Source organism: Macaca nemestrina, chromosome 3 (assembly GCF_043159975.1).
Source record: "Macaca nemestrina isolate mMacNem1 chromosome 3, mMacNem.hap1, whole genome shotgun sequence".
NCBI lineage: Eukaryota > Metazoa > Chordata > Mammalia > Primates > Cercopithecidae > Macaca > Macaca nemestrina.
In genome coordinates, this window is record NC_092127.1 from 132,652,065 (window position 1) to 132,796,243 (window position 144,179).

Genomic DNA, 144,179 nt, shown 5'->3' on the forward strand with positions numbered 1-144,179 from the left:
AGGATTTTATTTTTGGTTTACAAGTGTCAGCAGGTAGTATTTTTATTTTTTACTTCACATTTTTTCCCTACTCCTTATCAATATACATCTGAACTCTGTCTCCAAGCTTATACCAATTGATGGCAATTGCCTTTACCTGGTCACTTTCTCAATATTGAAGGAGTAAATCAGTGGTTGGTAGGCCACTGACACAAGAAACACCTGGAGTAGATAGCAGTAGCAGGATGCACGTGCACCCCAGAAAGGGCTATTCCAGGAGAGACACAAAACACTTCTGGGGCATGGTCTAAGGGTTTCCTATGGAGAAATTAGTATTCACCCATTAACTCTCCTTCAATTTGGAGTAATCTGAGAGTCAGTGGTCATATATAGCTAGCAATTGTAACCTTAGAAAGGACATATATTTTAGCTGTACCAGAAATTGTTTTGCTTATTTTATATTTTATCTGCCTGCCCCCCACCCCCCACCCATGGACATTAAAAGCTCTGATAAAGCAGGTTTTAACTTATTTAATTCTTAATAAATTCCTATATTGGGTAAATTGGGACTTTATTTCTTTATTTTATTTACTTATTTACTTATTTATTTATTTATTTATTGAGATGGAGTCTCACTCTGTTGCCCAGGCTGGAGTGCAGTGACCCGATCTCGGCTCACTGCAAGCTCCGCCTCCTGGGTTCACGCCATTCTCCTGCCTCAACTTCCCGAGTAGCTGGGACTACAGGTGCCCACCACCATGCCTGGCTAATTTTTTGCATTTTTAGTAGAGACGGGGTTTCACTATGTTAGCCAGGATGATCTCGATCTCCTGATCTCATGATACGACCTCCTCGGCCTCCCAAAGTTCTGGGATTACAGGCGTGAGCCACTGTGCCTGGCCTAGGCCTTTATTTCTAAGTAGGGGTGGTTTCCAGTCACTGCCAGTAGTATTTTGAAAAGTGTTTTGTTGCAAACACTGACATGTCAATAAAGTAAATTTGATTCTTATTTTCCTTCCAAAAGGAATTTAAGAAATAATTTGGGTTGATTATCATGAAATGGGAGAGTTCCCTGAACCCCTTGCAAGATGTGTGACAGGTGTGTGGCTTGTCTGTTCAGCCACCACACCTGCTCAAACCTCTTACAGGAGGGGAAGCATGCAGATGGACAGGTACAGCAGCCAGATCAAGCGCTTTGGGACTCCAGCCCCATGGTAGCATCTAGGGGTGGGTGCCCATGACTCCCAAAGCCCAGGTGGGTGTGTATTACAGTGCACTCTTGTAGCTTTGCTGTCTGCAGATAGCTTGTTAACCTCCTCAGTGCCCTCTTGGTACCCCGGTCCTAGTCCGGCGTCCAAGAAGAATCAGGTTGCACACAGACTTGAAGGATGAATAAGCAGGTGTTATTGAGTGGTGGAGGTGGTTCTCAGTGGGATGAGTGAAGAGCTGGAAAAGGGATGGGGAGTGGGAAGGTGATCTTCCCCTAGAGTTTGGCCGTCCAGTGGCTGATCTTCTCTCTGATCATCCCCAGCCGAATTCCTCTTAGCATTCAGACGCCCTTTCTCTGCCATCCCATTCTGCCATTCTTTGGCTTTTCTGCTCCTCTACTCATCTGCTTCTGGAGCTTGGGGTCTGGGGTTTATACAGATACTGGATAGAGGGGCATGGTGGGCCAAAAGGCAACTTTTGGGCATAAAAACAGGAATACCTGTTCCCATTTAGGGCTGTGGGTTTCCAGGTTTGAGGGTGGGGCCTTTGCAGGGGAACCACTCTCTTCTACCTAGTATTTCCCTGTCTCCTGTTTGTATCAATTGTTTTTCATTTAAATAAAATTAATTTGATATTATCTAGTGCTTTGGGGTCTGTGTGTTTTTGTAACATAAGTATTTTTTATTCTTAACAGAAAGTTGACCTGACTAAAGAATAAAAGCATTACCTAAACCAACTTGCAAAATTAAACTGCAAGTTCTATTTATGGGATCAAGTCTGAGGACAAATAATGTATTTAAAAATCTATTATGTGGGTTTTCAAACTTATAGTACACAAAGAATCACCTGGAGATATTGCTAAAATGCAGGTCTGGTGTACCACCAAGATTCTGAGTCAGCAAGTTTGGCAAGGGGAATTCACAATTTGCGTTTTAACAGGCACCAGTTGATGTTGATTCTGATGGTCTCATGTGGCACCCTCAGAGGAACAATGGACTAAGTTTTACAACTTATTTAAATTTTACAAATGATTTTCTGATATTCATTTCTATGTAAGTTGAATTATCTAATCAGCTGCAGATAATTATTTCTAGAAGAAAGTAAAATAACAATATAAATGATGATTTATAGAAAAATCATTTGAAATAATGAGTTTAATTTTATTATGTGTTATTATTCATTAGAGAACTTGTAAATTTTTGATAGAAGAAATATTTCTATATTTCTTCATAACAGTGTGAGAACAGAATACACAGAGAAAAACACATAGGTGTTCTCTATTAGTTTATAGTAGCTTTTGAACTACTATAAACACATTCATATAAAAAATAAATGCAAAGTTTCACTTTTTAGTTTGTAATCCCTTATCTATGATGATAAACTTTCCCTGCCTTTCACATACAAAAGAAATACGAATCAAAGCGAATTGATATTTAAATATAGGACATTAACTATAGAAATACCTACTGTTAGCTCACTTTAAAGATGTTATGAACTAAAAAATAACAGCTTAATGTATCATTTACCTATAATTTTGTCTCCATTCTGCTTAATCATAATTGTGGCTAAGTGTATTTTTATACTCAATCTTGTATTATAAAATTAAGATATAAACTATTCTCTCACTTTCTTTTTCTTCAAGAGAGCCGATACATCTAAGGAGGTAAGACACTTTTATTCACTGGAAAACTGAATAATAAAACATGTATTGAACTATTAATAATTTCTTAATTTTTCAAAGAAATGTCATGGGTAAAGAAGAAAATTCTATGTAAGTATTTTCCTGATGATGTTGTGGAGTCCAAACATGTTTTATTCTCCTGGAAGAATCAATACTTACTTCTGAAATATATGCATATTATGTATGGCTAAAGTTGCATATTGATTGCATTATTTACAGTACACTCACAAAAGTCCCAAATGTCTTGTAGAATTTAGATGGAAACTCATAATACCAATCTGAGGAAGACAATTATTCTCTGAGAACTTAGGTTAACATTGCCTGGTGAATAATTCCATTGGCCTAAAAAATGGTTCAATTTCAATTCTATTAAGCATAATGTATAACCTACAGTGCATAGATGCTGACAATCACACACCTAATATAGTAAGTTCCCACCTTCTCATTTTTTGATGGTGATAAAGTCATTAAACTGGCTATCATATGTAAGATAGAAAATGTTATTTTAACATTTCTTAATGGGTGCATGCTTGATATCTCATATTATTTTGAGCTGTCATATCAATGTGATACGGTTTTTTAAATTATCCTTACTAATACAGTAAATATATTGTTAAATATGGGACTGTTTTAGTCAGGGTTCTTCATAGGCACAGAACTAATAGGATATGTGTACATATGAAAGGGAGTTTATTAAGGAGAAATGACTCACACAGTCACAAGGTGAAGTCCTATGATAGGCCATCTGCAAGCTGAGGAGCAAGGAAGCCAGCAGTGGCTTAGTCTGAGTCTCAAAGTCACGAAGTAGGGAAGCTGACAGTGAAGCCTTCAGTCTGTGGCCAAAGACCCAAGAGCCCCTGGCAAACCACTGGTGTAAGTCCAACAGTCCAAAGGCCGAAGAACCTGGAGTCCAATATTCAAAGACAGGAAATATCCAGCATGGGAGAAAGATGAAAGCCAGAAGACTCAGCCATCCAGATTATTCCACCTTCTTCCCCCCGCTTTTGCTAGCTAAGAGGAAACCAATTAGATGTTGCCCATCCACACTGAGGGTGGGTCTTCCTCTCCCAGTCCACTGACCCAAATGTTAATCTCCTCTGACAACATCCTTACAGACACACCCAGAAACAATACTTTGAATCCTTTAATTCATTCAAGTTGACACTTAATATTAACCATCACAAGCACCCAACACGAAGATGCACAAAGAGAGAGGATAGCTATTCGTGTTAACAGAAGAGAGTATTAAAGAATGTAGGAGTAGTGGCCTGGAGAAACTCCACCTAAGTTGGATGTAGTAAGAGTCTCCTCCCCATAATGCCCAAGGGTGGACAAAGTAGTAGCTAAAGGTATTAGTTTTAAGAAGACTTCAGCCCAGTTTGGACTGATTGCCTGTAATCAGTGTTCCCACATGTATAATAAAACCACAGACTCTAACAAACAGTGAAAATGTAAATGCTTTATCTTTTTTTATAACATTCTTTTAACCATTTGTGTTTTAGAAAAGGGACAATATCACTAATAGTTCAAGTGATTATGTATATTATATATAAGATACTAACAACTTTAACAATCTAAGCTTTCAAGAACAATTGTGAAACCCTTACATGGTCATTGTCTGAATTCCCTGCAATTTTCTATATTCCTTTGTGTGTATCCAGGGGAGGTATCACCAATATAATCCATATTTATAGTATCAGCTGTATCCAGCATATCCAACATATTATCCTTATTCTTATCCATATGATTACAGTGCACCTCAGTAAACACAGGACATAATTACAAAGGTAAGCTAAGTCTAGTGACATGTTTTTACTATCGAGAAATATCAATGCTGACAGTTAAAAAAGGAAAAACAAACACAAACCATAACACCAACAGTTCCAGTCTAAAAACTCTAGCCTTCTGAAACCCCTTGAGATGTATTCGTTTATTTAAGTGCATCTGAGATAAAGCCTCTGTCCCACTATGGTTAAAAGTCTGGGCTTTGTGGAGAAGAATCTCTATCCTGGTCCTGACAACTACTGTTGTTTACTGTTGTTGTTTTTAAACCTCAGTTTTATAAACAAAATATGCATTAATATAATACTTAAGAAATTTAGAGAATTGGTGACGCTTCTGAAAGATATATGACATGAAATCTTGGAAAAATATATGGTTATGACTGCAGGCTTTTCTGCCACTAAATCTGTCCCTGGATATTGTTTAAATTTTGTGCCCCAAAATGTAATCTTTGGAAAAGCTGCATAAGCACCATCTGTAACACGTGAGAAATTTACATGTTATGGCCTAAATAACTCTAATAAGCAATTACCATGGGAACTAACATAATACTAACAAGGGAATATAAAAATATTATCAATTTCCACTTCAAAAAGTGAGTTTTATCTTTCTGTGTACAAAATTAGTTGTTCCGAACTCTATGAGAGATGAAATATTTCACTACAAAATAAAGCAAACTTTTGGAGATAAAAGAGGACTCCTCTACAATTCAACATTAAATGGTTCATAAGATTGCAATTATTTTTCAGAGCATTTGGAAGACTGTATTCCAATAGGATTCCCTGTTTCTATTAATGATATTGGAAGATTGTATTCCAATAGGATTCCCTGTTTCCTAATGATATGGGAAGGGGTTGAACTTGATCCCCTAGGCAGTAGATAATAGCTGATGACGTTGAATCAAGAAAGGATATATGAAAAATATTATTTTGGGAAGTTAAATAGAATGCAATACTTAAGCTGTATGTAAGTTGGAGAATAAAAGAGGATGATGACAGAAAAACAAGAGAAATTTACATTAGAATTGCATATGGTGGATAATAACTTTATTCAGATACTCATTTAATGAGTATTTAATTGTCTCCTGTGTGTCAAATGCTGTTTTGGGTGCTGCATTATATTAACTAAAATTATCTATAAATATCTAGTCTGCATCAGGCCAGGACCTACCTGTATTTACAGAAAGAAACATTTTATAGACAATCTATTATATTCTTTTCCTGTACCTATTTGAGTGGCCAATCCAGTTTCTACATGTGTATTTTCATCCCTCATGCCATATCACACTACCACCAATTTTTGCAAAATTGACAAAAAGGCAATGTGAAGTAAAACAAAGGCCATAATACTTGCCTTCGTAGTTGACGTTTAATTAGATAGTTCTAATATCAGACTGCTAAACTGGTTTTACTGCTGTTCCGAGTAATAAAAAACTATTCTTTTCATAAAAGTAGTGGATATCAGTACATTTTATGTATATGCTCTTTAGTTCTTTTTTTTATATTTACAGACGTAAAACATTTCTTTCATCACTTCCTTTTTCAAGTTTGAGTAGCACTGACTGAAGCACCTTGTATCATAGGTCCTGTGAAGTCACATATTTCTAATTTGGTCTGTCATCTTGTATATCTAACCAACATAGGGACTTCAAGTGCAGCTAGATTATTGCACATACTTATTCTAACATTTGATTTGCTCCTGGATGCGTTTGTCACAGCACATATGCTAAGCCTCCAAAGTCCTCACGTTTCTTATCTCAGTCCCTACAGACCAGAAGATAACCCCCATGTCACTCCATAGCTTTAGGCAGGAATTCAGAACACAGCAATGTTCTCCACGAGTTTGTCAGCAATGACTTTCCTTCATTTATACATTGAGTGACACTAGCTGTCAGGCGCTCTTTAGATACTGCACATGTAGCAAGGTCTAAGAGAGATGAAAGTTGGCCTTCAGGCAGTTTACATTGTAGTTGTGAGGTAGAAACAACAAGTGAAAAAATAACACATAGTGTCTCAAGTAATGATAAGTGTGCTAAAGACGTATAAGGCAGGGCTAAGGCAAAGAGGCTATTTAAAATAGGATGGTCAAGAAAAACCTCTCTGGCACAGTGGCATTTTAGAAAACATATGAAGTACTTATGTTCATAAGTTAGCATGAAAAATAAATTTCCAGCAGAAGAAATAGCAGGGCTGCATTCTACTGTGGTAGAAATACATTTGTTGCATTTGGGAAAACTTTAATGAAAACAGCATGAATAGAGAAGGCAAGACGTGGATCAAAATAAATTGTATTACAGAAAAGAGGTGAATAGATGATTGAAGCTCCATAGGTCAAAGATAGCCTTTGGATTGAGATAAATGCCATTGGATCAGGCCTTGATCTGATTTATATTTTGGAAGAGAGGCAAGGGTTGAAGAACAGATCCCTTATTTTGGCATTACAGAGACCTGTTGGCCCTTAATATTTTTACATCCTTTTGTTCCACCTGTTCATTCTTTTTTTCCATATTCTCCTAACCTAGAACTTTATATTTATGATTTGAATATGATTCATATTATTGTACATACTTGCAATAACTCAACTCCAGTGAAGCCTGGTTTTGAGTAATTATATTTGCTAAAATCTCAATCCTACAAATTGTTAAATCTTCTTACACTGCAGCTCTACCAAGAAAACTCAAATGTACAAAGAGAAGAATTTATTTTATGTTTTATAAATTTGGCATACAGTGTTGCTAAGCAAATATTATTCTTTCATTTAGTTTTATAGCTCTCACCCTTTCCCTTCAATAAAATGTCCAAATGTATCATTAAGTTTTCTGAACTATCCAACTCATCTTATCTTGTAGTCAGTTCCAGAAAAAAATCTACTCTGAATTAAAAACTGAGCCTATTCGATCTAACCCATTTAAGCTCTCTACTTTCACTTGTTTGTAAATTAATCTATACTTGACCAAATTTGTAACTCTCTGCAACATCTTGATCATTGATATGATTCTGTTTTTCCAGAATTATATATTCCTATTGTTCCTTGTTTTGTGTTTCCTCCTTTATACTTGGAGAATTTTAAAAATTCAGATGTTCTTTTTCATGAAGATTATAATGGTGAAAATTATAATAAAGAAACTAATATTTGCATTTCAGTCATTTTAATTGACAATGTGTTTTTTATATATTCTCCTTGAAGTTTCAAGTATTATCGTAACACTTTATAAATAAGAAAATTTTAGTTCAAAGACATGAAGCAAACTAAGCAACCTCTAATGTCACTGCAACATGGTAATTAACATTTCCTTCCCAATGTTTCATCCTCTTGGCTTCCACAACATATAAACAGCCGAGAAATACCTCTTCTACTATTCTTTTCCACCACAGATTTTTTTTCATAGACTTTCTATTTTCTCTTGCACATTACATCAGTACTAAGTAGGATATCTGTCCTCAGCCTATTCTCTTCTGACTCTACACATCTTGATTGTATAAGCTGTAATAATCTCATAGTTTGATTACAATCAATAAGATAGTAAGTACCCAATCTGCAGCTCCAGTGTTGACCTTTTTCTCCCAATTTTAGACTCATGTAATTAGCCCTTTCCTGGGTTTTTCTGTCTTAGCCTTTATCCTTGTCTGATTCACAAATTATACTGTAAACTGCTTAAGAACAACAGTAAAGCTTGTCATGCCATGTCTCTAGAATAAACAACATTCTATCTTATCTAGTAGATTATCATGTTGTTCAGAATTTGTCAATCATATATTTCATTTTAGTAATTTAAGCAGGAGCATAATGTAACATTTTTAGTTAAATAAATAAATATCATGGATATTGGTCATAAATGGTTTCATGTTTCCATCATAGGAGAATTGCAGAATAAGGAAAAGGAGGAGCAGCAACTGGAGCAGCAGGAAGACAAAGAGGAAGAAGAGGAAAAGGAGAAGGAGACGGTAGTAAAGAAGGTGGAGAAGCAGGATTGAGGAGAGCCCAGCATAAACATCACTACAAATATCCGTTCACGAGTTGCATCCTTAAGCAAAAATTGTATTGCCTCACCTGTGATAAAGCAGTAGTTCTTTGTTGATGTTTCCTTTTTAACAAAAGGTCATGACATTTTCAAAGAGAATAGTGTTTGGTATAGAGAATAAGATATCTGTTTTCTTTAATTATAAAATACGAAGTCATGTTCTGATTCATCAGTCTTCTAAATTGGCCTACTCTTCCTGGAGGGTGAGACCATAACTAACACGAGAAGGTCACTCCTGTGTTTCTAGTCCACTATCCTTGTTTGACCTATCATACATAATCCCCACACTTCCTAACTTGGGGAAGCAGAAAATGATGAGTGGAATAATGCCTACATGTTGGTATTCCAACATAAAATGAAGATGAGTTAAGTTTAATTGTAATTTTAAAGTGTGCATATTAAGATGTATCAATATTTCTTAGCATGTAGTTTGCTGTTTATTAGTGCCTTTGGGCTACTTGTTTGCTTTATGTTCACTAGAACATGAATACCTTAGATCTACTAGAACTGTACCTAATATTGTTGGATAAATGAAGTAGTGAAGAAAACCAGAGGGAAGGAAGGAGAAGAGAGGGAGAAGAAAGAAAGAAGAAAAGAAGGAAATCATTTGCCTTTTCCCAAGTAATCAAAGCAGAATTTATTTTTAAAATCAGATATAGTTCAGTAGTTACTGAACCATGGGCCAGGAACAATGGCTCAGGACTGCAATCCCAGTACTACTTGTAGGCTAAGGCAGAAGGATTTTTGAGGTCAAAAGTTCAAGATCAGCATGGGCAACATAGCAAGACCAAGTCTCTACTAAAGAAAAATTTAAATTAAATTAACCAAGAGTGGTAACACATGTCTGTAGTCCTAGCTAAACATGAGGCTGAGGTCGTAGGACCACTTGAGCCTAGGAGTTCCTGGCATCTGTGAACTATGATCTCACCAATGCACTCAAGACTATGCTATGCAGCAAGACCCCATCTCTGCAAAAATAAAATAGTTACTGAACCCTATGTAACTTTTTTCCACTCAAAATGTAAAGAGATTGTATTTGTTTTACATGAGAAGAGACTTTGTAACTGTAATGCTTATAAATCTCATGACAAAAGAACAAGAGTAATATGTATCTAATTTGATTTGAATTATTTATTTGCCTTAAGAAATGACTTTTATTTTCTTGTATATGACCCAGAGAATAATCACAATTTTCAGTAAGACTGTTCTAACACAGCATAAAAAATTTACCTAATAAATACTTCCTTAAAAAATCTGATATGAAATTAAACCACAAGTTTAATTCTTTACTGGATAAAGCCTAAGGATAACTAATGCATTCACAAGACAAATATGTGGTTGCTTAATTTTTTATTTTTTGTTTTTATTTTTTGTAGAGATGCGGTCTCACTATGTTGCCTAGACTGTTCTTCAACTTGTATACTCAAGCAATCCTCCTGCCTTGGACTCCCAAAGCGCTGGGATTACAGACATGAGCCACTGAGACTAGCCTTGTTTCAAACTTCACAGTACCCAAAGAATCACCTGGAGATACTGTTAAAATGCAGGCTCCTTAGGGCAACCCCAAGATTCTGACTCAGCAAGCTTGGGAAGTGGGACTAAGAATTTGCATTTCCACAAGCTCCAGCTGATGCTGTCTGTGATGGTCCCATGTGGCACACTCTGAGGAACAATGCACTAGGCTGTATAACTTACCTCAACTTTATACATAAGTTTTTAATATTCAGTTCTTAGTACATAAGTTTTTAATATTCAGTTCTTAGTACATTGAATTATCTAACCAGCAGTGAGTAGGGTAATTTTTACACAAATTTTCCTAGGAATGTAATTAAAACATTTTTTCCTTCACTCTAGTGTAATCATGTCAACACATAGCTGCTATGGAGAAATATGCAGCCTTAAAAACTCCAGGAAATTAAATTGAATTTCCAAATATGTATATATTCAGTCATATGTGAGATATATATCACTGAGCACTTAGAGTTATTTCACCATAAATATAAGAATTTTTTATCATATTGTAGCCAAAAGATTACTGAATTTGGCAAATGTTTGCATTCACTTTGTAACTTAAAATATTCTAAAGTCAATGGAAGATGGTAAAAGTATGAGATAAATAATGATTCGAAGAAAAACTCTTGAAGTATATGATGACTATAATTTCATTATGCCAGTTATCACCATTTATCAGAGAACATCAAGTAAAATCTTGATGACATGGTAAGTATTCTTTTTGTCATAGAGTTGTTCCACGTTGGACACATACTTGTGCAAACATCTTTATCACTGCAATCATTTCTATGCCTGGTTTCCTCCAGCATGCTTTTCCGTCATCTGACTCACTCATGGCTAGACTAACACTGGGATTAACATGCGATAGGTATAGTTGTTTCCTGATTACTTTGTCTTCACAATTATCTATTGCAAAATCACTTTGTTAGGGTTATTTTTATCATTTGTAGAGACAGATTTTGGGCACTACTTTTGGTTTCCATAATATGATCTCACAATTGCCATTATTTAACAACCAAAAAAAAAAAGGAGGGGGGGAGGGGGGAATTTCAGAGTGTTTAAATACATTGGCCCTCTAGGGAAGCACATCATCTCTTGAAGCTTCACTTCAACTTCACTACTTCTGTAGTCTCATCTTGGGTAAAAGGTAATATGTTCATGTGTAATCGAATATGATATCTTAATCTAGAGTGTTGCTTCCTAAAATCTTTTGAAAACTAATTATAAAAATGCATATTTGTGTAATGATAATTTCTCATAAAGAAACAATTGAGAGATATGGTGACCCTCTTAGGATCTGAAGATAAGTTGAGAATCTCAATTCCTATACGTTGAAATCAGCAATCATCATGCAAAGTAAATAATGTGGAATATGGAGACATATTCCAGCTTCTCTCCTGATGGAACTTTCTAAAAACCTTTTTATTTCCTTGTCTACATACTGGCATCTACTCTTCTACTTACTACTTTTACTCTTAACTTAAATTCAAAGTTCATATTTTAATAAAATAGCATATGTTCTCTTTTTTACAAATGTATATATTGTTTCACAAGTTTCACTTTTAAAAATTTACTTTATTCCCATAAGTAAACATTTCTCACTACCTTTGCATTGACCTTCCCATCATTTTAAACAGTTATGTTATTCTGTATAATAAAAAATATTATATAACAGTTATGCTTTTCTACCTTACTGTTTTATATTACTGAAGTTGTTTTCATTCAGTTGTGATGTGGTAGAAAAGAAAGATTTTACTATTTCATATTTTTATTATTTTGTCATTGGGGAAATAGTTTTTAAACCATTGTGTATATATTTATACATCTATGTCTGTATATCCATCTTTCAATTTATCAAGGTTAGTAAAAGAAAACTACTCTTCTATAAGTATTTTTTGATTCCATACTTTCAATACAGTTTACAGATATAAAAAACACTAAAGTTTTTGTTCTTTTTTTATCATAAAATGACTGATGGGTAGGTTTATCTATCAGGTGATAGAAAAACCCCAAGGTACATATTATTTTTACAGTTGCTCTTAATACCAGAGATTTCCTTTTTTTTTTTTTTTTTTTTTTTTTTTTTTTTTTTTTTTAATTTGAGACAGAGTTTCACTCTTGTTGCCCAGGCTGGAGTGCAATGGTGCAATCTCAGCTTACCTTAACCTCCGCCTCCCGGGCTCAAGCGATTCTCCCGCCTCAGCTTCCTGAGTAGCTGGGATTACAAAGGCGCTCACCACCATGCCCAGCTAAATTATTATTATTATTATTTTTAGTAGAGACGGGGTTTCTCTATGTCGGTCAGACTGGTCTTGAACTCCTGACCGCAGGTGATCTGTCTGCCTTGGCCTTCCAAAGTGCTGGGATTACAGGCATGAGCCACCATGCCCGGCCAGAAATTTCAATTTAAATAACTGAGGCAAATCAGTGAATAAGTAAAAAAGCAAATGCCATAAATAATGAGTTCTGCTTTATATTTTGGAGATTTTGGGTTATTAATAACAGTAATTTTTTATAATTAAGTAAAACATATTCTTGTAATGTTTTATCACAAGTTACTGGTAAAAGAGAATAATGAAGACCATTACCTTTATATGGATTACTCTATAGTTTTCAATAAACAGGTAAAAATGTCATTTATTTGTAAGTCTTGTGGCAATTATGTGTTTCACTGAAAATATCTCTATTTAGATGTTTATAATTTACAAATAATCTGTTTAACTCTTTTTTTGTTTAATAACCAAGGAACTGGGTTAACTGGCTTATACATGTTTATGATAACATATCATAGTCCCAGATTAGGTTAATTTTGTTGAATGAGATTATTTAAAATATTAAGTCTTCTTCACCAATTCCACTTCTCAGAGGAGGTATGAATATTTTCTCTGTGACTTCTTATCAGTTTGATTTTTTTCTACCCAATATCATTAATGTTCTAAACTGAATGTTACACCATTTTTGCAACTCTCAAGACAGAAATCTGGCTCATTTTCAGTGATGTTATTACAAAGCGATTGCCCATTGCTTGTCATTCTAACATCCTAAGATCTCTTTACACTGTACCTTAAATATCATCCCTAATGCCATTATTTAAGGTGCCCCATAATGTTACAAAACCTAAGTAATCAAGTAATCATGTTGTCTCCAGTTTTATCCTCCCTACATTTTGAACTGCTTACACTTTCAATATGGTATCCTCTCTCTTTTTCATTTTCTTATAGTTGCCCAACACCTCTTTACTCATCCCACAGAATCCAACTCAAGCTTTACTTTATTCTTTACTTTCACACCCCTCTTCACTTGGTCTGTGTAAGGTGTTGGTTTGTGTGTTTCTCTAACGCCTTAGCATTTCCATATCGGAGCTCTCACTTTTACTTATCAATGTCTCCAAAAAGTCTCCAAATTTCATTATGTCAGACAATGGGTTTTAATTGTCTTTCTATCTGGCATGTGTCTCCCAGTGCTTTGGAGCATAGCATAATCAATAAAATTTTGATGGGCTAATACAAGAAAAAATGTGATACTGAATTTCCACGTATGTTTTCAGAGAACCCAGCCAACTATGAAGTTCCTTGTGTTCGCCTTCATCTTGGCTGTCATGGTTTCCATGATTGTAAGTATATCAGGACATTTGAAGAATATATTCTCAGTACCTATCCCAAGAGTCTCTCTATTCTTTGTATTCTGCATATGTTGGTGTTTACTTGAATACAGTTTTATATGTTTTAAGGTTTCTATATGAACATTTTTTTGTATTAACCTACATAAGCTCTTTAAGCATTTAGAATGAATATTCATTATTCACCTACAGACACTAAAGTATATTTAGTTTAATGTGAAATAAAGTTTTACTGAACTTCTTAAATATGTGGAACTGAGAGCTTGTAAAAGTCTCTTTAAACATGTAATACTCTAGACCATCTGAAGCTAGAAATCTCAGGAATGAAGTAGGTGCACTTGAGTGGAATTCAAGTATTAAAAGATATCAAAGTAGAAATTTTCAAGTCATTCTTTGCAAAGCCTAACTTAAAATTAGTTCACAATTATTTAGCACACACTTTCCAAAATAAAGCTGCTTATTTTTAACTTTAAAACAAAACTTCAGATCTATTACATGCTATGAGTTCCCAGTCTGTATTGTCATTTACTACTCTGTATCACCAGGTAAAGCACTTGACTTCTCTGGAGCTCTTTCTTCTACTCTACTTCCTTCTCTTTCTCCTGTTCCTTTTCTGTCTATGACATTAGTAGGAAACTGGCCATGAAAGAATAAAAATACTCCAACTTATCTGGTAAATTCTAACAGATATTTCAAAAACTAATTTGATTATAAAATCATAGTATACCACATTATTTGTTATAAAAAGATAGGTGTCTGAAAAATAAAACATAAAAATGTAAGGAAAACAGAGAAAAACATAATGCTTGTCTCTGTCAGTAAATAAAAGTTTTATGTAAGTAGCCTTTGAGCTACTGAGAACATATGAAAAACTACAGTTTCACTTTTCATTCATCAATGATAACCATTTACTCCCTTTCACACACCAAAGAAGTATAAATCAAAATAAATTTATATTTGAATATAGCACACTAATTACAGAAAAGCATACTCTTGACACATTTTAAAGACGTCATAAAGCAAAAATAACTAATTTAGTGTCTATTGATGATTTGCTTACATCCTGTTTACTCACAATTGTAGCTGCTGAGTTCATTTTTGTACTCAATCTGGAATTATAACATTAAGATAATAACTATTGTCTCATTTTCTGTTTTCTAAGGGAGCTGATTCATCTGAAGAGGTGAGTCATTTTCATTCACTGGAAAACTTGTTTTCAGTTTTGTCCTCCCTACATTTATATTGAATTATTAAGCTTTTCTTCATTTTTCACAGAAATTTCTTCGTAGATTGAGAAGATTCGATGTAAGTATTCTCTGATAATGCTGTGTAGTCCAAATAAATTTTATTCTCTGATTACTTATTCTTCTAGAAGTGTCAATATTTATTTCTCAAATATATGTAGTAGTTGCAAAAGTGTACTTGTTTTCATCTATTTATGATACACAGGTAACAGTCACAAATGTATTGTGTCCTAACAACATTTCAATTGAAACTTATAATGCCAACCAGAGAAACCAGTTATTCTCTGAGCCCTCAAGTATCATCTCCTGAGTAATCACATTGACCTAAAAAATAGTTAAAATTCTAATTCTATTAATTATAAAACATGCCTCATAGAGCATAAAGGCTGATAATTACACATAAAATATGGTAAGTTTGCATCTTCTGATTTTTTTTGAGGGCAATAAACTCATTAAATTAAACAGGCCATGATAAATGAGATAGAAAATTTCATTTCTTTAACATTTTTTCTTAATGTATGTATCTTGATGTCCCCGTATGTTGGCATATAATGTCAACCTGATAGGGTTGCAAAAGATCTCCTAACTAATGTAGTAAATACATGGATTAAAGTAACACCAAATAAAAAGGTGCTCTAAAAGGGATGATGGTTATTTGTGTCAACAGAAGGCAGAAGTATTAAAGAATGTAGGAATCATAAGAGACAGTAAGCTCATTAAAAGAGTGACCACATAAGCTATCACCACATAAGCTGAATTTAGTAAATATCTCCTTCCCATAATACTCAAAAGTGGGCAAACTGGTTGCTGGGAGGTAGTATTTTGAGGAAAATTTAAAACCTCTTTGGAGTGATAGCCTATAATCAGTGTTCCTGCATTTAAAATAAAACCACAAAACTGTGAACATACAGTACAAAGGTAAATACTCAATCATTTTTTCCTGCTTTTAAAATGTGTTTATAACCAAAAAGAAAAATCTAATTAAAAGTTTGGAAAAAAATCTTATAAGTAATATGTAAGTTCCTAAAACTTTAACAATCTGAGCTTCTAATAAAAACATTTGCACTGTCAATATCTCAATTTTCTGCAATTTTCTTTCTCCTTGTGTGTATACAGGAAGGGAGGTATGGCCCTTATCAGCCATTTGCACCACAACCACTATACCCACAACCATACCAACCATACCAACCACAATACTAACAATATCCCTGTTAATATCATCAGTGACTGCAGGACGTGATTATTGAGGTAAGATGGGTTTAGTGACATTTTTACTTTCTGTAGCAGTGCTGACAGTTAAAAGAAGAAAAACAAAAACAAACCATTAAACCAACAGCAGTTCCAGTATAAGAAAGCAGCCTGATATAGCTCCTTGAAGTGTATTAGTTTATATAAATGCTTCTGAGATAAAGTCTCTGTCCTGCTATGGTTAGAAGGCTGGGTTATAGGATGGGGAACACCAGGGTTTGTATCCTGGCCCTGACAACTACCAGTTTCATGACTTTGAACTACTCTTAATGCTCCCAAACCTCAGTTTTCTCATCAAAAAATTGTGTATTGTAACACTGAAATATACTTTTTAGAATTGGTGACACTTTTGAAAGACATATCACATAAAATCTCTTGATCAGAAAGGTTTATAGTTATAACTGCAGGGCTTCCCTGCCACTAAATCTGTACCTAGATGTTGCTTAAAGTTTTCACTCCCAAAATGCAGTCTTTGGAGAAGCTTCCATCTGGGAACCGTCTGGGAACTTGTGAGAAATTTGCACTTTATACCCTAAGTAACTCGACTGAGCAATTACTATAGAAATTATTAACATAATGCTAACAAGAAAATACGAAAATGTCATCAATTTCTTTTTAGAAAGTCAGTTTTACCTGTGTCTACACAACATTAAATGTTCTAAATTCTATGAAAGACTAAATATTTCACTACAAAATAGAGCAAACTGTTGGAGATAAGGGAGGATTGTTCTACAATTCAAAGTTAACACAGTCCAAAGGATTTCAATCATTTTTCAGTGCATTTGGGAGATTATATTCCCATTCAATTCTCTATTGCCATTAATGATATGAGGAAGAGCCTGAACTTGATCCCTTAGGGTTTAGGTAATAACTGATGACATTTAATCAAGGAAAGATGTACTAAAATATTATTTAGGGAAAATGTATATAAATGAAATGTGTAGACTATATTTAAGTAGAAAAATAAAATAGTATGATGATTGAAAAACAATTTAAATTTGAATTTAAATTATATATGCTGAATGATCATTTTTATGTGTTCAGATACCAATTTAATAAGTGTTTAATTGTCTACTCTGTGTCAAATATTATTTTGGGGCCTGCATTTTATAAACTAAAATTTTATATAGTATCTACTCTGTACCAGGCCAGAATATAAATGTATTTACAGGGGTAAAAATTTTACAGATAATGTTTCTTTCTCTGTGCAGGTTTGATTGGCAAATACAACTTCTACATGCATATTCTCATCCTTCATACCATATCACACTACCACCACTTTTTGAAGAATCATCAAAAAACAATGCAAATGAAAAACAGACTATAATTTACTGTGTACTCTTTGTTTCAAGATACTTGCTTTTTAATTATCATTTGGTGATGTAATTGCAATTTAAACTGTTAAGCTGTTTTCAGTGCTGTTTCTGAATAATAGAAATCACTTCTTCTCTAAAAGCAATAAATTTCAAGCACATTCTTATGTGTATGCTCCTTATTTTTCTTTTTCCTATTTATGGGAATAACAATTTCTTTCATCATCTTCTTTCCCAGTTTGACTAGCACAGACTGAAGCACATAATGTCAGAGGTCCTTATTTGTAATTGAGTCTGTCATATTTTATATGTTACAAACATGGTACTCAAACTCCCTTATTATTAGAGCTATTTATGCCAAGATTTGATTTGCCCATGGTTTCCTTTGAGACACCACAGTTGCTAAGCCTCCAAAGCACTCACATTTTTTATCTCAGCCCCTGTAGGTCAGAAGATAACCACCATGTCACTCCACAGCAGTATGTAGGCGTTCTGCATGTAAACCATCTAATGCCCTCCATTAGTTTTTCAGCAACGACTTTTATTCAAGAAATATTTATTGAATGACCCCAGCTGTCAGGCCGTCTTCTAGATGCTGCAGACAAAGAGATACAAAAGTCCTGCCTTTAGAGAGTTTACATTGTAACTGGCAGATGCAGATACAAAGTGAATAAATAGTACATATCTTAGGCAATGATAAGTGTGCTAAAGAAGTATAAGCATGTCTAGGGCATAGAAACAAATTTAAACAGGATAGTCAACAAAAGACTCTCTGATATAGTGACATTTTATGAAACTTATGAACTAAGCATGAGAGCCAATATAGAGAAATAAATTTTCTAGCAGAAAAATAGCGAATGCAAATTTATTTTGATAGAAACATGTTTGTTTCATTAGGGACAAATTCAAGGAGACCAATATAGACAGAGAAGGCAAATGGATCAAAATAAATTACTTCACAGTGTAAGGGATACGCAGGTAATTAAAGCTTTGTAGCCCATGTTAAGTCTTTGATTTGAGATGGATAACATCGGAGAAAGATACAATCTTACGTATATTTTGGAAGGGAATCAAGGGTTGAATCATAGATATCCACACTTGGGCCTTACAGAAATCTGTGAGTCCTTCCTATTTTTATGTCCTTTTATTCTATGTGTTCCTTTTACAATTTATTTTATTTTCCTCTAACCCAGTACTTCATATTTTTCATTCCCTATATACTTGCAATAATTCGAACAACTCCAATGACCTCTGGGTTTGGGTCATCCTACTTGCTAATATCTCAATCCTACAAATCCCCAAATTTTATATGTTTCTTTATCAAAACCTAGATATATAGAAAAAAATGTATTTTTTTTCTAAATTTGGAGTACGACATTGCTCACCAAGTTTTACCCTTGTATTTGATGCAATACCTCTCTTATTAACCTAAAATAAATTGCCCCAATATTCATTTTCTGAAGGATCCAACTCATCTCAGTCTGTAGTCAATTTCAAAATAATAATAATAATAATAATAGTCTATGTATTTGAAGGGAGAAATGAATTCATTAGGCATAAGTGTCTTAAACTTCTTACTCTCACTTTTAATAAATTAATCTATATCTGACCAGATTTCTAATTCTCAAAGTCTTAAAGGTGAAGATGACCGTCATGTTTTCCAAAGATATTTTTTCATTATTCTTTGTTTTGCATTTTCTCCTTTATTTTCAGAGAAATTTTTGAAACTAAGATGTTCTTTCAAATGAATACTATGATGCTGAAAATAATAATAAAACTACCTAATGTTTACCTTTAAATAATTTATATTTTTAATTTCTCATATATATGAAATAAACATTTCATATAATATATAAATCACATTTCATATTATATATTAATATATGGAATATATATCTTTATTTAATTCACTTTCAACTATTATTATAACATGGTCTGGGTAACTAAATTGTCGTTTAAAGAAATTACAGAATCCCCTATTTCACTACAACTTTTGTTCATTGTGATTAACATTTTCCCTTTGAAATTTCATCCCTTTTGCTTCCATTATATATATATATTGCTTGAAAATACTATACTATTCTTTTCCTTCTCAGAGATTTTCATGGGCTTTCTATTTTCTCCAACATACTACCTCGGTGTTGTCTAGGGGATCTTTTCTCAACCTTCTTTTTTTTCTGGCTGTACACGTCTTTCTTGTATGATTTCATTTCTTTTCATAGGTCATTTTCATAATTGATTAAAATCAATGAGCTGATAAGTCCAAAGTCTACAGTTCATGTGTGGGAAGAAGAGTTCCTTCTTCTCTCAATTTAGACTTATATAATAAACACTCCTCTAGATTGATGTGCAGTTGCCTTTAACCTTGTATGTTTTATTAATTAAACTGTAACCTCATTAGGAGCAGAAAAGAACATTTACTTTGTATCACCAGTGTCTAGAATGTTTCATCTTATATAGAATACAGTCCAGTGTTGTTTCACATTTGTCATTTGAAGTATTTTTCCTCTTAATATGGAAACTGGAATATAATATATTTTTATGTAAATAAACATCACAGATTTTTTCATAAACTGTTGCATACTTTCATCATAGTAGAAATAGAAAAGAAGAAAGGAGAAGAATAGGAGAAAAGCCCAGCATAAATATGACTGCAAATACCTATTCATGGGTTGCATCCTTAAGACATCAATTTAATGACATGCTTGTGATAAAGCCTTCACTATTTTTTCATGTTTCCCTTATAAATGAAAGACATTGCATTTTCAAAGAGCATAGTGTTTGTTTATAAATAATTAGATAACTGTTTTATTTAATTATAAAATGTGAAGATGAGACATGTTTGATCCATCAGTCTTCCAAAATGGCCTACTGTTCCTGGAGGGAAGGTCACTCCTGTGTATCTAGTCCACTATGTTTGTTCAAACTGTCATACACAATTCTCACACTCCCTAACTTGGGGAAACAGGAAACGATGTGTGAAATAATGCCTATATTTTGGTGTTCCAACACAAAATATAGATGACATAAGTTTACTTGTAGTTGTAAAATGTTATATTAAAATATATCAACATTTTTACCGGGTAGCTTATTGTCTGTCAATACCTTTGGACAATTACTTTGCTTTGTGTTCACTAGAACATGAATATTATAGAAGTAATACAACAGTGCCTTACATTGTTGTTTAAATGGTTAGTGAAGAAATAAATAGTGGAAGAAAAGTAGAGGAGAAAGACAGGAAAGAAAGAAGAAAGGGGAGAAATCATTTCACAGTTCAAACATATCCAAAGCAGTGTTTACTCTTCAAAGTCAGACATACTTCAAGTTACTGAACTATATATCTCTTTTCCATTAAGAAGTGATGAGAGATTGTATTATTTTGAGCACGAGAAGAAACCTTGTATCTCCAGTGCTTAGAATAAATCTATTTTGAATTGAATTATTTATTCGCCTTAAGAAATAATTTATCTTTTTGTATTTACCTAGAGAATAACCATTATTTCCAATAGGACTGTTCAATTATAACATAGAAGTTTTACCTTATAAATATTTTCCTAATGAATCTGACACATTAAGCCATAAGTTCTATTTGTGGGATGAAGTCTAAGGACAAATAATACATTTGTGAGTTGACCATGTGTTTTTCCAAACTTTACAGTACAGAAAGTACCACCTAGAGATACTGTTAAAATGCAAGTTTCTGGTGTACCCCCAAGATTCTGATTCAGCAAGTTTGGAAAGTGAGACTAAGAATTTTCATTATAATAGGCTCCAGCTGATGGTGATTCTCATGGTTCCATGTAGCACACACAGAAACAATGGATTAGGCTTTATAATTTATCTTCAATTTACAGATGAGTTTTTAACGTTGAGTTCTAAGTGTTTGAATTATCCAATCAGTCACCAGTTGGTTAGGTTTTGAACAAATTTATCTAGGAACTTAGTGAATGTTCTTTTTTTTTTCCTCCTTTCTGTCTAGTGCAATCATGGCAACACATGGCTTTCATGTAAAAATATGAGCCTTTAAAAACTCCAGAGAAGTACATTGAATTTCCAAACATAAGTATCCAGTTATTATGTATGATGTATATTATTATACTAAACACCTAGAACTATTTGGCTGTAATTATAAGAATTATTTTATTACATAGTAGTAATCAAGAGATCACAGAATTTTGGCAAATGTTTACATCCACTTTATGAATTAAAATATTTTAAAGTCCATGGAAGAAATTAAAAGCACAGTATTTATCATAATTTTTAGAAAAAATTATAAAAATATATAATGACTCCAATTATATTATGTCAGTTATCACTATTTCCTAGAAAATAGATTAAATTTTGGAAGGATTTTAGTATCATTTTTGTCAGAGTTGTTTCATCTTGGACATATAGTTGTTGAAATAAAATAGAATGTTGTCCACGCAAACATATTATAGATGTAATCATTTCTATGCTTGGTTACTATAGCACGATTTTTTCCCTCATCTTATTCTCACATGTCTAAACTAATTAACATATGATGGATCCATTTGTTTCCTGATTTCTTTGTCATCACAATCTTTATCGTAAAATAATCCAGTCGAGTTCAATCTCAGTATTTTGTAGGAATTTCTTTCGGTCATTTGTTGCTCAGCAATTGCAGGGCATGTCTATAGAGGTAAGACGAGTCTAGTGATTTTTTTTTTTTTTTACTTTTCAAACATATCAGTGCTGACAGTTAGAAAGAATAAACACATAAGCAAGTCATAAAACAGTTCTAGCTTTAGAAATGTAGCCTGGGATAGCTCCTTGAAATGTATTCATTTATATAAATGATTCTGAGGGAAATCTTCTGCCCTGTTATGATTAAAAGGGTGAGCTCTGGGGAGGGGAACGCCTGTGTTTGTATTCTGCTCCTGACAACTACTATTTTCACGATCTTGAAGTATTACTAATCCTTTCCAAACTTCAATTTCCTCATCAACACAGTGGGTATTATGATAATACTTGTACTCTTTGTAGAACTAGTAAGGCTATTGAAGGACATATTACATAAAAGCCCTTGATCAGAAAGGTGCATAATTGTGACGGCAGGCTTCACTGCCGCTGAAGCTATATCTGGATATTGTTTAAAACTTTTCCTCCTAAAATTTAATCTTTGGACAAGCTACGCAAGCACTATCTGGGATCTTGTGAGAAATGTAGATTCTAAACCACATCTAAATCGAACGAATCAGAATCTGCATTTTAATAACATCCCTATGTGATGTATAACACAATAACTTTGAGAATTTTTGTCTTAAGTAATTCTAATAAGTAGTTAGGATAAAAACCACTAATATCATATCAAAAATGAGAGAGGAAAATGTTATTAATTTCCTTTTTAGAAAGTCAATTCAATTTTACCTATTTATATGCAACACAAACTTTCAAATTTCTAGGAAAAAAAATAGTATTTCTAGGAAAAAATAGTTTTTCACTACAAATCAAAGTAAACTTTTAAAAATATGAACACTGTCCTGTGATTTACTGTTGAAATCATCCATAGGATTTCAATTATTTTTCAGTGCAGTTGTAGATTTTATTCCAGTCGAAATCTCTGTTGCCAATAATGATATGGGAAAGAATCTGAACTTGATACTCTAGGCATTAGGTAAGAGTTGATCACATTTGATCAAGAAAGGATATATTTAAAATATTATTTTGGAACAATAAATGTGAATGAAATATGTAGGCTATATTTAAGGAGGGGACTGAAAGAGGTTATAGAAAGACTTAAAAGAAATGTGGAAAAGGAGTCTTTGTAAAGGATATTAACAGGTTTAATGATGGATTGAATGAGAGACCAATTCAGCAAAGGAGAAAAAACAAATGGGTGCAACGTGTCAGGATTGGATTAGCAAATAAAAGCGCAAAGCACTTTTATGCCTTTCAAAAAAGAGATAATGGTTGGCGGTTATTTATGTATTTGTTTCTTTTTTTCCCAAGGAATTTTGCCATGTATATGGTTTCTTTGGTTTAGGTGGAAGACGTTGAAGAAATTAATTTGGCTATGCTAACTTAGAACAATTGAAAAAGCATTTAAACTAAAAATCGAAGCAAGTTAAATGTTGGAACTGAACTACTGAACTCCTCAAGAACTTTTTATCTATTTTTGGAGATAGGTGGATAAAATACAGGCAATCTTCAGACAGTTAGAATATCACGTAATTAAAATGTCAAGTGATTGGATGAGTATTTAGGCATATTATAACAGCAGGAATATGGCAGTTAAGATAAGAGAGCATGCAGAGAGATAATAAGGAAGACCACTGGAAATCTAGCAAAATAATTTAGGATGAGAGATCAGAGCTAGAACTAAGAAAGAAGTGGTAGAGATATCAGCAATTTATTGGAAATTCTGATCATATATTTTAGAACATTTTTGGCAAAGTGTTTTTATATGCATAACTTTAACCAAGACACAAGTTTTAGGCAAGGATTTTTTTATCACCTCAAATACAAACATACATTGAGAGACTTTATTCAGTTGAAAGATCATTAAAATAGGAAGAAAGATCTGATCTCAAAAATGTGCAAGCATGTCAACATCAAACATAACAAGAAGTTTCTCAACTGGTAAGAATTTTGCTTACCACTGAGACAGAGGTGGTAAGCAAAGATTAGCAGAGCCTTTAGGGGGAATTTGGGCAAGCAAGGGAAAACAACCAGGAGAATCTGATAAGAAAAGTATTCCACTGTGGTCTGCTGATTCTCAGGATAAGCTAATTACGGGACACATTCCAATGTTTAGTGCTTGCTCAGGCTTGAAGAGCAGCAGAATTTCGAGGGCTGTAGAATGGAGAGAAGCCAGAATAATATTTGGTCAAGACAAAGCAAAGAGTAAGAAATGGGTAATTGTGAATACTTAATCAGTCACTCAGGAATATGTCTGCAAAACATAAGAGAATTAGGAATGATTAATCAGTAGTTCAAATTTAATAAAAAGAATTTTTATTAAATTTTTTCCTTTACCTACAGGGGTAGAAGTAAGTCTTATTTGCTCTGTACTCATATGATTCTTCCTATTCAAAAAATCCCTTTACCTATGTAACAACACGTTAAGCCACATACAATATTTCCAGTGTCTAAAAAGCATGTTTTATAGAATAATTCGAAAAAGTAGCGAATTATTTGCATTGTCTTTTTTATTATATTTATCTTAAAAGTAACGACAAAAATTGTCAAAAATCAATTCCAATCTTCAATCTACAAAGAGTTGCATGTAGCACAGAGAGTCGTTGTTGGGACCAAAATCATTTTTAAGGGAGAAGAAGGAGAGTGCTAGGGTTCAGATTTTGAAACCAGAGTCAGAGAGTGAGAGGAAGTCACTGAATGCTGTGAGATGGGTGTAGTGCGTGCTTTCTCCTGAATTGCCTTTGACAGTCCACCTTACACACTTAGCATGTGAAAGACTGTGAAAGTTTGACAAATTAAATTAGATGTCTTGTTGTATCCTTGTCTCATTGTCCATTAACTGCACCATCCTCTTGCTCAGATTAAAAGCTTAAGGATATAACTGATTGCTTTTACATCTCTGGCAGAGAGTCGCTCACTTTTTAAAAAACATTTATTTTTATTTCCATAGGTTTTGAGGGAACAGGTGGTATTTGCTTACATTAGTAAAATATTCAGTGGTGATTTGTGACATTTTGGTGCACCCATCACCCAAGCAACATTCACTGAACCCAGTGTATACTCAGTTATCCCTCACACCCCTCCCATCCTTTCCCCGAAGTCCTCAAAGTCAATTATGTCATTCTTAATGCCTTTTCATCCTCATGGCTTAGCTTCCACTTATGAGTGAGAAAATATAATGTTTGGTTTTCTATTTCTGCATTACTTTGCTTAGAATAATATTCTCCAGTTCCATCCAAGTTGCTGCAAATGCCATTGATTCGCTCCTTTTTATGGCTGAGTAGTATTCCATCATATATATCCACTCGTTGATTGATGGGCATTTGGACTGGTTCCATATTTTTGCAATTGCAAATTCTGCTGCTATAAACGTGCATGTGCAAGCATCTTTTTAATCTAATAGTTAGTTTCTTTTCCTCTGGTTAGCAATCTAGTAGTGGGATTGCTAGATCAAATGGTAGTTCCACTTTTAGTTCTTTAAGGAAACTCCACACTGTTTCCCTTAGTGGTTGCACTAGTTTGCATTCCCACCAGCAGTGTAAAAGGGTTCTCTGTTCACCACATCCATGCCAATCAACTATTTTTCGATTTTTTATTATGGCCATTCTTGCAGGAGTAAGGTGGTATTGCATTGTGATTTTGATTAGCATTTCCCTGACAATTAATAATGTTCAGCATTTTTCATATGTTTGGTGGCCATTTGTCTATCTTCTTTTGAGAATTGTCTATTCATGTCCTTAGCCTACTTTTTGATGACACTGTTTGTATTTTTCTTGCTAATTTGTTTGAGTTCATTGTAGATTATGGATATTAGTCCTTTGTTGGATGTATAGATTGTGAAGATATTCTCCCACTCTCTGGATTGTCTGTTTACTCGGCTGACTGTTCCTTTGCTGTGCAGAAACTCTTCAGTTTAATTAAGTCCCACCTATTAACTTGCTTTTGTTGCATTTGCTTTGGAGTTCCTAGTCATGAACTCTTTGCCTAAGTCAATGTCTAGAAGGGTTTTTCTGATGCTATCTTCTAGAATTCAGATCTTAGATTTTAAGTTCTTGATCCATCTTCAGTTGACTTTTGTATAAGGTGAGAGATGAGGATCCAGTTTCATTCTCCTACATATGGCTTGTCAATTATCCCGCACTATTTGTTGAATAAGGTGTCCTTTCCCCACTTTATGTTTTTGTTTGCTCTGTCAAAATTCAGTTAGATATGAAGTGTTTGACGTTATTTCTGGATTCTCTATTCTGTTCCATTAGTCTAACTGCCATACCACGATCATGTTGTTTTGGTAACTACGGCCTTACAGAATAGTTTAAAGTGAGGTAATGTGATGATGTGATGCCTCCAATTTTTTGTTTGTTTGTTTGTTTGTTTTTGTTTTTGCTTAGTATTGCTTTGGTTATGCAGACTGTTTTCTGGTTCCAAACGAATTTTAGAATTGTTTGCTCTAGTTCTGTGAAGTATGATGGTAGTATTTTGAGGGGAATTGCATTGAATTTGTAGATTGCTTTTGGCAGTTTGGTCATTCCCACAACACTGATTCTACCCATCCGTGAGCATGGGATGTGTTTCCATTTGTTTGTGTCATCCATGATTTCTTTCACCAGGGTTTTGTAGTTTTTCACTGTAGAGATCTTTCACCTCCTTGCTTAGGTATATTCCTAAGTATTTTATTTTTCTTGCAGCTATTGTTAAAGCGGTTGAGTTCCTGATGTGATTTTCAGCTTGGTCACTGTTGATGTATAGCAGAGCTACTGATTTGTGTACATTAATTTTTTATCTGGTAACTTTGCTGAATTCATTTATCAGTTCTAGCAGCTTTTTGGAGGAGTCTTGGGGTTTTCTAGGTATACAATTATACTATTTGCAAACAGCGACAGTTTGACTTCCTCTTTAATGATTTGGATGTCATTTCTTTCTTTTGTCTGACTGCCCTGGCTAGGACTTCCAGTACTATGTTGAATAGAAGTGGTGAGAGTAGGCATACTTGTCTTGTTCTACTTCTCAAAGGAAATGCTTTCAACATATCCCTGTTCAGTATTATGTTGACTGTGGGTTTGTCATAGATGGGTTTTATTACATTGAGATATGGCCCTTGTGTGCTGATTTTGCTGAGAGTTTTAATCATAAAATGATGCTTGATTTTGTCAAAGGCTTTTGTTGTGTCTATTGAGATATCATGTGATTTTTGTTTTTAATTCTGTTTATGTAGTGTATCACATTTATTAACTTCCATATTTTAAACCACCCCTGCATCCCTTGTATAAAACCCACTTGATCATAGTGGATCATCTTTCTGATATGCTATTGGATTCAGTTAGCTAGTATTTTGTTAAGGATTTTTGCATCTATGTTCTCCAGGAATATTGGTCTGCAGTTTTTTGTTGTTTTGCTATATCCTTTCCTGGTTTTGGTATTAGGATGATACTGGCTTCATAGAATGATTTAGGGAGGATTCCCTCTTTTCTATCTTATATAATTGTGTCAGTGGAGTTGGTACCAATTCTTCTTTGAATGTCTGATAGCTTCAGCTGTGAATCCATCATGTCCTGAACTCTTTTTGTTGAAATTTTTTATTACCATCTCACTGTTTGTTATTGGTCTGTTTAGGGTTTCTAATTCTTCCTGATTTAAGCTAGTGGGGTTGTGTATTTCCAGGAATTTATCCACCTCCTCTAGGTTTTCTAGTTTATGTGCATGAAGGTGTTCAAAGTAATCTTGAATGTTCTTTTGTATTTCTGTGGTGTCAATTGTAAAATCTCTTTTTAATTTCTAATTGAGCTTATTTGGATTTTCTGTCTTCTTTTCAAGGTTAAATTTGCTAATGGTCTATCAATTTTATTTATCTTTTCAAAGAACCAGATTTTTCTTTCATTTATCTTTTTTTTTTTTCCCTTGTCTCAATTTCATTTAGTTATTCTCCCATCTTGGTTATTTCTTTTCTTCTGCTGGGGTTGGATTTGGTTTGTTTTCTCTTCTCTAGTTCCTTGAGGTGTGACTTTAGATTGTCTATTTGTGCTCTTTCAAAACTTTTTGATCTAGGCATTTAGGGCTATGAACTTTCCTCTTAGCATCACGTTTGCTACATCCCAGAGGTTTTGATAGGTTGTGTCTTTATGATCATTCAGTTCAAAACATTTTATATTTTCATCTTGAATTCATTGTTTACACAGTGATCACTCAGGAGCAAGTTATTTACTTTCAATGTATTTGCGTGGCCTTGAAGTTTCCTTTTGGAGTTGATTTCCAATTTTACTTTGCTTTGGTCAGAGAGAGTACTTGATATTATTTCGATTTTCTTAAATTTATTGAGAGTTGTTTTGTGGCTGATCATATGGTCTATCTTGGAGAATGTTCCATGCACTGATGAATAGAATGTATATTCTGCAGTTGTTGGATAGAATGTTCTGTAAATATCTGTTAAGTCCATTTGTTCTAGGGTATAGTTTAAATCCATTGTTTCTTTGTTGACTTTCTGTCTTGATGACAACCTGTCTAGTGCTGTGAGTGGAGTATTGAAGTCCCCCACTATTATAGTACTGCTGTCTATGCCATTTCTTAGATCTAATAGTAATTGTTTTATAAATTTGGGAGCTCCAGTTTTAGGTGCATATATATTTAGGATTGTGATACTTTCCAGTGACAATGCCTTTTATCATTATAAAATGTACCACTTTGTCTTTTTTAACTGCTGTTGCTTTAAACTTTGTTTTGTCTGATATAAGAATAGCAGCTCTTGGTTGCTTTTGGTGTCCATTTGCATGGAATATCTTTTGCCACCCCTTTAGCTTAAGTTTTTGTGAGTCCTTATGTGTTAGGTGAGTCTCTTGAAGGCAGCAGACACTTGGTTGGCTAAGTCTTATTCATTCAGCAATGCTGGGTTTTTTTGTTTTGTTTCGTTCTGTTTGAGACAGAGCCTTTCTCTGTCACCAGGCTGTAGTGCAGTGGCATGATCTCAGCTCTCCCGGGTTCAAGTGATTCCCCTGCCTCAGCCCCCTGAGTAGCTGAGACTACAGGCACATGCCACCATGCCAGGATAATTTATTGTATTTTAGTAGAGACAGGGTTTCACCATTTTGGCCAGGACAATCTTGATCTCTTGACCTCATGATCCACCCACCTCAGCCTCCCAAAGTTCTGGGATTACAGGCGTGAGCCACCGTGTTTGGCCAATTCTGTATCTTTCAAGTGGAACATTTAGACCATTTACATTCAACATTAGTATTGAGATGTGAGGTACTATTCTATTCATTGTGCTATTTGTTGCCTGAAAATCATGATTCTTTTCTGCTGTTTTTCTATTTTTGTTTTGTTTTATGTCCTGTGAGAGTCAACCTTTAAAGTGTTTCTCTTTTTATGTGTTTCCATTATTTGTTTCAAGATTTATAGCTCCTTTTAGGAGTTCTTGTAGTATTGGCTTGGTAGTGGTGAAATCTCTCAGCCTTTGTTTGTCTGAAAAAGACTGTATTTGTCCTTCATTTTTGAAGCTTAGTTTCACTGAATACAAAATTCTTGACTGATAATTGTTTTGTTTAAGGAAGCTGAAGATAGACCCCCAATCCCTTCTAGTGTGTAGGATTTCTGCTGAGAAATCAGCTGTTCATATGATATGTTTTTCTTTGTAGGTTATCTGGTGCTTTTACTGCACAGCTTTTAATATTCTTTCCTTCATCTTGACTTTAGATAACCTGATGACTGTGTGTCCAGGCGAAGATCCTTTTGTGATGAATTTCCCCAGTGCTCTTTGAGCTTCTCGTATTTGGATGTCTAGATCTCTATCAAGACCAGGGCAGTTTTCCTTGACTATTTCCCCAAAAATGTTCTCTAAACTTTTAGATATCTCTTCTTCCTCATGAATGCCAGTTATTCTTAGGTTTGGTCATTTAACATAATCTCAAGATTCTTGGAGGCTTTATTCATTTTTTTAGGTTCTTTTTCTTTGTCTTTCTTGGATGGGGTTATTTTAAAAACCTTGTCTTCGAGCTCTGAAGTTTTTTCTTCTGCTTGTTTGATTCTATTGCTGAGACTTTGCAATACATTCTGCATTTCTCTAAGCATGTCCTTTATTTCCTAAAGTTGTGATTGTTTTCTATTTATGCTATTTATTTCACTGAAGATTTCTCCCATCATATATTATATCATTATTTTTTATTTCCTTAAGTCAGACTTCACCTTTCTCTGGTGCCTCCTTGATTAGCTTAATAATTTGACCTTCTGAATTATTTTTTCTGGCAATTCAGGGCTTTTTTCTTGGTTCGGAACCATTGCTGATGAGCTAGTGTGATTTGGGGGGGTGGGGAGTGTTAAATAACTTTGTTTTGTCATATTACTAGAATTGTTTATCTGGTTCCTTCTCATTTGGGTAGGTTGTGTCAGAAGGAAGATCTGGGGCTCAAGGCTGCTGTTCCAATTCTTTTATCTCATGGGTGCTCCCTTGATATAGTACTCTTCCCTTTTCCCTAGGGATGTGGCTTCCTGAGAGCCAAACTGTAGTAATTGTTATTTCTCTTCTGGATCTAGCAATCCAGCAGGGTTACTAGGCTCTGGGACAGAACCTGGGGATGTCTCCACAGAGTCCAAAAATGTGACCTGTCCTCCGGCCTCTCAGCTGTGGATACCAGCACAGTATATTAGCTGTTTTCTAGGTCCAGCAGGAGCAATTCACTTCCTTCAAAGCGTATGTGGATTCTCTCAGCTTTACTGATATATTCCTGCAGTAGTTTTTGGAGCAAAAGTTCACAATGTGAGGCGTCTGTCAGAGTGGGAGCTGCAATTTAGTCCTGACTCCTATACACCATTTTTTTTTTTTCATCTCCTTAACAATGTGCTGACAGGTTCTTACTTCACTCTACTTTCCTCAGTTGGCTTATTGAAGTCTTGTAGAAGAGACTGCCTAGCTGCCAAACCAATTTCATCTTTCTCCTGGATATCTGCCATTCACTCTGTATACATAATCAATGTATATCGATCTGATGGGGTTCTACATCATATATGTGTGTGTATGTATACATGCACACACACATACATATATATATAGAGAGAGATGTATGTACACTGTTTAATAAAATCTAAGCTGGCTCTTATGACTAGTTATTATGCATGAAAGTTTCATTCATAAAGGAGTTCAAGTACAGGGTGCTCCAAAATATATACATTTTTAAGATGGCAAGAGGTTGTATAGACATTCTATTAATTAGTCATTGTTAATAAATCAGGCATTGAGAGACAACTTTGCTTTGAGGTTTTCTTTTGCAAGAGGCTAGATTGAAGTATTAGCTTTTAGATGTCAGAGCAATGGCCTGGCCCTCAATATGCATATATATATATATATATATAGAGAGAGAGAGAGAGATATATATGATTTTAATTTTTTAAAAAAGTTTTAATTATGACTCTTTCACTTTCTGGTGACATTATTTTGGCCCTGTCACTTACCCTGCCTGAACCCAAGTTTTATCTTGGGTAAGGTCATCCTAAAGGAGTTGTTGGAAGAATTAATGTCATAACAAATGTAAGACACCTATTCAATGCCTGGCGTAGAACAATTACTTTAAATGGCAGCAATAATGTTTATCACTTACTGTTCTCGAGGGCTAAGTGCTTTACCACAAGGTATTTATTTAATCATTATACAATTCTGTTGAAGCATGCATTGTTATAGCCAAAGAAATCAACATTGGACAGGATTAAGTTAGTTACCCAATGTAATACATTTAGTAAATTAGTAGAGGAAAAAATATCTATATTTGGGTCTATAAGATTTCAAAAGCCAAGCTGAGTATCATACTCCCTATATGTAGGCACACTACTCACTGCGTCCATTAGCTTCCTATTGCTGCTGTAACAAATTACCAGAAACAACAAAATTTTTTATCTCAATTCTAGAGGTCAGATGTTCAAAATGGGTCCTGTTAGAATAAGATCAAAGTGTTAGCAGGACTGCATTCTTTTCTGGAGGCTGCCAAAGAACATCCAGATTTCTCACCTTTTCTAGCTTCTAGAGGCTGCTTGTATTCTTTGGCTTATAGGCCTCTTCCTCCATGTTCAAAGCCAGCAATAGCCACTTGAGTCTTCTCACATTACATCACTCTGAACCCTCTGTCTTTCTCTTCCACGTATTAGGACTCTTGTGATTTCATTGGGTCCACCTGAATAATCTCAACGTCTAGTGATTAGCAAATTTAATTCCATCTGCAATCTTAATTTCCCTTTGCCATGTAACCTAATGTATTCCAGGATTCCTGGAATAAAAATGTGGACATCTTTGAGGGATGGGAAGGTATTGGTTTGCCTACAACACACCCTTAGGATGTAATCAGCTTCCGACTACTAGACGTTAGAAATACCCTGCACTCAAAGGTAATGCCTGAAAAAAACAATAAATTGATAATTCAAGTAGATATAATATGACTGTTTTCAAGAACTGATAAAGAACTAGTATATGCCATGTACAGAAAATTTATCTATGCATTAAAGTCACTTTTGGTTTTAATATTTTATGATTCCTTAACTATAACTTTGAATGAGAACAAAAGACATTGAAAGAAAGTAAATACAAGCTGAAGTCAAAAAACCGTTCAATATTCATGGTACTTTTGCTATACTTCAATTTGGTATCTAATTTTCTGAAATATAATTAAACATGAAATTACAGTCATAAGAAAGATAGTTGTATATAAAAATAAATTATACATTTCCACAATGAATGATCATCAAAGTTGCCTCTTCTCGACTGTGTTATATAATCCTAATCATTATCATTAAAATTGAGTACCTTAACTGAAGACACGTTTGACTGAGCAGTAATTCACTTTATCGGTGATCAATTATTCCGTCTATTATATACAGCATTAGAATATGAAAATGGAAGAAAGAAAATTTCAGTTTCCAAATATTATGGAATCTAAAAATGATTTTGTGAACTTTTAAGTTGGAGTCAAATCCATTACTTTCAGAAATTCTACCTAAGCTGTAAAAAAATCCAATTTCCATATAATAGCTCCTTAAAGGAGAGAGCAAAGCAGTTTAAAAATTCCAATTGAATATCCTGTTGACATTAATGATATGGGAAACAGCCTGAACTTGATCCTCTAAGCATTTGATAATAACTGGTGAAATTTAATCAAGAAAGGATATATTTAAAATATTATTTGGGAAAATAAATATGAATAAAGTGTGTAGACTATATTTACGTGGGAAAAAAATAAAATAATTGAAAATTTTAAGAGAAATTTAAATTTAACTTGCAGATGCTTGCAGATAATTTATATTTATTCTGATACCCATTTAACAAGTATTTAATTATCTATTCTATGTCAAATATTATTTTGAGCCCTGCATTATATTAACTTAAATGATCTATAAATAGCTATTCTGCACCAAGAAGAATATAAATGTTTTTACAGGAGTTGGCTGAATTATCAAAAAGACAAAATAAAATACAAGAAAGAGTATGACTTAGTGTATTTTCTCTGTTTCAAGATACCTACCTTCCTCATGGATGTTTGATTGGATGGTTGCAATTTCAAACTATTAAGCTGTTTGCAGTGCTGTTTCTGAGTAACAGAAATCCACTATTTTGATAAATGCAATATATTTTAAATATACTCTTATGTGAAATTTCTTTATTTCAGTTTTTTATGTCAGAGGTCCTTTAGAGTCAGTTATAACTAATTTAGTCTGTAGTATTTTATATTTTCCAAGCATGTAATCCTTAAGCTCAGCTAGATTATAGGGCCTATTTATCTAACATTTGATTGGCTCCTGGTTTCCTCTGTTACAGCAAATTTTCTCAGCCTTGAAGGTCCTCACATTTTTTATCTCAGTTTCCACAAGACAGAAGGTAACCCCCTCCCCCACACATTATCACTGCACAGTAATGGGAACACAGAGCACAAATAATTAAATGCCCTCCATAAGTTTGTCAGCAATGACTTTCATTGAACAAATACTTATTGAGTGATGCTAGCTGTCAGGCCTCTTCTAGATGCTGGAGACACAGCAAGGTATAAGACAGAGGAAAGCCTGCCTATGGGGAGTTTACATGGTTGTTTGGAAATATAAACCAGTAAAACATTAATAGGTAGTATCTCAGGAGATAAGTATACTGAAGAAATATAAGGTAAGTCAAGGGCATAGATGATATTTTAAATGGAATAGTCAAGAACAGCCTCTTTGGTATAGTGATATTTTAGAAGAGATATGAACTAATTATGTGCATGAACATGAGGAAAGAGATTCTCCAGCAGAAGAAATAGCAAATGCCAATCTATTGTGGTACAAATATGTTTGTTGTATTTGGGAAAACTTCAAGGAGATTAATATGAACAGAGAGAGCAAAAAGTGAATCAAAATAAATTAGGTCACAGAAAAAGGGCATGCAGATGATTCAAGTTCTGTAGATCAAGCATAGTCTTTGAATTGGGATGGATGTCATTGGACGAGTACATGATCTGATTTATATTTCGGAAGTGAGAAAAAGTTTGAAGCGTAGATACCTGTACTCTGACCTTACAGAAAACTGTAGAGCCTTCATATTCATATGTTGATTTATTCTGTTTGTTCATTCTTATTGTATTTCATTCTTCCAACCCAGGACTTGATTTTCATCATCTAATACATAATAATATAACCGAGACAATTCTAATGAATTCTGGGTTTTAGAATCTCCATTCACTAAAATCTAAATCCTAGTAATTGATAAATTGTCCTACACTGCACCTTTACCAAGAAAACTCTAATGTACAAGAAAAAAAATGTTTCTTTTTTGTTTTCTAAATATGGAGTACAAAATTGCTTAGCAACTATTTTTCTTTTATTTAGTTTTATACTCTCATTCTTTCTTTCCAACAAAATGTCCAAATATATTATTAGTATTCTGAAGCATCCAATTCATCTCACCTACTAGTAAATTCCAGAAAAAAAAATCTAGCTATTTTGAAAAGAAAAAATTAAGCCCATTTTGCATTACCTCTTTAAACTTCCCACTTTCACTCCCCTATAAATTACTACACATTTAATCAGATTTCTGACTTTCTCCAACATCTCAATTTTGAGGTGATTCTTAGGTTTTTCAAAAATACTTTCTTACCGTTATCTGTTTTGCATTTCCTCCTCTATTCTTAAAGAAGTTTTAAAATCAAGATATTCTTTCCAGTGAAGATTTTTATGGTAAAACTATAATGATATAACCTCCTGTTTGCATTTAGGGCATTTTTATATAAAATGTATTTTGATATATTCTCATTTAATTAAATTCTAACTATTATTATAATACCTTAAATATAAGAAAAATTTAGTTAGAGAAACTCAGCAACCGCTAAGTTCACAACAACATTTGTTTATGGAAATGCTTTCCTTCTTGTTGTTTCATCCTCTTAGCTTCTGCAATATACAAACTGCTTAGAAATACATCTCTTCTCTGTTCATCTTTTTTATCACAAATATTTTAATGAGCTTTCTATTATCTTCCACATGTTACATCAGTGCGGACCAGGTTATCTCTCCTCAGCCTATTTTCTTCTGATTCTATGCATCCTTCCTGTGTGATCTATTCCAATTTCAATTTTATTATAATCAATTGGCTTGTAAGTCCCCAATCTGCAGCTCCAGTGAGGCTCTTCATTTTCCAATTTTAGTCTCATGTCATTAGTCTTCTCCTGAATTTCTCTATCTCTTTGTCTATTAATATTGTCTGACTCTCAAATTATATGAAAATCTCCTTAAGAGTAGGAGTAAAGCTAGTCACATGGTATCTCCAGAATAAAGGAGGTTCTATCTCATCTAGTAGAGAGTCACATGTTGTTCCATGTAGGTCAATAGCAGTATTTTTCATTTTAGTTGTTCAAACAGGATTATAACATAAGATTTTTTTAGTTAAATAAATAAACATCATGGATTTTGATCACATAGATCTGGTCCATACTTTCATCACACGTAATTTGGAGAATATGGAGGAGCAGGACGGGGAGGAGAAGCAAAAAATGGAGGAAGAGAAGCACAAAGAAGAGGAGAAAGAGGAGGAGGGGGAGAGGAAGAAGAAGGTGAAGAAGGAGGATAAAAATCCAGCATGAATACCACTGTAAATACCCATTCATGGATTGTATCCCTAAGCAACCAGTGTATTGCCACATCTGGGATAAAGCAGTAGCTCTTTGTTGATATTTCCCTTGTAATTGAAAGGCATGGCCTTTTCAAAGAACATGATGTTTGCTTAGAGAAGACAAGATATCTGTTCTACTTAATTATAAAATATGAAGCCATGTTCTGGTCCATCAGTCTTCTAAAATGGCCTACTGTTCCTGGAGGGTGAGACCATAACTAGCATGAGAAGGTCACTACTGTATTTGTAGTCCACCGTGCTTGTTCCACCTGTCATACATAATCCCCGCACTTCCTAACTTGGAGAAGTAGAAAATCATGGGTGAAATAATTGGCTACATTTTGGTGTTCCAACATAAAATGTATATGCCTTAGGTTTAATTGTAATTTTTAAATGAGTATATTAACATCTGCCATGTCTTACCTGTTAGTTTGCTTTTGGACTATTAGTTTGGACTATTATTTTGGTAGTGCTTTTGGACTATTAGTTTGCTTTTTGTGCACAAGAACATGAATATCTTAGATCCACTGGAACTGTGCCTAATATTATTAGAAAAATAAACTAGGGAAGAAAACCACAGGAAAGAAATGAGGAGATGGAAAAGAAAACAAAGAAGGGAAACCATTTGACATTTAGCAATTAATTAAAGCAGGGTATTTTTCTTAAATCAGACATAGTTCAATAGTTACTGAAACATGAGATGGTGTAATGGCTCATGCCTGGAATCCAGCACTCTGGAAGGCTTAGGCATGAGGATCACTTGAGATCAAAAGTTCAAGAACTGTGTTGACAACATTGTGAGACCCCATCTCTACAAAAAATAATAATAATAGTAAAAATTAGGTAGGTGCAGTGGTGCATATCTGTAGCACTAGCTATTTAGGAGTCTGAGGGGCGGTTCGATTGAGCACCGTAGTTCCAGACTGCAGTTAGCTATGATTGCGCCACTGCACTCCAGCCTGGGTGATGAATGCAGACCATGCATCTGTTAAAAAAAAAAAAGAAAAAAAGAAAAAAAAAGTCACTGAATCCTGTGTAACACTTTTTCATTGAAAATGTAAAGAGAATGGGTTTGTTTTGCTCCAGAGAAGAGATCTTGTATCTCTGCTGTTCAGAAATTTCATGCCAAAAGAACAAGAATAATTTAAATCTAATTTACTTGAATTATATATTTGTGAGTTATGGTCTCACCCTCCAGGAACAGTAGGCCATTTTAGAAGACTGATGGACCAGAACATGGCTTCATATTTTATAATTAAGTAAAACAGGTATCTTGTCCTCTATAAGCAAACGTCATGTTCTTTGAAAAGGCCATGCCTTTCAATTACAAGGGAAATATCAATAAAGAGCTACTGCCTTATCACAGTTGTGGCAGTACACTGGTATATGAATGATATATTATATATAAATTACAAGTGCCTAATAATATTAGGCACAATAATATATATTTTTGTATATTACCTTGAGAATAACCACAATTTCCAATGGGACTGTTCAAATAAACATAGAAGATTTACTTAATAAATATTTCCTTTAAAAATCACACAGAAATTTATTTTATTTTATTTTCTTATTTTACAAGTTCTAGGATACATGTGCAGAATGTGCAGATTTTTTGCACAGGTAAATGTGTGCTTTGGCGGTTTGCTGTACCTATTAACCCATCGTCCGGGTTTTAAGCCCCGCATGCATCAGCTATTTGCCCTGAGCCTCTCCCTCCCTCCCCAACCACCAGCCCTGATGTGTGTTGTTCCCTTTCCAGTATCAGACACGAATTAAAAACATAATTTCTATTAGTGGGATCAATCTAAAGACAATGCGTTTACAAATCTGTTATACAGTTTTTCAAACTTTAAAGTACACAAATAATCTCCTGGACATGTTCTTAAAATTCAGGTTCCAGGTGTACACCCCAAGATTTTGACTCAGTAAGTTTGGAAAAGTAGACGAATAATTTGCATTTCAGCAGGTACCAGCTGATGCTGATTGTGACGGTAGTATGGGGGACATCCGGAGGAACAATAGACTGAGCTGTACAACTTATCTGAACTTAGAAATGAGTTTTTAATACTCGGTTCTTAGCACATCGTATTATACAACCAGTAGTAAGTAGGTGATCTTTTATACATGTTTGTCTATTAATTTAATTAAAATTCTGTTTTTCTCTTTCTGTCTAGTGTAGTTATTTCAATAAATGACCTCTGTGAAGATATATGGGCCCCTGAAAACTCCAAGGAGGTAAATTCAAATTTCTAAACATAAGAAATCAGTTTTATGTGAGAGATATGTGACCAAGCACCTAGAAACTTTTGACATTAAATATGACAATCCTTTTATCATATGGCATCCAAAAGTGACTGAATTTTGGCCAATGTTTACATTCACTTTATTACTTAAAATATTCTAAGTCAATGTAAGCAGGTAAAAATACAAGACAAATAATGATTTGTAGAAGAACTTTGGAAGTGTAGAATAACTCCAATTTTATTATGCCAATTATCACTATTTACTAGAGAACGTGTAAATTTTTTCATAACACGGTAAGTATTATTTTTGACATAGCATTGCTCCATCTTGGACATATATTTGTTGAAAAGTAGTAGATGGTATTCTACAGAAACATCTTTATCACTGCGATCTTTGCTATGCCTGGTTTCCTCCAGCATGCTTTTCCATTGTCTGACTCACTCAGGGCTAGACTAACACTGGGATTAGCATGTGATGGGTCCATTTGCTTTCTGTTTGCCTTGTCTTCAGGATGAGCTATTGCAAAATCACCTAGTTAAGTTTATTTTTAGAATTTGTAGAGACAGATTTGGGGCATTACTTCCTATCTCGATCATATGATCTCATAATTGATGTTATTTTGAAAAACAAAAGGGAGGTTTCAACATATTTAAATACATCAGCCATCTAGGAAAGGACATCTATTGAGGCTTCACTTCGACTTCACTGACTTCTTGACTCTCCTCTTGAGTAAAAGGTAATATGTTCAAGTACCATCTAATACAATGTCTTAACATAAGCTTTTGATTACTAAAATCTATTGTAACTCACTTATGAAAATGTATATTATCTATTGATAACTTATTATAAAGCAATAATGACCATTTATTGGGATCTGAAGATGACTTCCAGATCTCAATTCCTATGAATTAACACCAGCAATCATCTTGCAAAGTAACTAATGTGGAATATGGCAATGTATGACATCCTCTCTGATGGTGGGACCTCAATGAACTATTTTTATTTCCTTGACTTTTATATTAAACTTAAAGTAGAATTTCAAATTTTAAAAGAAGATACTGATAAATTCTCTCTTGCAAATTCATTTTTATAAAAATTAATTTTTTTAATTTAATTTCCTCTTAGTAGTAAACTATTTTATCACTTTTTCATTGGCCTTTCCATCATTAAAAACAGTTCTGTTATAATGCAAAGCATATACTGTATAAGAGTTAGTCATCTCAATCTTACTAATTTATTTAACTCATTTTCATTCATTTGTGTTATGGCAGAAAAGAAAGTTTATTATTCCAATTTTTTATTATTGTTTTACTTGGGAAATACGTTTTTCAAAACTATTAATTATATCTTGATTATCTATGCTTATTTATCATTTATCTGTTAGTAAAAGAAGAGCACTTTCTTACAACCTTTCTTTGATATTCTATTTGCAACACAATTCACAGTCACAAACAACAGTGAAATTGTCTTTCTATATCATAAAAAGAGTCAAAATTAGATTTATCTATTAGGTAATAGAAAAACTTCAAGAAATATATAATTTTTATACTTAGTCCTATACAAGAAGTTTCCATTTAAATGAGTAAAGCAAAATGAATGAAGAAATAATAATGCAAATGAGTTCTTCTTTCTGTGATAGAGATGTAGGGCTGTTTAAGAGTAGGACCTTTTTATTATAATTAGATGAAAAATGTTACTGTGATGTTCTATCACAAGTGACAGGTAAGAGAGATTAGAAAAAAATTTTAAAATATTATCTATTAACGAATTACTTTATAGCTTGCAATTAACAAATAAAAATGCCATGTAATTGTAAGTCTTGTGGTAATTATATTTTCCAGGGGAAATGCTTTTATTTACATGTTTGTAATTTAGAAATAAGCAATCTGCTTTACTTTTTTATATCAGCCAAAGAACTGGATTCACTTGCATATGCATAATTATAAAAACATATCAGAGTCCCAGAGGAGGCTAACTTTGTTGAATAATATTATTTGAAATATTAAATAATCTTCACCAATTCAACTTCTCAAAGTAGCTACAAACATTTTCCCTACGACTTCTCTTCATTTAATTTTCTCTAATAAATATCATTAATGTTCTAATCTCAAGGTCACACCATCCGTGCTATTCTTTAATAGAAATCTGGATCATATTCACTAACTTTATTAGAGAGCAAGTCCCCATTGCTTGTCATTCTACTTTCTAAATATGTCTTTACACTGTACTTTAATTAGCATTCTTAATGTCATTATCTAAGTCTCTTGTAATGTCACAACAACCAAAGTGGTCATCTTTTCTCCAGTTTTGTCCTCCCTACATGCTGGACTGTTTTCTTTTTTTAACATGCTTTCTTCCCTATTTTATTTCTTTATAGGCTCCCAACACCTCACTTTACTCATTCCATATTATCCAACTCAAGCTTGCCTTTCTTCATTACCTTCTTACTCCCATCCTCTTGGTTTGTTTAAGATGTCCATTTGTGTGTTTCATTAGCATATTAATATTTCCAAATTAGAGCACTCACATTAACTTATCAATTCAGGAGACCATGCCTGGGGCTCACACCTGTAATCCAAGCATTTTGAAAGGACGAGGCAGGAAGATTCCTAGAGCCCACGAGTTTCAGAACAGCCTGGGCAATATTGTGAGACTAATAACATTCTCTACCTAAAAAAGAAAAATTCACTGGGCAGGTTGGCATATCATTGTAGTTTCAGCTACAAGTGGAACTAGAGAGGCTAACGTGGGAGAGTGGCTTGAGCCCAGGTGGTCCAGGCTTCCGTGGTCTGTGCTCATGCCCCTGCACTCCAGCCTGGAAAACAGAGCATGTCTCCCAGTGCTTTGAAGCATAATGTCATCAATAGAAGTCTGATGAATGAATGCAAGAAAGAATATGATTACTGATTTTTCTTGTATGATTTTATAGGACTCAGCCAACTATGAAGTTTCTTGTCTTTGCTTTAATCTTGGCTCTCATGGTTTCCATGACTGTAAGTATATCCGGAAATTTTAAAGGATACATTCTCGGTACTTATCCCAAGGGTCTTTCTTATTCCTTATGTTCTGCCATATATTCATGTTCACTTCAATATAGCTTTAGTATTTCTATATATTTTCTTTGAATTAACCTATATAATTTCTTTAAGGACTTATTTATTACATACCTGCAAACACTCAAGTACAATAACTTTAATGTAAAAATAAAAGTAAATTAAACAAACTTCATAAATATGTGGGACTGAGAACTTTGAAAGTATCTTTAAATATGAAAAGCTCCAGACCATCTGAAGTTAGAAATCTGAGGAAAGAACAAGGTACACTTAAATGGAGCCCAAGTATTAGATGGTGTCAAAATAGGAATTTTCAATTCATTTATTGCACAACCCAACTGTTAAAGTTCGCATATAATTTATTTTACTCTTTCTAAAATAAAGCTGCCTATTTTAAGCCATAAAACCAATGCCTGTATTCATTAAGTATCATGAGTTCCCAGCTTGTGTTGTCATTTACTACTGTGTATTAGGAAAAGCACATGACCTCTCTGGAGCTCTTTCTCATTCTCTACTTCCTCGTCCTCTTCCCACTCCTCCTCTTCTTTCTATGAAGTTAATAGAAAATTGGTCACAAAAGAATATTAATACTTCAACTTATCCACTAAATTCTAATGAATGTTTCAAAAAACAAATTGGTTATGATATCACAGTTTATCACATGATTTTATTATAAAAGGATAGAAGTAGAAAAATAAATATATTAGAAGAACAGAGAAAAGCGTAATGCCTGTCTCTATCAGCAAATAAACTTTTGAGCTACATAGAACATATTCATATATAAAGCAATCCAATGTTTCATTTTTCAGTTTCTACTCTCTTATTCACAAATGATAGACTTTTCTTGCCTTTCATAAAAAAGATATATAAACCAAAATGAGTTGATACTTGAATATAGCACATTAATTATAGAGAAGTTTACCTTCACTCATTTTAAAGATGTCATAAAGCTAAAATAACTAATTTAGTGTGTCATCAACCAAAGAATGCCTCCATTCTGTTTAATCATAAATGTGGCTAAGTCAATTTTTATACATACTCTTGAATTATAAAATTAAGATATTAATTACTTTCTCATTTTCTTCTTTTTCAAGAGAGCTGATTCACATGAAGAGGTAAGACATTTTCATTTACTGGAAAACTTGATAATTAATCATATATTGAATCTTTCATCTTTTCTTTTCTTTTTATTTCATAGAGACATCATGGGCGTCATGGGCACCATGGGTATGGAAGAAAATTCCATGTAAGTGTTCTTCTGATAATGTGCACTCTGAATAAGTTTTCTTCTCTGACTATCTATTCTCCTAGAATAATTGATACTTATCTCTCAAATATATGTATATCGTTAATTGCTAAAGTGTATATTGATTTCATGTATTTATATTACAGAGGTTAAAGTCACAAATATCTTGTGTTCTAACAGCCTCTCAATGGAAACTCAATTCCACTCTGAATAAGTCAATTTTCAATTATTCCCTGAGAGCTTAAGTATCTTTCTCTTATAAATAATTACATTGACCTAAAGAATAGTTCCTAATTCTATGAATAATTCCTAGTTCTATGAAGTATAACATATGCCTAATGAAGCATAGAGGCTACCCAGGTAATGTGGTAAGTTTCTATCTTCTAAATATTTGAGGATGATAAAGTTTTTAAATTAAACTTACTGTGCTAAATTAAACAGAAAATTTTATTTCTTTAATGTTTTCCTAAATGTGTGTATAAAAATCTCATATTATTTTTACCTCTAATATCAGTATGAATAGGGGTTCAAAAGTTCTCCTTACTAATATAACAAGTATACATATTTAAAAAGCACCAAGTAAAAAGATGCATAGAAAGGGATGAGGACTGCTTGTGTTAACAGCAGTGGGTATGAAGGAATGTAGGAGTTGTAAGAGAAAGTAAGCTCATTAAAAGAATGAGATGAAGAAACACCACCTAAGTTGGAAACGGTAACTTTCTCCTACCCATTATACTCCATGTTGGGCATTATTATTGCCACAAAAACGTCAACACAAAGTAAATACTTTATCATTTTTACTTGCTTTTAAACACTTTTCTGATAAAAAAGAAAAATGTAAAAATTTGAAAACATTTATGTAGATAACACACAAGGTCATAAAAACTTAAACAATCTAAGCTTTCAGTGACAGTTTTTGTGAAACATTTGTACTGTCATTGTCTCTATTCTCTGCAATTTGCTCTCTCCTTTTGTGTGTATGCAGGAAAAGCATCATTCACACCGAGGCTATAGATCAAATTATCTGTATGGCAACTGATATCCTCAGTAATCTTGGGGCATGATTATAAAGGTAAGCTGACTCTAGTTACTTTTCTTTCCAGAAGTATCAACACTGACAGTTAAAACAAGAAAAAACAGGAAAAAAGCCATTAAGCCAACAACCATTCTAGTTTAAGAAATGTAGCATGGGTTAGCTCCTTGAAGTGTGCTGATTTGTATAAATGCTTCTGAAGCTGTAGATGTGTGGTGTTATTTCTGAGGTCTCTGTTCTGTTCCATTGGTCTATATGTCTGCTTTGGTACCAGTACCATGCTGTTTTGGTAACTGTAGCCTTGTAGTATAGTTTGAAGTCAAATAGTGTGATGTCTTCAGCTTTGTTCCTTTTTCTTACAATTATCTTGTGTATATGAGCTCTTCTGTAGATACGTATGAAATTTAAAGTAGTTATTCCTAATTCTGTGAAAAATGTCAATGGTAGTTTGATGAGAATAGCATTGAATCTATAAATTACTTTGGTCAGTATGGACATTTTCATGAAATTGATTCTTCTTATCCATGAGAGTGGAATGTTTTTCCATTTGTTTCTGTCCTCTCTCATTTCCTTGAGCAGTGATTTGTGGTTCTCCTTGAAGAGGTCCTTCACATGCTTTGTTAGCTCTATTTCTAGGTATTTTATTATCTTTGTAGCAATTGTGAATGGGATTTCATTCATGATTCAGGTCTCTGCTTGCTATCTGATCTTCAACAATCCTGACAAAAACAAGCAATGGGAAAAGGATCTCCTAGTCAATAAATGGGTACTAGGAAAAGTGGCTAGCCATATGCAGAAAAGTGAAACTGGACCCCTTCCTTACACCTTATACAAAAATTAACTTAAGATGGATTGAAAATTAAATGAAAAACCCAAAACCAAAAAAAGACCCTAGAAGAAAACCTAGGTGATACCATTCAGGACATAGGCATGGACAAAGACTTCATGAAGGAAATGCCAAAAGCAATGGCAACAAAAGCCAAAATTTATAAATGGGATCTAATTAAACTAAACAGCTTCTGCACAACAAAAGAAACCATCATCAGAGTGAACAGGTAGCCTAGAGAGTGGGAGGAAATTTTTGCAATCTACGCATCTGACAAAGGTCTAGTATCCAGAGTCTACAAGGAACTTACACAAATTTACAAGACAAAAACAATCCCATCTAAAAGTGAGCAAAAGATATGAACAGACACTTTTCAGAAGAAGACATTTATGTGGCCAAAATGTGAAAATAGCTCAACATCACTGATCATTAGAGAAATGCAAATCAAAATCAAAATCACAGTAAGATACCATCTCACACCAGTCAGAATGGTGATTATTAAAATGTCAAGAAACGATAGATGATGGCTAGGCTGTGAAGAGATAGGTGGTGAGAATGTAAATTAGTTTAACCATTGTGGAAAACTGTATGGTGATTCCTCAAGGATCTAGAACCAGAAATACCGTTTGACCTAGCAATCCCATTACTGGGTATATACCCAAAAGAATATAAAGCATTCTACTATAAAGCCATATGTCTACATATGTTTATTGCAGCACTATTTACAATAGCAAAGATATGAAACAACCCAAATGTCCATCAATGATAGACTGAATAAAGAAAATATGGTATGTATACACCATGGAACACTATGTGGTCATAAAAAGGAATGAGATCCTGTCCTTTGCAGGGACATGGATGAAGCTGGAAGCTATCATCCTCAGCAAACTAACACAGGAACAGAAAATCAAACAGCACATGGTCTCACTCATAAGTGGGAGCTGAACAATGAGAACACATAGGCACAGGGAGGGGAACAGCACACACCAGGGATGGAGGGTAGGAGGTGACAGAAGGTAACATACAGAACTGATCAATAGTGCTGCAAACCACCATGGCACATGTATACCTATGAAACAGTCCTACACATTCTGCACATGGATCCCTGAACTTAAAGTAAAATAAAAAATAAAATTAAATAAAAATGCCTCTGAGGGAAAGTTTCTGTTCACTACTGTTAGGAGACAGAGTTCTGAGTAGGGGAACCCCTACGTTGGTATCCTGACTCTGACAACTAGTTTCATGACCTTGAAGTATTCCTAATCTTCTCCAAACCTCAGTTTCATAAGCAACAAACACATATTATAATAATACTTACACTCTTTATAGAATTTGTAAGGCTATTAAGAGACATTTTAGAAAAGCCCTTGATCTGGAAGGCGTATGGTTATGGCCATGGGCTTCTCTGCCACTAAATCTGTTCCTCGTTGTTATTTGAAGTTTTCTGTCCTAAAATGTAATCTTTGGAGAAGATGCACAGCCGCCATCGGGGAACTCATGAGAAATTAACATTTTATGCCTAAGTAACTCTAATGAGCAATGGCTATAGGAATTACTAACAAAATATCAACAAGGAGATGGGAATTTTCAGAGAAATAGGAAATGGTAACAATGTCCTTTTTAGAAAGTCATTTTTATTTATCTATATTTACAGCATAAAATGTTCCAAAGTCTATGAGATATTAATATTATACTTCAAAATAAAGCAATATTCTACAATACTGTTCTACAATTCAAAATTGAAATAGTTCAAAAGATTTCAAATATTTTTCAAATATTTTTAAATGTATTGGGAAAATTTACTCTTATTGAATTCCTGCTCTGTGTGATATTACAAAGGCCTGATCTTGATCCTCCAGATGTTAGATAATTGCTAATGACATTTAATCAGGGGAGAATATAGTTAAAATACTATTTGTGGGAGATAGATGAAATGTGGAGGCTATATTTAAGTGCTAGAATAAAATAAGGTAATGGAAAACATCAAGAAAAATTTAAATTGCAGATGCTGAATGATAAATTTATTTTTTCTGATACCCACTTCAAGAGTATTGTCTATTCTGTCTCAAATATTATTTTGGTCCCTGCATCATAATAAGTAAAACTATCTAAAAATAAATAATTTGTACCAGGAAAAGTAAAAATGTATTTACAGGAGTATCAGTTTGGGAGATAAAGTGTTATTTTCTTTTTCTTCACAGGTTTGACTGGCAAATTCACTTTTTACTGGTTTATTGTCATTCATCATACTGCATCACACTACCGCTGCTTTTTGAAGAATTATCACAAGGCAATGCAGAATTGACCGTGATTCACTGAATTCCATGTTTCATGATACTTACCTTCCTAATTATCATTTGATTAGATACTTGTAATTTAAACTGTTAAGCTGTTTTCACTGCTCTTTCTGAGTAATAGAAATTCATTTTTCTCCAAAAGCAATAAATTTCAAGCACATTATTATGTTTATGCTCTTTATTTCTCTTTTTTATATTTATATATATAAAGATTTACTTCTTCACTTTATTTTCCCAGTTCGAGTAGCACTGACTGTAGTACTTTATACCATAGCTCTTTTGAAATGATATTTTTAATTTAGCATGTTATATTCATTTTATCTTACAAACATATGGTCCTCAATCACATCTAGATTACTAGACCTATTGATGCGAAACCTTGATTTGTCCCTGGTGTCCTTTGCCACAGCACATTTCTTAGCATTGAACATTCTCACATTAACTTATCTCAGGCCCTACACGCCAGCAGATAACCCCTATGTCACTCCACAGCAGTAGGCAGGCACTCAGAACACAAACCATCTAATGCTCTCTATCGGTTTGTCAATATATCCATCAAACACAAGTTCATTGAGTGATACCAACGGTCACTCTTTCAGATGCTGTAGTTAGAGAAAGACAGTCAGAGCCCTGTTGTCAGAGCTGTTACATTGCATTTGGGGGATGCAGACAACAAGTAAACAAATAGCACATGACTCAGGTAATAAATGTGTTACAGAAGTGTAAGGCAGGACTAGGATATAGAGGCAGCCTCAAGTAGGATAGTCAAGGATAGCCTTTCTGGTATGGTGACCTTTTAGAAAAGCTGCCAATTAAGTATGGGAGCAAGCATGAAGAAAGACATTTTCAAGCAGAAGAAATAACAAGTACAAATCCATTGTGAATTTTACGAGTTGTAGAATAGGTTTTTCCACTTCTGTGTAAATTAATGTTGGTAAGTTCATAGGAGTGGCATTGAATCTGTACATTGTTTTGGATAATATAGCCATTTTAATGATATTAATTATTCTGATCCATGAGCATGGAATGTTTTCCATTTCTTTGTGTCTTCTGTGATTTCTTTCAGCAGTGTTTCGTACTTCTCCCTGTAGAAACATTTCACCTCCTTAGTTAGATATATTTATAGGTTTTTATTTTTTGTGGCTATTGTAAATGAGATTGTGTTCTTGATTTGGTGCTCATCTTGCACATTACTCATGAACAGAAATGCTACTGATTTTTGTGCATTGATTTTGTATCCTGAAGCCGTACAGAAGTAGTTTATCAGTTCCAGGAGTCTTTCCAAAACCTTAGGGTTTTGTAGGTATTGAATTGTATTGTCCATGAAGAGAGAGAATTTGACTTCTTTTCCTCTATGGATTTTTTTTATTACTGTAACTTGTAGATTGCTCTTACTGTCTCTTTCAGTATTATGTTGAATAGGAGTAGTGTGATTGGACATCCTTGTCTTGCTCCAATTCTCAAGGTGATTGCTTCCAGTTTTTGCCCATTCAGTATGGTGATGGCTGTGGGTTTGACACAGCTCGTTCTTCTTATTTCGAGATACGATCCTTCGATGTCTAGTTTGTTAAAGATTTTTATCATGAAGAAATGTTGAGTTTTATCAAAAGCTCTTTCTGCATCTGTTAAGATTTTATGGTTTTTGCTTTTAATTCTGTTTATTTGGCAAATCACATTTATTGGTTTATGTATGGCGAACCAATCTTGCATCTCTGGAATGAAGCCTGCTTGACCATGGTGAATGAACTTTTTGAAGTGCTTTGCGATCGCTTTGCTAGTGTTTTGTTGTTTAGGATTTTGCATCTATGTTCACCAAGTACATTGTCCTGTAGTTTTCGTGTGTGTGTGTGTTTCTTTGCCAGGTTTGGTGATTCTGGCTTCATAGAATGAGTTAGAAAGGAGCCCCTCTTCTTCAAATTTTTGTAAAAGCTTCAGTATGATTGGTGCAAACTCTTCTTAACATGTCTGGTAAAATTAAGCTGTGAATCCATGTGGTCTGGGGTTTTATTTGGTTTTTGTTTTTTTTGTTTGTTTGTTTTTTGTTTTTTGTTTTTTGGTTTTTTTTGAGGTTTTTAATTACTGAATCAACAGTGAAACTAAATATTTGTTTTGGGTATAAATTTCTCCCTGGCTCAATCTTGAGAGATTTTCTCTTTCCAGGAACTTATTCATTTCTGCTCGATTTACTAATTGTGCTCTTAGAGGTGTTTATAATTGTCTCTGAGGATCTTTGCAATTTTGTGGGCTTAGTTGTAAAGTCACCTTTGTCATTTCCGTTTGTTCTTAGTTGAATCTTGTCCTTTATTTTTTCTTTATTAATCTAGCTGGCAGTTTACTGATCTCATTTGTACTTCAAAAAACTAACTTTTGATTTCATTGATTTCTTGTATGGTTTTTGCTTCCAAGTTTCATTTACTTCTTCCTGGAGATCTACCTACATGTGGAGTAGACAGGGCCTCACTGTGCCACGACCTATGCACAGGAATGGTGGGGTGGCTTAGGCTGTTGATCCAGGCAAGACTATGTTCTCAATACCTGGAGATCTGCCTGAGTGTGGAGAGGAAATGAACCCACTACACCCCCGTCTATGTCCATAAAGGGTGTGGTGGCTCAGACTAATGTTCCAGGCAAGGAGTGGCTCTAAATGCCTGAATTTCTGCCTGGAGGTAGAGCAGAGAGGGCCCTACACACCACAATCTTGGGGTAGCAGGAGAAGGCACCTAGTAATGACACATGCAGACTGGTTCTAGGTCAGCAGTCTTGCACTTGCAGCATGTCTCATCACAAAAGAGAAATAACAGCTCTAGCAGCTCTCCTCTGCACCACAATTGTGAGGTGGCAAAAGCACAATTCTGGTGCCTAGTTTTCCAGTGCTTTCCATAATTCTGGCTATGAAGGTTCTTAACCCACTCCAGAGCAGGCACTTTAAACTCTGGCCTGAGACTCAAAAGCCTGCACAGCCATGTTCTCAAGTCACCAAAGAATGGCTGACTTTGTATTAAAGTCCTCTATGTAAAGCACCTGTATTAAAAGTGGCATCCTGCCGTCAGTCCTGGGTCTGTGAAAATGTCTGCAGATTTTCCCTTCATAGTGTCTCATAACCTCTCCCAAAGTTAGTTTCAAGGCTTGGAAGAAACAAAATCCTCTCCTTTGGGCTAGGTTGCTCAGATCCTCAGTAGAAAGATGAGTCAGAGAGGGAGGCCCTCTGCATCTCTCACATACTGGGGCTTCACCCACTTTGGTCAGCTAAATGTTATCATGGGGTATGTTTGCACTTGTTCTCCTCTGTAGGACCTGAGGTGTCCTTTGTGATTCCAGTACAATCTCACTTTCCTCCTTGAATTAAAACTCAGAGACACCATCTTTATGAACTATCTTACTATCTTCAAGTGTCAGAAGCATGTCAAAAGTCTCTACTATGCATCCTGAAATAAAAAGAAAAAGAAAAAAACACAACTTGCTTTATTTTCTCTTTTTATTTTGTGTTTGTTTGTTTTGTTTGTTATTATTTAAGTTCTGGGATACATTTGCAGAACATGCAGGTTTGTTACATAAGTACCATGGTGGTTTGCTGCACGCATCAACCCATCATCTACATTAGGCATTTCTCCTAATGCTATTCCTCCCCTTAGCCCCCACCCCACAACAGGCCCCGATGTGTGATGTTCCCCCTGCTGTGTCCGTGTGTTCTCAATGTTCAACTCCCACTTATGAGTGAGAACATGCAGTGCTTGGTTTTCTGTTCCTCTGTTAGTTTGCTGAGAATGATGGTTTCCAGCTTCATCCATGTCCCTGCAATGGACATGAACTCATCCTTTTTCATGGCTGCATAGTATTCCATGGTGTATATCTGTCACATTTTCTTTATCCAGTCTATCATTGATGGGCATATGGGTTGGTTCCAAGTCTTTGCTATTGTGAATGGTGCTGTAGTAAACATACATGTGCACATGTCTATATAGTAGAATGATTGATAATCCTTTGGGTATATGCCCAGTAATGGGATTGCTGGGTCAGATGGGACTGTTGATCCTTGAGGAATTGCCACACTGTTTTCCACAATGGTCAAACTAACTTATTAATTACTAATTTATCTTTGTGGTGTTCTCTGTATTTCCTGAATTTGAATGTTGGCCTGCCTTGCTAGGTTAGGGAAGTTCTCCTGGATAATATCCTGAAGAGTGTTTTCTAACTTGGTTCCATTCTCCCTGTCACTTTCTGGCACACCAATCAAAGGTATATTTGGTCTTTTCACATAGTCTCAAATTTCTTGGAGGCTTTGTTCATTTCTTTTCACTCTTTTTTCTCTAATCTTGTCTTCTCACTTTATTTCATTAATTCAATCTTCAATCACTAATATCCTTTCTTCCACTTGATCAAATTGGCTATTGAAGCTTGTGCAAGTGTCACGAAGTTCTTGTGCCATGGTTTTCAGCTCCATCTGGTAATTTAAGGTCTCCTCTACACTGTTTATTCTAGTTAGCCATTTGTCTAATCTTTTTTTCAAGGTTTTTAGCTTCCTTGCAATGAGTTAGAACATGAACCTTTTGCTTCGAGAAGTTTGTTATTACCAACCTTCTGAAGACTACTTGTCAACTCGTCAAGCTCATTCTCCATCCAGTTTTGTTCCCTTGCTGGCAAGGAGCTACGATTCATTTGGAGGAGAAGAGGTGCTCTGTTTTTTGGAATTTTCAGCTTTTCTGCTCTGGTTTCTCCCCATCTTTGTGGTTTTATCTACCTTTAGTCTTTGATGTTAATGACCTACAGATGGGGTTTTGGTGTGGATGTCCTTTTTGTTGATGTTGATGGTATTCCTTTCTGTTTGTTAGTTTTCCTTCTAACAGACCTCTCAGCTGCAGGTCTGTTGGAGTTTGCTGGAGGTCATTCCAGACACTGTTTCCCTGGGTATCACCAGCGGAGGCTGCAGAACAGCAAATATTGCTGCCTGATCCTTCCTCTAGAAGCATCGTCCAAGAGGGGCACCCACCTGTTTGAGGTGTCTGTCTGCCCCTATTGGGAGGTGTTACCCAGTCAGGCTACACAGGAGTCAGGGACCTGCTTGAGGAGGCAGTCTGTTCATTCTCAGAGCTCGAACACAGTGCTCAAAGAACCGCTGCTCTCTTCAGATCTGTCACACAGGGAAGTTTAAGTCTGCAGAAGCTGTCTGCTACCTTTTGTTCTAATATGCCCTGTCCCCTGAGGTGGAATCTATAGAGGCAGTAGGCCTTGCTGAGCTATGGTGGGCTCCACCCAGTTCATGCTTCTTGGCCTCTTTGTTTATACTGTGAGCTACTTAAGCCTGAGTTACTCAAGCCTCAGCAATGGCAGACACCCCTCCTCCAGCCAGGCTGCAGCCTCGCAGGTAGAACTCAGACTGCTGCACTAGCAGTGAGCAAGGCTCCGTGGGTGTGGGACCCACCGAGCCAGGCACATGAGGGTATCTCCTGGTCTGCTGTTTGCTAAGACTATGGGAAAGCACAGTATTTGTTCAGGAGTGTATCATTTCTCCAGGTACGGTATGTCACGGCTTCCCTTGGCTAGGAAGGGGAAAGCCCCTGACCCCATATGCTTCCTGGGTGAGGCAATGCCACGTGCTGCTTCGGTTCATCCTCCATGGGCTGCACCCACTGTCCAACCAGTCCCAGTGAGATGACCCAGGTACCTCAGTTCAAAATGTAGAAATTACCAGTCTTCTGCATCCATCTCCCTGGGAGCTGCAGACTGGAGCTGTTCTTATTTGGCCATCTTGGAAGCCAGCCCACCACCAAAGTAATCTTCCCAAAGATTACCAAATTCATGTGACATAAAGGCATCTGAGTTAGCCTCTATTAGTCTGATAAGCACTGACTTTTCTTTAAGCCAATAGATTAGAGATCTTTCAAATAACTTGGTAGTGAAATACCACTTCCATGTGACACATACAATTATATAAATATAACAGACATAAAAAGGCAGGTCCAGAAGATTTTTCATTTGGCTGTTTTGAAAAAACTTGCTCCCTTACTTTAGAACCTTAATAAACGTTACAGGAGCCAACAAAAGGTGAAGGAGAGAATTACAATCTCTGGCCTTTTCAAAAGAGGAACACACCAAACTTCAGAGATATCAATCTGAATAATTAGAAAAAGAAACGTTTCTTGAACAAGCAGTCATATTATTTTAGATGAAAAAAATCACAATATAAGATTCTTTCTCATATAAAATTAAATTTCTATTATCCTTTTTGTTTACCAACGGTACCTTTTTATATCTATAACTTCCCTTACATTTTTCTTATTTTCTGTTTCCTTTTACTTCATTTTATATACCTCTAAATAATCTTTGAATTAGATGGAAAACATTTACCTTTTAATTAAAAAAATACTTTTTAACATGTTTCTCTGTATTTTTTAAATTGGAAACTACTCAGACATTTAATTAATATCTATTATTTAATATAACCTCAGATTATAAATTATATGACAAGTTTAGTATAGTGGATTGAAGCATCCTGGTAGTGGGTGCGTCTCCACAGTGTTTCATCCCTGAGTCATTTCCGCCCTCTTACATGCCTTGGTTTCTCCCTTCAGAGGTCTGGCACCTCCAAGAAGGCTCAAAAGATAGAGTAACCAGCTCCCACATGCATTTACTTAATAACTACTTTTGTTGGGGGTTCCCTGTAGGGCTGCTGTACATCGCAGGGGGTCAAGCCCCCAGACATTTTCACCTGGCTTCTGGTTACCCAGCAGCACCGTTTGCCTGGGAGAGGCAAAATGTCCTTTCTCTTCAGAGTGAGAAAACTTAGTCTCTCATTTATCTACGGAAACAACAATTCAGTTCTTCATACAAATGTGCAGACAAGCCAATTGTGCTTAATTTAGGGAGAAAAAGCAATGGAGAAGTCCCTTTAGAATATGCCTCTCAGAACTAGAAACCAAACAGGTTGCCCAAAAAGGGGCCATTCTCCTTGTCTTTAGAAATAGGCAATGGAAAAGATCCGTTTTAATGCACCTCTCAAATAGAATTAGGATCCTAAACAACTTCCTAGGAGGAAAAAAAAAAAAAAGCAGCTCAGCATAAATCAAGAACCCGCAACCAAAGGGAAGTTCAGGGCTCAGGAGGACTTGCCAGTTTCACTAGAGGAGAAGCTCAGAGTCAGGGAGGCTTTCCACGGGCCCCTACTTGTACCCTGGCTCTAAGTTTGGGAAGCTTATTCAGAGTCCTGAGTCTTCTCTGAGGCCCCACATGTTCAGGCAACAAATTATTGTTCACAAAAAGAATCAAACTCTGTAAAATATTTGAAGAGATTTATTCTGAGTCAAAAGTGAGTGACCAATGGCCTTTGGCACAGACCATACGAGACCCTGAGAACATGTCCCCAAAAATGTCTAGGGTACAGCTTAGTTTTATACCTTTTAGGGAGACATGAGGCATCAATCAAATACATGTAAGATATATTATACACTGGATTTATACAGACAGGTAGACACTTCTATTTGTCCACTAAGTTTTTTTGTTTGTTGGTTTGTTTTTTCTTACGAGGATTTCTAGATTTTTATTTTCTGGCTCTCATTTCCCCACCATCCCCCCTTTTTAAACTAAGACTAGAAAATATTAATCAGCCTTCCTGCCCTTCCCCAAGGTTCTCAGCATCCCCCACCAGCTGGCTTAAGGGACATGGATTTTATTTCTGCACAAAGAGGGACGTGGGGGGAAGGAGATATATAGCTAAGACCACAGAAAGCTTGTTAGCCAGGGAATAACTCCCCTCTCCCTTTCAGGGGTCAGGCCTAGATTAATCACTTGGCCTTTAATACTAATCACCTGACGGTTGTTATATGTTCTGCGTCTAGTTTTAAAATAATGAAAACTGAGGCTTGTGCTGAACATATGCACACATTTTGAAGACAGACCTGAAATGTGACTTTGGATAAGTTTATTAACCTCAGTTTTATAAATCTGTACACACACACATTCACATAAAGTGCCTAGCCCATCACAGCAGAGCTCTCCATAGCTCAGCGGTTGTACCAATAAGACATTAGGGATTCTTCAGAAGCCAGCCTTCAGACCTCTCATTGTGTTTTGAGATCATTATTATCAATTTGGATTTAAAAAACAAGGGCCCTGTAAAACCCTTTAAGTCTTCCTCATCTCAGGTTTTAGGGATGCTAACTGATAAAAATTAGGGGTTCACAAGGTCACACTGCCCCTAGAAGCAGGCACTGGAAAGAAACAGGCAGCTCTTCTTTATCCCAAGCAGAACCTCTGTCGACTTGCCCATTGATGGGTTCCATTCACCTGGGCTTGGAATCCCAAAGGGGAAGAACCACCTTTACTGGAGAAACAGTCCAAAGCCTGGGGTTGGAGTTGGTGGAGCAACTCTTCACTGTGCTTGCACCTGGGCTGGGGCAGGATCCTGAACCTCTCGGGGGCATAGCCCGCGGAAAGTGGTCGGCTTGTTGGTGAAGGGGTGCCACTGGCCTTGGATGCTAGGATAGTCGGTGTGGAAGGGCTTGCGGATGCGGATCACGTCCAAACCCGACTGGTTGGCCAGCTTCTGCACCAGCGTCGAGATCTCCTCGACCGACTTGCAGTGGATGCTCTCCTCGCGCATACCCCGTTAAGGTATTCGGTCACTACTCTGGGCACGCAGCACGGATGCGAATTCACATATATTACGACCCCCTGGGTTCCGTCGGGCGAAGTCGATCACCTCCCGCTCCCCGAACTCCCTGGCGCCGCGAGACTAGGCGCCGTCACGGCTGACGCTGAAGCTCAGACGCTGCAGCTGCTGCACGTAGCAACCCAGTCAGTTGTGCAGAACACTGGCCAAGAAGCGGCTAGGAGTCCCGCGCGCAGTCATAGCTACAGCTTGGAGGCCGCGGGGCCTAAGCGGCGAGGAGGGGAGCGGGACTTGTCCACTAAGTTCTAAGGGATGTTTCAAAAAACAACCTACGTATGAGATCAGAATTTATAATATTGTTTTTGTACAAAAGGATAGAAGTGAGAAAACTCTTATATTCAATCTTTAATTATAAAATTAAGATACTCACTATTCTCTCATTTTTCATTTTTCCAAGAGAGCTAATGTATCTGAAGAAATACGTTACCTCCATTCACAGGAAAACTTAATAATCAAACACATATTGAATTCTTAATCTTGTCTTTATTTTCATAGAAATATCATGGGTATAAAAGAAAATTCCTTTCAAGGATTCTCTTGATAATGTTGTTCAGTCCAAATAAGTGTTCTTTTCTGATTATTTAATCTCCTGGTATAATCTGTGATAATTTTTGAAATATATGTATATTATGAACAGCTAAAGTGTATACTAATTTCATTTATTCATGATACACTGGCAGAAATCCCAAATGTCTTAGAGAATTTAGGTGGAAATTCATAATGCCAATTTAAAGAAGTCAATTATTCTCTGAGAACTAAAATAAATTTGGTAAATAATTATGTTGACATAAATAATAGTTAAAAGCCAGTTCTACCAATTATAATGTATGCTTATACTGCCATATTACATGTGCTGGCAATCACACAGGTAATATGGGAAGTTCCCATCTTTTGATTTGTTGATGGTGATAAAGTCTTCAATTAAACTGGCTATTCTAAATAAAACAGAATATAGTATTTCTTTAATATATTTCTTAATGTGTATCTTTGATATGTCATTATTGTTTGATCTCTCATCGTAAAGTGATGGAGTTTAAAAAATTCTTCTTAGTAATATAATAAACACATTGATAAAATGGCACCAAATAAAAACATAAACATCGGGGGAGGATAGTTATTTGGGTTAAGAGAAGGCAGAGTTAAAGAGTGTAGTAGTAACATGGAAAAACTCCACTTAAGTTGGAAGTATTAGATTTTTCTTCCCCGTAATACTCAATGATGGGCAAAGTAGTAGCTTAAAGGTAGTGTTATATATAAAAAAAAAAAAAGGTTCAATCCTCATTTGGAGTGGTTGCCTATAATCAGTGTTCACATGTGTACTACAAAACAAAAACTGTCAACAAAGAGTAAAAATGTAAATGCTTTATGATTTTTACCTATTTTTACATATATGTTTTATAAAAATGGTAAATCTAACTAGTAGTTTAAAAATGATACTGCAGTTGGTATACGAGTTGCAGTTGATATAACAAACTACGCTTTTAAACACATTATTGTGAAACACTTGCACTGTCACTGTCCCAATGGTCCACAGCTTTCTCTAGTTCTTTTGTCTGTATGCAGGAAAGGTCTAACCAATATCAACCATTTCCAGACTATTGGCCATATCCAGCATATCCAGCGTATTACCTATATCCCTATCCATAGCCTTACAGTATTCCTCAGTAACCAAAGGGCATAAGTATAAAAGTAGACTAGGTCTAGTGATATATTTTACTTTCCAAAAATATCCATGTTCATAGTTAAAAGAGGAAATCAAACACAAGACATCAAACAAACAATAGGCCCAGGAAGAGATGTGGGATGATTTACCTTCTTGAAATGTATTTATTTATACAAATAACTCTGAGAGAAAGTTTCTGTCCTGTCGTGGTTAACAGGCTGGACTCTGGAGGGGTGGAAACCTGAGTTTGTATCATGTTCCTGACAATTACTAGTTTCTTTACTGTATTAGTCCATTCTCATGCTGCTGATAAGACATACGCGAAACTGGGTATTTTGTAAAGGAAAGAGGGTTAATGGACTCACAGTTTCACGTGTCTGGGGAGGCCTCACAATCATGACAGGAGACGAAGGAAGGGCAAAGGAACTTCTTACATGGCCACGGACAAAAGGGCATGTGCATGAGGACTCCCATTTATAGAACCATCAGATCTCCTGAGACTTATTCACTACCACAAGAAGAGTATGGAGGAAAATGCTCCCACCACTCAATTATCTCCACCTGGCCCACCTTTGACACATGGGGTTTATTACAATTCAAGGTGAGATTCCAGTGGGGACACAGCCAAATCATATCAACCTTGAAACTAGTAGTTTCTTAATCTTCTCTAAACATCAGTTTTCTTATCAACAAAATACGTATTATAATAATACTTAACCTCATTGTAGAATTGGGAAGACTATTAACAAATATTTTACGTAAAATCCCTTGATTAGAAAGGTGTACAGTTATGACTGCAGATTTCCCTGCCACTAACTCTGTTTCAGAATGTTGTTCAAAACTATACCTCCTAAAATACAATCTTTGGAGAAGATGTACAAGCCTATCGAATGCCTAGAGGATCAAGTTCAGGCTGTTTCCCATATCATTAATGTCAACAGGATATTCAATTAGAATAAAATCTCACAATGCCCTGAGAAATATTTAAAATTCCATGAAATATTTCAACTTTGATGAATGTAGAAGTTATCTTTAATCTCCCAAAATTTGCTTTATTTTGTAGATAAATATTTAATATTACACAGATTTCAGAACATTTAATGTTGTGTATAGTTAGATAAAACTGATATTCTAAAAAAGAAATTGATGACATTTTTATATCTCCTTGTTGGTAGTATACTAGTGATTCTTTCAGTAATTGCTCTTCGATTTACTTAGGCCATATAATATAAATTTCTCACAATTTCCCAGATCAATCATTGATTATCAGGTATTTCAAAAATATTTTCTTACCATTATCTGTTTTACGCTTCCTCTCTATTCTTAAAGAATTTTTAAAATTAATATATTCTTTCCAATGAAGGTTTTTATGGTTAGAAGTATAATGATATAACCTAATGTTTGCATTTGGGGCATTTTTATTTACAATGTATTTTTGTATATTCTCATTTAGTTAAATTTTAACTCTTATTGTAATACCTTAAATATAAGAAAAATTTAGTTAGAGAGATTAAGCAACTGCCAAGTTCACAGCAACATTTGTTTATGGAAATATGGAAATGAATATTTCCTTCATAATGTTTCAACTTCTTGGCTTCTGCACTATACAAACTGCTTAGAAATGCGTCTCTTCTCTGTCTTTTCTATCATGAATATTTTCACGAGCTTTCTATTTTCTTCCACATGTTACATCAGTGCTAACCAGGATATCTCTCTTCAGCCTATTTTCTTCTGATTCTATGCGCCTTTTCTGTATAATCTCTTCTAATTTCACAGTCTTGATTACAGTCAATAGGCTTCTAAGTCCCCAGTCTGCAGCTCCAGTGTGACTTTCTCTTCATCTCCCACTTTTAGTCTCATGTAATTAGTTCTCTCTTGAATTTCTCTGAGTCTTTATTCTTGTCTGACTCTCAAATTACATGAAAAACTCCTTAAGAATAGGAGAAAAGCTAGTCACATGGTATCTCCAGAATAAAGGAGATCCTGTCTTATTTACTAGACAGTCACATGTTGTTCCATATAGGTCAACAGCAGTATTTTTCATTTTAGTAATTCAAACAGGGATACAACATAAGTGTTTTTTTTGTTGTTGTTAAATAAGCACCATAGATTTGGGTAGCAAACTGTTCCATATTTTCATCACGGGAGATTTGGAGAATAAGGAAGAGGAGGAGGAGAAGCAGAAAATGGAGGAAGAGGAGAACAGAGAAGAAGAGGAAAAAGAGGAGGAGGAGGAGAAGCAGAGGAAGGTGTAGAAGGAGGATAAAAACCCAGCATAAATATCACTGTAAATACCCATTCATGGGTAGCATCCATAAGCAACAAGTGTATTGACACAACTGTGACAAGTCAGTAGCTTGTTGTTGATACCTCACTTGTAATTGAAAGGCATGGCCTTTTCAAAGAACATGGTGTTTGCTTATAGAAGACAAGATACCTGTTTTACTTAATTATAAAATATGAAGCCATGTTCTGGTCCATCAGTCTTCTAAAATGGCCTACTGTTCCTGGAGGGTGAGACCATAACTAGCATGAGAAGGTCATTACTGTATTTGTAGTCCACCGTGCTTGTTTCACCTGTCATACATAATCCCCGCACTTCCTAACTTGGAGAAGCAGGAAATCGTGGGTGAAATAATGCCTGCATTTTGGTGTTCCAACATAAAATGCATATGCCTTAGGTTTAATTGTAGTTTTTAAATGAGTATACTGACATCTGCCATTATATCTGACCTGTTAGTTTGCTGTTTGGTAGTGCTTTTGGACTATTAGTTTGCTTTTTGTGCACAAGAACATGAATATCTTAGATCCACTGGAACTGTACCTAATATTGTTAGAAAAACAAACTAGGGAAGAAAACCACAGGGAAGAAATGAGAGGAGGCAGAAGAGAAAAGAAGAAAGGAGGAAATCACTTGACAATTTGCAATTAATTAAGCCAGGGTACATGTTTTAAATCAGACATAGTTCAGTAGTTACTGACCCATGAGATGGTGCAGTGGCTCATGCCTATAATCCCAGCACTCTGGAAGGCCTAGGCATTAGGATCACTTGAGATCAAAAGTTCAAGAACTGTGTTGACAAAATTGTGAAACCCCATCTCTATAAAAAATAAAATTAAAAAATTAGGCAGCGGCAGTCATGCATACCTGTATCTCTAGCTACTTAGGAGTATGAGGGGAGGTTTGCTTGAGCCCTGTAGTTCCAGACTGCAGTTACTATGATTGCGCCACTGCACTCCAGCCTGGGTGATGAATGCAGCCCATGAACCTATTAAAAAAAAAATACTCACTGAATCCTATGTAATTCTTTTTCATTGAGAATGTACAGAGAATGGATTTGTTTTGTGCGTAGAAGAGACCTTGTATCTATGATGCTTAGAAATTCCGCGCCAAAAGAACAATAATAATTTAAATCTAATTTACTTGAATTACACATTTGCCTAAATAAATAATTTACATTTTTGTATATTACCTATCGAACACCATAATTTCCAATAGGACTGTTCAAATTAGCATAGATTTATCTAATAAATATTTGCTTTCAAAACTCACACATAAATTCATTTTATTTTATTTTATTTTATTACTTTACTTTAAGTTCTGGAATACACATGCAGAACATGCAGATTTGTTGCATTGGTAAACATGTGCCACGGTGGTTTGCTGCACCTATTAACCCATCATCTAGGTTTTAAGCCCCACATGCATTAGCTCTTTGCCCTGATGCTGTCCCTCCCTCCCCCACCACCAGGACCTGGTGGGTGTTGTTTCCTTCTCTGAATCAGACAGAAATTAAAAACATAATTTCTATTAGTGGGATCAAGCTAAAGACAATGCATTTATAAATCTGTTATGTAGTTTTTCTCTCTTTAAAGTACACAATGATGGTCACATGTGGCACCCTCTGAGGAACAATGGACTGGGCTGTATAACTTAACTGAACTTTAGAAATAAGTTTTGAATACTCAGTTCTTAGCACATCAAATTATCCAACCAGTAGTGAGTAGGTGAATGTTTGTATATGTTTGCCTATTAATTAAATTAAAATTCTGTTTTTCTCTTTCTATCTAATGTAGTTATTTCAACAAATGGCCTCTATAAAGACATATGAACTCCTGAAAACTCCAGGAAAGTAAATTCAAATTTCTAAACATAAGAAATCAGTTTTATGTGAGAGATATATGACCTAGAATCTATTGACAATAAATATGAGAATCTTTTAATCATATGGTATCCAAAAGATGATTGAATTTTGCCAAATGTCTACAGTCACTTTATTACTTAAAATATTCAAAGTCAATATAAAGGTAGAAATACAAGATAAATAATGATTTGTAGAAAAACTTCTGAAGTATAGAATGACTCCAATTTTATTATGCCAATTATCACTATTTACTAGATAATGTGTAAAATTTTGATAACATGGTAAGTATTATTTTGACATAGTGTTGTTCCATCTTGGACATATATTTGTTGAAAAGTAGTAGATGGTATTCTACGGAAACATCTTTATCACTGCAATCATTTCCATGCCTGGTTTCCTCAGCATGCTTTTCCATTGTCTGACTCACTCATGGCTAGACTAACACTGGGATTAGCATGTGATGGGTCCATTTGCTTTCTGGTTGCTTTGTCTTCACAATGGTCTATTGTAAAAATCCCCTGGTTAAGTTTATTTTTAGAATTTGTAGAGACAGATTTTGGGCATTACTTTCCATCTCGATCGTATGATCTCATAATTCATGTTATTTAGAAAAACAAAAGGGAAATTTCAACGTGTTTGAATACATCAGCCATCTAGGAAAGGACATCTATTGAGGCTTCACTGACTTCTTGACTCTCCTCTTGAGTAAAAGGTAATATGTTCAAGTACAATCCAATAGAATGTCTTAGCATAAGCTTTTGTTTGCTAAAATCAATTGTAACTCACTTATGAAAAATGTATATTATCTATTGATAACTTATTATAAAGAAATAATGACAATTTATTGGGATCTGAAGATGACTTCCAGGTCTCAATTCCTATGAATTAATACCAGCAATCATCATGCAAAATAACTAATATGGAATATGGCAATGTATGACATCTTCTCTGATGGTGGGACCTCAATGGACTCTTTTTATTTCCTTGCCTAGATACCTGGTATCTACTTTCTTAATTATTAATTCTACATTTAACTTAAAGTAGAATTTCAAATTTTACAAGAAGATACTGATAAATTCTCTCTTGGCAAATGTATTATCATAAAAATTTATTTTTAAAAATTTACTTTCTTCTTAATAGGAAACTATGTTATTACTTTTTTATTGACCTTTCCATCATTTAAAACAGTTCTGTTATAATGCAAAGCATATACTGTATAAGAGTTAGTCATCTCAATCTTACTAATTTATTTAACTCATTTTCATTCATTTGTGTTATGGCAGAAAAGAAAGAGTTTACCGTTCCAGATTTTTATTATTGTATTATTGTGTTACTTGGGAAATATATTTTTCAAAACCATTAATTATATATTGATTATCGATGTTCATTCATCTATTAATTTATGTGTTAGTAAAAGAAGACCAATTTCCTAGAACTTTTCTTTTTATTTTGTACTTGCAACAGAATTGACAATCATAAACAATAGTAAAATTCTCATGCCTTTTGTTTCATAAAAAGAGTTGTAGTAGGATTTATATATTAGGTAATAGAAAAACTTCAAGAAATACATAATTTTTATAGTTAGTGCTATAGTAGAAGTTTCCATCTAAATGAGTGAAGCAAAATGAATGAATAAATAATATGGTAAATGCCATAAATCATGGGTTCTGCTTTCCATGATGGAGATGTAGGGCTCTTTAAGAGTAGGACATTTTATTATAATTAGATGAAAAATGTTACTGTAATGTTCTATCACGAGTGACAGGTAAGAGAGATTAGAAAAAAATATTTAAATTACCTATTAATGAATTACTTTATAGCTGCAATTAACAGGTAAAAATGCCATGTAATTCTAAGTCTTGTGGTAATTGTATTTTCCAATGGAAATGCTTTTGTTTACCTATTTATAATTTAGAAATAAGTAATCTGCTATACTTTTTGACATCCGCAAAGTAATTGGATTCACTTCCATATACATAATTATAAAATTACGTATATGGAAAGAATATCAGAGTCCCAGATGAGGCTAACTTTGTTGAATAATATTATTTGAAATGTTAAATAATCTTCACCAGTTCAACTTCTCAAAGTTGCTACAAACATATTCCCTGTCAATTCTCTTCATTTCATTTTTCTCTAATCAATATCATTAATGTTCTAATTTCAGGGTTATACCATCTGTGCTATTCTCTAATAGAAATCTGGCTCATATTCACTGACTTTATTATAAAGCAAGTCCCCACTGCTTGTCATTCTACTTTCCAAATATCTCTTTACACTGTACCTTAATTACCATTCTTAATGTCATTATATTAGTCCCCTGTAATGACACAAGAACCTAAGTGATCATCTTTCCTCCAGTTTTGTCCTCCCTACATGCTGAACTGTTTTCTTTTTTTAACATGCTTTCCTGTCCATTTTATTTCTTTATAGGCTCCCAACACCTCACTTTACTCATTCCATATTATCCAACTAAAGTTTGCCTTTCTTCGTTACCTTCTTACTCCCATCCTCTTGGTTTAAGATGTTCATTTGTGTGTTTCATTAGCATATTAATATTTCCAAATCAGAGCACTCACATTTACTTATCAATTCAGGAGACCATGCCTGGGGCTCACACCTGTAATCCAAGCATTTTGAAAGGACAAGGCAGGAAGATTCCTAGAGCCCAGGAGTTTCAGAACAGCCTGGGCAAGATAGTGAGACTAAAAACATTCTCTACCTAAAAAAGAAAAAATTCACTGGGCATGTTGCCATACATTTGTAGTTCCAGCTACAAGTGGAACTAGGGAGGCTAAGATGGGAGGATGGTTTGAGCCCAAGTGGTCCAGGCTTCAGTGATCTGTGTTCATGCCCCTGCACTCCAGCCTGGAAAACAGAGCATGTCTCCCAGTGCTTTGAAGCATAGTGTCATCAATAGAAGTCTGATGAATGAATGCAAGAAAGAATATGATTACTGATTTTTCTTGTATGATTTTATAGGACTCAGCCAACTATGAAGTTTCTTGTCTTTGCTTTAATCTTGGCTCTCATGGTTTCCATGACTGTAAGTATATCTGGAAATTTTAAAGAATACATTCATTCTCAGTACTAATCCCAAGTGTCTCTTATTCCTTGTGTTCTGCATATATTCATGTTGACCTCAAAACAGCTCTATAGGCTGGGCATGGTGGCTCAAGCCTGTAATCCCAGCACTTTGGGAGGCCGAGACAGGCGGATCACGAGGTCAGGAGATCGAGACCATTCTGGCCTACACAGTGAAACCCCGTTTCTACTAAAAAATACAAAAAACTAGCCGGGTGAGGTGGCGGGTGCCTGTAGTCCCAGCTCCTCGGGAGGCTGAGGCAGGAGAATGGCGTAAACCCGGGAGGCGGAGCTTGCAGTGAGCTGAGATCGGGTCACTGCACTCCAACCTGGGCGACAGAGCGAGACTCTGTCTCAAAACAAACAAACAAACAAACAACAACAACAACAACAAACAGCTCTATAAGCTTTAATATTTCCATATAAAGAGTTTCTTTGAATTAACTTATATAAGTTTTTTAAGGACTTGGAATAGATATTCATTCATACCTGCAAACACTCAAGCACAATTACTTTAACGTAAAAGTAAAAGAAAATTTAGCAAGCTTTTTAAATATGTGGGATTGAGAACTGTGAAAGTATCTTTAAATATGAAAAGCTCTAGGCCATCTAAAGTTAGAGATCTGAGGAAAGAACAAGGTGCACTTAAATGGAACCCATGTATTACAGGGTGTCAAAATATGAATTTTCAAGTCATTTCTTGCACAACCTAATTGTTAAAGTTAGCATAGAATTGTTTAATTCTTCTTAAAATAAAGCTGCTATTTTCAACCATAAAACAAATCTCTGTTATTTATTAAGTGTCATGGGTTCCTAGATCGTACTGCCATTTACTACTGTGTATTAGTAGGAAAAGCATTTGACCTCTCTGGAACTCTTTCTGCTTCTCTACTTCCACATTCTCTTCCTCCTCCTCCTCCTCTTTCTATGAAGTTAATAGAAAATTGGTCGCAAAAGAATAATAATACTCCAAACTATCCACTAAATTCTAATGAATGTTTTGAAAACTGAATTGGTTATGATATCACAGTTTATCACATTATTTTATTATAAAAGGATAGAAGTGGAAAAATAAACATATAAGAAGAACAGAGAAAAGTATAATGCTTATCTCTATTAGCAAATAAAATATTCGTATGTTGGTAGCTTTTGAGCTACATAGAACATATTCATATAAAAGTGTTTCATTTGTCAGTTTCCACTCTCTTATTCATCAGTGATAGACTTTTCCTGCCTTACATAAAAAAGACATATCAACCAAAATGAGTTAATATTTGAATATAGCACAATAATTATAGAGTTTACCCTTCACTCATTTTAAAGATGTCATAAAGCTAAAATAACTAATTTAGTGGGTCATCAACCAAAGAATGCCTCCATTCTGTTTAATCATAATTGTGACTAAGTCAATATTTATACTTACTCTTGAATTATAAAATTAAAATATTAATTATTTTCTCGTTTTCTTTTTTTTCCAAGAGAGCTGATTCACATAAAGGGGTAAGACTTTTCATTTACTGGAAAACTTGATAACTGATCCTATATTCAATTTTTAACCTTTTCTTTTCATTTCACAGAAACATCATGGGCACAGAAGAAAATTCCATGTAAGTGGTGTTCTGATAATGTGCACTCTGAATAAGTTTTCTTCTCTATATATTCTCCTAGAAGAATCAATAGTTGTCTCTCAAATATATGTAAATCATTAATTGCTAAAGTGCACATTGATTTCATTTATTTATGATGCAAAGGCAAAAAGTCACAAATATCTTGTGTCCTAACAGTATTTCAATGGAAACTCAGTTCCACCTGAAATAAGTCAATTATTCTCTGAGAACTTATCTTTGTCCTGTAAATAATCACACTGACCTAAAGAATAGTTGAAATCCTAATTCTATTAAGTATAATATATGCTTAATGAAGCATAGAGGCTACTCATGTAATGTGGTAAGTTTCTACCTTCTTAATTTTTGAGGATGATACAGTCTTTAAATTAAACTGTGCTAAATTAGACAGAAAGTTGTATTTCTCTAACATTTTTCTCTAACATTTTTCTCACTGTATGTATATAAAGTCTCATATTATTTTGACCTATAATATCAATACGAATCTGGGTTCAAAAGTTCTCCTTACTGACATAGCAAGTATGCACGTTAGAAATGCACCAAGTAAAAAGATGCATAAAAAGGGATGAGGACTGTTTGTGTTAACAGCACTGGGTATGAAAGAATGTAGGCATTGTAAAACAAAGTAAGATCACTAAAAGAATGAGATTTAGAAGCACCACTTAAGTTGGAAACAGTAACTTAATCCTTTCCATAATACTCAATAGTTAGCAAAATAGTAGCTCAGAGGTGATATTTTAAAGAAGATTTAAACCCTGGTTAGAGAGGTTACCTATAATCAGTGTTTCCACCTGTACTACTGTCACAAAAATATCAACAAACAGTAAATACTTCATCATTTTTACCTACTTTTAAACATTTTTCTGACAAAAAAGAAAAATGTAAAAGTTTGAAAATATTTATGTAGATAAAATAAAAGGTCTTAACAACTTTAACAATCTAAGCTTTTAATGACAGTTTTTGAGAAACACTTGTACTGTCATTGTCTCTATCTCCTTTTGTGTGTATACAGGAAAAGCATCATTCACATTGAGAATTTCCATCATATGGAGGCTACAGATCAAATTATCTGTATTACAATTGATATCCTCAGTAATCTTGGGGCATGATTATAAAGGTAAGCTGACTCTAGTTACTTTTCTTTCTAGAAGTATCAACACTGACAGTTAAAACAAGAAAAAACCAAAAAAAAAGCCATTAAGCCAACAACCCTTCCAGTTTAAGAAACATAGCATGGGTTAGCTCCTTCAAGTGTATTGATTTATATAAATGCTTCTGAAGCTGTAGATGTGTGGTGTTATTTCTGAGGTCTCTGTTCTGTTCCATTGGTCTATATGTCTGCTTTGGTACCAGTACCATGTTGTTTTGGTAACTGTAGCCTTGTAGTATAGTTTGAAGTCAGATAGCGTGATGGCTTGAGCTTTGTTCTTTTGCTTACCATTGTCTTGGGTATATGAGCTCTTCTTTGGATCCATATGAAATTTAAAGTAGTTATTTCTAAGTCTGTGAAAAATGTCAATGGTCATTTGATGGGAATAGCATTGAATCTATAAATTACTTTGGTCAGTATGGCTGTTTTCATGATAATGATTCTTCTTATCCATGAGAATGGAATATTTTTCCATTTGTTTGTGTCCTTTCTTATTTCCTTGAGCAGCGGTTTGTAGTTCTCCTTAAAGAGGTCCTTCACATCCTTTATTACCTGTATTTCTAGGTATTTTATTATCTTGGTAGCAATTGTGAATGGGAGTTCATTCATGATTTGGGTCTCTGCTTGCCATCTGATATTCAACAAACCTGACAAAAACAAGTAATCAGGAAAGGATCTCCTGTTCAATAAATGATGCTGAGAAAACTGGGTAGATATATGCAGAAAACCGAAACTGGACCCCTTTCTTACACCTTATACAAAAATTAACTCAAGATGGATTAAAGACTTAAATGTAATACTCCAAACCATAAAAACCTGAGAAGAAAACTTAGGTGATACCATTCGGGACATAGGCATTGGCAAAGACGTCACGTAAAAAATGCCAAAAGCAATTGCAACAAAAGCCAAAATTGACAAATGGGATCTAATTAAGCTAAGGAGCTTCTGCACAACAAAAGAAACTATTATCAGAGTGAAAAGGCAACCTAGAGAATGGGAGAAAATTTTTGCAATCCACTCATCTGTCAAGCTCTAATATTCAGAATCTACAAGGAACTTAAACAAATTTACAAGACAAAAACAAACAACCCCATCTAACAGTGGGCGAAGGACCTGAACAGACAGTTCTCAGAAGAAGACATTCATGTAGTCAACAAACATGAAAAAAAGCTTATCATCACTGATGACTAGAGAAATGCAAATCAAAACCACAATGAGATATCATCTCACACCAGTCAGAATAGTAATTATTAAAAAGTCTCAAGAAGCAATAGATGCAGATGAGGCTGTGGAGAGACAAGAACATTTTTACACTGTGTGTGAGAATGTAAATTAGTTCAACCATTGTGGAAGACAGTACGGTGATTCCTCAAGGATCTAGAACCAGAAATACCATTTGATGTAGCAATCCCATGAGTGGGTATATACCCAAAGGTACATAAATCATTCTACTATAAAGACATATGCCTACATATGTTTATTGCAGCACTATTTACAATAGCAAATACATGGAACCAACCCAAATGACCATTAATGATAGACTGGATAAAGAAAATGTGGTACATATACACCATGGAATACTATGCAGCCATACAAAGGAATGAGATCCTGTCCTTTGCAGGGACATGGATGAAACTGGAAGCCATTATTCTCAGCAAGCTCACACAGGAACAGAAATGAAACGGCACATGGTCTCACTCATAAGTGCGAGCTGAACAGTGAGAACACATGGAGACGGGGAGGGGACAACACAAACCAGGGATGGAGGGTAGTGAGTAAGGGAAGGTAACTTAAAGGACTAATCAATAGGTGCAGCAAACCACCATGGCACACATATACGTATGTAACAAACCTGCATGTTCTGCACATGTATTCTACTTAAAGTAAAATAAAGTAAAAAATATTTTACTTAAAGTAAAATAAAAAATAAAATGAAATAAAATAAAAATGCCTCTGAGGGAAAGCTTCTCTTTACTAGTGTTAACACGCTGAGTTCTGGGTAGGAGAACCCCTAACATTTGTATCCTGACCCTGACAACTAGTTTCATGACCTTGAGATATTCCTAGTCTTCTCCAAACCTCAGTTTTCTAACCGACAAATACATATTATAATAATACTTAAGTTTTTATAGAATTGGAAAGACTACTGAGAGATATTACATAGAAACCCTTGATCTGGAAGGTGTATGGTTGCGACCATGGGCTTCTCTGCCACTAACTCTGTACATGGATGTTATTTGAAGTTTTCTGTCCTAAACTGTAATCTTTGGAGAAGCTGCACAACCACCATCTGGGAACTCATAAAAAAATTGCATTGTATGCCTAAGTAACTCTAATGAGCAATTGCTATAGGAATTACTAATCTAACATCAACAAGGAGATGGGAATTTTCAAGGAAATAGGAAATGGTAATGATTTCCTTTTTATAAAGTCAGTTTTCTTTATCTATATTCACAGCATAAAATGTTCCAAAATCTATAAGATACTAAAGATTACACTTCAAAATAAAGCAATATTTTGGAGATAAAAGAATACTTTTCTACAATTCAAAGTTGAAATAGTTCAAAAGATTTCAAATATTGTTTAATGTATTGGGACATTTTATTCTTATTGAATTCCTGCTCTGTGTGATATTAGAAAAAGCCTGATCTTGATCCTCCAGACGTTAGATAATTGCTGATGACATTTAATCAGGGGAGGATATAGTTAAAATATCATTTGGGGGAGACAGATGAAATGTGTAGGCTATATTTAGGTGGGAGAATAAAATAAGATGATTGTGGAAAACCTTAAGAAAAATTTAAATTTAAGTTGCAGATGCTCAATGATAATTTTTACTTATCCCAATACCCACTTTATGAGCATTTAATTGTCTACTCTATCTCAAATATTATTTTGGTCCCTGCATTATAGTAAATAAAACTATCTATAAATACATACTTTCTGCCAGGAAGAGTATAAATGTATTTACAGGAGTATCAGTTTGGAAGATAAAGTGTTATTTTCTTTTTCTTCACAGGTTTGACTGGCAAATTCACTTTTTACTGGTTTATTCTTATTCCTCATACTGCATCAAACTACCATTGCTTTTTGAAGAATTATCATAAGGCAATGTAGAATAAAAGAAAGACAATGATTTACTGAATTCTGTGTTTCATGATACTTACCTTGCTAATTATCATTTGATTAGATACTTGCAATTTAAACTGTTAAGCCATTTTCACTGCTGTTTCTGAGTAATAGAAATTCATTCCTCTCCAAAAGCAACAAATTTCAAGCACGTTATTATGTGTATGCTCTTTATTTCTCTTTTCTATATTTATATATATATAAAGATTTATTTCTTCACTTCATTTTCCCAGTTTGAGTAGCACTGACTGTAGTACTTTATACCATAGCTCTTTTGAAATGATTATTTTTAATTTAGCATGTTATATTCATTTTATCTTACAAACATATGGTCCTCAATCACATCCAGATTACTAGACCTACTGATACGAACATTTGATTTGTCTCTGGTGTCCTTTGTCACAGCACATTTCTTAGCCTTGCACATTCCCACATTTCTTATCTCAGGCCCTGCAGTCCAGAAGATAACCCCTATGTGGCTCCACAGCAGTAGGCAGGCACTCAGAACACAAACCATCTCTATTAGTTTGTCAATATAGCCATTGAACAAAAATTTATTGAGTGATACCAGCTGTCAGATACTGTTCTAGATGCTGCAGTCACAGAAAAAGAGACAGAGCCCTTTTGTCAGAGCTTTTACATTGCAGTTGGGAGATGCAGACAAAAAGGAAACAAATAACACATGACTTAGGTAATAATAAGTGTGCTGAAGAAGTATAAAGCAGGACTAGGATATAGAGGCAGTCTCAAGTAGGATAGTCAAGAATAACCTCTCTGGTATAGGTGACCTTTTAGAAAAGACATAATTTAAAAATGGGAGTGAGCATGAAGAAAGACATTTTCAAGCAGAAGAAATAACAAGTACAAATCCATTGTGAATTTTTGGTTACATATGAGTTGTAGAATAGCTTTTCCACTCTTGTGTAAAAGGATGATAAATTCATAGGAGTGGCATTGAATCTGAACATTGTTTTGGACAGTGTAGCCATTTTAGTGATATTGATTCTTCTAGTCCATGAGCATGGAATGTTTTCCATTTGTTTGTGTCTTCTGTGATTTCTTTCAACAACGTTTTGTAGTTCTCCCTGTAGAAATCTTTCATCTCCTTGGTTAGATGTATTTATAGGTTTTTATTTTTTTGTGCGTGTGGCTATTGTAAATGCGATTGTGTTCTTGATTTGGCACCTTGCATATGATTCATGAATAGAGATGCTACTGATCTGTATCCATTAATTTTGTATCATGAAACTGTACTGAAGTGGTTTATCAGTTCCAGGAGTCTTTTGGTGGAGCCTTTAGGGTTTTATAGGTATTGAATCAAATTTTCATGAAGAGAGAGAATTTGACTTCCACTTTTTCTGTTTTTTATTACTGTAACTTGTTGATAGCTCTTTCTATTTCTTTCAACATTATGTTGAATAGGAGTGGTGTGATTGGACATCCTTGTCTTGCTCCAGTACTGAAGGTGAATGCTTCCAGTTTTTGCCCATTCAGTATGATGATGGCTGTGGGTTTGTCACAGCTAATTCTTATTTCAAGATACGTTCCTTCGATGTCTAGTTCTTTAAAGGTTTTTATCATGAAGGAACGTTGAGTTTTATCAAAAGCTCTTTCTGCATCTGTTAAGATTATATGGTTTTTGCTTTTAATTCTGTTGATGTGACAAATCACATTTATTGATTTGTGTATGGTGAACCAATCTTGCATCTCTGGAATGAAGCCTACTTGACAATGGTGAATTAACTTTTCGATGTGCTGTTGGTATTGGTTTGCTAGTATTTTGGTGAGGATTTTGCATCTATGTGCATCAAGTATATTGGCCTGCAGTTTTCGTGTGTGTGTGTGTGTGTGTGTGTGTGTGCGTGTCTTTGCCAGGTTCTGGTATTCCAGTGATTCTGGCTTAACAGATGAGTTAGGGAGGAATCTCTTCTCTTCAATTTTTTGGAAAAGCTTTAGTATAATTGGTACCAGCTCTCAATATGTCTGGTAGAATTAAGCTGTGAATCCACGTGATCTGGGGCTTTTTTTTTTTTTTTTTGATTAGTAGGTTTTTAATTACTGACTCAAAAATTAAACTCAATATTTGTCTGTTCCAGGTATCCATTTCTTCCTGGTTCAATCTTGAGAGATTGTCTAAGAACTTATTCATTTCTGCTTGGTTTACTAGTTGTGTGCATGGAGGTGTTCACAATTGTCTCTGAGGATCTTTGCAATTCTGTGGGCTCAGTTGTAAAGTCATCTTTGTCATTTCTGTTGGTTCTTATTTGAATCTTGTCTTTTATTTTTTCTTATTAATCTAGCTGGCAGTTTATTGATCTCATTTATCGTTTGAAAAAACTAACTTTTGGTTTCATTGATTTCTTGTATGGCTTTTAGTTCCAAGTTCCATTTACTGCATTTACTTCTTATCCTAATGCTTTTTGTTTGTTTGCTTGCTTGTTGTTGTTGTTGTTGTTGTTGTTGTTGTTGTTTGAGACAGAGTTTCACTCTTGTCACTCAGGCTAGAGTGCAATGCCACGACCTCGGCTCACTGCAACCTCCACTTCCCGAGTTCAGGCAATTCTCCTGCCTCAGCCTCCTGCGTGGCTGGGATTACAGGTGCCCACCACCACGCCTGGCTAATTTTTTTTTTTTTATTTGACAGGGAGACAGGGTTTCACCATGTTGGCCAGGTTGGTCTCAAACTCCTAACCTCAGGTGATCTGCCTACCTCAGACTCCCAAAGTGATGGGATTACAGGCGTGAGCCACTGTGCCCAGCCATATCCTGATGTTTTATTAAGAATCTGTTAGACTCAGATTCTTAATAAGGGACAGCAAAGTCCTTCATGATAAGACTTCTCAAACGGTTGTATGATGCTACAGAAGTAATGTCACCTTGAGTGCCCATGTAAAACAAACCCTCTTAATCGCAGCATTTACCATAACTGGATATTCAGTGGGTGAATATGCCAGCTATCATAAAGCCAGTCCCACATGGCTTGCATATGAAGCGTATCAGCTCCTTCACCTGGGTGTTGCACTTGGCATTTTATAGGGAGAGTTGGGCAGTCCCCTTCTCAGGAAAAACAGATCTTACGATGGCATTTATCCAGTCCACTAGACTGGTCATTCTTTCTGGAATTAACTCCTATGCATTTGGATCACATATACTCATCAACAATTCTTTAATAGTGAGCTGTGGAGTCTGCATTAACCCAAACATACTTTTTCTTTCTGTAGCATTTAAAATTAAGGATACTGGCCTTAAAGTAGTTATTTTTACAATCCATTATCATAAAGATTTCTCATGAAGAAGATGTTACCAATTTACAAAATGCAACAATTCCTTTTTATTATACTCTCTGGATTTTTGTACTTACTTGATTTTGCCTTTCCCCCACATTGACTATCCTTTTGGTAACCACAGGTCTCAGAGGTGACTTTTTCTTGCCCTGAGTTAGCAGTTTTCTTTTGGATAGCTTTGAGGTTAGTGGCCTGAGCTGAGACATTCCCACATCTGAGCTTAGTCTAGCCTGAAGACCCAACCCAGCACTCTTTTACTTTCATTTTAGCTATTTATAGAGAACAATAAGCAACTGATTGAATACTTTGCGTTTTTCTTATTAGTTTTAGTTTCCTCATGCATTGGATGAACTAATTCCCCGAGGGTATGGGTATGATCCATCTCTAACTTCCACTGGTAACTTTTATCTTTAGTAACTGAATGCAGCCCAGCTGCAGCTCCTGAAGATGGGCAACCACATGGCCACCCAAGAGTCAAGGTTTCCCTTTCCCCATCTTTTCATTTTTCTCTTAATCCATTTAGTTTTTTTCTGTATAATTTTTCTTCATTTAAAAATGATTCTTAAATAGTCTTTAAACAAGAAAAAAAAAACACTTTTCTTTAGCAAAAAAAAATACATCTTTGTGTTTTTATAAACTTCACCAGAAACACCTTTTACTCTCCTACTATTTTAGGTCTTAGTAACCCAATTCCCAGTGAAAAAACTGAGGTTACTTAATTTAACAAACAATGACTTTAAGATTTTAAATTTCTGGAGAGAATTTTGATATTAAATTTACCAAAGTAATCTTACCAAAGATTACCAAAGTCATGTGAAATAAAAGGTATCTGAGTTAGCCTCTATTAGCCTGATAAGCATTGACTTTTCTTTAAGCCAGTAGATTAGAGCTTTTTCAAATAATTTGGTAGTGAAATATCACTTCCATGTGACACATACAAATATATAAATGTAATAGACATACAAAGCCCATTCGAAAAGATTCTTCATTTGGCTGTTTTGAAAACATTCTCTTACTTTAGATTATTAATAAAGAAACGTTACAGGAGCCAACAAAAGGTGAAGGAGAGTTGTCTGCCATCTCAGTCCTTTTCAAAAGAGAGAAAGCACCAAACTTCTGGGATATCCATCTGAAGAATGGCAAAAAGAAACGTTTCTTGAACAACCAGTCATATTATTTTAGAAGAAAAAATTCATAATATAAGATCATTTCTCATATAAAATTAAATGTCTATTAACCTTTTCCTTCTTACCAAAAGTATCTTTTTATATATATAACTTTCCTTACATTTCTCTTATTTTCTGGCTCTTTTTACTTCATTTTATATACCTCTAAATAACCTTTGAATTAGACAAAAAGTATTTACCTCTTAATTAAAAAATACCTTTTAAAATGTTTTTCAGTATTTTTAAAATTGGAAATTACCCAGACATTTAACTAATATATATTATGTAATATACCCTTAGGTTCTAAATTATATGACAAGTTTAGTATAGTGGATTGACCTGTCTTGATAGTGGGTGGGGCTCTATAGTGTTTCACCACTGAGTCATTTCCGCCCTCTTACATGCCTTGGTTTCTCTCCTCAGAGGTCTCCTACCACCAAGAAGGCTCAAAACATGGTGTGACCAGCTCCCATATACATTTCCTTAATTAGTCTTTTTAAACTGAAGTTGTTGGGGGTTCCCTGTAGGGCTGCTGCACATCACAGGAGGTCAACCCCCCAGACACTCTCACTTGGCTTCTGGTCACCCAGGCGCACCTTTTGGCTGAGAGGAGCAAAATGCCCTTTCTCTTCGGAATTGAGAAAACTCAGCCTCTCATCCAGGAAAACAACCGTTCGGTTCCCCACACAAATTTGCAGACAAGACAACTGTGCTCATTTGGGAGAAAAAGGAATGGAGAAGATCCTTTAGAATGTACCTCTCTGAACTAGAAACCAAACAGGCTGCCCAAAAGGGGCTCATTCTCCTTGTCTTTAGAAAAAGGCAATGGAAAAGATCCTTTAGCATGCACCTCTCTAGGAGAATCTCTTGAACCAGGAGGCGGAGGTTGCCGTGAACCAAGATGGTGCCATTGCACTCCAGCCTGGGCAAAATGAGTGAAACTCCGCCTCAAAAAAAAAAAAAAAAAAAGGAAAGAAACGGAAAGAAAAAAAAAGAATGCACCTTTCAGATAGAATTAGGATCCGAAACAACTTCCTAGGAGGAAAAAAAAATGAAGCTCGGAATAAATCAAGGACCCTCAACCAAAGGGACGTTCGGGACTCAGGAGGACTTGCCAGTTTCACTAGAGGAGAAGCTCAGAGTCAGGGAGGCTTTCAATGGACCCCTACTTGTACCCTGGCTCTAAGTTTGGGCCACTCCTTCAGGGTCCTGAGTCTTCTCTGAGGCCCCACATGTTCAGGCAATAAATTATTGTTTACAAAAAGAATCAAACTCTGTAAAATATTTGAAGAGATTTATTCTGAGTCAAAAATGAGTGACCAATGGCCTTTGACGCAGACCATAGCAGACCCCGAGAACGTGTACCCAAGCGGGTCAGGGTACAGCTTAGTTTTATACCTTCTAGAGAGACATGAGACATTAATAAAATACATGTAAGATATGTTACACATTTGTTTTGTCCAGAAAGGTGGGACAACTGGAAGCAGGGGCTTCCAAGTCATAGATAGATTCAACAATTGTCTGATTGCCAGTTGAGTCAAAGAGTTAGGTTATTGTCTAAAGACTTAGGAAAGACTGGGTTAAGATAAGGGGATGTGGAGACCAAGGTTCTATCATGCAGGTGAAGCTTCCATGTAGCAGGCTTTGGAGAAAATAGATTGTAAATGTTTCATATCAGACTTAAAGAGTCTGTTCTATCAGTAATTCCAAAAGGGACGAGGGTATAATGAGGCATGTTTAACCCTCTGCTTCCCATCATGGCCTGAGCTACTTTTTCAGGTTAGCTTTGGAATGTTCTTGCTGAGAGAAGAAGTCCATTCAGATGGTCAGGGGCCTTACAATTTTAGTTTTGGTTTACACCTGTAGGTATTAACACACTCAAGGTTGTTTTACAGTTCATTTAAGTCCTGTGTTGTGTTCTTAGTTTTTCTCTATTATTTTTGACATTTTTATTCCTATATTTTCAATTTTCTTCCTTACAATTTTAGTTTTGATTTATATCTGTAGGTGTTAACACACTCAAGGTTGTTTTACAGTTCTTTGAAATCCTGTGTTGTGTTTTTAGTTTTTCTCTATAATTTTGGATAGCTTTATTCCTATATTTTCAATTTTCTTAACTTTTTTCTTTATTATCTGGTATGCTGTTAATTGTGTACTTTTTATCTCAGATATTGTATTTTTAAATATACTCGTGCTTCCCTCTATTTTAACATATAGAATATAGTTACAACACATATTTACATTCTTGTTTACTAATTCTATCATTTGTATCACTTCTAGGAGTATTTATATTGATTGATTTTTTTTTTTCTTCATTGCAAGTCATGTTTTCTTTCTTTGTTACATGCCTGGTAATTCTTTATTGGCTGACAGACCTTGTGATTACTTTGTTTGAGCCCTGAATTATTTTATTCCTTTAAATATCATTGAGCTATGTTCTAGGTCATAGTAAAGCTGTTTTTAAACAATTTTCACTTTAGATACTTACTTTAAAGCTTTACTAGGAAATGCAGAGCAGAGAATTCATTCATTTATAGGTAAAAACACATTACTCAAGCAATACCTTTCTAAGTATTCTAACCGTGCCATGTATATTTCCACTCTGGCTGATGGTAACATGGTCTATTCCCAGTCCTGGTTGGTACTCCAGGCATTATACCATCTGCTTCTTTCTGATGTTCTTTCCCCAGACTCATAGAGTTTTCTTGCATTCATTACTTCTAATCAAAACTCAGCAGCTAATTGAAGACAACCCTCTAGATCTCCAGAATTCCTTCCCTGTGCAGTTCTTTCGTATATCTGAAACCTTCTCCTCTTTAGTATTAGGTGTTAATTTTAGAGGCTTCCATCCACCAATCTCAGCTATATCTCTTCAACTCAAGGGAGTTGCTTATTCTCTTTAAACGCTTCCTTTCTCTGCTGCAGTTTGTACATTTGTTCCTCATCATAAGGTGAGATAATTATAGGGTTCATCTCACTCTTTTCCCGTCTCTCAGGAATCACCATACTGCATTTCTTATTCTATAATACAGGAAAATTACTGTATCATATATTGTGTTATTTGTCTAGTTACTGAAAACAGGAGTTAAGTCCCTGATATGCAATTCCGGGTAAAAGCTGAATTCCAGAGTAAAAGTGTTCTGAGGTTTTCACAAGGCCCTAAAAGTCCTGCATTATTTGGCCCCTTTTTTCCTCCAATCTCAGGTTCACAAGATTTACTTAACTGCAGCCACACTGTTCTACTTGTTATTTTTAAACATGCCATGCATTATCCTATTTTAAGGCCTGCACTAGGTTGCTCTTCTCACAGCATTCTTCCTGGTTTATCCACTTATTTCTTTACATTTTCACTCTTTTGCTCAGGAAGGTTTTCCTGGCTTTGCTATCTGATATTGAAAACCCTGTCCCTACCGAAACTTCTCATTTCTTTTTTCAATTCCGTTTTTCCCTTAGTATTTATCACTATCAAACCAACTATAGATTACTTAAGTATCATGTTTATTGGTCTCCCTTTCAGTTAAAGTCCATAAAGCCTGGAACTTTTCTTTTGTTCATGGCTCTATTTTATGTGTTCAAAAGAGTTCATGGCACATAGTAGGTTCTCAGTAATTCTTTTTAAGTCAAATATAGTTAAATATTAGCACCTATCCACATATAATTTTTATATTTTATTTTAATTAAATGTAAAAAGCCAGACACCAACTGTATAAGGAATTGTGTTTGTATGAGAATCGCAGGATATTTTCACAGCTGTGTCCAAATTTTAACCTGATGTTTTAAAACAAAAGTTTATCATGCATTTTCAGTGAGAATTTGAGAGAGGGAAATTCTTGGTCACAGAAAATGAGGAGTCACAAGACACAAGAATTCATGGTATGCTCAGGAAAGGGTCTGAATGAGGCATAAAGAGTAGCAAGAAATGGGGCACAAATATTTGCTATGGAAAACTGGGTAACAGGAGAGAAGGAAATAAAAAAATACTTATCTTAAATCAAAAAACTATTTCATGGATGAGCCTACATACAAAATACAGTCAGTTATTATGTCTTATAGCACCCTCATTTCGTGTTATCATGTTCTAAATCATACTGTCCTAAAGCACTCCTTGGAATTTGTGGAACAAAAATCAAGAAAAAAATTTCTAACCATTCTGACTTCTCAGAATTCAAGTGCCTTTTTAGGTATTTTAAACCACAGAATTACCATATTATGGAGGAACAACATTTAAATAGTATTAAAATAACCCGCTGCAGATTATCCACTGTGTAGTCCACTGGTCTTCCATTTGGGAAACAAGGTAGTGTCTTCGTATATTATTTTTCTTATATTATGTGTTTATAAAAAATATTTTAAAGCTTATTATTCTTCTGTACAATAAAAATGCACTTTTTTAAGGTGTCAATACCAACATACCATAAATTGCTTAAGAAATATTTTTATTTATTACAAACTTCTATGTTATTTTTTAATAATACAATTAATACGTAGACACTGAAAATTGCTTATTATGACACAGTCTTATAAGTACTAAGGCTATGTTCTGAAGTCATGACCAAGATAATTAGTTTGTATATGGCCCCTGAACCACTTTCTCCATCTGGAAATGAGAGGCAAAAATTCTGACATTACATAGTTATTCTGAAGATTACAGATAATAGTAAAATGTCTAGCACAATATTTGCCATAGTTGTTGCTTAGTAGTTACAGCTATTTTTAATTTCCTTTCCCAAAATATTAAGAATATGTCTAATTAAGAACTAACAGTTTTCCATGTTTTAATTCTTTCATCTATGTAAAACACTATTGAGAAGTAAAATTGATAGGAAAACAGCCATATAAAATATATTATTTCGATATTTGATATAAAGATAATGAAATATGCCTTACAATTGTGAACAAAGCTTTGCCTGTAAGAAATATGCTCTATACGTATTTATTATTTGCATCTTAGAAGAATAAATATTTCATCAACTATATGGTATTATTGTTAATGATTATTTCATCAACTGTATGGTATTATTCACTTCAAGGGTGAGATATTTTATACTATATAATTGAGAAATTATTCAAAAACTATGCAATAAAAACATGAAGACATAACTTAGTGCCTGTATAAACACACTCTCTGTATTCACAAAGGTGTAGATCATAAGCACATTTTGTTATCATTGAGTAAGCTTTAAATTATCCTTTAAAAATAAATTGTAAATATGTACTCTATAAAGAGTTACATATATCAAAAATACTTTAGAACAACTTTAATATTTACTTATTCATTTAAACATAAGGAAGAGAAATTGACTTACGGGTATTCAGAAAACCTTGTGGATTTGTTTATATCAATAGTATGAGACATCAATCTAGCTGGAAGAGAGCTTAGAGATCGCGTAGTCAACTCACATTTATTAAATGCATTAAATAAGGTACGGTGATGTTCAGTGGCTTACTGAAGCTTTAGTGGCCAGTCCAGGGTTAAACTGGGACCTGCCGGATTCCTTATTCCCAATCCAGTGTTAATTCCACCTGCTATTTCCTACTGGGGAGTCAGGCTGCATGTTGACTCCCTGAAATCTGATTTTAAAAGGAGTTCCTGTTTTTTTTTTTTTTTTTCTGATAATCATTCTTCACAAAATGCCTATCATTGGAGATTAACCCCAAGAACCAATGATATTTGAATGAATCTTCCACATTTTACCAAACATGCCTTTAAATTAGTCCTGTTGAAAAAAAAAGTCTCTTTCAAAATAAACTATTATATTCATATTTATATTTGTGAGCTTCTCAAAAGCAAATGCTTTCAGTCTTCATGATCTTTTCTCAATCATGTGGTATAAAAATAATCATAGATAAATAAATAAAAGAATGTATAAGTTTTGGAATTATAAATTACGTGATTAATTTTCGATACATGTTTTTGCAGGACCAAACAACTATGAAGTTCTTCATCTTTACCTGCCTTTTGGCTGTTGCTCTGGCACAGCATGTAAGCATACTGGGACATAGAGTGATATCCATTCTTATTTAAATATATAAGAAGAATGAACTTTTTACTATATGCAGAAGATTCAGTCATTAATAGTAATAAACAGAGACTAAATATGTGACCTTTTAATCCATGATCAATGGCATTATTGACTCTACCTTAAACAGAGTGTTCAGGCAAATAATCTTTCTACAAAGTGACTTCACTATAGTATTGGATAGGCTATATGTACAGGAAAAAAAGCAGGAATTTTCCTCTATAATATGTTGAAAATTCCTGGAGGGATTATTTCCACTCTGCAGCACATTTCTAGAAGTGTAAGAAAGCCTCACTACTATAATTGGGGATTCCAAAAGTAGCTGCAATGAAGTAACAGAATTTCAACTCTCTTGATAAAAGTAATTAAGAAGCCATGATGATAAAATATACACAAGGACATGTTACAGAGGATGGAGTAGGTAGCTCTAGACTTTCAGTGGCAACTTTGTAAATTATTTGCCAAATAACCCAGTGAGGATATAATAATGATATTCATGTCACAAGACTGTAAGTATGTAATAGACAATACATATAAAAGTGCTTTGCATACATGGATATAGATACATATATATACATACATATATACACTTTGTACTACCGGTAATTTTAATCTTTTAACATTATTAGCACCCTCATTCTCAGGAAAAAAATACTCAGATGCCCATCTCATTCCCGCTCCAACATGTCACTCTTCCCATAAAGTCACCGTTTACTTTTACAGAGCTCAGTGTACTCTTTTATAATACACATCCCCATATGTAAGAGATATATACACGCAGGCATTTGTGCCTTCTTAAATGTGTAGCCAACTGAGTAAATCTAAAGTGAGAATTTCATTTTAAATATGAACAAGTTGGTTTAAAAGGGGGAAAAAAAACACAATGCTTTAATAATCAATAATATGCAGGATCAATAATTTCTTCTATCTTATGCTCTACTGGCGGTTACCAGATGTAACCACTCTCTTTCCTCCACTTTTGAAAATTAGATAGTTGGCCTCAATTGTTCCATTTAATAGACAAAGATACCCAGCTAAAAATCAAGGGACATTTGTTTCAGAGCTTTCCGGGGAAATTGAGAGTAATGTTTTCATTGTTTATTGACAATATTAGAAACAGAGATAATTTGTTAAAGGAGGCCTCATTTCATTAAATTTCCAAGAAGCAGTGTTATAATATTTTATTGCCATTAAACAGTAGAAACAAAGATTCACATTGGTATTTTAAATTAAATTTGTGTTTGTTTTTTGTGACTTATATAGGAGATAAGGCACTCCTCCTCTTCCAGGGAGACAAGGCACTTTATTATGAAAACAATTCCTGCCACGTAATAGCATAAATGTCCTGGTTAGTTTCATTTTTGTGATCAGTAACAGCAGAGTTATAGAATTATGGAAAATTTGAAGTGTAATTTTTGCTTGAACGTATGGGGAGAATACACCAAAATGCATGCATCCAAATGTAACAAGATTAGATCTGTGCACTTTTCCACTTGATTCTCTGGTAATTATCCAATAATGGTGATATTAGTATGGAAGTAATAGTGAGGACTCAAAATCTTGTGAACATACTGACAGGAGTCCATTACATATTATTAGGGAGAAAGGGGCTCAGGTACACCTACATCTATATTAAGTGCTTATTTCTAAATGCCTTCTTGCTCATGGCTGCATACAAGATGTCCAAAGCTCTTTAAGGTTGGCCAAATAATTGCCCTGTTATGCTACTATATATTTCATTTAGAAATCAAAGAGAGAAAAACAAAGGAAAGAAAACCGTGCAGCAGACAAATAAAATTATTCCTTTGCTGTTTGCTGTTAGCATTTGCAAAAATATTATATCCAGCTTATCCCACAACTATATTAAGAGTTCAAATTAAATTATTTAACTAGCGTATAATAATAAGTTAATTATCTGAGGAGAGTAAAATTTTTGGTCAAATTCACTCTGTAATTCAGGAAAATACCAAGTATTTTATCTTGAGCTACTGTGTAATGGGTACAGATTGATACTAATTTGGGTAGTACGAATAAAATATTTCAAAAATACGTAATCAAATATATTAATTTATTTTTCTAAGGAATCTGCCAGCATCTACCAAGAAGTAAGTCATAACTCCTTACATTAAATATTTTAAAATAATTTGTCATTTTTATATAGCTATAAAATGAATATTATTTATTTTTTTCAGAAGTTTAAGCCAAACAATAATATGGTCTTCCAAATCAGTCAGGTAAAATTCATTTGTTAATGTTGTGTTTGATTAACGGGGTGTATTTTTATCCATTGTAAATTATTTTCCGTGTGAGTATTATTTTTTCATCTCCAAGTGTAAAGTGAGTGATGTTTTTATTGTCTTAACTGCTATGAAATTAGGTGAAAGGATCACATGAAAACGTATTTGTGGCCCATTTGTGAACCAACTTTTCAAAGTGTCATCTCTTTGAATGGAGTTATTTATGATCAATCATCTACTCTTCACCTCACTAATTCTTGACTTTTTGGATGACCATTTAATGTATTTTTAAAGGATTATTTTATGCTAAAAAATCTATATAAGAATTATGGAAAATTAGGTCTCTCTTGAATCAGGATTTGAGTCAATTCCAATTTTGTTTTTGGAAGGACATTTGCTCCAAATTCTAGCAAGTATAAGACCTTGATTTCAAACCTAATCTTTAGTAAAGTTGAAATTAGCATACATTAAAAGTATACTTGTTGTAAGAGAAATTTGAAAAATAGGACAAAAGCATGCACTTGTCCTAATTCAATGAATAATTTGATTGAAGCATATTAATTTGTGCAAGAATCAAGGAATCCACTAAACACTTCCAGAGTTATTTCCAACAAAGAATAGAGACCCAGTAATTTTGTGATTTTTAATTCCTTCAGTTAATTTTTAATATTTACCTCAAAATTTTCTCTTTTAAAATTAAATACATTTATTTTTAATGAAAACTTTCATAATCTCTCTGCAAATCACAGGTTTAAGTCCTAATTATGTATTTCAAATATACATTAAAATGTTTACAGTTACTTAAAGTTAAAAATAATTATCCAACTATGGACTAAATTAATTTTGTGCATTCAATCATTCATTTAACAAATATTATTGAGGAAGACATGTATCCAAAACAATATTCAAGGCTCTGAAACACCACAGTAAGTAAATACAACAAGCAAAATCCCTCCTTCATGGTGCTTACATTTGAATTTACCACTGTTAGCACGTTTATTATGAAATGAACACTTTCGATATAATTCATTCAAATCCATAAAATGAAAACGAATGCTTCTCTTTGTGGTAGGTGGGTTTTCTCTTTACACTCAGTAGAATATACCTTGTAAACAATGCTACAGGAATAATATGTCTAATTCTTTTTTAACTAGGAAACTGCAAATAAAATAGATACAATGGTGAGATATTTTTATTCATCTAAATTATATTTGACAATATGTATACCTAATGTTAAATACTAATAATAGTCTGTAAAACATCTGGAATATTTCTCTTTTAATAATCCAGAAATTAATTTCATAATTTTTAAAAATTATAATTTCAGCCTGCATCCATTCTTTTTATTCCCTTAAATTTGCCCTTATTCTCATAATGGAGATACTTCCATTTAAATAATAGATAATGTGAATCCCTCCCATTTGTTTTCCAAAGGTGATTCATAATAAGAACTTATGAAACCTATTTCGATCCTTCTTTTGGTGTTTAGTACAATGATTAGGTAATTAATGTGGAATATATCTAAGGTAACTACTGCTATTCAAGGATTCAATTTATTCTTATTACCAAAATATTTTATTTATATTTTCATTTCAATTTATCAAGCAAACTTCTAGCAGTTCATCTACTGAGATAAGATATGGTTTCTTTTAAAATCAAAGAAATAGCAGCTTTCTAGTAGTATCATACAATAGTTTGATAATTTACATCTAAACACTCAAAGGGAGAAATGGAAAAATCACATACATGACTCAAAATTATTTTGAGTGGCTGAAATTGACTATCTTGAGAAGAAGAATTATTTATTCTGCCCTATTCTCTCTGCAAATGCATACATGGCTCTACAGGAAATTGCATTCCTGTGCAAATTAAGAGCTTGCCAGTTTCCTTCACCATCATTTCTCTTTGGAAACCCTCTCAATATTGTCTAGCACAGCAGCTCTCAAACGGTAGCTCCCAGATAAGTAGCACTATCACACCTGGAAAACAGAAACACAAAATCATAGGCCTCAAAGCTGACTTACTAAATCAAAAACTCTGGTTTGGAGCTAAGCAATCTGTATTTTAGCAGGGCCTCTAGGGGATATTGATACACGTAATACTTTGAGAACCACTTTAAAAAAGATTGATCGAGCTACCAATGAGTTTCTTCACAGAATTGGAAAAAACTGCTTTAAAGTTCATATGGAACCAAAAAAGAGCCCGCATCTCCAAGACAATCCTAAGTCAAAAGAACAAAGCTGGAGGCATCATGCTACCTGACTTTAAACTATACTACAAGGCTACAGTAACCAAAACAGCATGGTACTGGTACCAAAACAGAGATATAGACCAATGGAACAGAACAAAGCCCTCAGAAATAATACCACACATCTACAGCCATCTGATCTTTGACAAACCTGAGAGAAACAAGAAATGGGGAAGGGATTCCCTATTTAATAAATGGTGCTGGGAAAATTGGCTAACCATAAGTAGAAAGCTGAAACTGGATCCTTTCCTTACTCCTTATACAAAAATTAATTCAAGATGGATTAGAGACTTAAATGTTAGACCTAATACCATAAAAACCCTAGAGGAAAACCTAGGTAGTACCATTCAGGACATAGGCAAGGGCAAAGACTTTATGTCTAAAACACCAAAAGCAACGGGAGCAAAAGCCAAAATTGACAAATGGGATCTCATTAAACTAAAGAGCTTCTGAACAGCAAAAGAAACTACCATCAGAGTGAACAGGCAACCTACAGAATGGGAGAAAATTTTTGCAATCTACTCATCTGACAAAGGGCTAATATCCAGAACCTACAAAGAACTCAAACAAATTTACAAGAAAAAAATGAACAACCACATCAAAAAATGGGCAAAGAATATGAACAGACATTTCTCAAAAGAAGACATTCATACAGCCAACAGACACATGAAAAAATGCTCATCATCGCTGGCCATCAGAGAAATGCAAATCAAAACCACAATGAGATACCATCTCACACCAGTTAGAATGGCGATCATTAAAAAGTCAGGAAAAAACAGGTGCTGGAGAGGATGTGGAGAAATAGGAACACTTTTACACTGTTGGTGGGATTGTAAACTAGTTCAACCATTATGGAAAACAGTATGGCGATTCCTCAAGGATCTGGAACCAGATGTACCATATGACCCAGCCATCTCATTACTGGGTATATACCCAAAGGATTATAAATTATGCTGCTATAAAGACACATGCACTCGTATGTTTATTGCGGCACTATTCACAATAGCAAAGACTTGGAATCAACCCAAATGTCCATCAGTGACAGACTGGATTAAGAAAATGTGGCACATAATACACCATGGAATACTATGCAGCCATAAAAAAGGATGAGTTTGTGTCCTTTGTAGGGACATGGATGCAGCTGGAAACCATCATTCTTAGCAAACTATCGCAAGAAAAGAAAACCAAACACTGCATGTTCTCACTCATAGGTGGGAACTGATCAATGAGATCACTTGGACTCGGGAAGGGGAACATCACACACCAGGGCCTATCATGGGGAGGGGGGAGGGGGGAAGGATTGCATTGGGAGTTATACCTGATGTAAATGACGAGTTGATGGGTGCTGACGAGTTGATGGGTGCAGCACACCCACATGGCACAAATATACATATGTAACAAACCTGCACGTTATGCACATGTACCCTAGAACTTAAAGTATAATAATAATAATAAATAAATAAATAAATAAATTTAAAAAAGAGTGAATGAAGATTTGGGTTAGGGTTTGTGTAGGTCACCAACCCGTGAAACATTCTGTGGTGGAGACCCTGGTTGTAAGAGTACCCTAGAAGAGCAGGCAGTGTCATCGTGGATTACTGTCCAGTGCCCCATGACCTTGGACAAAGCCTAAATTCTTTATAATCAGTGCCTTAGGAAGCTTGCCTTAGTCTTTCCTTAATTTTAAGTGTTGATCTCAATCTGAGAGCCTTAAGCCATGTCTGTCATTTCAACAACGAGCATGTAGGGTTTAGTTTACTACACCTCACCAGGTCTATTTTGCATATTTTTTGTCACCTGCCTGTACTCTGTAGTCATATGAAATTGACTGAAAAATGTTAAATTAATAAAGCATTCAAAATAAAACATATTTTAGTCCTTTTATTATGTTGACAGAAAAAGTCCTGGTGATAAATAATGTAACATATGTAATTCTTAATAAATGAGAGTATCTTAGTGCTAGTGGGTTGGACCCTGAATAATTACTCACCCCTAACTTTCTCCTAAAATTATGTAGAGACAATTATTACTATGTAATTGAAGTAAAGCTATTTATCATTTGCTCCTTTAGGAATCTGCAAAAAAATTAATATAATTAGTAACATTTTCATTTTGTATTTCTCTAATATGTCCTTTGGGTTTTAATAGAACAATGAACTGACTAAGGAAGAAAAGATCGACTTAAAGCAGCTGGTAAATTTTTCACACAATGTATTATTTCAAGTAAAGGAATATATTTTACAATTATTTCTTCTTCCAAATGATCACATCATTTCTTCTCAATGAAATATTTAGCACCACATTGAAATGTTTAACACCACGTTTATGATAAAGTTACTTTTTCCTGTTGTAGTTACTGTGATACATAAATACTATGTTAACAAATATATCTGGAGTTATCCTTTAAGAAAAATGAGCAATCCAACTAAATTTGGAAGAATTGCAAACATAATAATAAATTATTAGGCTATTCATGGTGGTTCATACCTGTAATCTTAGCACTTTGGGAGGCTGAAGAAGGAGGATTATTTTAGGCCAGGAATTCAAGACCAGCCTAAGCAACACAGCAAGACCTCAACTCTCAAACAAGAAAGAAAAGAAAGGAATTAAAGTGATCTAATGCAGATATCACCATAGTTTAACAAACACAAAATTCATCACTCAGCTCTATGAAGTAGCAACAGGAATTTATAAGCTTTTCTCTACTCTCATTCTAAGCCATAGGAAATCACATAACTCATCCTCTGTGGGCTAGAGAAATGTGCAGTGCAAAGAAAGAGGATAGGCTTCAGAGTCAAGTGATTTCCCTTCCAACTTCAGCTCTCCAAGTTATTATTTAACCTCTCGACCTTATATTTTTCTCAACTGAAAATGAATTTAGTAATACTAATCCTACAGGTTTTTATGAGGATGATGCTAGATAATACAGGTAAGTTATATAATCAATTGCTTGAAAATTTTCTAAGATGTACCAAAAGTAGCAATTTTTATTAAATGTATACACAGACAAAAAATCCATTTTAAATCTTGGGCATGTTAAAGCAAGATCTCTAAAATAAAACTATTTTATTTTTAGAAAATTCTAATTGCCCTAATAACCTTTTTTATACTTTGCCTAAATAAATTTAATTGTATTCTTCCCTTGTTTGTTGTAATCATGTGTCCATTTAACACTTATCCCCAAGCAATACAAAAAACACGTTTTACATACCTATTTAATTATCGTCTGCATGAACTGGAAATTCTCCAAGAGTGAAGATACCATTTTAAGTGATTCCACCTTTAATTTCTACAGGAATTTTTGGTTAAGTATTCACAGCAAAATCAAAGTAGAAACATAATAGAAAAATTTTTCAGATGCACATATGTGACAGGTACTATAAAAACCACTCTTCATATTTCAATCAATATAAAACTTCAAGGTACGTGATGCTTATGAGAAGTAAAGCAACCAGCCCAGGGGAAAGGGAATGTAAACTGAGATGTCCCTACTTCAACTGCAAAGCTTCTTCAACTGGATGTGGAAAAATGAATGAAAAACTCAGACAAATTTCTTGATAAGCCTCCACTTCCCTTCACACACATTCTTTTGCTTTTTACACTCAGCAAAAAGCTTCACTTCAACAGAAATACTAAAATAGCCACATGATTTCTTTAATTCTAAAGTTCACTTTCTGAATGTAAGCACTATGATATTGAATTTTATACTGAAAATGTTTTTCCTTGGTCAATCTGACATAATTTATATATTATGTTAAAAAGTTTTAATTTTGCTCAGATATGCTCTGAGCCATAAAGAAGATTCAATACTAATATAAATATTGATCATTTTCTTCCTTTACAGAACAAAATCAACCAGTATTACCCAGAGTTAAGCTTTCCCCAGTATCTTCAGGCTTCTTACCAATCTCAGATGGTTATGAACCCAGGGAATCAAATTAAGACAATAACCTATCCTAATAGTCCTATTCCAGTGAGCTTTGCATTGTTTGCTTCTTTCTTACTTTCTTTTGAAAGAAGACATTAAATTAACCAGAGAGAAAATGTTCCAATCATTTTGAATGTAGAAATTCAAATAAATTTAAATAATATTTTCTAGAAGACAAATAAACCACAAATCATTAGCCAAAATACTATTAAAAAGCACTACTAACAAGAGTTACCAGTTTCAATCCACCTTACTCCCCAAATGTACATGCCCTCAGAAGATCACCATTTATCGATGGTGCTCAAAGTCTTTGTTACTTCACTTATCTCTGTATCTTAGGTATATGCCATGGCAGATTTTGCAGTCTCCTTGACTTTAAAGTCAATTAGATAGTAAAGGTAAGGTGCTGAATTGCATACACTATATATATCTAACTTAGGGAAAAAGAAGAAAGATACTTCCTTGATCCATTTTTCACATGGAAACAATAGTTTATTCTCCCTTAGACTCCACTGGACTTAACCATCTGTCTCTTATCTTTTTCTTTTTTAATTGGCCTCAGTCATTCCTCTTACTAAAATATTTTTGCTTAGCTAAAAGTAAATTATAGTTACCAGTGGATGGCTAATACACTAACATTTTGCCACATTTTGATTTTAAAGTCGATTTTTTATGTAAAGAAAATGCTTTAATGTTCAAAACTTCTCTTTGATAGAGGACATCTGCTCAACACTATAATTTTCAGCATTTATCATAAAACTAAATACACGTTTCCTTATCTGAGGAATATATAGCTATATGGAAACACTGCAGTATTCTTTAGCGCATTTCCACATATAGTATTCTACATCTTAAAATGTGGCATCTTTAATAACTACAATCCAATAGTTGTGCCAACTCTTAAATATAATAATTAAGTTAGTAATTTTTTATAGGTACAGAATTATTTGTGTGTTGCTACTGTAGGAAACTACAAGAATTTAATAGAAAAAGACTGATTTTAACTAAACTTTTTCCAGAAAGGGACAGATATTTCACTTGATTATTTAATTAGGTCATAAAATTGAATTTTTTAATATTTGTTATTATACATAAAAAAGAGCATCATTTATCTAGTGAGACAAGGCAGTTTCTCATGTAGACAACGTCTTGGCATCCAGTTCCAGATATTAAATTCTATACAAGACTGCCTTTATTCCAAATTATTATTCTTTATGCATAAAATTAGAGTTACAGAATGAGAGGAAATAAAAAGTGCAGCAATGATAAGAATAATTTGTGGATGATGACTACAACTGTAACATTCAAAGTTAGCAAGATTAGATTTCTACAGGACCAGGCTCTAGAAAAAAATGTTCAATACCATTTCTTTTGCTAGCGGTCACTGAATAACAATATTCCTTCAGGAGTCATGGTGTCCATTCTCAAATTTGTAAACTGGATAAGAGGAATAGACGGAGTCTCGCTCTGCCGCCCGTGCTGGAGTGCAGTGGCCGGATCTCAGCTCACTGCAAGCTCCGCCTCCCGGGTTCCCGCCATTCTCCTGCCTCAGCCTCCCGAGTAGCTGGGACTACAGGCGCCGCCACCTCCCCGGCTAGTTTTTTTGTATTTTTTAATAGAGACGGGGTTTCACCGTGTTAGCCAGGATGGTCTTGATCTCCTGACCTCGTGATCCGCCCGTCTCGGCCTCCCAAAGTGCTGGGATTACAGGCGTGAGCCACCGCGCCCGGCCTTCAAATATATTTCTACTAATGGTGCATAACATATGCCTAGAGATACCCTGAATATCACCTAATGATTTGCCTAGTTTTGTTCTTTTGTGAAAAAGTGGGAAATTGCATGGTGGAAAGTAGTATTTGAATTGATATATAATTAAGATGTCTTATCTTTTCTTTTCCTAAGGAATCTACCAGCATCTCCCAAGAAGTAAGTCATAACTACTAAAATTAAATAAAAATTTAACGTTATCTTTTATTACATAAATTTTTAAAAAGATATTTTTTACTGGTGTATAAAAATGCTTGTGATTTTTGCACATTAATTTTGTATCCTGAGACTTTGCTGAAGTTGCTTATCAGCTTAAGGAGATTTTGGGCTGAGACAATGGGGTTTTCTAAATATACAATCATGTCATCTGCAAACAGGGACAATTTGACTTCTTCTTTTCCTAACTGAATACCCTTGATTTCTTTCTCTTGCCTGATTGCCCTAGCCAGAACTTCCAACACTATGTTGAATAGGAGTGGTGAGAGAGGGCATCCCTGTCTTGTGCCAGTTTTCAAAGGGAATTTTTCCAGTTTTTGCCCATTCAGTATGATATTGGCTGTGGGTTTGTCATAAATAGCTCTTATTATTTTGAGGTACGTTCCATCAATACCGAATTTATTGAGCACTTTTAGCATGAAGGGCTGTTGAATTTTGTCAAAAGCCTTTTCTGCATCAATTGAGATAATCATGTGGTTCTTGTCTTTGGTTCTGTTTATATGCTGGATTATGTTTATTGATTTGCAAATGTTGAACCAGCCTTGCATCCCAGGGATGAAGCCCACTTGATCATGGTGGATAAGCTTTTTGATGTGTTGCTGAATCCGGTTTGCCAGTATTTTATTGAGGATTTTTGCATCGATGTTCATCAGGGATATTGGTCTAAAATTCTCTTTTTTTGTTGTGTCTCTGCCAGGCTTTGGTATCAGGATGATGTTGGCCTCATAAAATGAGTTAGGGAGGATTCCCTCTTTTTCTATTGATTGGAATAGTTTCAGAAGGAATGGTACCAACTCCTCCTTGTACCTCTGGTAGAATTCAGCTGTGAATCCATCTGGTCCTGGACTTTTTTTGGTTGGTAGGCTATTAATTGTTGCCTCAATTTCAGAGCCTGCTATTGGTCTATTCAGGGATTCAACTTCTTCCTGATTTAGTCTTGGAAGAGTATAAGTGTCCTGGAAATTATCCATTTCTTCTAGATTTTCCAGTTTATTTGCGTAGAGGTGTTTATAGTATTCTCTGATGGTAGTTTGTATTTCTGTGGGGTCGGTGGTGATATCCCCTTTATCATTTTTAATTGCGTCGATTTGAGACAAACAGAGAGCCAAATCAGGAATGAACTTCCATTCACAATTGCTTCAAAGAGAATCAAATACCTAGGAATCCAACTTACAAGGGATGTAAAGGACCTCTTCAAGGAGAACTACAAACCACTGCTCAGTGAAATAAAAGAGGACACAAACAAATGGAAGAACATACCATGCTCATGGATAGGAAGAATCAATATTGTGAAAATGGCCATACTGCCCAAGGTAATTTATAGATTCAATGCCATCCCCATCAAGCTACCAATGAGTTTCTTCACAGAATTGGAAAAAACTGCTTTAAAGTTCATATGGAACCAAAAAAGAGCCCGCATCTCCAAGACAATCCTAAGTCAAAAGAACAAAGCTGGAGGCATCACGCTACCTGACTTCAAACTATACTACAAGGCTACAGTAACCAAAACAGCATGTACTGGTACCAAAACAGAGATATAGACCAATGGAACAGAACAGAGTCCTCAGAAATAATACCACACATCTACAGCCATCTGATCTTTGACAAACCTGAGAGAAACAAGAAATGGGGAAAGGATTCCCTATTTAATAAATGGTGCTGGGAAAATTGGCTAGCCATAAGTAGAAAGCTGAAACTGGATCCTTTCCTTACTCCTTATACGAAAATTAATTCAAGATGGATTAGAGACTTAAATGTTAGACCTAATACCATAAAAATCCTAGAGGAAAACCTAGGTAGTACCATTCAGGACATAGGCATGGGCAAAGACTTCATGTCTAAAACACCAAAAGCAACAGCAGCAAAAGCCAAAATTGACAAATGGGATCTCATTAAACTAAAGAGCTTCTGCACAGCAAAAGAAACTACCATCAGAGTGAACAGGCAACCTACAGAATGGGAGAAAATTTTTGCAATCTACTCATCTGACAAAGGGCTAATATCCAGAACCTACAAAGAACTCAAACAAATTTACAAGAAAAAAACGAACAACCCCATCAAAAAGTGGGCAAAGGATATGAACAGACATTTCTCAAAAGAAGACATTCATACAGCCAACAGACACATGAAAAAATGCTCATCATCACTGGCCATCAGAGAAATGCAAATCAAAACCACAATGAGATACCATCTCACACCAGTTAGAATGGCGATCATTAAAAAGTCAGGAAACAACAGGTGCTGGAGAGGATGTGGAGAAATAGGAACACTTTTACACTGTTGGTGGGATTGTAAACTAGTTCAACCATTATGGAAAACAGTATGGCGATTCCTCAAGGATCTAGAACTAGAAATGCCATATGACCCAGCCATCCCATTACTGGGTATATACCCAAAGGATTATAAATCATGCTGCTATAAAGACACATGCACACATATGTTCATTGAGGCACTATTCACAATAGCAAAGACTTGGAATCAACCCAAATGTCCATCAGTGACAGATTGGATTAAGAAAATGTGGCACATATACACCATGGAATACTATGCAGCCATAAAAAAGGATGAGTTTGTGTCCTTTGTAGGGACATGGATGCAGCTGGAAACCATCATTCTTAGCAAACTATCACAAGAAAAGAAAACCAAACACCGCATGTTCTCACTCATAGGTGGGAACTGAACAATGAGATCACTTGGACTCAGGAAGGGGAACATCACACACCGGGGCCTGTCATGGGGAGGGGGGAGGGGGGAGGGATTGCATTGGGAGTTATACCTGATGTAAATGACAAGTTGATGGGTGCAGCACAGCAACATGGCACAAGTATACATATGTAACAAACCTGCACGTTATGCACATGTACCCTACAACTTAAAGTATAATAATAATAAATAAATTTTTTAAAAAAAGGAAATTAATAACAAGCAGATAATGCAAATCTCTGTATATGACATAAAATAATACCTATGTGTGCACATTCTTTAGATTTGCATATTTACGGCTCATTGGCATATTTAAAACTGTGTGAAAAAATTGTTTTTAAAAATAATTCAATATTTGTAAGATATAATGAACAAGATACTGAGTAACGTAACTTTATTTTTCATTTCTTTGTTTAATCACAGGAAAAGTTGAGTTGATATGTGGTTGGAAAATCCATGGATTTATATGTATCATACTATTAGAAATTGATTTATGTCAAAGCAATCATGTAAAGTCTTTCACTACTTAAAATGTCTGAAAGGAGGGGCAGAGATGTTCAGTGACTTGCTAAGCTTCAGTAGCCAGTCCCAGGTCAAGCTAGGACAAGTAGGAAGTCAGATGCACCCACAGTATTATTTCTACCTGCTACTTCTTGCCATACTGTATTTTCGGCACACCTAGAAAAAAGCTGCAAATGAGTCTCTGTTCTATTTTGCATTTCTAGTGATTGTTCTCCACAAGTTTGAAGAATTGTAAATAATATGGCCTGGTAGATTACCCCTGCTATGTGTATCAACATATCTTCATGTCTAGAATAGTGCCTGGCATGTGGTAGCAATTATTTATTGAATGAGCAAATTAATAAATAAATTAACCAATTCTACATAGGACCAATATTCCTACTAATTTTCTATTCCTGAAAATATGTTTTATATTTTAGAAACCATTATTTTATATTATGTTCTATTAATAAATTTTATCTTAAAAATGTATCAAAGTAAAAAGCTTGTCATATTCATACCCATGTTTCTCAAATGAATCTACTTTTATCGATCATTTCTATTTCCCAGTTATCTGTGATGATAAATTAAAACAGAGTTAATGAGGAAATGTGTGATTTTAGAGAGTTAAATTATTATTGATTTGCTACATACCTGTTTCATAGGACTCAATAAACATGAAGTTCTTCATCTTTACTTGCCTTTTGGCCATTGCTCTTGCAAAGCATGTAAGTATAATGAAACATTTATAAGTATCTATTCTAATTTAAATATAAGGGTAAATATTTTATACAAATGAAGGCAGAGGTAGGCAACAAGAAAATTAAGTGTGTGAACTTTTAAACCTATAATCAAAAACAGCATTGGACCTCCCTTATATAAGATATGAAAGTGGACACACTTTGATGTATTCTTATAGTTCTGTGGAGATTTTTTACTTACAGGTTAAACGGCCTTTACTTCCATCTCCGTCTGTTTGCATTCACCAGGCAACTGTTTTCATTCCTGTGGCAAATCTCTTTGAAAGTGCAGAAAAGCCACAGATAAAATGTAGACTCCAAAACCATCTCTCAAATGAGTCATAGAGTTTCTCCATTCTTGATTACATTAGTTCAGAATCTAGGAAGATTAGACAGGAAACCAGGGTGACTTTGTAAATTACTTGCAAAATAACCTAATGCAAAACAATTCCTCAACTTCTCAAAGCATTATATTTTTCTTGAGAGAATATATACTAATATTCACATCAAAAAATGATAAGGATGGCAATATTACTCTGAGTGAAGTACTTTGAAAACACACACACACGCACGCACGCAAGCACGCACACACACATTTACTCTATTCACTTCCTGAGAAGTAACTCAGTTTTTTTTCCTTACCCTGCAGCTGGCACCATCCATACCTTTCCCATACTCAGCATCTTACTCCTCATAAGCACACCATTTATTTAGGGTGATCAGAGTTCTTTGCTTCATCTATGTCTTCATATCTCTCACATAAATCTTGACAAGTTTTTGTTATTTCTTAAATTTAGAGCCAATTCATGGGCAAAGCTAGATAAAAATTCTAGTTAGGTAAATAAAAAAATAATAGTAATACTTTGGGAATCTCACACCCACCAAGCTTGATTGTTCTTATGATCTACTCTGACTTTGCACCTGTTCTCTCTAGTCAATAACTGCCTTCGATCTTTTATTTAAATAAAACAATTTTGTTCAACTAATATGGTGGCTTCACTAGCAAGTGACAGACCACAGATATTAAAAGCTAACTTTGTCACAATCTGTTGAGAACATAAGTACAAAATTGAGCTTGTATGACAGGTTTTCATACTTTAAAAATTAATCTTCAACTATTTATGCCACTTGACAGAAGCACTCGCCCAATATTTTTAATTCTAACACTATAAGTGAAGTAAAATAAAATATTACACCAGAGGCTTAACACTTTAAGATTTGGTGGCACATTTACGAATAGAATTATATTTCAAACTGTGTAACAGTTAATACTCAAAAACTAAGAACCTACCTACTTCCTAAAAGAAATATATTAAACCATGACAAGAATTCACTTGAGGTATATAATGATTTGTTCATTAACATTATAGGAAACCAAGAGAATTTTGCAAAGAAAATTTATACAGCTAAAGGTTCCTAGAATCAGTGACTAAAATTCCCTTGCCACCAAGAAACAAAAGAAACAAAATGGAAAGACAGATTTACATTTCAAATAAGTGATAAAAGTGAAACTTGTATGACTTTTTGTTTTTTATATAGCATATGGAGCATCACTCCTCCAGAGAGGTAAGACATTTTAATTCTTCCACTTAGTAAACACATGATATGCCCTAAACTAAGTCTTTATATGTGATAAGACCAAAAATCTACGCGTTCAAATTATCCAGATTAAATTTGTGCATTTTTTCCTTTAAATAGTTCCCAATGATAAAGATATTAGCTCAGAAACTATGGTGAAAATTCTGCATCTTGGGAGAAGAGTGACAGGAAATCATTCTACATTTCTGAAATAAGGAATCATATTCATCTGGGTCCATATTAAATGTTAATTCCCAAATGATTTTTCTGGGCAGGGGTGCATAAAAGACATTTTTAGTGTTGCCTGATGGTTTTCCTTTTTTTTCCTGCAATGTGCTTAACCCCTTTAAAAAACAGAAGAAAATTTAAAATTATGTAGAAGAAATAGAAAAACTTCTTTTCTTCTTTGTGGTTCATATTTTGGAAAATTTTGTTACAGTTATTAATAGCTCAAAACACAATATCAAAATAAGTTAGTTATTTAAAATATGATAAATTAGTTGTGTGGGGAGTAAAACTTTTGTCAACTTCATCCTATACTTCAGAAAAATATAAATATGTTATTTACCACTGGATGTTGAGTGTAAACTGATACCTTATAGCTAGTACAAATATAATTTAGGCAAGTGATTATTGTTTTTTCCTTTTCTAAGTAATCTGTCATCATCTCCCAGGAAGTAAGTCCTAACTCCTTAAATTAAATATATTTTAACTTTTTTATTTGATGAAGGTTATAAAAGAAATTTATTTAGTTTGTAGATCAAGAATATGGCCATTTTCCCCAATGAGGTAAAATATAATTATTTTAATGTATTAATCTTTGATAACATCTCTTTTTCCATCAAACATAGGTCATTTTCTCACCAAAAATGAGGCTTTTAGCTATGATTGTTAAAATGGTGATGTTTTCATTGATTTGCCAAAATGCAGTGGAGCAATATGAAAAAGGTCTTAGTAAAAGATTTAGTTGTTATATTATTAAAACAGATATCTTTGAAATAATTTATTCTTAATGGTTATCTGCATTCTTTTGCTCACAATGTTGTGTTTCCTTTGCTATCCATTTATGTGAAATTATGTTATACTCATTTCAGAGAATTATATATTCCCTCTTCGTTTTCCTTTCTTTTCAGGAGGACATTTGTTCTTCTTCCTGTAAGGTATATATTGATAGCACATCTATAGCAAAATAGGAAACAAAAAATATTGTGATACTTTAACCCAAATTGAAATTAACCTGGATTTCCCAAGGAATCATATTTGAAAACCAAAGCTATTTATAAAGAATGAGACCAAAGTTATCTTCTCTTTTTAAAATTCTGTGAATAATAATAGCTGAAAAATATATATTTTTTGCATAAATCAACTAATATACTTAATTCTAAGATCTCATGAGGAGTGAAGAACTTGTCACTTAGTGGTCTTCATTCCAAAAAATTCCCCAATTTTCATTATTATTCTTAAAAAATTAATCTCCTATTTAGATTGATACGCAATTTTTTTCTTAAAATTGACTCATTTAAATTTAAATCAATATTTTCATAACAGAAATGTTATATATTCATTACCAAAAACATAGTAGTTTGCCTGGAGATATATTTTTTCTAATGAATCATGATGAGTAAAATGAAGTTTATCAATGCAATGCCTAAATTATTATAATAGTGTGTTTATTCATTTATTAGACAAACATGTATTGGAGAAGACTATCTTAGACTCGAGGCATACTCTGAATACAGCAGGCAAAATCCTCCTCTCATTGTTCTCACATTCCGGTTTACCACTGCTTGTATATTTATTACTAAATGGGAAATTCTAATATAATCTATACAAAACTTATATAATAAAAGTGACTCTATTGTTATGATTCTCCTTATGGGAAAGAAAATTTTCCCTTTCTGTTCTGGAGAAAATACTTTATAAACAAAGCTGTGGAGAAAATAAGTCTAATTATTTTTCTTCTGTATTTAAGGAAACCACAAGAAACATGAATGAAATGGTGAGAAATGTTTATTTTCTTGAAAAATTTTTGTTCATATTTTTAACGGTAATATTACAATATCAATGGCATGTGGAAATATCTGTAAATTTCCTCTCTCAGTAAACTAAAAAGAGATGTATGAATTTATTTAAAATAACAATTTCTCCCTTCCCACCTTAATAGTACTCACCTAAATTGCGCTATATTCTCTTGAGACATTTCCATTCAATAATAAGGTGATTTTTATCTCTTATTTATTTTCCAAAGGTAAACAATGATGAACAGTTGAGAAACCTAATGTGTTGTTTTTATTCCAATACTTTCAATCTACCATACTAATGATTACATAGGTAATTTGAGGTCTATCTAAAACAACCGGTATAATTAAAGAAATCATGCTGGGGATTTCTTCTGGTCACTAAACTTTGATTATTAATATTATTTCTCAAGCAACCTTCTAGCAGCTCTTCCAGTGAGGTAAGAGATATTTTCTTTTAACATCAAAAAGCAGCTTCACCAAGATGTGGCAGATTTTTAGCAATTAGATTGTTCATCAAATTGTAACCCAAACTCAATGGTATTTAAGGGAGATTGAAACTATCTGAACATTGGTTTCCTGTTTTGTGCACTTTGACAGTGTGTATCAGACATCTGATTTCAGAGGAAATTGAATTTTAAAGGAAGCCAGGGTTAAATCAAGAGGCTGCCATTTGCCTTCAACATAGTTTTATACTGAAAAACCTCTCAATATCTCTTAGAGCAGAGGTTCTAAAGTGTTGCCCCTCAGCTAGCAGCATCAACATTATATTCTGGTGCACTTTAAAATTTGAGATTCTTTTGTTTAAAAATAAGAGGCCGAATAAAGGATTAGATTAGAAGTTGTGTACATCAATGGTACACCTGCCATGGTAGAAATACCCAAACAATAAACGTGATGGGAAAAAGTAACTGGGAAAGGAAGAAGCATGGTGGCACCACAAACCTTGTGGCCTTAGGTGCAGCCTGCACTCTTCCTAGTCAGGGACTAGGAAACATACTTTACTCTTCTTCCTAGCTGTAAGTATCACCTTCAAATGGACAGTTGACAGTCACTTAAAGATAACATTTGTGTCCTCCAGAAAGGGTATGTGGGACTTGGTTTGCCACATACCTCACCAGGCCTGTGTCATAATATTTTGTGTCCCTTGTCACCTTCTGTAGGCATTTGATATTGTATGAATAATAAAAAATTCATAAAAATTTAAAATAAAACATTTTTATTCATGTGCTATTTTGATAGTGATGACTCTGATGATAAATGTTTTAATTTTTAATTAATGTATTAAATTCCTAATAAATGACATAATTTTTAAGTAGTAGTGGCTTGGGCTCTGAGTATTTAACTAATTACCCCTAATATTCTAGCATGACTCCAAAGCTTAATCATGAAAGTAATGTTAATTCTTCTTTTCTTCCCCTAAAAGGAATCTGCAGAAGTTTTCACAGGGGTAATTTTTATTCAAATAAAATAAAATTAATACCACTTAGTAGGATTTTCTTTTTGTGTATTTTTAGAGAATTTTTTTTTTTTTCTTACCAGGAAATTAAGCGTACTGTGTACCAGAAGCACTATGTAAAACAACTGACAAATTTCTCATATAAATGATAATTTCAAGTAAAACATCTTATTTTGGCTGTTTCTTCTCTCAAATATTCACACAATTCATTCTATCCCATTAAGAAATGTATCCGCAGGCTCGGTGGCTCACGCCTGTAATCCCAGCACTTTGGGAGGCCGAGGCGGGCAGATCAAGAGGTCAAGAGATCGAGACCATCCTGGCCAACATGGTGAAAAACCGTCTCTACTAAAAATACAAAAATTAGCTGGGCGTGGTGGGGGGCGCCTGTAATCCCAGCTATTCATAGGGCTGAGGCAGGAGAATCGCTTGAACCCGGGAAGCGGAATTTGCAGTGAGCCGAGATCACGCCACTGCACTCTATCCTTGCGAACTAGCGAGATTCCGTCGAGAGAGAGAGAGAGAGAGAGAGAAATTTATCCCCAATATCTGAAGTGTAAACATTCTCAAGGTACAGGAGGTCATATAATCAAGGAGTCCCCAAATCACAGGGGGTTCCCGTACGGGTCCTTGGCCTGTTAGGAACCACGCAGCACAGCAGGAAGTGAGCTGCAGGCAAAGTAACATTAGCCTGAGCTCGGCCTCCTGTCAGATCTGCTCTGGCGTTAGATTCTCAGGAGAGTGAACCCTGTTGTGAACTGCGCATGCAAGGGATCTAGAATCTTTCTAATGCCTGATGATCTGCGGTACAACAGTTTTATCCCCAAACCATACCCCCGCCCCATCCGTGGAAAAAACTGTTTTCCACAAAACCGGTCCTTGATGTCAAAAATGTTGGGGACTCCTAATGTAATCCATCCTCTGCGGACTAGAGAAGTTTGCTGCGTGTGTAGGGAAAGCGCATAGATTTTGGTATCAGGCAACTTGTATTCCAACTCCAGCTCCACGAGTTGTTACTTAACCTCTCCAAGCTCCAGTTTCTTTAACTGAAAAGACGGAGAGCTGCATTAACCCCGCAAGATTGTATTAGATGACATATATTTAATTTTTATTAGATGACATATATTTAATTTTTACAAAAATTGCTTGGAACACAGTAAATTCATCTAAAAAATTGACAATTATTACCTATCTCAACACAGAACAGGCATGCTTTCTAAAACCTTTATAATAGAAACATCTGTTTTTGAACACTTAAAAATAGAATGCTCCAAATAAAACCTGTCGTTTTAGGAATTTAGATCGTTACTAACTTCTTTGTTGCTATAAATATCTTTCCTACCTTTTGTCAAAATACTTCCAGTAGCATTCTCATTTTGTACCTCTCTTAACGTAACCATCCAACAATTCTAAAGACCCGTTGACTTTCTACACACACTTATTTTTCACTCTCTATTAAGAGAAAATTCTCCTGAGGAAAAAATGCTGTTGTGGTTTTATATTTAATTCCTAAAAACAATCTTTGTAAAGTCAGTTCAAAGGCTCTGGAACTTACTAGAATACTTAGTTACTAGGCAAATTTCTCATTATATTTTAACAGATATAATCCTACATGGTAAGTAATGCTCAGACAGTTTAAGCAATTCCATCGGGGTCGTGGATTCCAGTGCCTTGGGTAAAGAGAATTAAAGTTCAGTTCTGACTCCAAAGACCAGACTAACTTCCAACACACACAGAAAAGGATTAAGTTGAGACACGCACCTTGTGATTGTGTGGGTTTTTTTTTTTGGTTTTTGGGTTTTTTTTTTTTTTATTTCCTTTCTTAAACATACTTTTTTTTCCCTACATAGATAACTTTCTCCCGTGGTCTTACTTAATTTGATAATTTTTCAATTCTGCAATTTGATATAAATGTAGACACAGGTAAGGTAAATTTTATGTATCTAAACTATTACTTTTTCTAAGTAAATTTGCCACAACTTATAAATTTTCTAATTAAAGTTTTAATTCACTCAGTTTTGCTAACATTTGCTTTGATTCATTAAGGATATAAAATAGTGGAATAAATATTCATAATTTCCTTTCTCTCTAGAACAAAATCAGCCCATTTTATCAGAAGTGGAACTTCCTCCCATTTCTTCAGGTTCCTTATCAACATCATATCGTTATGAACCCAGGGGATCAGCATAAGACAAGTGTCTACCCCTTTGTTCCCACTCTACTAAGTTTTGCATTTTTAAGGGGCGAGGGGTACAGGATAAAAATATATACAGTGGCCAGGTACGGTGGCTCACGTCTGTAATCCTAGCACTTTGGGAGGCTGAGGCAGGAGGATCACCTGAGGTTGGGAGTTCGAGATCATCCTGGCCAACATGGTGAACCCTGTCTCTACTAAAAATATAAAGATTAACTTGGGGGGGGGGGCGGTGCGTGCCTGTAATCCCAGCTACTTGGAAGGCTGAGGCAGGAGAATCACCTGAACCAGGGAGTAGGAGGTTGCAGTGAGCCAAGATCCGCCACTGCACTCCAGCCTGGCAACAGAGCGAGACTCCCTCTCAAAAAAAAGTACAGTAACTAGAGGCAAAAGGCACCCAAAAGTTCTAACTTTAAAAGTAGGACAGTCTTGGCCAGGCGCAGTGGCTCACGCCTGTAATCCCAGTACTTTTAGAGGCTGAGGCGGGCAAATCACCTGAGGTCAGGAGTTCGAGATCAGCCTGGGCAATTTGGTGAAACCCCGTCTCTACTAAAAATACAAAATTAGCCTAGTGTGGTGACACATGCCTGTAATCCCAGCTACTTGGGAAGCTGAGGCAGGAGAATAGCTTGAACCTGGGAGGCGGAGGATGTGGTGAGCCGAGATCAAGCCATTGCATTCCAGCCTGGGCAACAAGAGTAAATCTCTGTCTCACCAAAACAAAACAAAACAAAAAAAGTAAGACAGTCCAAATATAATAACAAATAACAATAGTAGCAATAGTGACAAATAAGTACTAATTTAATTTAAATCTAACAGATATACCCTAAGTATTTGCTTATATATCATTTCACTTGGTCCTTCAAATAATTCTTTAATGTAGGGGGGAAGGATAGAAACCAGTATCTTCATTTAACAAAGGAAATGTAATATGGGGAAATGTAAGGAAGTACTTGCTCAAACTCTAAGTAACCATTTCCATTTTGTTTCATAAAGTGGATTTGTCTTAAGGAGCTTTTTCTAACATGAGCAATAAGTAACCCAAGTTCTCAGCCTTTTGATCAGATCATAAAATTAAAGCTTTTTTGTCTTGTTACAGAACCAATAAATATAGCCACCTACTAAAAAGCCTAGTTTGATTTCCCTTATTTCATCTCCAGGAATAATTAAAAGTCCAAAGAAAGGGAAAAATAACAAGTTTATAAGTAATTAAACATACTATTTATATTTTTTTAAGGAATCTGCCAGCATCTCTCATAAAGTAAGTACAAACCGCTTATATTAAATATATTTAAAGAATTACTTTTTATTTATCTATTATGACTTGCTTTTCATTTATAACAATATGTTATTTATTTTGTTGAAATATAAGGAGAAAAATGAAGTAGTTATACATACCAGTCAGGTAAAATGTGTTTATGTATTTACTGGTTCATCGATGAGATATATCTTAGATGTATGTACATTATGTTTTACCAATCTTATTCTTTATATGTATCGTTTTAAATATCTAAGTATGAAAGAGGTAATGAATGGATGTCAAGAGGGTCCCAAGAAAATATACTTGTGTGACATTTGTGAACCACATTGTCAAAGTTAGATAGTCCTGAAAAGATTTCTTGTTAGTTTTCCTTCACTTTTCTATCACCAGTTGGTTGCAAATTTGTCATCAAATGCTAGACTGGCACTATATTCCTCTTGAATCAGTAGATACTTTTTTTTTTATTTCTTTCCAAGAATATAAAGCCCCTCATTCTAAAACCTAAAAGATAAAACAATTTAATGACAGTGTATTTGAGAAAAACCAATAGTCAAGCATATTTGGAAACAGTATATAATATCAACTCATTTAATAAATAACAAGATTTTCTGTATTCTTTAAATTTATTTACTATATTAACTTAAATTTGTCATTGCTAATATAGATTATTATTTCATTGTTAGAATATAAATTAAAAATATTCTGTATATAAAAAACATGACAGTTTTAGTTTGGCATAAAGATTCTGCTATTTATATAGGGAAGCCCTGCAGAATTAATTGGTTAAAAGACCTGGGACAGTCTTCCTATACCAATGAACAGACACCAAACTTGACATCATCTTGCTCTACCTCCCTTCCTTTTTACTCCATTGATATAGGAAAGCTAGTTTCCTTTTTCATATTAGCCTATAACTTCTAAGGGAAAGTAGTAGATCTTAATTTGAGACTAATGGAGAGTTTTATAAATAGGAAATAGGAAAATTTCACTGTTTTGTAAACATCTGCATTTTTCTTAAAGGAAGAATTATTGAATTTATCTAAGTTTTATAGGGATGTTTGAACGCACAAAAATTTAAAAACAGTTACTGAGACATATCCTCACTATCAGAATTAAGATATTTTACACTTTTGCCAGTAATATGGAGGCATAGCAGATGATGTGCATGTGAGAGTATATGCATCTATATGCATAAGTTTATATATCATTCTTTGAATACATATTTAAGCTGATTTTTCCCTTATGTTATAATATTGATGATCATCGAAAAACTGAAAACATAGGAAACCGGTGATAATGAAAACAAACAACTACTTTTGTCATAATTTTATGAATAATCAAGTAAAGGAGGTTTAAACTTGCATGAATCAACTAACCAAACTAAATTTGTCAGTTCCCATGAGAAATGGAAGCCTAATCAGTTAGTAGTTTTCATTCTTTGTTAAAATTGTTTCAGTTAATTTCACTGTGTACATCTTCATTGATACATCTTCATTAGTTTCCTAATGATAAATGTTGTTTCTATTTTTTAATTAGAAAAATAACAATATTCTTATAATAATTTATTTTATACATATACGAATACATTAATACAATACATTCCTAAAAGTGAAATTTTGGGGTTAGAGGATATGTACATGAAATTTGTATAATATTTTTGTCACAAACTTTAATACCACAAATTAATAAGTAACACATATGTCACTATAAATTATGAGTATTGTAATTAATACTTATAGTTCTATATTTTATAACAGTTTTATTTCATACATATATGATCCTAAACACGATTTTGTTTTGCTTGTGTTTATTTCTCTTTAGAACATTCATTTTAGACAATAACATAACTTTTAATAAAGTTAATATATTAAGTAATAAATTGCTTTTACCACACAGTAAGTTCTCATAGTCAACATTAGACTCTGAATATGACAAGATGATATCAGAAAGATCCTAAGGGCCTTATTTCCTGTTGAAAATCTCCTTCAAGTAACTCATACTAGCGTTTAGATTGGGCTTCATTTCTTTTGAAAAGCATACATACCCTGAATTTCAAAGTAGTTTCTCTCTGTGTGTAGTTTGGTTTGTTTTTGAGATGTACAAAGAGTATCATACTTTATGTAGCCTCCTTGGTGTTGCATTTTTCCCTCAATAGATTTCTAGCACATTCATCCATATTGTCACTTGCAGGTATAATCTACCTATTTACACTGCTGATGATATTCCACAATTCAGTCCTCTAGTGCCCTGTAATTAGAAGGCATTTGAGTTATTTAGGTTTAGTATATTTATTTTTAGTTTTGGTAGATATTTTCAAACCGTTTTTCTTTGAGGTGAACTAAAATTTTTTCCAGCCACTAATAAATAGGAATTTACAGTAGCTTTTTGACCGAGTGGTTGGCATTTCTGATGCAACACTCTTGTAGATCTTGAAGCAGTTTTAGAAACTCATTCATGGGCATTAGGCAAGAGAGAACAGAAGGAGACTTCTGCTCCAGGCAGACCTCAATGGGAGCAGTGACAACCCAAGACCACCCCATCAGACAATGCCAACCTGGGAGGTTTATAGATAGCTGATAGATTTAGTTTATAACCTGGCAAGATCTCCATAGTATGATTTTTCATCTTGGATAGTTCTCTGAGTTTGTTACAGAGGCAATTGAAGAGATTTTTCCGCTTCTGAGGGTATTCATTGTGACACAGAGTAAAAAATAAGTCAGACTTGAGACTGAGGTAAGAAGCAAGGAGGAGGTCAGGCCCTAAAAAGAAATCTTGCCTGTGGTCAGTAAAGCAGCAGCAGGGTATCTGAGACAGCCCTCGCCCTAGCCTTGGACAAAGAGGGAATTTCACGAAGGAGGGGGGGAAAGAGAGATCAGCATCCAGATTTGTTGCTAATGATCCTCTGAAGGGCATTGCTTCTCCGAATCCAGATCCTCTCTGGGAAGGGAATCTTCTAAATTAGTTTTTTGCTTTCCTGTAAGTTTTCATTCTTGTAAACTTTTAAACTTGCCAATTTGTTTTTTCCCCTTACCTGTTCTCTAGCCAAGCTATTATTTATATAATATTTTTTCCTGAAATTATGCTTTTTCAAAACTTGTTATTGCTAATAATAAGAAATGTTAGGCCGGGCACGGTGGCTCACACACTTTGGGAGGCCAAGGCGGGTGGATCACCTGAGGTCAGGAGTTTGAGACTAGCCTGGCCAATATGGTGAAACCCCATCTCTACTAAAAAAAATACAAAAAGTAGCCAGGTATGGTGGCGGGTGCCTGTAATCCAAACTACTAGGGAGGCTGAAGCAGGAGAATCACTTGAACCCAGGAGGCGGAGGTAGAAGTGAGCCAAGAGAGTATGATTGCACTCCAGCCTGGGCGACAAGAGAGAGACTCTGTCTCAAAAATTTAAAAAATACAAATAAAAATAAAAGAAACGTTATATATACTTAACTCACAAGTTTGATTACATATATGTTTTAAATAAACATGCAATTATCAAAATCATTTAAATGAGTTGCCTAAAAGTATGTGCCTCCTAAATTACTCTTACGAAAAATTCATTCATTCAATTATTATTTATTTAAGAAATATTGTATTTAGCAAATACCATGTCCCTTACATGTTTCCAGATCTTAGAGATAAAAAAAGTGATTAAAAGAAGCATTACAAATAAATTTATTTTTATTTTTCTTCTTTACAAAAGAGTAGTTTTTCTCCATACATCCAAGAGGAAATTATGTATAATCAATACACTGAGAACAATGTGTCTAATTCTTGTTTTCTTCCTTTAAGGAAACACCAAAAAAGACTGTTAATATGGTAAAGTATTGTTTCTATATGAAGCTGTATTTGATTCATATTTCTAAAAACTAAACATTAAAATATTAATACTCCTGAAATTCTCCTCTTTTAATAAATTTGAGTAATATTTTAGTTTACATAAAAATCCTCTTTACTCCTTAACTGTGATTTTCTCAATTGACCTAAATTTTTTTCAGTCAAGATCTTCCATGTTAGCAAGAGCTCTCCACATAGCCTAAGTATTCTATGTTTTTTGCTGCTGCTTTCTTTTTTTAAAAAACAGATTTCTACCATTTTTTGAACTGAAAATTTTATTGCAATTAGTCTTTTTCACCTATCATAATAATACCTTTGCTGTAATATAAAAAAGATCTTTTGTCCACAAATATTAAGAATATATTGCTAAGTATTTAATTGCCCTGATTCTAAAATTTTGATTATTAGACTTTTTATTTCTCAAATAATGTTCTAGTAGGTTATCTCTAGGGAGGAAAATGATAATTTAAAAATCAAACAATTAACCAGTTCATTGAGAAATACTCTGTGTCTTGCTGTTGACTGATTATTTTAAGAAAATTAGGTGTTATGCTATTGACATATCGAATGGAAACAAAGGAAAACCCTTGTAAAACATACACAGACTCCAAGTCATGTTAGAGGTCTGGAATGAACCATCTACACGGTCAAGAGTAGCTGTTCTATCACACACTTTCATATAATATATGTCTGACCTCTGTTACATTAGAAAAAATGAATTTTTAAAATAAGACAGTCAAATCAGGATTCTGTCAGTTGCCTTCACTATAGTTTAATATCGTTTAAGAGTTGAATACTGGACTGGGTTACAAGTTATGTAAATCACAGGTTCAGGGAACACCTGCTGTGAGAGAAAGCGCCAAGTGAGAGAGGACAGTTGGAAAGGGTCTTGAGAAGATGAAGTATGAATTGTGGCACAGGATCTTGTGGCCTGGGGCCCAAAGCAAGCAATATCTTCCTTCTTAGTGCCTTGGGAAACATTCTTTACCCTTTCTCTCCACGTCAAACTGTGGGCCTATGGACACTAATCTAAAAAACATTGGTCCTCCAAGAAAGAACATGCAGATTTTGCCACACACCTCAGTAGGCTTAATTATTTTTCCTCTCTCTCTTTCTCTCTCTCTCTCTTTTGCATCTGCCCAAATTACATGGAAATTTGACATTATATGAACAATGTAGGTAAATGGAAAATATGAAATAAAATGTATTTTCAGTCAGGTACCATTATGTTGACACAGGACATGTCCTTTTAATGTATACTTACATTCATTTAATTCAGAACAGATTTCTATAAAGTAGGACTGTGTTTCTTGGTAGTAACAGCTTGACCCTGAATTATTAAAATAATTAGCCCTAATTCTATATTATTATGATATGGACAAAAATTACTATTGGGTTATCCAAGTGAGGTTATTTATTCATTTTCTTTCCCTAAGGAATCAACTGAAGTATTCACCGAGGTAAGTAAGTTTTGTTCAAACAAAATTAATAAAATATAATCTCAAAACATTTTCTTTTGTATGTTATGGCCAGTTATTCTTGTTATTAGCAGAAAACTGAGCTGACTGAAGAAGCAAAGAATTACCAAAACCATCTGGTAAATTTTCCATACAATCATAGCACGATTAGATTTTACTTGGAAACTGCCAAATTGCAATCCTCTTGACCAAAAAAAAAAAATATATGTTTACCAAGTTCTAATTTGTATAAAAGTCTTCTTATACTTTTAAAATTGGTTACAGAAGCACTCGCCAACTGTACCACTTACATTATTGCTAAGTATCCACCCAACAATTATTCCATGGCAATTCTAAAATTCCATTGATTTTCCACTTTGTAAAAATGAGAACTTAGCCTAAAAGAAGATGCCACTGTATTTAATTCCAACTTAAATCCCTACAACAATCTGTGGCTAAATCTATATAGATAAATAGAACTTAGAAGAGGGAAATATGTAGTCATAATAAAATATATGTGAGGCATTATGCAAACAAAGTACTCTTTCCGTATTAATTCTTTTACTTCTGCAAGACAAATAATACTCAGAGAGATTAACTGGCTCAGTGTCATAGGTTCCACTAAGTTAAATCACACATTCTATATGACTCTGAGGACCAGGGTTTTCCTACCAGAAATAGAAAATAAACCACAACTGGGAACACTTATCTTAGTCAAGAAATTATCTTCTTGCCTTTTTACATGTATTTTTAATTTTATTTTTCCTTGTTTTTGATTTCTTTCACTCAAGCACTGTGGCTTTGGGGTCTGAATTAAGCAAAGAATTTTCTTACTCCTACAGTTAATTCGATAAATGTAAGCATAGAGTTAATTTTGTATTAATCAATTTTCCTTTAATTAGATTCATTTGGTAAAATGTAGAATTTATCCAAATAAAGTTTTGTTTCATTTGGTTATGTTCAGATCTCTCTGATTCATGGGACATTGAGATAATTATTTATATATTTTTTCTAGAAAAAAATCAACCAATATTATCAGTTTGCTTTGCCCCAATATGTAAAATATCAATATCGCAAAATTATGGAACCATGGAAAAACATGAAGACAAATGCTTACCAAGTTATCCCTGCTCTGGTGAGTGCTCTCTTTTTATTTGCAACTTAAAAATTGTTATCTTTTATGCTAAAAGTAAGCTGGGGGCATGAAATTGACATAATTCCAATAAACTCAAGTAGAAGCTGAAACAAATAAAAATGTCTAAGCTAGAAATCAAATAATAAGTCATAATGCAAATACAGCCTAATAAATAAAAATAATGTTACAAAAGTATCTGAAATTGTAAAAAGTAGCTGGACCAAGTGCTAGTTAACGTTTATCCTTTATCTTATTTTTTTTTCAAAAAAAAAAAAGACATTTGACCTAGGAAACATTTCTTCTGACATGAAGAATGAATGAGAGAACAGGACATTGAACCCAGAGAACTAAAATGTATTATAAACAACATGGGTTTTGGAATCGGGAGACCTAATATAAATAGGCTTTTGAACTTAGGCAAGTCACATCATTTCTCTGGATATTTTTAAATGCGATTTAGTTTTTTAGATATGCATGTAGCATTTAAAAATGTCTTCCATATAATTTGAGAAAAATCAGAATTTAGTACCTGTGATTTGCATATGAGACGGAGATTTGTTCCTGTACATTTTTTTTAAATAAAATTCTTCAATTTTTTGTCTTTTCTCTTCAAAGAGGGATTTTTAAGATTCTTGAATTCACTGCTTCTACTTTACTTTGGTAAGTGCCTTTAGGCCTAGAATTTAAGCAATAACTTTTATGTGAAGAAAGTGATATTAAATAACATTATTAAGTAATATACTTTCAACTTTAATTAAATCATATTTTGGTTTATAAAGTATTTTAAATTTTGCTTTCATCTTTTTGACTCACAAATGTAAGTTGTCTGGGTAATTTGTATGCATATTTCATAAATATTTGAAATATAAATTATAGTACATTTCCTCCATAGCTAATGATACATTCAGCCAGAAGCAATGGCTCTGAGTGAAAATTGTCACAGGCATAGTATTCACACAGATGATTTCCTGTCATCTTTGAGTTGTGCCAAGAAATTCAGACCTGGCACTTTGGTTTGAGAAAAGATATGCAATATCAAGAGAGTTTCATACACAAGTCAAGCCATTTAAGACAAATTTCCTGCATCATTTTCTCTGGAAACATTAATGTTTTATACAAAAATCTTTGCTTATTTTTTAAATTTCTTTCTTTGAGAATTTATTCAATGGCTTTAGAGCCATGATGGCAACTCAAGAAAATTATAATGCCCTTTGTGCAGTCATGTTTTATTTTTCTTATTTTGCTCTTGCAGCATTCAGGTTTATCTCCTATCCTAGAATTCTGTCTCATTTAATTTAAATGCTTTGTTCTTTTTATGTGTCCTGAACACAAATTTCTACCATGACAAAGTAGGTTTCAAAACAATAAATAATAATAGTAATAATAACTTATCGAGGTCATATAGTGCACCAGTTACAATTCTAAGCCTTTGCCTATATTGACTAATTTAACGTTCACAAAAAACCTATCAAGTAGTTAATACTATCAGCTGATTTTTTTCCATAAGTTATTGGGGTACAGGTGGTATTTGGTTACATGAGTAAGTTCTTTAGTGGTGATTTGTGAGATCCTGGTGCACGCATCAGCCGAGCAGTATACATTGCACTGTATTTGTTGTCTTTTATCCCCCCCACCTCACTCTTCCCCTCAAGTCCCCAAAGTCCATTGTATCATTCTTAGGGCTTTGCGTCCTCATAGATTAGCTCCCACATATCAGTGAGAATATATGATGTTTGGTTTTCCATTCCCGAGTTACTTCACAGAGAATAATAGTCTCCAATCTCATCCACGTCCTTGAAAATGCAGTTAATTCATTCCTTTTTTGTGGTTGAGTAGTATTCCATTGTATATACATACCACAATTTCTTTATCCACTCATTGATTGATGGGCATTTGGGTTGGTTCCAGGGTTTTGCAATTGTGAATTGTGCTGCTATAAACATGTGTATGCAAGTATCTTTTTCTAATAATGACTTCTTTTCCTCTAGATAGATACCCAGTAGTGGGATTGCTGGATCAAATGGTAGCTCTACTTTTAGTTCTTGAAGGAATCTCCACACTGTTTTCCATAGTGGCTGTACTGGTTTACATTCCCACCAGCGGTGTATAAGTGTTTCCTGATCACCACATCTATGCCAATATCTACTGTTTTTGATTCTTTGATTAGCAAATGAAAACATAAAGTGGGGAAAGGACACGCTTTTCAACAAATGGTGCTGGTATAATTGGCTGGCCACATGTGAGAGAATGAAATTTGATCCTCATCTCTCACCTTACACAAAAATGAACTCAAGATGGATTAAGGACTTAAACCAAAGACCTGAAACTATAAAAATTCTGGAAAATTGGGAAAAAACCCTTCTAGACATTGGCTTAGGCAAGGATTTCATGACCAAAAACCCAAAAGCAAATGCAATAAAAACAAAGATAAGTAGCTGGGACCTGATTAAACTAAGGAGCTTTTGCACGGCAAAAGGAACAGTCAGCAGAGTAAACAGACAACCCACAGAGTGGGAGAAAATCTTCAAATCTATACATCCAACAAAAGACTAACATCCAGAACCTACAACGAAATCAAACAAACCAGTAAGAAAAAAACAGACAATCCCATCAAAAAGTGGGCTAAGGACATGGCTAGACAGTTCTAGAAAGAAGATAAACAAATGGCCAACAAACATGAAAAAATGCTCAACGTCACTAATGATCAAGGAAATGCAAATCCAAATCACAATGCAATGCCACCTTATTCCTGAAAGAATGGCCATAATCAAAGTATCAATTGATTTGAGATGAAGAACCTGAGGCGGAATGGAGGTTAAATAAATTGTTCATGATAATCCTGAGAAAATAAAAAAGCCCAAAAAAATCGAATACAGATTTCCAGCCCTAGGACTCAAATGCTCTACTACCAATGCCAAACTGCACCCAAAAGGCCACGTTAAGGTTTTTTTGAGAGGATATTTTCTGACTTTGAGTACATTGTACAAACTTGATTTTCTTTATTATGTTATTTTGGCCTTCCTGATAATGAAAAAGTGTCAGGCAGCTTCACAAAGTAATCTCATGTGTACAAAAATAATACCATAATTGTTCTGGATAAGAGTTAAAAATACAGTTGTGTTTTATAAATAGTAATATTTCTTACTGTCATTATTCACATACTTATTCCACTTTTTTTTTTTTCCGAGACGGAGTTTCACTCTTGTCACCCAGGCTGGAGTGAAATGGCGTGATCTCGGCTCACTACAACTTCGCCTCCCGGGTTCAAGCAATTCTCCTGTATCAGCATCCAAAATAGCTCAGATTACAGGCACCCGCCACCATGCCCTGCTAGTTGTTTTTTTGTTTTGTTTTGTTTTGTTTTGTTTTTGGTATAGACAGGGTTTCAACCTGTTGGCTAGGCTGGTTTTGAACTCCTGACCTCAGGTGTTCCACCCGTCTTGGCCTCCAAAGTGTTGGGATCACAGGCATAAGCCACAGCGCCCAGCCTTATTCTACATTTTTTAAAAAGCTTATCATATGTCCCATGATGTGAGAGACCTGAGAGATACAGAATTATGATACCAAATTTACCTTCATTAAAGCCCTTTTTGACAAAGACACAGAAATGACAATACAATGTCTAACTGCTAATTAGAGATAGGATAAAATAATACAACAAGTTCAAGTGATGAATCAGAGATGAAATAGAGGCAGAAGGTATTGAATTGATAGAAAAATTACAAAAGAAACAGAGAAGCCAAAAAAGTACAGTGTAATTTGAAGAATTTAATCTTAAAATGATTTATTGAAATATGACCCCAAAGTCATTGTACATAAAACTTTATTTTACCAAAATCTACATTCCAATTAGATCAAAAGGCTTAAATTATAGGAAGCAGTAATATCTTATATGCCTAATAAGCAACTTAGAAAATAAGATTAAAATGTTCCTTTAAAATTGGCTGAAAATATACATATGTACCATTAATAAATAACAATGCTATTTTTGCATGCTAGATCGAATAAGCTTGCTATTAACCTATTCATTAAACTTTTTAACTTTATCTCACCAGGAAACAATTTCTCCTTCTACCTCATAGACTGTATTGACTCTATCAAGCAGAAACACAGACAGTTATTAAAAATCATATTATGTGCCATGAATTATCTTAAGCATGAGAAAATGTTAACTCGTAATAGTTATAAATAACATTCTGTCAGACTAAGATGGACAAGTGTGTGTGTATACATAAACAAAAACTATCTTCTGTAATATATAAGTCCAGTATTGCTTTTTTTTTTTTTTTTTTTTTTTCTTTTTACTTTTTTCTTTTTAGGTTTGCCTGGAAAATCTACCTTTCACAGTTCTCTACCATATTACTTCATACTACCAGCATGTTTGGACAGGCTTATTGTGAAAACAGGAATACTGAGTCAAAGAAGACTGCAGAGTATTTCCTGAATTGAGTACACCCTTCCCATGAGTTCATGTTGAATATGTTGGGTTTGCATTGTGGTTTCATTAGGTTGATGACTACTTAAGATGTTTTTACCACTGTTTCTGAGTTACAAAAACACATTTCTTTTCCCCTCAAAATAAAATTTCAAGTGATTCATTGGTGTATAATCAGCATTTTTATTGTTCATATTGACCACCGAGGCTATTGATGCTAATATAAGCAGTTATTTAACTTAACTTTAAACTAGCTTGTCTACCACCAAAATGCTTTATATACACTTTCTGGAAGCTTCAATTTTATTTATCATAACCAATAACATAGAACACTACAAGTTTTATGTTCTCCCACCACGGCTTGGCTCACAGAACTATTTAGCCATCATTCTACCATCTTTCTGATTTATTCATGCTTATTATTTGCCACAATTTTAACCTCAAACCTTCACCAGAGCCCTCAGTCCTCCTCTCTCAGTCCACCCTGTCAGACTAAAGTATGGAGTCAGCCGCTAAGACTATAAACCTCTCAAGACTCCTCATTAATGGTGTCACCAAATGAAGAAAGAGCAAAAGCAAACACACGGGTGCAAACATGGGCTCTGAGGCATACTTGGGCTCCAAGAGAGTCAACACATCCTGAGAAGATGGAGGGATGGGGAAAGCTATAAGGAAAGCAGATCAGGAAGGAGGGGATAGGGATGAAAGTTATTTGTTAAGCATTTGGTTGTAATGGGAATACATTACAGGAGTTTCCATTGGGGAGTAACATTATATGATATATGTCATCGATGAGTGAAAAACTTTAAATTTTGAAGACTTTATCTTTGACCCCATAGAATACATCAATCCTTTATAATTCCCATTGTATTCCTTTCTATCCAATTCCTCTTAGCATTACTTCCTTTCTTATTCAACTGAACATTTAAGGGATTTTCAGTTGACATATGACATATATTTTGAAAAGGTGATATAAGTAGAAGTTAAGAGAATTTTTCTTTGTCTTCATAGAATCCATTCACTTCATTCCCATCCACTAAAATCCTGATTACATTTCATTGTTTCTACTCTCCGTTGGTCTCACTTCCTTTCTTACACAGCCCAGACTTCATGCTTGATTATGTTAAATATTATCTTGATAGCTCATGTAATTTTTCTGCCCCCCCTACACTTAGCCAACCCTACCAGGAAAACACGCAACCACACAAAACTCCGAATTTGATTTCTACTGCCATTCCACAAAACAGATGAATTTTAAAGTAAGTTTATGTTTTTTAAACTGTGTTGGTAACCAAAGACATCTTATCAAACTCTTGTTGACATTAGTGTTAACTGCCTTCAACTCTCCCTAAACTTCAAACTTATCTTACCAGAAACAATTTTCCTTTCTACTTCATAGACAACACTGAGTCCATTGAGCATAAACACTATCCACTTCTTAGTAGGACACATCAATAATTTTATCTAAATCTGAACATAACTTTAATTCACTCAAGTTTTAAAGGATGTATGACCTTCTTTTAGTTCAAAGCTAATGGCTCTTTTGACGTTTTTTAGAAGTTCCTCTGTGATTCATCCTTTTTGATAATGTTCATTGTAGCAAAAGTAAAAGTGATGATTTTAATGCCTATAATTGAATAAGCAGCTACGTGCAGTGTAATTTACATATTTGTCTCAATTAACATTACTATTAAATTTCCTATTATCAATGTAACCATTATTATTATATTATTAAATAGAATATTATTTTATTATCACATTATTATTTTTAACAAATGTGAGCATTGTTTCCACTTTGAATATCCAGTACTCAAAACATTATCTGATATTCAGATGAATTCTCAAGTTATTCCATATATTTTAGGCCTAATAGTTTATTTTCATAAATTAAACTAGAACATAGCATTTATTACAGCTCCTTTTTGCCATTAGAACACATTCACAATTTGACAAAGACTCTTCAGATTCAAGTTTATCACATTGGTATAGAAAGATGACTAAAGATTTTACCTGTAATTGAAGGAGATTAGGAAAATATTAAAACAAAAACACGTTATAAAAATTTGCCAATGAGTTGCATACTTATGGCAACATATTTAGTAACATATCTTTGCAGAATGTTTCTCTTGTAAATTAAATTCCTTGACATTTTCAAGAGCATAGCAGTCCGTCATGGATGAAAAGGCACCCTATTTCCCTGACTACAAATAAGCAGGACACGTTCTGGTTCATCGGTCTTCTAAAATCACTTACCGTTTGCGGACTGAGAGATTGTGTCTAACAAAAGAAGTTACTCATATGCTTATCATCTGTTCTTTTTTCAACTGTCGAACATAATCTACTGATTTCCTATCCTGTTAATCACAAAATAATGAGTTTAACAATACCTATTTTTTAGTATTTCATTCTCAAATAGGGGATCAATTAAGTTTAAACACAGGTTTTCAACTTCTTCATTTACAAAACCATAGTGCCTTTGGAGCTTTACATTACAAATGCTTTATATTAATGATGTCACTATATGATTACTTTTAATGGCAAAAACTGCAATTACTTTTGCACCAACCTAATACTTATTATCTGCTGGGTTGCATTTCTCATATATTTCCTTGTCTATAACAGTACTCACTAACTATCATTTAAATGACTAAAAGAAGAAAACAAGAAAAAAAATAAGGAAGGGAGGGAAGGGAAAAAAGAAAAAAACAAAGAAAGGAATGAATATAAGGAGAAAATAGAAAAAAAGGCAAAACTATGGGAATGAAAACCTACTAAGTGGTTGCTAGAGTTGATGGAAAGGAAAGACGTTGTTAGTTTTTCGTTTGTTTGTTTGTTTTTTACTACAGAGGGTCAATACATGGAAAATGTTAGCATGATGGAACCCTTACATATGATTAAGTAGTGGTGAATATATGACTACATACATTTGCCAAAACACGTAGAAGGCTTAAGCTTTAAGAGTGAATACTGCTAATTGCAAATTAAAAATAGAAGTAAACCAAGATGTTGCAGAAACCTAAGATGGAATACAGCCTGTGACAAATGAATCCAACAGTATATATAAATATATGGCATAGCCTCACCAATGAGGGTAGGAGTAAAGGAGAGAGCTAGGACACTTCAGGAAACATCATCTTGACTGGATGTTGTAACAGCAAAAATAATAATATTTTCTAATTTCCTTGAGACATCCTCTTTGACTTATAGGTCATCTAAAAGTATGATGCTTAATTTCCTCATATTTTGTAATTTTTAAGATATATTTCTGTTTTTGATGTCTAGCTTAATTACATTGGACTGACAAAACACTTATTATTTCTATGTTTAAAAATGTGTTCAGGTGTGTTTTATGGGCCTAAATATGGTCTATCTTGGCATGTGTTCCGTGTGATTTTGAGAAGAATGTGTATTCTATTGTAGTTCAGTAGAGTGATCTATGAAAGTCAGTTAGATCAAATTGGTTGATAGTGTTGTTCAAATCATTTTTTTTTTCTTACTGGTTTACTCCCTCCATTTTTGTCTGAGAAAATATTTCTCCTTCACTTTTGAGGAATATATTTCCTGGACCTAGAATTATGTGTTGACAGTAGTATTTCATTACGTTTAAGATTTTATTATTTTCCTCTTTCTTGCATGATTTCTGACAAAAAATTTACTGTAATTCTTATCCTTATTTTTCTGTAGATAATCAGTCTTTTTTTTCTGTTGCTGTCTTCAAGATTTTTTGTTTGTCTTTAGTTCCCAGCAGTTTCAATAAAATATGCTGTGTGTGTGTGTGTGTGTGTGTGTGTGTGTGTGTGTGTGTGTGTAATTTATTCCTGGTGTTCTCAGAGTGTCTTCTATCTATGCTTTTGGTTTCTGTCTATATTTTTGGAAAGTTTTTGACCACTATTTCTTTAAACATTTTCTGCTTTGCTATTTTTTCTCCTAGGATTACAAATGTTAGATCTACGACATATCCTCAGGGTCTCGAATCCTTTCCTGGGTTGTGTCAAGTCTATCAATTTGCCAGTCAAATGAATTCTTTTTCTCTGTTAGTAAATTTTTTATAGCATTTCTAGTTATTCTTTGTTGCAGTTTCCTTCTCTGTGCTGAATTTATCTATGTGATCTTGAATCTTGTCTATCTTTATCATCAGAATATTTAGTATAATAATCAAAGTTATTTTAAATCCCCTGCTCAAGAGTTTCAACATCTGTGTAACAACTGACTCTTATTCTGATTATTGTTTTTTTAAAAAATCTTCAGACCTTGTTTATACTTTTCTGTGTGTCTTGTAATTTTTTATTGAATGCCTGATTTACGGTATAGTCATTAGATAAACATGAGCCCACTTTCTTTCTACGACAGCCTTAGTACAGGGGATTGTGTTAATCTAGTCCACAAGAGAGGAAACTAAACACTTAAACAAAAGGATTTTGTCACTCCTGACAAACAACACTGAACCTAGTATATGACCTAAGAATCAAGCTAAATTACTTCACATTACTCTGATGTAAGACGTGTGCACTGACAATCATTAGTATGCCTCATTTATTCTTTGATATAACATGATACTAGTGCTGTTAGGTTATCAATAATAAATTCACAGGATAGAAGGGCTCTTTGAGCTTCTAATATTTATTTACATTAGTTAATTTATGTTTATAATGCTATTACAGGAAGAGAAACCACACCATTGTTTTAAAAAATTTATGCTATTATTCTATTACATTCTTAACATAAAATGAAGTAAAGTATAAACTTTCTTCATCATAATATCTAATTGATGCCAAAATAAAGTCAAGTAATGAATATTTGCAAAGTGAATTTAGGAATTAAGCTTAATGTAGTTCCTAAATTTGTCTTTTACTGTCATTTTATGGGAAAAACTTCCCTATTTTTATGGTTCTCTGAAATGAAGGAAGTAATTCACAGCCAAATCAGTCAAATTCGTAGGTTTTTAAATTATTTTTGTCAGAGTCAATGCTAATTTGTTTCAAAATGAAAGGGTAAACATTGAATTAGGAACTTATAAATATCCCTGGAAAGAAAGGGAGTGAGGCACATTGTCCACATCAAAACCAGGAGCTACATCCACTAGTTTGCACCCTGGAAACAAAGTATCCTTTTTTTTTTTTTTATGTTAAGATGTTCCCATATTAAAAACTCCTCTACCAGATTTCAGTCAGATGGACTTTAATAGTATACTTGTAAATACATGGCATATTTACATTCTTTCATAATTTGCAGAGATTGATGACACAATCTAGTCTGTATAAATCTAGTCCGCCTCACACCCGAGTTCTCATTTTAACACTGTATGAAGCGAGACTTAGCAAAGAAATTTGTTTTCCCTACACTCAGACTGGACTCAAGAGTTCACATAAACCCTAGAAAAAACAGATCAGTTCCATTCATAAAGCCTCATGTGCTTCCGAAGAACTGAAAAATAGGGTCAAGTAAGTCTCTCTTACTTAACATGCTATTTCAAGAAAAAAATAAGGAAAAGGATAATGAAACACTTTTTATCAAATTGTGTGTCAGTGAAAACCTGATGTACAATACCAAAGATCACTAGAGTAAAGGCCACTCAGTGTGTGGTCAAAACTATGTTGAACAGGTAAGCAGCTTAGCCAAGATTAAAAATATGTTTTGAGAAATATGATGATTTTTTTCCAGCCTAGATTTTGACAAGGATTATGAAAGCATCCACAATCTTATCAAAAAAAAAACTTGGAAGTTCATTATATTATTAAAATGCATAGCATATAAGCAATACATTCTCACTTCACAAAAAATAGATTACAGAAAATAAAAGAAAAATATAAAAATAAGTATAAAAACAAAGTCATCTTCTAATTCATAATAACTCATTAAATATTTTACCAATAATTATGTTCTTATCTACTACACAATTTTTTATTTTAAATTAGTTTTCTGTCGTATATAAAGTTGGTGCTCTTTTTACAGTGCTACAAGTCTCTAGAGGAGGAATATTATTCTTGTGTCTATTTGCTGTTTTAGTTATTTATTTGTATTTATTTATTTGTTTTATAATTTTAACTTCTATTTTGGATTCAGGGGCTACATGTGCAGGTTTGTTACACAGGTATATTGCATGATGCTGAGGTTTGGGGTAAGGATGCATCCCTTCACCCAGGTATTCAGCATAGTACTCAACAGGTAGTTTTTCAGCCCACTTCCTCTCCTCCCTCCCCCCACTAGTATTCCCCAGTCTCTCGTGTTGCCATCTTTATGTCCAGATGTACTTAATGTTTAGCTCCCATTTATAAGGGAGAACACGAATATTTGGTTTTCTGTTCCTGCATTATTAATTTACTTATGACAATGGCCACCAACTGTATTCATGTTACTGAAAAGGACATGATTTTATTCTCTTTATGGCTTATTTTTGCAATATTTAACATTTAAATATTCACTTAGCAATATATCATGAACCTAATATTATTATTCTTAATAAAACTTCTTGTTGGGATTTTATATTTTTCATATTATGAAATTCTAAATAATGCTATAAGTGTCCTTGTATATGCAATTTTTTGGTACAAGTGGAGCTATTTTGTTTTTGAAGAAGAAGCCATAACTTTAATAATCAATCCGTTGGAGAATGGTTTTAAGTTCTTTGAGCAAAATTGAGCCTAATTAAGACACACCTGAGAATATGGCTTCTCCACTATTCTTCAGAAATAGAGAAAAAAAATTATGATCAAGTTTAAGATTACAAATTTTTCTAAGTAGGTGATACCAATCTCCCACTGAATTCATAAAAACAAAATATGAAGAAGCACCCATAGAATGGTGACATTTAAGCAATTTTATTTCCTGGTGAGATCTCCAAGATAAATTAATTGCAAAATGTGTCCCTGGGGAGCTAAATGAGTTGACATTTACTTTCAGACATTTTAGTTAGAAGTCAATTAACTGTTGAACGGTATCTGCTAATATATATATATATATTGGCTTTAGTGATATTCATGTTAAGTCATAGAGACAATAGTTAAATAGCAGGGCCAACTATTCTGTTAAGGGTTTTCCTAGACAGACTAAAAAAGCAATGTATTCTTTTGTTTCTCTCTAAAAGAAGAAAAACATAATTTAAAAATATAGTGCATATTTTCTAAAACAATAAATTTATAGTATTAATATCCATAGGGTCAATCAAAATGAAGCTTCTCCTTTGGGCCTGCATTGTATGTGCTGCTTTTGCAAGGAAGGTAAGTAAATGGACTTCCAAAATTGTAACAATTGTATAACCATTAGATAATTGTTGATAGGGATTTGTGCTTATGATAAAGTTACTATAATGTTTATAATAAAGCAGCAAAGAGACATAGATGGACATGAGGTTTGTAGTGTCAGACTTTTCAAAGGAAAATTTAGAAATTAAAATAATAAAGTTGTAATATCTGAAAATAGATAAACAGCAAGGAAAGGAGGTGAGTTCTGAAATGTAGGAGGCTGGAGGCAGAAAAATTATAGAAAAGCAGGATCCCATGTAGATTATCTTAACAGAGTTTATCTCTTCAAATTATAGAATGCTGGATTGGGCTTCCTATGGCTGTGAAGTGCCATTGCTGGAGGTATTTATGTACAGACATTAGGGATACTTGATGGAATAGAAGTAAATGCACATCATACCTTTAGTGGAATGTAAAGTAATATAGTGCAATGTAATGGCCTTCAGTGTAATGTAAGTAGATTAAATTCTAGTGTAAGAGAAATCTGATGCAAATTCTTAATCCTAGCCAGTGAATATGCTAAATATTATCTTTTTTTAAATGGAGAAAATAATAACACCTACACCATAAAATTGTTTTAAAGATTTTATAAGATAATTATATAAAGTGCTTAGCAGAGTACCTCGGGTATCGTAGAAACTCAACTGCTACATGATACTATTTACTATTGTTATTACCATGCCATCCAAATGTTAAACTATTGTTTTTGTTCCCTAAAATTAGATAAATTAAGCTCCAATTATTAAAATAACAAATGATGATTTTCCTGTACTGCTTTTTATTTTTATTCTGTAGTTCATAATCTGTGGTCAATTCACAAACCATATTGAAGCTTCATTGGAAACCAAATGGATATATGGTCCTTCTGGTACTGTGATGAGCGGCAAAGACCACTCTTTTTTTTTTTTTTTTTTTTTTTTTTTTTTTTTTTTTTTGAGACGGAGTTCTGCTCTATCGCCCAAGCTGGAGTGCAGTGGCGCGATCTCGGCTCACTGCAAACTCAGCCTTAGGGTTCACGCCATTCTCCTGCCTCAGCCTCCCAAGTAGCCCAGCTAATTTTTTGTATTTTTAGTAGAGACGGGGTTTCACCTTGTAAGCCAGGATGGTCTCGATTTCCTGACATTGTGATCTGCCCGCGTTGGCCTCCCAAAGTGCTGGGTTTACAGGCGTGAGCCACCACGCCCGGCGCAAAGCACTCTTTACCACACAGACGCGCACACACACACACACACACACACACACACACACACACACACTACGGACAAAACCTGGGAGATAAAAAGTGAATAGCAAAATCAGATATATGAATGAGAGCTGAATGATCTTTCAGATAATAAAGATTTATGTACATGTTGAATATTACAAACCAAAATCCATCCAGCCAAAGTAAAACTCCCTGAGGAAATTGTTTAAGTCAAAACCATATAATGATAATGATGATGATTATTAAAAACATTCAATCCAGTGACTCAAATGTCAAGAAAATTAACTATAAGTATTGTTAAACTTTGCAAATTTTTCAGCAATATGGAAATGTGGGTACAGATGTTTTCAAATACATAACCACATTAAAATATATTTTCCTTTCTTTTAGAGACTGTTCCCCTTCAACGATGAGGTAAAACTTTTTTTTTTCTTTACATGCAAGTATATTTGTTTTTATCTTAAAATATATTTTACATTTTAAAACTCTCTGATTCCTTTACAATGAAATTTAATGACTGCTATTGCTCTTAAAATAATAGTGCTATTAAACTCTTCTGATTTGATAGAAAATTTTATGGAATGTGTTTGTGCTCAACATATTTAGCAAAAGGTCTTTAGTCTTTTTAATGAGCAGAAGCATTAAGTGCACTCCCTTTGCAGCGTAAGAAAATTTTTGCTATGACAAGGTTTTCCCCTCATGCCTCTAAAATACATTATCGATATGTCCTAAGTTTACTTGAACAAAGTTAGTGATGAATCTGGAGATGCTCTGTCTGCATGAAGGGTTAGAGCAAAAGAAAGCATGAAGTAGTGGGCCAGCCATATATTCAGGTGTGAACCACTAGCAGGACGAGTATATCCCAATGAGTTAGATGATTTCTCTGCAGGAAATACCCATAAATTATCCCTATGAGACCAAAGAACATACTGATTAACTGACGTTAGATTTTTTTTCAGTTCTTTGTTACTTGTGCCTCAATTTCTGGTAATGGAAGAGTACTAAGAAAATTACACTTATACCTATCCACAAGTATGCCATAAATCAACATGACACTCTAGCAAAGAAAGCCCAAGAGACATAATCTGTGATGTGCACACTTTTGACCAACAATGATCAGACATATAACAAAGGAGTGGAAATCTTTTGAAAATAGTGTTTTAAAATAGAAACTGTGTTAGATCTTATTTTGAATTTCTTATGAGTTAATATTTAAGTCTGCAAATTCTAGGGTTCTATTATCCACAATACAAATAATTGATATTTGCCTCTATGAACACCTGGGGACATACATACATTAATTATGTATGTATATCATACCTCAAGGGTCTCTGGCAATATGACTCGTGAGAAAAATTTAACTCAGTAATTCAGGAAACCTACCTAAAATTGGAAAAAAATTAAATGTTAATTAAGACGCTTGACTGGCTGGGGAATGCAGCATCCCAGACATAAGAAGAAAGAAACCTTGACTGTTTTTCCAGTATGTAGGATCCCAATACCTAGCACAGAGACGGCACAGAGAAGGTACTTATTTTATACTTTAAAAAATAAATCATCGAACTTCCATCAAGAAGAACCTTAAAATATCTCAAAGACCCTGAGAAACAACCTACATTTATTGGGAAACTTCTCAGTATTGTATATTACTATATATAATAATAATATTATATACAATAACATTAACAACATCTACATCCAGTCTGCTCACCGTCTTATTTATTTATTTATTTATTTATTTATTTATTTTTATTTTTTTTTTTTTTAAGACAGAGTCTCGCTCTGTTGCCAGACTGGAGTGCAGTGGCCTGATCTCAGCTCACTGCAACCTCTGGCTCCCAGGTTCAAGCAATTCTCCTGTTTCTGCCTCCCAAGTAGCTGGGACTACAGGTGCCCGCCACCACACCCAGTCACTTTTTTTGTATTTTTAGTAGAGACGGAGTTTCACCATGTTGGCCAGGATGGTCTCGATCTCTTGACCTCGTGATCCTCCTGCCTCAGCCTCCCAATCTGCTGACCCTCTTAATGAAAATTTAAGATGCACAGTGTTAAAGGAAGAGAAGCATTGATAAAGAGAGGTAGGAAGTTGAGAAAGATAAGTCTGGAATATGGGACACCTGGAAGAGGAATAATGAACCAGAGGCTTCTGTGGACACTTTAGAGACCCAGAGAGTGCTGAGGGCAGTGGGAAAGACAATGGAGGGTGCAGAGAAGAAGGCCTGGAGCTACTAATCTCATAATCCTCTATCAATCCTAAAAGTGCGAGTGCTTTCATTCTATCTTTGTCCTGGCCTAGGTTAGCATATTCTGTGGACTATAACACTCTTATTTGCTTAAACACAAAATATTTCCTCTTCAGTTGGAGTTAATTCAATTTTCTTAAGAGATTATTACTTCTTACTTCAAAAATATGGAAATACAGTAGCCTTAAGAAAGAGAAGAGATTGGAATTCTTTCAAAATATCATTACTTATCATATATCATCACAGTTGTACCGTAAGTAATATATGGACAGGACAAATACAATCAACTTCGACTTCCTTGTTTCTCCTTTAGGATTACAATGACTATCATCACCCACTTCATCCATCTCTGAATATTCCTTATGGCATACGGAATTTGCCACCTCCTCTTTACTATCCCCCAGTGAATACAGTCCCCAGTTACCCTGGGAATACTTACACTGACACCCGGTTACCTCCGTATCCCTGGATTCTAACTGCTCCTGGATTCCGCTATGTCTATCACATCCCTGGTTTTCCCTTAGCTACTCGGTTGAATGTTCCTCCGCTCCCTCCTAGGGATTTCCCCTTTGTCCCTCCTTCAAGGATTTTTTCAGCACCTGCAGCACCCGCTTACCCACCTATTGCAGCTAAGCCTGCTGCAGCTGCACCTCCTACAGCCACACCTGTAGCAGCTGATCCTGCTGCAGAGGCCCCTGTTGCAGCTGAGCCTGCTGCAGAGGCACTTATTGGAGCTGAGCCCTCTGCAGAGGCACCTGTTGCAGCCGAGACTGCTGCAGAGGCACCTGTTGCAGCCGAGACTGCTGCAGAGGCACCTGTTGGAGCCGAGCCTGCTGCAGAGGCACCTGTTGGAGCCGAGCCTGCTGCAGAGGCACCTGTTGGAGCCGAGACTGCTGCAGAGGCACCTGTTGCAGCCGAGACTGCTGCAGAGGCACCTGTTGGAGCGGAGCCTGCTGCAGAGGCACCTGTTGCAGCCGAGACTGCTGCAGAGGCACCTGTTGGAGCTGAGCCCGCTGCAGATTCACCTTCACCAGCTGAGCCTGCTACAGCCAAGCCTGCTGCCCCAGAACCTCACCCTTCTCCCTCTCTTCACCAGGTAGGTTGCTTATATCTTACCACTATAAAGTATGATAAATGAGATTTGTAGAAGTGAAAAAAAAAAAAAAAACACTCCCCAAGCAAACCTATATCAACTTAGATATTTTGAATAGCTTTATTGAGATACAATTGACATACCACAAACTACACATATTGAAAGTGTATACTTAGATATGTTTTGACATATGTATACACTCATGAAAAGAATTACCAGGATGGGGAATGTATCTACCACAGTCAAAAGTTTCCTCCTGTTTCTCTGTAATCCCACATTCCCCATCCTCCCATCTCTGGACTGTGTTTTGTCACAACAAATTGGTTTACATTTTCTAGAATTTTATGAAAGTGGAATAGTATTGTATGTACTCTTGTGTCAGACATCATTCACGTTTAGAGATTTATCCGTGAAGTTGTATTTACTAACAGTTTGGTTCTTTGCAGATTATTATTTTATTATACAGATACACCATAATTTATGTACCCATTCATCTGTTAAACAGATTTTAGCTTCCAAACTGGATGCATTTATTTACTTATTGCATTCTATAATGGCTTAAACATCCAGTACAATGTCAAATAAAAGTGATTAGATGGACATCCCTGCTCTGTTCCTAATATTAGGGGAAAGCATTAAGTTTTTTAACATATCTTTACGCACACACATGCACATGTATATGTATCTACATACCCTCCTCCTCCTGGGGCCATGTATACATTGTACACACATATTATTATATCTATAACATACACCATGTGTACATAATGTGTATATGTAGTATACACATATGTGTGTGTATGGACATATATATTCATGAGTTTTATTCTGGAATGCTATTAAGTTAGTATGCTTTTACACTTTATTAAACAGGAACAGATAAATATTTTTATCCAAGGCTAATTTTTCCTTTATTGAGATCAAACCATTCTGAGTGCTCAAACTTATGTCCTGTGAATTTTGTGGTTTTTCACTCTGGCTGGGGGGATGAAGAACTTTTTCCTGCCCTATGTGAGTACCAATTGTTGTTCTATTCTGTCCTTTCAGGTAGTTCTCTACCTGACCTCAGGTAGTATCTTCATATAATTAATCAATACTCAGTTGAAATGTGAGGGTATCCTGTTTTAAAAAAAAAATCAACTTTTATTTTAGACACAGGGGTTACATGGGGTACATATGCAGATTTGTTACATGGGGATATGTTGTGATGCAGAGGTTTAGAGAATGAATCCCTTCTCCATGGTAGTGAGCACACTAGCCAAGAGGTAGTTTCATAACCCAGCCCTAACCACCACCTTCTAGTAGGCCACAGTGTTCATTGTTCCTATATTTATATATATGTGTGCTCAATGCTTAACTCCCATTTATAAGTGAGAACACACGATATCTAGATCTTTGTATCTACATCTTTGTGCCCTGTTTTCCCATCAGGTACTCTGCCTGTAAATGTCAGCTATCTTGACCTTCCTGGAGTCCCAGCTCCATCTACTTAACTCAGAGAATCTGCTGGGACACACACTCTCTCTCTCTCTCTCTCTGTCTCTCTCTCTCTCTCTCTCTCTCTCTCTCTCTCTCTGTCTCTGTGTGTGTGTGTGTGTGTGTGTATATGTGTGTGTGTGTGTGTGTTTTCTCTTGCACCAAGCTGTGGAAACTCACTCCAGGCAGTAAGGTAGGACAATCATAGAGAACAACTACCTTGCTTCCTGTCTTTTAGTGATCACTGTTTTACACAGCCTGATAGTTAGATCTTGAAAAATTGTTCCTTTTCATTTTTCTTCTCATGTTTGCACATTATTTTTGTTTTGAGCAAGAGAGTAAATGCAGTTTCTATTATTCATCTTGAACTTTAGCAAAGTTTACTAAACTTTTAGAAAAACAATTGTTCTCAAACAAAAAAAATTTAAGAAGCACCTAGTCCCTAAATTTTAGCAGATATGACCCAAGGAATTAGACTATTTTACCAAAGGGAAACCACGAATCTGAAATACATAGAAGATACTCTGAACCCTGGCGAGAGGAAACAAATGGAAGTTTAAATCCACCAATGAATTATTTATGCAGCACATTGCCACCACTTGGAAAGCTCTAGTAGTTGTTTCCTGGGAGATAAGAACTCTTTTTCTTTTAAGATATTCACCAGTGGGTTACATTCAATGGTGTTTGCAGCTTCTCTAGAAAGGTATGATGAGCAAGGCTTGTTCTCCAATGCTTCACATATTAAACATGTTCATTCAGTAGATTTGACACAAGCACTTTCCATCTGCCGGGGTATTATGGATACTGTATATATATACCTGTAGCTCAGGGTTCACATGAGAGTAGAAGGAAATGATAGAAAGTGAAGATAAAAAGAAATAGAACCTGATAAGAAGGGACCTTGGAAACACTACTCAATACTTTGGACTTTAGCCTGTAGCCAAAGCAATTTATTAGAGACCTTCACTGAGAGGAGTGATTCAACCAGTTCTCTGTTTCAGAAAGCTAAATCAAGTAGCAGTATAGAATATTTTAAACATGTTAAGAAGAGATCAGCAGAACACAACTTCTTAGAGAAGAAAGATTATTTAGAAAAGATAAGCCCAATACTATGAAATAAAGTACATTTGATTATTTGATTGTTTATGAAAAGATCTTTTTTTATGTTTTCTAGGCAAATCAGTGAAATTCTCTAGAAGAGTACCATGGGTTCATTTCTGTAAGTCATATGTGATAATATAATTTAGAAATTACAGATAAAGAGGTTAAATCTCATAATCAGAAGCTACCTTGGAATGTATTATGTTTTTTACTACATGAAAATGAGAAAGTGGAGCTTAGAGAAGCACTGGTAGTTTGTGTCTCAGAAACTTTCAAACTATTAACTGACGTCTTGTGTAAGGAACTCAGGCTACTTTTCAACAACTAGCGAATTCCTCCTTAAATTGATCCAAATTGATTATGACTTGAAGATTCTAAAATAACAGTAGTTAATATAGGTAAAAACCTTTAACGTGGAAGAAGAGGGTAGGAGTCTACATGGAAAGAGGCATTGTTTACGTTCTCACAGATTGTTCTGTATGCTAACCCTTCAGCCACCATCCTACCCCATATTAAGAACTACTGTTTTAGAAAACAAACAATTTAGACCTGAAGTCTCCCTGTCCCCACATTGCACCACTCAAAGGCACAAACAAACAGCTCAACTGGACTCACTGTGCCTTAGTCATCTGATCAGGGGATAAGCAAGAAATCTGGCCATCTTAATTTCAGGTTCTCATCTTTCATCCCTTCTCAAAGATGTTCCAATTTTAATGTTTACCAGAAAGGTAAATGACAAGGCTTTGACTGTCAGCCAAATCAAAGTTATTTCTGATGTGACATCATTAGCTAAAGTAGAATTGAAAAGCAAATGTGATGGTAGTTATTGTTGTTGTTGGTACCTCTTTACAGCAGCCATTGCCAAAGAAACTAAAAGATATCCATTTTTAGTTAAACCCTGACTATTGCTATTTTGTTTGGTTTTCATTTATTTTACTTTTATGTAAAATGAACAATTGGCTAGTGAGTTAGTTCAAGGTATTAGATACATATAATAGTTTCATACATTCTGTAGTCATTTATATTTAGTATTTTGCCATATAAATTACCCAATTCACAACAGGTAAAGGAAAACAAATACTACCTCTTGGGAAAAGTCTATTAAGGCAGAGAAGGAACTTCACATCATTTGATATCAGGAGATAGTGTTGATCTGAAATCAGCACCCACACAGAAAACATCCTGTGTAATGTATACAGGCAATCAAATAAATTATAACATTGAATTCATATTACATTTTTAAATGAATTGTTATGAGAATGCATTATTAATTGTTACAGGTACACATAATTATTGCAAGAATGCATAAAATCTTCAAGAAGACAAAAGAAAACAAGATGAGTCTCTTAAAAGTATATTTTATTTGTAGCACGAATTTGTAGAAAATCATTCAATAGTCTTTTTAAAATAACATTAAAATCATAAATCAAGAAAAATAATTGTGCTTTAAGTGGGAGTCATTTGGTCATTTTATTATACTAAACTAATATGTTATTTTCTTCTTTCAGATACTGATGCAGAAATCAGTGAAATCTACAAAAATTTTCTTTCTTTTCCAAAGACTATTTCATTCTGTTGTATTCAGAGTATTCATCTCACTACATTGATTTGTTTGTGTTGGTTTTTCCTTGGACTTAATTTATATTGAAATAACATTGATAATTCAATACATAAAATAGATAATTTAGACTAATGGTGATAAGGTCTGAATGAAAACTACTCTAGGGAGGACTGAAATGACAATCATTCAGCCTAGTCTGGAGTCCAATTATACAACTACTACAGGATGATGTTAGTATTGGTTTTGAATGTAATAGGTTTTTTTCCTGAACAAGCATATTTTGTAATCAAGGATGATTTTGTCACAAAACAGTAAAGCATCTGTGTTTAACCTATGGTAAACAACATGTTAATGAACTATGCTATCCATGACTTAATGGGCAGTTCAAATGCGACATTTACAGTTTTTCATCTCTTTTATGCCAGCACACAATCAATTCATCACCAATTGTCGTTTGATCTACTTCACAAAATATACCCCCAAATCCTAATACTTCTAACCTGCTCCACTGCATCTAGCCAACTCTAGCTATTGTTATTCCTAACAGAAATGGAGAAAGAGCCTCCTTTTTTTTTTTTTTTTTTTTTTTGCGAAGTCTCACACTGTCGCCCAGCTGGAGTGCAGGGGCGCCAACTCGGCTCACTGCAACCTCCATCTCCCGGGTTCAAGTGATTTTCCTGCTTCAGCCTCCCGAGTAGTCGGGACTATAGGCACGTGCCACCACGCCCGGCTAATTTTTTTTTTATTTTAGTAGAGACAGGGGTTCACTATGTTAGCCAGGATGGTCTTGATCTCTGACCTCGTGATGTGTCTGCCTCGGCCTCCCAAAGTCCTGGGATTACAGGCGTGAGCCACTGCGCCCTGCCGGAATTGCCTATTAACCGGTCTACCTGCTTCCACCTTTCCTCCACCTGATCACATACACACATGCATTATCCACTGAGCAGTTACAATCAGACGTCAAATCAAACACTATTCAGATAAGATCTCTGAAAAGCCTCTGATACTTTCTCTTTTAACATGGAATATATTCTAAACACCTCTCCAAGGACGCAAGACTTACCTGGGCGAACTAATTCTAACTTCGTTCCCAATCATTCTCCATCTTGCCCCATGCTCCTGGTGCAGCAGCTTTTTTTTTTTTTTTTCCTTTTTCAAATATGTTGGTTTTGATTTTATCCAAGAACCTTTGCCCTGATGTATGAATAAGTGCTTTTCTACTTTGGGGGTCTCATGTAGAAATCCTGCTTCAGAATGGTCTTCCCTGAACACTCTATCTACATACATCCCTCTTCTGCAACCCAGTGCTTTTCGTTCTATTACTGACTTCTTTTCCTTGTAGAAGTTACTATTACTGCTTTTTACCTTTTTGATTTATTTGTGTATTGTGTTTGTTGTTACCCTCATCTTATCTCCACAAAAATATATGCTCCATAAAAACAGGCATTTCTGTGTCTTATTCAGCGCTTTATCAGGGCCTGTAGCAATGCCTGGGACATATTAGGTGACCAGTGAATATTTTTGGAAGGAAAAAAAAAACAGGAAAGAATGAAGTAACAAACAAAGAGTGAAGGAAGAAAACATTTTTACAAACATCCAGAGTATTTTTATTTTGAAATAATTTTGTATTTTTCTCTATATCCTACCTTGGATCAGAATATTACTGTTATGTATAGCCATGAGGACATGGTCTCAAAAACTGAGAAACTTTCTTAGATAGTAAAATTGTTAACTTGAGATGTTTGCTTCCATCTTCTAGAGTCCAGTAGTAGCTAACTTTAATTTGACTTAACCAATAATCTGAAACTATTATTATAGTATCTGTCTTTCACAGATATATGCAATATTCACCTCTAAATATTTAATGATAAATTTGTAATCATACATAATATTCAAGTTTAATGATTATGTTGTCAAAATTCAGGCTTTTTGTATGAATTGAGGATTTAAAGAAGAATTTGTAAATATGACTGGATAAGAAACAACAGGAAGGTGAAGAAGATGAATCAAAATATAAACATCAAGAGGCTACAAAGTCTTAGCAAATTATAATTGCTAATGGGACATTATGTGGTATTTAGTATCACATTTAGAATGTAGTCATTTGTTATGTTTTTCATGGGGCAAGAGAAAGAATTTATTCCAAGAAAAGTTTGGGATTTTTAAAATAAACTTGACATCTTATCATGAGCAATATTTACAGTTTTTGCTTTTACTACAAGGTACTGTAAAATGTTTTGCTCTGATAGTTGTGAGAGTATGAAATTTAAGTCTATCACTACAATAATATTTTGTTTTTAGTGTTCATTTTATTCCTCCTGACTGCACTGAGATGAGTTAGATTGAGTGAAAGGTAAACACTAACATTTGAATTGATGTAATTTCCACTGTGGAACAAACTGTTGTTAGTAAACAGACATCAGCTTTGAGACACAGAAAAGTCATCCAAACCGGAAGATTGGGAACTTCCTCAGTTACTTTGGCTTCCATTTATTACATTCAATTAGTCAAAAATGTTGTTAATTATATATTTTAAAGGCTATTTTTGGTAAGGTCTATAACACATTCAAAATACTACATACAAGTATGTATTATCATAAATAATCCAAAAGAAAACATACATGTAACTACCACCATCTGGAAATTTCACACTAAATTATAAAACATTTCCATCACTGCATATATTGTTTAATGCCCCTTTATCAATCCACCCTCTTCCTTATATGTAGAGTTAAAGACTACTTAGTGGATTAGGGTAACTCATTCTACTTTTAAAAATGATTTTTCCACCTCTAATGTATTCTATAAAATAATATTGTTCACTTTTGCCGACTTTTGAGCTTTTTATTGAAAAATGCTACTGTAAGATTATTTGGAGTATTATATCTTTTGATCAATATTAAGATACATTTGCAGTTTTGTATGTGTGTTTATATCCATCTTACATACTTCTTTACTGTATAGTGTTCCATTTAGCCACTGGAAAATGATATAATGTCGTTGCTTATAGAAAGTGTCTGATTCTTATTCAGTGCTACTTTCCACAGAAAGGTAACTATTCTCATTTATGATTAAGGAATGTTCACTCCTTGGTGTATATGTGCCACATTTTCTTAATCCAGTCTGTCATTGATGAACATTTGGGTTGGTTCCAAGTCTTTGCTATTGTGAAGAGTGCCACAATAAACATACATGTGCACAACATGCACGTTCTGCAGATGTACCCTAGAACATAAAGTATAATTTAAAAAAAGGGGGGGATAAAAAAAAAAGGACTAGAAAAAAAAAGAAATGTTCACTACTTCACACTGGTATCAACCACAAGGACCGCTATACTTCTCTAGCAATTGCCAGATGACCCACTACACATTCTTTCTTCTATTTCTTTCTTTTGTGGCCAGAAAGACAGGTCCTCAAAGAGGTATAAGTTTGTATGTATGATTCCCTAGCTTTTTTCTAAAATTTTAGTATGCATTTATATGGCACTTACAATATATAAAAGAGTTTTATGAGTTTTAAAAATGTACATAAACAAGGCATATAATAAATGGTATATCATTCTGCAACTTACTATTTTTACTCAACATTTATATTTCTGAGACTTTTCATATTTTTGAATGTATTAATAGTTTCACTTTAATTGATGTTTGCCATGAAATATCAAATATATCACATGTTATCTGAGTAAAAAGTAAACTGTATTTCCTATATTATGCTGTAGAACTTGCAGACTAATTTAGTTATAGGCCTCATTTGAGGCCCTTGCAAGTAGCCTGAATAAAACGTTTCATTATTTATATTATCATATGCATATATGTTTGTATGTATATATGTGTGCATGTGCACACCTAGTAAAAATCTTAAATCAAAGCTGAAATAAAAAATTATAGGAGAAAATACTATTTTCTACCAATATCACAATGGATAATCTTTTTTAAATGACTACATATTTAGACAAGTTATGAAATACGTGTATGAGTATGACATCAATAAGAACTTATTCTCTAACCATTATGAATAGAAATAATCATGGATTCTAATAGCAAATATTAAAATATTATTGAAATAACTAACTGAAGTAAGTCACTTTTTTTTCTTGTTTTTAGTGGGGAGATGTTTGATGCAACTGTGATTCATTCAGGGAAGAGGTAGAACCATAACATTCTCACGTTTAAATATGTTTTAATGTTTTATGTTTTTTAATTCCACATGGGTGTAACCCAATTCTTAACTCTCAAAAATTATTTTATGAAAATTGGTGTAATAATTATGGTCACTATCAAAAAATTTAAGGTAATATTAACAGTATCTTCATTAACTTTAATTTTTAACAGTATCTTCATTAACTTTAAATTTTTAATATAAAGTGAAAAAATAGCATCCTTCATTTCCTATTAAGCTATATCTAGAGAAAATACAATACGTAAATTGCTGTAATTTAAGGGCTGGAATTTAAATCAGAGTGTGTGCAAGGACGACATGAATGCTAAATCTTACCTTCATGTTTTGATGCTTTTCCCGGACTGAAATGTTAATTTACTTATTTTTATTATATAACCAGAAAATGGACCAATGGTACATGCAGTGTGGAAATACACAAGTGATATTTTAAAGTACCAAACTTCTCCACTTTTGCTGTGGCAATCCAGTGAGAAGATGTCCTCTGTCATATAATCTTTGTACAGGTCTGCACAAGGAAATATATTCCTCTACCTGAATTATTTAGCCTAAAATGAATCTATGAAGTTATTATAAAATACAATAAGAAGTGTAAAACAATACAGACATCCTTTCCAAAGCAAGTGCATGGATATCCTACTTTTCAGTTACAGGGATAATTAGTGAATTTCCTCATTTAAAAAAGAAATTTTTATTCCAAGGATGTTTCTGCAATTATACCATTATTATATAATATACTACCTAGTGCCATGAAACATTCTGAGAGGTATCAGAGGAGTTGAGAGATTCTTCAGTAGGGATAGGAGATACTGTTTCATAAGAATTTCTTCATCCACAGTCTTCATCACCTGCCAATTTCTGGAAAAGTCAGGGTGGGAGTTTTTATCCTGCTTACCCACTGCCCATAGAACACATAAAGGGATCTGAGTACAGCAAGGAAGGTTATATGAAAAACTTAGCACGTCTTAATATAAGAAAGAACTGGTAGCAACACTCCTGGCGAGCATTGAAAGAAGACATTCTTCCAGAACTGAAATCAGCAAGGCAGGAGTCAGAATGATGTTCTCATCATCAACACAGGCGTTTTGTTTCTCATTTGCCTATTTTATCCTTAGAACTTAAGTGACCTTGATTTAAGTGATGATCATTTTGAACACCCACTTTCGGAAGAAAATTCACCGAATCCTCTGGCATATGGGAGATCGTCATTTTTTAAACCTTTTCACTAAATACAAGGTAACTTAAAATTTACCTATGAATGTAATGGTTCATTCTGGAATAATTTCCTGATAAATACAGTTATTAAACTCAAACAAAATAATTGTGATAGTCAATAGAATGTTGTGGATACAAAATACCAGATGCTGGATTCAGACCAAGTGGGCCCATACCCCAGGATGAACACTTAGTGGCAAAGATAGTCCAAGGAAATTACTGACTTTCTGTATGCCTTCATTTTCTCATCTATAAAGTGGAGCTAACACTAGTATAGACCAATAGAAGTTTAAGTATAATATGAAATTAAGTAAAACAGTAAGTGTGTGATAAATACAATTATTATTGTTCCAAGATGTTTTTAAAAAATCAGTGGGCAGTTTCTCCTTTAATAAAACTCTGTATTACATAAATAAAACCATAAAAAAAGATAATTAAGAATGAAATAGTCATTTTTATTCTAGCTCTTTAATCTAATACATAAATAAAAATGAAATTCCAGATTCAGCATGCTTTCAGATACATATTAACATCAACTTGCTCTTCCACCTATCAGCAGAAATGAACTCTCAAAAGCAAATATTAATTTTCTCCTGTTTTCTAAGCATTCTTATCTGAACTACCACTTAAGACATAGTTTTTACAAGAGTCATTAGTATTGTCTGTCTCATTTTATTTATGAGATGCAAAGGACTAATTTGCCTGAAATCACATTGTTAGCAGGTGACAGAAACTTGCTTGCAGTATCTCATGTCGTTGAGGTGCCCAAATTTTCTCTTTGTGTTACTAGATTATAGAGTAATAATTGAGATAATATATTTGCAACAAATAAATAAGTAAATGTCTAGTTCATGAATGTACCCTGGCATTATAAAAATGTATATCAGCATTATGCTTTCCAGGGATAACATGATTATTGTTCTTAGTATCCCATTTTAAGAAATCTGTGGCCAGGTGCGGTGGCCCATGCCTGTAATCCCAGCACTTTGGGAGGCTGAGGCAGGTGGATCACGAGGTCAGGAGATCGAGATCATCCTGGCTAGTATGGTGAAACCCCATCTCTACTAAAAATAATATATATATATATATGTGTGTATATATATATATATATATATATATATATATAGCGGGGCTTGGTGGCGGGTGCCTGAAGTCCCAGCTACTCAGGAGGCTGAGGCAGGAGAATGGCGTGAAACCAGGAGGCGGAGCTTGCAGTGAACCAAGATCGGGCCACTGCACTCCAGCCTGGGTGACAGAGTGACAGACAAAAAATTAAAAATAAATAAATAAATAAAAAGAATTATGTGCATATGTGTTTGCCAAACGTACCGTTATTCAAACATAAATCAATAATCACTGTATTATTCATATAGATTCTTCATGCCATGGTAATAGATAATCTTCAAAATATTAGTGTCATATACAATTTAAGATTATTTCTTCTTCACATCACTTGATATTCTAATGCAGGTATGATATATGAATTTCATGTGCTACCTCTTGAACACATCACCTCCAAAGTTCCATATCAGAGTAAGAGAGAGATAGGGAAAAAATTCTTATTGAATTGCCATAGCCAAAAAATGGCACACACAACTTATCACAGCCCATTGGTCAGCACTAGACATATGCCTTCAAACTCCCTGCAAGGAAGTTTGGGAAATATAAAGGAGAAAGTGTAGCACTTACTCTCTCTACAATAGTATTGTGTCTATTAGTAATACTGTGGGTATGTGGAGGGTGGAGATAATTTGAAGGGCAATCAAATCAAATTAATGAAACTTTTGCTTTAAATTTTGAGTCATTATATATCGTATATATTCAAATTTTCAGATATGGATCCCTGAAACATCTCCCTTCAAAATACTGACTTGTATACTTCTAACAAATCAAAATCTTACTCAATACTCCTTGTTCAGAAGTTTGGTCCTACTATGATAGCATCTGTGGATTATATCATGTACACGTTAACAGAAGTGAATGACAAATGACTTTGGGATGTGAATTGCTTTGCTTTTACTAATAAATCTCTCTTGCAAGCATATAATTTATTGCTACATTTTATTCCATTTTTCTAAGACTCACCTATAAGAGTCAAGGTTATTATTTTCACTTTGGCTTGCCTGTTATGTCTCTGTTTCTACCAAATGTGTGTTACCAATGGTATCACACCCTTTACCACTCATCAAAAAACAGTTAATCTATTCTGCAAAATAAAAGACCCAAAATCACAAGTCATAGACTTAAGTAATATATATATAAAGGAATCAGACCTTACCTTACTATTCCTTGAGCTCTGCTCCAAAGATATTCTTTCAACAAAGAGCTTTTTCATTTCCTCTGTGCCAGGAGCTTTTCTACATACTGGGAACTTAGGCATAGACAATAGCAAGGAGTCTACTCTCACTGAAATTACATTACGGTGGCATTAAGCAGAAAATAAGTGAATTTAAAAAATCAAAAGTAAGATAAAACAGGTGCTAAAAAAAAAAAAAAAAACTCCTAAAACATAGCGCTGTGAAAAAGAGTTTGGGGGAACCAGGTGCAGTGGTTCATGCCTATAATCCCAGCACTTTGGAAGGTCAAGGTGGGAGGATCTCTTGAGGCCAGGAGTTCGAGACTAGCCTGAGCAAAATAGTGAGACTGTCGGGAGAACCCGCTCCTGATGTTTAACGTGGGTTCTTTTCCATTTCCTAAGTGTCTCGGCTGGGTTGAGAAATTAAGGGAAAGAGCACAAGAGAGAGAAATTTAAAACTGGGTGTACGGGGGAGACATCACAGGTCGTCAGGATCCCTCACGTTCCCTGAGCCTTAAAACCAGCAAGTTTTTATTAGCGATTTTCAAAAGGGGAGGGAGTGCACAAAGAGGCAGTCACAGAGATCACACACTTCACAAGGTAATAAAATATCACAAAGCAAGTGGAGGCAGGGCGAGGTCACAGGACCACAGGACGGGGCGAAATTAAAATTGCTAATGAAGTTTCAGGCACGCATTGTCGTTGATAACATCTTATCAGGAAACAGGGTTTGAGAGCAGACAACCTGTCTGACCAAAATTTATTAGGTGGGAATTTTCCTCCTCCTAATAAGCCTGGGAGGGCTATAGGAGACTGGGGCTTATTTCATCCCTTCAGCTTCGACCATGAAAGAGGGCACACACTTCCAAAGGGGCTGTTTATAGGCCTACCCTCAGGGCACTTTCTCTTTCTCAGGGTTGTACCTTGCTGAGAAAAAGAATTCAGTGATATTTCTCCTATTTGCTTATGAAAGAGGAGAAATATAGCTCTGTTCCGTCCGGCTCACTGGCAGCCAGTTCAAAGTTACCTCTCTTGTTCCCTGAACATCGCTGTTATCCTGTTCTTTTTTTTAAGATGCCCAGATTTTATATTGTTCAAACACACATGCTCTACAAACAATTTGTGTAGTTGACACAATCACAGGGTCCTGAGGCGACATTCATCCTCCTCATTTTATGAAGAAGATGAGGGGATTAAGAGATTAAAGTAGACAGGCATAGGAAAACACAAGGGTGTTGACTGGGGATGTGATAAGTGTCCATGAAATCTTCACAATTTATGTTCAGAGATTACAGTAAAGACAGGTGTAAGAAATTATAAAAGTACTAATTTGAGGAACTAGTAAATGTCCATGAAATCTTCACAATTTATGTTCTTCTGCCGAGGCTTCAGCCGGTCCCTCTGTTCCAGGTCCCTGACTTCCTGCAACAACTCTCTCTAAAAAAAGTTAAAAAAAAAAAAAAATTAGCAGGGCATGGTAGCACATGCCTGTAGTCATAGCTACTAGGGAGGCAGAAGCAGGAGGATGGCTTGAGCCCAGGAGTTTGAGGTTGTGGTGAGCTATGATCATTCCACTGCACTCAGCCTGGACAACAGAGTAAGACCTAGTCTCTAAAATAAATACATAAATAAAATTTAAAAGAAAATAGTTCAAGGGAATTTCAACATACTTTAACACAAAATTTAAGTGTCAGCTAATAATATATAGCAAGTCCTCACTTAACATCTTGGTTATATTCTTGGAAACTACGACTTTGAGCAAGAAGATGTGTAACAAAACCAATTTTACTGTAGGACAATTGATAGAAGAAAAAAGTATAAATTTCCCATGGCATATTTCTGGTCACAAAAACATTGAAATAAATATGAGCTATGCATACATTTAAGAAAGATTTATAAAAACAAATAAGAAAATTATTTACCCAATTTTTGGTGAGTCAATGAACAATGGCAGTCATGGTGGTGGTAGGTTAGATCAAAATGTAAACTTTTGCAAAACAAAAATTGCAAGGAGCACCTCCTACCACCATGCAGTTCAAAACAAACAATAATTAACGTGATGGTCTTGCTGAGCTCTTTTGTACCACATTGTTTATTGTTGTGCATTTAAGTGACCTTTTACCATTTTTATTTTATATCCTTTACAATTTTTATTTTTCAATAATTTGTCTTCATTCATTCATTCATTCATTCATTCATTTTCCAACTCACTTATTTCAGCTTCAGTGGTGAGAGCCTATCCCAGCGGCTCAGGGCACAAGGTGGGAACAGCCCTGTACAGGATTTCATCCCAACTCAGGGCACACTCACACTCACACCCGCACTCAGACTGGGACAGCTTAGAGAAGACAATTCACCTGTCCTGCTCATCTTTGAGATGTGGGAGGAAACCAGTGTATCTGGAGAAAACACACAGATTTGGAAAATGGAAAGAATAAGCAATTCCCACACAGACCATAAAGTTACAGACAGACCAATAAAAAAGGTACAATATGTGAACTGTCATTTCCCACAGAACATAACTAAGTGGCCAATAAAAGGGAAGCTGATTACATGTTTGCTTACCATAAGAATGGATATTAAAACCACGATTAGTTACTTCTACACGTTTGTCACAGTGGCAAAAAAACTAATGGCACCATATGTTGATAAAGTTGTGGACTAACCGGAACTAAAACCAGTAGATGCATAGATGACATAATCACTTTAGAAAACTGACAGTGATCTTGGAGAAAGGAACTGGTTTACATCTTGGACCTAAGCAAATACGTGGATATATAAAAATATAATATTTTAATAAGCTGTATGCTGATATTGTATATGTTTTACTGTACGTAAATTTTACCTAAATTTTTAAATGTTCCAAAATAACATTTTTAATGTACCTTTTCATCAAAAATTACCAAGAATCTAGGAGTGGGGAATCTCACAAAAGAAGTGCATGACTTCTGTGGGAAAATTTATAAACCTTCAGTAAAGTAGACATCAAAAAATTGCAGATCCTATGCTCATGGATTGGGAACTTTGATAATGTAGATACAATAATATGTTTCCAAAATTCAAACCGGTAATTGAAAATTGACAATATGATTTCTACATTGTCAGATAAAATCAAATCACCTGGAAAAATCAATAAACATAAACAAATGCATGTTTGATGGAACTATTCTAGAAGATAACAAGAATTACTATAAATCTATAACTAATTAAAACTCTGGTATTGAAAAGACAAACAAAAAAACAATGGCACAGAAAAACAAACATAAAAACAGTCTCATGCATAGGGACACAATTTATGAAAGGGTTAGTGCTGCAGTTTTTTTTTCATGGTAATACCGTTAACCAATTATTTATAAATATGGAAAAAAATTAAATTGGATTTCTACTCAATATCAGGTCAAAATTCAACTCTATGGTTGTTATGGACCCAAATGTGAAAGAGAAAACTAAAGTCTTTTGGAATATGACATTGCAGAATATCTTGATGACATTTAAGTAGAGGAAAAGTTTTAACCTGAAGTAAACTAGTGATGATTTTGACTGTGTTGAAATTAAGAATATCTGTTCATCAGCATACTCTGTAAAGATAGCAAAAATACAAGCCACAAATAAGCAACAAAATACTCACGCCTTGAATATATATACACCCAAACATATATATACATGTTTATGTTTCTGTATGTATGTAGTTTCTATGAATAAACTGCACACAATGTGTGGATGAATTTTAATATTTTAATATTGATCAAAAGAAGCAAATTATAAAAAAGAATACAAGCCATTATAATTTCCTTTATATAACGTTCAAAAATAAGCAAAGCTAAAATATGTTCATCAGAGATGCAACAGAGGTGTTAAAACTATAAAGACAACAAATAGTAATTACAGTTGTCTCTAGAGATTAGGGAGGGTATAAGAAAACATAGACACACGAAGATGTTGGCAATGCTCTATGTTTAATGAACTGATGGCCTATGGTTCATCGGTGTTTGCTCAATAGTTATATTTAAGGTACTTTCTCGTATTAGCATTATATTTTATAATGAAAAACTATAACAAAGACTTGCAATTAGGAAAATTTTGTAGCAATTAAATATAGTAGTATATTATGAAAAAAACGCCATGAGGGAATTCCAGTTCTCTACATTAGATGACTCTACTCAAACCCTCAAACCTACTTCCTTATTTACAGAAAAATAGTTTTGAACAAGAAAGCATTCAACCACCAAATCACAGAATGTAGCACTTTGTATATCCACACACACTCCTCTCCTTTATTTTTTATGTAAGATTAATCCCTCTTTTTGAGGACCATCTCTGTTTACTATCCTCTATCTTCAACTTCTAGATCTCTATTCCACCTGTCATCACTTGAACATGCTAAATTTTCTAACAAAATATAAACTATAAAGAAATATCAGCCGGGCGCGGTGGCTCAAGCCTGTAATCCCAGCACTTTGGGAGGCCGAGACGGGCGGATCACGAGGTCAGGAGATCGAGACCACCCTGGCTAACACGGTGAAACCCCGTCTCTACTAAAAATACAAAAAAACTAGCCGGGCGAGGTGGCGGGCGCCTGTAGTCCCAGCTACTCGGGAGGCTGAGGCAGGAGAATGGCATAAATCTGGGAGACAGAGCTTGCAGTGAGCTGAGATCCGGCCACTGTACTCCAGCCTGGGTGACAGAGCGAGACTCCGTCTCAAAAAAAAAAAAAAAAAAAAAAAGAAATATCAAAGACCTTGATTTTCTTAGCCTTGAATTGTAATTTTTTCTCCATCATAGTCAAATTTTATCAGGAAGCCTGCACCAGCAGTAATTATTTTTTCATTTAAAATTCACTCCTCAGCCCCTACAGTCTAATTTTTACCTTTTTCTTACTCTGAAACTGTCTTATTAAGGTCACCAGTGACCCCTTTTTGATAAATCCATGGATATGTTAAAGGCTTTATCTTATTTTACATCTTATCATCATGGAATAATCCTCAATCCTCTTCTTTTCTTTCTAAACACAGACTTTCTACAAAATTTCAATTCCATGGCTACCCACATACATTTAACACTGATGTAAAGGCCATAACCACAATAGCTATGAAAAAGACCACTATTATATGTCCTATAATTGAATTTATTTTCTTTCCTGAGTTCCCAGAGTAGAAAACTTAGTCTAGTCTGTTCCAAGTAAATTCAGCCAATCTGGGGGATGCCTCACTTACATGTAGCTAAAATTCAGACTCATTAAGGATTCTCCTTCTCTCCTCCCTGAGTATCACCTCTTTTTACTAGATACTGAGGTAACATCCTGCCTCTGATAAGGTGTGTATATTTTGGCCAAAGTCTGCATTCTTGCTTTTACAGTTGTGTAATTGTTCTCAACTGGCCCATAGGCCTAGTTATTTCACTCCATTGTGGTCAGCCTAAAAGGACCACATCATCCTTGTCTGATACCTGCGGAGTGTCCACTTCTTTTTTCTTTTTTTCTTTTCTTTCTTTCTTTTCTTTCTTTTTTAATTTTTTTTTTTTATTTTTTGATAGAGTCTCACTCTGTCTCCCAGGCTAGAGTGCAGTGGCATAATCATGGCTCACCGCAGCCTCAACCTTCTGGACTCAAGCAGTGCTTCTGCCTCAGCCTCCAAGTAGCTGGGACTACAGGCACACACCACCATGCCTAACTAATTGTTGTTGTTGATTTTTAAGGAGAGATGGAGTCTCACTACGTTGCCTATGCTGATCACAAACTCCTGGGCTCAAGGAATCCTACCACCGGGGCCTCCCAATGTGTGAGGCACTGTGCCTAGCCACCAGCACTCTTTATATCAGGTAATTTTTGTACCCTACTTCAGGCTGAAAATGATATGTGCA

General features: G+C 34.5%; 3 protein-coding genes, 1 long non-coding RNA gene and 1 pseudogene across 4 annotated transcripts; 4 read left to right on the forward strand and 1 right to left on the reverse strand.

Moving 5' to 3' along the window:
- Window positions 1–11,232: 11,232 nt before the first annotated feature.
- Window positions 11,233–17,669, forward strand: LOC105477347 (uncharacterized). The gene is made up of 6 exons (XR_984620.3): window positions 11,233–11,331; window positions 13,732–13,797; window positions 14,966–14,986; window positions 15,079–15,108; window positions 16,164–16,295; window positions 17,507–17,669. It is a non-coding gene; the product is annotated as an uncharacterized lncRNA (long non-coding RNA).
- Window positions 17,670–37,760: 20,091 nt separating this feature from the next.
- Window positions 37,761–55,915, reverse strand: LOC105477349 (large ribosomal subunit protein mL43 pseudogene; annotated as a pseudogene).
- LOC105477348 (histatin-1) lies at window positions 38,544–47,114 on the forward strand. Its single transcript, XM_011733823.2, has 6 exons — window positions 38,544–38,606; window positions 41,545–41,608; window positions 42,763–42,783; window positions 42,867–42,914; window positions 43,900–43,986; window positions 46,975–47,114. The coding sequence occupies exons 1-5, from the start codon at window positions 38,563–38,565 to the stop codon at window positions 43,951–43,953; spliced, it is 231 nt and encodes a 76-aa protein (XP_011732125.1). The 5' UTR covers window positions 38,544–38,562; the 3' UTR covers window positions 43,954–43,986; window positions 46,975–47,114.
- A 6,228-nt stretch (window positions 55,916–62,143) lies between the features above and the next one.
- LOC105477350 (alpha-S2-casein) lies at window positions 62,144–100,545 on the forward strand. The gene is made up of 13 exons (XM_071092689.1): window positions 62,144–62,255; window positions 64,526–64,589; window positions 66,205–66,234; window positions 67,265–67,369; window positions 80,902–80,964; window positions 83,083–83,106; window positions 83,194–83,235; window positions 84,393–84,419; window positions 91,317–91,340; window positions 95,267–95,329; window positions 96,881–96,907; window positions 99,351–99,377; window positions 100,480–100,545. Exons 4-13 carry the CDS (start codon window positions 67,358–67,360, stop codon window positions 100,543–100,545), a joined length of 375 nt encoding a protein of 124 aa, XP_070948790.1. The 5' UTR covers window positions 62,144–62,255; window positions 64,526–64,589; window positions 66,205–66,234; window positions 67,265–67,357.
- A 21,332-nt stretch (window positions 100,546–121,877) lies between these two features.
- LOC105477394 (proline rich 27) lies at window positions 121,878–132,211 on the forward strand. The gene is made up of 4 exons (XM_011733861.2): window positions 121,878–121,928; window positions 125,713–126,495; window positions 129,143–129,187; window positions 130,578–132,211. Exons 1-3 carry the CDS (start codon window positions 121,878–121,880, stop codon window positions 129,152–129,154), a joined length of 846 nt encoding a protein of 281 aa, XP_011732163.2. The 3' UTR covers window positions 129,155–129,187; window positions 130,578–132,211.
- Window positions 132,212–144,179: the final 11,968 nt, after the last annotated feature.

Bases quoted from the DNA above. Each gene is read 5' to 3' on its own strand.
- LOC105477348 (XM_011733823.2), top strand. From the start codon at position 38,563: ATGACCTCTGTGAAGATATATGGGCCCCTGAAAACTCCAAGGAG. The intron at 41,609-42,762 runs GTAAGTATATCC...TTCTTTTTCAAG, and splicing joins CTCTCATGGTTTCCATGACT to AGAGCTGATTCACATGAAGA. The intron at 42,915-43,899 runs GTAAGTGTTCTT...GTGTGTATGCAG, and splicing joins GGTATGGAAGAAAATTCCAT to GAAAAGCATCATTCACACCG.
- LOC105477350 (XM_071092689.1), top strand. The intron at 83,107-83,193 runs GTAAGTCATAAC...TATTTTTTTCAG, and splicing joins CTGCCAGCATCTACCAAGAA to AAGTTTAAGCCAAACAATAA. The intron at 95,330-96,880 runs GTAAGTATAATG...TTTTTTATATAG, and splicing joins CCATTGCTCTTGCAAAGCAT to CATATGGAGCATCACTCCTC.
- LOC105477394 (XM_011733861.2), top strand. From the start codon at position 121,878: ATGAAGCTTCTCCTTTGGGCCTGCATTGTATGTGCTGCTTTTGCAAGG. The intron at 121,929-125,712 runs GTAAGTAAATGG...TTTCTCCTTTAG, and splicing joins GTGCTGCTTTTGCAAGGAAG to GATTACAATGACTATCATCA.